The sequence below is a fragment of the Aquarana catesbeiana genome, linkage group LG05, assembly GCF_042186555.1.
Source record: "Aquarana catesbeiana isolate 2022-GZ linkage group LG05, ASM4218655v1, whole genome shotgun sequence".
Classification (NCBI taxonomy): Eukaryota; Metazoa; Chordata; class Amphibia; order Anura; family Ranidae; genus Aquarana; species Aquarana catesbeiana.
This window is the reverse complement of record NC_133328.1, coordinates 163,376,961-163,521,139: the sequence shown is the minus strand read 5'-3', so window position 1 is coordinate 163,521,139 and position 144,179 is coordinate 163,376,961. Positions and strand designations below refer to the sequence as shown.

Sequence of the window (144,179 nt, the reverse complement as noted above, 5' to 3'; positions counted from 1 at the left end):
CCCACAAAAGAGGGTTAATAAAGGTTTCAATAACTTATTTTTTGGCATCATATCCTTGTTTTCAACCCTTTCCTGGGTCACGGGCACAATTTTTGTTGGTTCCTCTTTCTCACGTGGCCTTTTTGTCTTGTATGAAAAAAATCCTGGTGCAAGCACACCCCCTTTTACGAGCTAGCTAGCCGCCACTCCATTACACCATTATATACAGAGACCTCTTGGGTGACAGGTAATAAACTTTTTGCCAAACAATCCCAAACTAATACTGTGTTCCAAACGTACCCTGCAGTGCTGACCCATCTATCCCAGGAGAGATATAAGAGCAGAGCGGCTGAACAGCAAACATATTGTACATTTCCTGTTTAAACATACCAGATTATATTGACACATTTTTAAACACAGTAGTTTGCATCACAAGTGAGCCAGCCATTCTTATTACTGTTTGCAGGAACACTCTCATCCACCAGGGTGGCACTATAGCTGTCCTTAGAAAACTCCTGGCTCCTGCACACAAAGCTCCATGAAGGCTTCCAGAGACACCTTTACCGCCTTAGACACTGTGGGAGTCATCTACTATAGTGCTAATAGCACTAATATGCTTTTGCGCAAATAAATACTCTCAAAATAGCGAAATCGTGCTAATTAGCATCCAAAATTTGACTCTTTAAAGTATCTCTTTACTGGACTTTTTTACGTTTTATCTTATTCATGTATTCAGTTTTAGACAGCACCAATATTTATGAGCAACTATTATCAAGGGTGAAGCACATGAAGGGCAAATTAGAACCAAAATATCTGAGGGGAGGGACTGATGGTTGCATTGTTGATTTTGATGGAAAAGTCATGGAGGTGGGCACGGGCGGGGGGGGAATATTAATAGCTCAGTTTTAGAGAGATTTATTTTAAGGAAGTGGTGCGACATCCATGCTGATATGTCAGTCAGTTAGTAAGTTAGTAATGCGAGAGGAGACTGAAGGAGTGAAGTGAGGAGTAGACAGATAGATTTGGGTGTCATCAGGGTATAAGTGGTATTGGAAGCCATGGGCAGTACATTATCTATATCAGTGATCATTAACTTGTGATCTGCCCGACTTTTTCTGCTCATCAGCTATCCTTTTATTTTTTTGTGTGGCCCAATACAATTCCTCTTCTTCCAATGTGGCCCAGGAAAGTCAAAAGGTTGGACACCCCTGATCTACATACTGTAATTTAGGTGCATTCCCAACAGCCCACGGATGGAGCTTCAGCCATTGATAGTCATTATACCATGGACGTGTATCAAAGCTGAGGCATTTTTATGTTTGGAAAATAAATGTTAAAATATTTCTATATTTGCAGCATTTATTGAGAAAATAAAATGTAACATAATGTAACTGTGAAACATTGCCATCTAGTGACTGTTCTGAAAAACATAAAACATTTTTTTTAGTTTTGTAGAATTTTATGCTAAAGAAACATTGGGCAGGTTCTTCAAGCTGCACTGTGTAAACTTGAGCTTATGTAAAAGTCATGTTGGTTTCATGCAGACAGCAAGAAGGAGCAGTTCTGCTGAATGAGGGCAGAGGATTGTGTTCACTTTTTGGCAGATCAAAGTGGATCATTTTTGATGCTTACTTTTGTGTAATGCCGCGTACACACGACCAGACTTTCCAGCAGAAAAGGACCGACGGAATCATTCCGTTGGACATTCCGATCGTGTGTGGGCTTCATCAGACTTTTTCTTTCTAAAATTCTGACGGACCTAGAGATAGAACATGTTTCAAATCTTTCTGACGTAATCAATTCCTATCGGGAAAACCGCTTGTCTGTATGCTATTCCGACTGTCCAAAAACGACACAAGGACAGCTATTGGCTACTGGCTATTGAACTTCTTTTTTCTAGTCCCGTCGTATGTCATCGTGTTCTAAACGATCGGACTTTGGTGTGATCGTGTGTAGGCAAGTCCGTTTCAGCGGAACTCCATCAGAACTCCGTCTGAAAGACCGTCGGAGTCTATTCTGATGGAAAGTCCGGTCAAGTGTACGCGGCATAAGGGTACATGTTTGATGTTTGCAGGCGCAAGGGAGCTCTAGTGTAATGCCGCGTACACACGGTCGGACTTTTCGTCTACAAAAGTCCAACGGACGCTGACGGACTAAAGCTGGCTGGTAATCCGATCGTGTGTGGGCTTCTCCGGACTTTCAACGGACTTTTTCAGCCTCAAATCCGACGGACTTTAGATTTAAAACATGCTTCAAATCTTTCCGACGGACTCGAGTCCGGTCGAAAAATCCGCTCGTCTGTATGCTAGTCCGACGGACAAAAACCCATGCTAGGGCAGCTATTGGCTACTGGCTATCAACTTCCTTATTTTAGTCCGGTGTACGTCATCACGTAAGAATTCGACGGACTTTTGTGTGATCGTGTGTAGGCAAGTCTGTTCGTTAGAAAGTCCGCCGCAAGTCCGTCGAAAGTCCGTCGAAAGTCTGTCGGACAGGCTGTCGGACTTTTGTAGCTGAAAAGTCCGACCGTGTGTACGCCCCATAAGACTCCCAGGATTTTCCTGCACCTGGGGAGCTAGCTGCAATATCCCTGGGTGACAATATCTCCTATCCCAGGCCACTGTTTTTGATCCAAAACATTATCACCCTTAGGTTCGGTTCACACTGCCGTGACTTGGGATCGGACTTGTGAGACCTCAAGTTGTGCGACATGTGAAATCCCATGTTAGTCAATGAAAGCGGTCTTAATTAGCCCTACTGAAATCGCACCAACTTTACGTTCCTGTACTACTTCACGGTGACTTCTATCTGACTTGTGCCCATAAACTTTAATGGAAGTCGCCTTCAAGTTGGATCCTCATCTATACTGATGTGATTTGGATCCGACATTACAGAAAGATTACCCAGGCATTTCAAAGTCCCTTCAAAGTCGCATCAAGTCATACTGAAGTCATTAGCAAATCGCCAGGAAGTTGCCTGGCAAAGTAGCACTGTAAGTCGCGCGACTTTCAGGTCGCGGCAGTGTGAACTGAGCCTAAGGGAAATGGGCAGCTGAAGGACTTTTGATGGGGAGACATTGCTAATATGCGGAGACAATCCAAGACACGCGTTGAACATTTCTGTGCAAAAGGTTGTTTAGGTAGTGCTGTGAGTGTACTGCATTTTGTTGTTAAGGCCTTTTTATAAAATGAAGCTGCAGTATGTGCCCCTTCTTTTTTGTACACGAGGAAAAACCTTATCTCAGTCGGGTACCTGCATTACTGCAAGTGAGCGAGACCTTTCCATTATATTGGGTGGGGGGGGTCATACATTTTGGGTGATTTCCTTTCTAAGGAAGCAGAGCACAAGTATCTCTCATAGTATATCTCTTTCAGATACTGATATATGCAAAGAGCACAAAACAACAAATAGGGGAGCGCTCCCAGCACTGTGGAAGTTAATAGAGCCACAAACCCAGGAATAGATAAAATCAAAATTCACTTTAATGTAAAGTTACAAAGCATGACATGCAGGAGTGCCCAGACTGATACATCCCTAAGCTAGTGGAGAGGAGAAACACAGAATCCCAAAAGCTGAAGTATAGCACATGATGACCACCCGCTTAGGCTCTGAGGAAAGGGGCTCGCCCCCGAAACGCATTAGCCATTGCCGCATCCACCTGATGTCCGGTCCCATTTTTATCCTGATGTCTGTTACTGCACACCTGCAGTTTATGTCCATGCCTGTATTTCAAGCTCGTTTGTGAGTATATACTTGCTATTTTACTGTTTTAATAAACGCTATCAGTGGTAATGCGCTAGGTCGGTGCGCCCTCTCTTCTTTTTGTTTCTTTTTGTAGTTTTTGAATGCCCAACATTCTGAAGAGGGCTGCAAGACGGCAGATACCACTGAAGCCTTTTGGCCTTATCACACACTGAGCATCTAGACACTTGAGCGCAGGAGAGAGTTTTTCTCTTTTGGTTATATGTATAGCACATGATCCCAGACCCAACAGCAGGTTACACCGCCCAGGAGCCTCAGGACAGTAGGAGAAGTGTATGGATTATGGCCGCAGGGATCACTGAGATGACGTATCCACCATAAGTCACGTGTTCTGAAACCAGATGTGATGTCATACACCTGGCGGAAGAGCACCTGGACGTCGGCTGGTGAGGGAAAACTGGAAGTCTTGGAGAGCAGTCAAACCATGTCAAACCAAAAGGAGAGAAGTCGGTCACCATGATAACATGTTTCTGGGGCTTGCCCCTTCCTCAGATCAGTTGCCCCCTCAGGCTCCTGGGTGGTGTGTCCTACAGTTGTGTCTGGAATCATATGTCATCCTTCAGCTTTTGGGATTATGTATGTAGCAATAACTCTCGGTGGAGCTGCTGGTTTATTATTGGGCCTGTCCTCTATTCTCTTCACCACTCTTAAATTGATCAATCCCCTTGACACAGCTGTAATGCAGTGTTGTAATGATATTAATACCAACTTTAACTCCCCCTGCAGGAGAAATAACAGCACTGCACATAAACTTCTGTACTAACCAGAATAACTTCTTTGTTTGGATAAATGATATATTTATATAAAGAATGATTACAGTAACCATACTATCACACCAACGTAGTGCAACAGTATAGTAAACAGTTATGACAATCTTGGTAACAAACACAAATATATCTAAATATATATATCTGTACCAGGGAGCTCCCCCTGCTCTAAACCGTAAAGTCACTACTCTTTGTAACTAGATGCAGGGCCCTGCAATAAAAGAGATAGTCTTGATGTCTTCAATCTTCGCTAGCTACAAATTTGTAATTGTAATCCATAGAGGGTTCTTCTTGGACGTTGTGCAGTGTAAGGTAGTACGCTAAGACAATTATAATCCAGAAGATTGATTAGGTGTTCTTATACGAAGAAGACAAACATCTAATGTCAGTTCTTGAATACTGAAATCTATGCAAATATAATGTTCTCCAACTTAACTTGTTCCGTGGGACTATCAGTCCCAGCAATACTCTGTAACCGTCCTAAGTGTGTGTAGTATTAAACAAAGTTCCGGGTGTTAACCCTCTCACCACACGGGATCCGGGCAGATGGATGTCTCCGTTTCAGCAGTTCTCAGTCTGTATGGAGCCACCACCACGCCGTCACACTGTTCCGTTTACTAACGACCAGGAGTCCTCGGTTACCTCCCTCACGTGTCTCCGGAACAATCACTTCTGCTGCTTCAGCACACTGTGATACGATGGCAGGATCCTTGCCGCTGCTCTGCTCCTTCACAAGGTAGGCCGCAACCCTGTGGGACACACACACCCACAGACTCCTCCTGGCAGGCCACGCGTCCCAGGAACAAGAGACTTAAGATGGCCGCTCCCAGCCCTTTTATATCCTCCCACAATGCAGTTCAGTTCTTCTCTTGTCTAGGAGCATTGTGGGTAGGTCATAGTTAATGTTCAGAAGTAAACAATCAATCACTTCCATGTTACTTCTCTTAATCATGAAACATAAAAGTGTTGTACCTTTTCAATTGTCCACTAGATGGCACTAGATCAACTTATATTCTTTTACAACACACATATAACTAACAACAAAAGTTGTCAGCGCTACATGTGTTTCTCCTCTCCACTGTCTTGGTGATGTATCAGTCTGTACACTCCTGCATGTCATGCTTTTTAACTTTATATTACAGTGAATTCTGATTTTATTAATTCCTGGGTTTGTGGCTATATTGACTTCCACAGGGCTGGGAGCGCTCCTTTTATTTCTTGTTTTGTGCTCATGTCTCATTGCTGGTCGGATAAGTAGATGGAACTGCCCTTACTGTGGTTATCTACATATCCCTTGGAACCTCATCGCACTTGGTATTTGCTTGGTATTTTCATTTTTTTCCGATATATGCAAAGACATACCACCATAGACCCAGTCTGTGCAGACATTATGGCCACTTGCTGACTCGGCAAAACCCACAGGCATCTTAACTCTTCAATAAGATATGTGCAGTACATAGGACATGTTTTCAGTCTTTTGAAGTGTAAGAAGACATTGACTTTCCTAAGCCATGTATTTTCTTGGGAAATTAAACCAACAACTGAGCAGCAGCGAGAGAGAGAGAATGCCTAGCTAAACACTACACCAACTAGCACAAAAACAGAGAATAGAGAGACATACCAAATACAACTAAAGAAGACAGAAGACTGACTGCTGTAGCAGCACAACATGGTTTGTTGTCATATTGCATAAGAATGTCTTTGGAGTGGAAAGGTGATTAGATATTATAGGTGTGTCTGGAGCTGTTAAAATATTTTTTTTATACTTGGACTTTATTTCACATACATGTTTTTTTTTTTTTTTTTTTGCATATAGCACCATTTCTCTTTTCTGCATTGTATAATTTATTGAGGCAGCATTAGATTTATCATTTCTTTTATATATTTTTGTAGGTATAGCAAGTGTAGCCAAGAGCCAGCTATTGTTGCCTGCAATTCAAGGACAATGTGCAGTGCTGTTGATTTGCAGTTGTCTCCCTCTAGTGTTGGCCTGGACTCCATGTTGTCGTTTCCTAAAAGTAGAGCATTCAGCAGAGCAAAGCATCGTGGGATATGTAGTTAAGAATCCTGGGATTTTAATTCTAGCAGGACTGGCTTGATCTACAACTACCAGACTGCTGGGAGAGAAGAACAGACTGCTGGGAGAGGATATAAAGAGGCAAGTCTAGGCCTAGAGTGCTCTCTTGGGACCCTGGATCTGCCAGCAGCAATTCTGTGTCTGTGTGTGTGTTGTGGCCGAGTCATGGCCTATAAAAGAAACAGTCATCAAGCGGATATGCAGAGGGACATCTGCAGACAGCATTGCTGCCCTATTTGGCAGCAGTCTGGAGGCTGTTCCTACTTAATCAATGCTACCTGCACATCAGATCCAGGTGGGCCGTGGCGTAGTGTGACAGAGGTGGGACGCCATCCCCTGAGCCAGGACCCAGAGGGAGATCCTGAAAGCCATCACCATCTTCATCACTACCTGCAACCTCAGTTACAGTATCGGTGAGTGGGCACCTGCTCATTTAATCCCATAGACACTGTATACAGACACCATTGTCTTTGTTCACATTTTTGGTACTTGTAGTACCACCGGATACATGCTCATTTAATCCCATAGACACTATACAGACATCTGTGCTTTTGCTCACTTCTCTGTTACCTGTAGTCATACAGGATATAATACCATTAAGCAAACATACACTGTGATTACTTGTGCCTAAGTTATACATGAAGAGTCTGCATCCTCATTTGGCCAGCAACATACCAGCTAAATTGCTCTGCTCTACCATCCAGGAATATTTCACCCATAATTCCATAAGTGCTAGCTGAAGACCTGCAGAATTCATTTTTACTACAGAGTTACCTTTAACCCCTTTTGTCTTTCCTCAATCTTCACAAGTGGCAAGTGTTGTTTAACTCAAGGGGTCTGCTTTCAGCTATCTGAGACTTTGCTTAAAGAAGTCAGTCAAGTTGGAAATACAACAGTTTGCTGGATGTTTTGCTAGTTGCCTAGTGTTAAGTGCATGTGGGCTGAGAAAACAGAAAAGAGTGGTCTGACATAGCTGTCCGCTTTTAAAACAGAGATCAGCCGTGATCCTCAGGATCACGGCTGATCTCTGGGGTGTACCAGTTTATATAGCTGAGATAAGGAGCAGAGAACATGTTCTCCGCTTCTCATCACAGTACAGGACCGTTCTGTCACAAACGGCCAGTTTATAAAAGTGAGATGTGAAGATCTCACAGCCTTTACACTAAAATATCTCCCTTCCAGATTCACCAGCTCAGAGGTGGAAAATCTGGGAGAGAAGCTGGTGTGATAAGAGGAAGAAGGCTTCTTTCTTCATAATATCAGCACCAGTGGGTTAAAGATGAATCTATATACCATATACAAGTTTGTGTATGTATATATATATATATATATATATATATATATATATATATATATATATATATATATATATATGTAGCGCTGGTCTGGTAGATTTTTAATCTACCGCTGATAGGTAAATCTTGTGGGTTACATGTTAGGTGAAGTTGCGTGTAGTTCCACACTGTGCCGGTGGGTGTCGTTGTCACCATGGGCTGGTGTTGGAAAGGCAACGTGTTGAAGCATATGAGTGCTCCTCTGTCCTGGAGACAACTTGGTGGAGGCGGTCCTCCAAGTTGCATTCTGGGAGAGGGTATTTATGGGACAGACGCCATGTTTAGGGGTTCATTTTTAGCCACCTGCTGGCCCTCCTGGCTGACAGGTATGTGTTAAGAGTACCACCTCGTGGTCCTCCGTTCCGGAGGCCCACGTCGCTGTGGCGTGTGGGTGGGCCCAGAAGCCTGTATGGGGCCTACCATAGCAGCAGAGGAATGGTCCTGAGCTGTCTATCCTGAGTGAAGAAGCTGGACAACCGAGGAGATCCCAGGGGAGGACCCGTCATGGAAGGATCATGCAGAGTGCTGGTCTGGAGAGGGGCCTGGTGACTCGGTTGGAGGACGTATCCTGAAGTAGTCTTACTGCATAGTACTGCCGGGTTGGCTTAAAGATTCAAGTACTGTGTCTGACATTCATCGCAAACCAATACATCCTGTGGCAGAGGATCGTACGGGTTTTATTCCAAACAAGTCTGTGGCAAAGACTTTTGTTCATGCTACATACTGGCTGCTAGGCAAGTGAGAGAGGCCTATCCAGGCGGGCAAAGATTGAATTCCACAAGGGGAGTGCATTCAACTACAAGTGTTCAATTACTAAGAATGTTCTAAAGAATTCTAAGGAAAGGTATTTGAGCTTCCCTGCAACTTTCCTTCTGCCTCTTTCCTGCTATTTCCTTTATTACTTGTTAAAGCATTGGAAAATATACTCAAGTGTTTGGTGCTTACATCGTCCAGAGGTAAACTCAACGGGACCCTAGACCCGGTACCGGTGAAACAGAGGTATCGAGAGTGAAGGTAACAAGCCCGTTTTAAACCAGCAGCTCCACTGAGAGTTAGTGCTACATATATATATATATATATATATATATATATATATATATATATATATATATATATACACACACACAATGTGTGTATATACACAAACACATGAATATATATATATATATATATATATATATATATATATATATATTTCCTTAGTTATCACGTCTGAAAACATGTAATTACATGCTCTTTTAAACTTTAGTTTCACTTTTTGAACTTGGCTGCACCGTAATCTCACAATATCTCATGAGATTACAGGCAGCCCACCCACTTTTACACTGATCTCGGCCATTTTCAGAGGAAACACTTCTCCTCTGTTCTCCCTCTGAGAACTGAAGTTCTCAGTTTCATAAACTGGCTGCAGAGGAGATAATTTTCCTCTGAGAACTGCCGAGAACTGAACTGAGAAAAAACTTCTCAGTTTTATAAACGTAATAAACCATAAACAATACCGCGCTAACATAAAGGTAGTTCTACTAATGATTAGCAGAGTGAAATAAATATTAAGCTGCAATCTTATCGTGAGGCGTGCACACAAACATAAGAAGAAAAAATCAAAAAAAGACTGCGCTAAGACAAAAGGCAACAATCATGTGATATGACTAATCAGAACATATGAATATGTTTAAAATTGAGTTTTTTAAAATTAATATTTATGAATAAAAAACACCAGAGCTTTCTTAAAAAAGTGACTGAAAATATATAATAACCAAATAAAGATATAAAAAGTCCCAAATGAAGGTAAGAAAAAGTGACTGGCGTCACAAAAACACACAGTCCCTGGAGCCAAGGTAAATGCAAACAATGATCTTGGACATGTAACGCAATCCTTGGAGCCAAGGTAGATGTATTCAGTGTACATAGACGTAAAAGGTAGATGTATTCAGTGTACATAGACGTAAAACACCCAGTGAAAAATCCTCCACCTAATAAGATGTCCGCTTACCAGAGGTAAGCTGTGAATCAGCTTAGTATTAACCTCTCCACAGGGAAGATCAGCTCCTCAGGTCTCCAACCAAGGAAGGGGGTGGGCAGGATCTTACGATGTGTTTAGCTCAATCCACACAGTAGGAGGACCCACTTTGTTTCTGTGAAGCTCTGAGGTCCCGGTGACCAAGCAATACTCTCTTGTGGCAGAGAACCGCGAGTAATCTCGTCTAGTCACAGACAAGAGCAAGTGTCTTGTCTCGCGAGAGTTCGGCTGTCCCTTTTGTGGTTGTCTGCACTACTGTGTGCGGGGTGAAGGCGGCTCTCTGCCACAAGAGAGTATTGCTTGGTCACCGGGACCTCAGAGCTTCACAGAAACAAAGTGGGTCCTCCTACTGTGTGGATTGAGCTAAACACATCGTAAGATCCTGCCCACCCCCTTCCTTGGTTGGAGACCTGAGGAGCTGATCTTCCCTGTGGAGAGGTTAATACTAAGCTGATTCACAGCTTACCTCTGGTAAGCGGACATCTTATTAGGTGGAGGATTTTTCACTGGGTGTTTTACGTCTATGTACACTGAATACATCTACCTTTTACGTCTATGTACACTGAATACATCTACCTTGGCTCCAAGGATTGCGTTACATGTCCAAGATCATTGTTTGCATTTACCTTGGCTCCAGGGACTGTGTGTTTTTGTGACGCCAGTCACTTTTTCTTACCTTCATTTGGGACTTTTTATATCTTTATTTGGTTATTATATATTTTCAGTCACTTTTTTAAGAAAGCTCTGGTGTTTTTTATTCATAAATATTAATTTTAAAAAACTCAATTTTAAACATATTCATATGTTCTGATTAGTCATATCACATGATTGTTGCCTTTTGTCTTAGCGCAGTCTTTTTTTGATTTTTTCTTTTTATAAACGTACACCATAGTCAACAAAGGGCCAGTCCCCTACCTTTCTGCTGCCTGTTCACATAGGCATCAATGACTAAACCAAGGGTTGACTGTATTTAACCACATTGTGTTTTTTGCATTCTGCATTACCAACAGAAATCCTTAGCTTGCATAATTGCATTTATTACTAGTGATTTATTGCCTTAGATAAGATTTTCACTTGATGTACAAGTTTATGTTACTCACTTCTATATGCCGTTCTTGCTATAGTAAAAAAGGCTGAATTCTTTCATCAGTACTGTGTAAGTCTCTTATTACTGGTGTCAACAGGTAATAATGACTGAACCCAGGGTGTCAAAAGTGTTGGAGGACTTGCAGAGTCGGGGCAACCAGTGGAGTACTGATTCTACCACTGGCCCTCACGAGGGTAGTGTTGGAAGAACAGCAACATGCAATGTAAAGTTGCTTATATAAATTGACAATACATATGCATCATACCTTTCTACCCAGCAGGTGGCACTGCAGTGTTATAATGTGTATTCTTTGTGCTAATGTAATAACAGCATGTATTGTCTGTATCTAAGTGTGTACTTGTTTGTTTTTCACTTCCTGTTTCTGTTCCCCATGATATAAGGACATGTAATGTATTTCTCCATGAAAGTAAAGCCGTATTACTGCATCCAAGAAGCTTCCAGCACTTATATCAATACTCTGCACAATAGGTAGCGCTACACAAGTATAGATTTTTGTATGTACAGTATATACACCGTATATGTTTTCTTGCGAGGAGAAATGCCTACACTTTGATTCTGTATACACATAAGAAAAGTGCTGGAGTGTAAAGATGTGTAAGCGCATAGGAGGGTAAAAGTTCTTCTTCATTGTCAGTATTGCAAAATCCATGTATATATCCTGTAAAAATGTATTCACATGTAAATGACTGTATTCAAACTGAAAATTTTCAATTTTTTTTACGGCTCTGTACTCACTCTGTAATTCATCTTTAGGTAGCTGTGTGTATAGTTCTATAAACTACCATGTATTTATGTCCTAATCATTAAAAGACATGACTTTTTTTTACTCCCTTGTACCAGTGGCCTAATGGTACTTACCACAGACTTCAGTACATACCCTTACTTGCTGCCAAGAAAAAAAAAATCTACGTGTAAAACAGCCCAGTTTAACCACTTCAGCTCTGAAAAGTTGTGCCCCCTTAATAACCAGGCCATTTTTTGCGACATGGCACTGCGTTATTTAACTGACAATATCGCGGTCCTGCGACACTGTACCCAAATAAAATGTATGTCCTTTTTTTCCAACAAATAGAGCTGTCTTTTGGTGGTATTTGATCACCTCTGCGGTTTTTATTTTTTGCTTTCTAAACAAAAAAAGAGTGACCATTTTGAAAAAAAAAAAAACAATATTTTTTACTTTCAGTTATAAAACACATTCAATAAAAATGTAAAAAATCAAATGTATTCATCAATTTAGGCCAATATGTATTCTATAACATATTTTTGGTAAAAAAAAAGTCCCAATAAACGTATATCACTTAGTTTCACGTCTACAAACTGGGATATTTTTATGCCATTTTTCTATCTTTTTTTTTTTTTTTTTTACTAGTAATTTTTAGTGGGACTGCGACATTGCGACACACAAATCGGATACCTAACTGACACTTTTGAGACTTTTTTGTGAACCAGTGACATTATTACAGTGATCAGTGCTAAAAATATGCTGTACTAATGACATTAGCAGGGAAGGGGTTAACATCAGGGGTGATCAAAGGGTTAACTGTGTGCCTAGCTGGTGCTTGCTAACTGTGTTGGGGGTTACTTTGACTGGATGAAGACTGAGATCGGTGTTTCTGCTTAGCAGGAACACAAGATCTCTAGCTTCTCTCCTGTCAGAACGACAATCTGCCTTGTTTACATAGGCAGATCGCCATTCTGCCTTTCTGGGGAACGATCATGGGTCCAGAGGACATTGGGTCCGCCGGACCCACTGATTGGCATCCCCTGTGTCCAATCAGCGTGCAATTGCTCTTTCGGTTTCTTTTGCACAAAAATTAATTCCAATCTAAAAAAAGGATTAGAATCAGGTGAATGTCGTGTGGAAGCTCCTGGTACATCCGGCTCACCTATACTCTCTGCTCCATTGATGGATTTCTAAATTGGTTCCTGGTTCACTGTGAGCGCTCTGTTTTACACTACCTGCGGCCATCAGAGTTAATGTCCAGGTTTCCTCTGAGTGGATTGTAGATCTGCTCAAGCGCTGACTGACCCCCCCCCCCCCCCCCAGTGTAAGGGTGGTCACTGGCTTTCTGGTAAGCCCCTAATTTTGCCTTTGGTGAAGGGTGTTGCACCGGTAGGTGTTTGATTTTTCACTGTTATCATGGACTTCTCTATGGGATCTTGCATATGGATTCAATCTGACATGTAACCATTTTTTGCACAGGACTGCACTCTATTCAAAGAAATAAACAAAAAACTGAATGGATCAACCTAGACTAGATAATAAAAATATATAGAGTAAGTTTAGCGAGTTTGTAAATAACAATCACCCATACGATACTCGGATGCAGTTCTGATAACCCTAAAGGCATACAAAAAAAGAGAATAAAGTTCTCTTAAGAGGGCCAAAACAGAACACTTATGGTTAGTACAAAACTAGCTTTATTAGTACAAAAAATACCACAGCAAACTAAATTAGCAAAAATGAAGCACAGATAAATGACTGACATAGACTATTTAAAAAATTGGGCAACGTTGTCAAATTGTTAAAAACATAGGAAGTAGCGGCTGCATATCCCACACATGCACACCAGACACCAACATAACCACTAGAATTCACTGGTTAGAAAAAAGTAGGCTATTAAAAATTGAAAATTAGACATGGAGATTCCTTGTCAAGAGATCCAAATAATTGAGTCAATTAAATATAAGCCATATAGGTTAGGTACTGGTTAGCAGGTGGGTGACTTGAGTGTACTGGTCCTGTTTGCATGAACATAACCATATAGCAGGGTCTAGTTAGAATCAGAACACAGACCATCAGCATAAATGGATAATCTGGCAATGTAGCAGATGTAACAAACAGCTTGACTGTAGATGTTCATAAACAGCGGATGAGAGAAGCAGAGGCAAACATAGCAATGAAATATTCAAAATAGATGTCAGTAGGGGGAGTGCTGTAATGAATTAAGCAGGCATCCATATAATAGCTTCTAATTAGGATGTGGATACTCTCACCAACTGTGTGGGGTCCACCGTCGTCCTGCAGCGTGACTCTACCCCTGAATGGATGGATGGATAGTGGCTAAGAGCCCCGCTCTGCATTAGCCAACAAAAGTGTTCGACCGGGATATTCGACCAGGGAGGGAAAACCCCTCATAGAGTGTTCATTGCCTCCGTATGTTTCGGCGTAGATCCGGAAAGGAAGGAACAAGCCGTCAGCTGTTTGTTCCGTGCTGACACTCAAGTTAAGGAGCGCGCGGCTTCCAGTGACATGCTGACGTCACACCCTGACGTATTTCACCAGCCAATAGACGCTGGTTTCTTCAGAGCTCTGAAGAAACCAGTGTCTATTGGCTGGTGAAACGCGTCAGTGGTGTGATGTCAGCACGTCACTGGAAGCCGCTGACTGCTGGCGCGTTTCACCAGCCAATAGACGCTGGTTTCTTCAGAGGCAGAGCTAGTCTATGTCAGTCATTTATCTGTGCTTCATTTTTGCTAATTTAGTTTGCTGTGGTATTTTTTGTACTAAAAAAGCTAGTTTTGAACTAACCATAAGTGTTCTGTTTTGGCCCTCTTAAGAGAACTTTATTCTCTTAGTCTTTTTTTTCTTTTTTTTTTGCACTCTATTCAATGCATCACAATACTTTTTGTTATGATTTGTAATGCCTTTTATGATTTTTTATGGACTTTAACATTGATGTTAGTATAATGTTTTGATAGCACGGTATTGCATTTTATCTCACATGTATTTTATTTTATATGTGATCACTTAGCACAGTATTGCACTTTATTTCATATGCACTTTATTTTTATATGTGATCATATTTGGTTTAGCGATGCACGTATATATGCTTGTGCTTATAAAAAGCACTCAATACTCTAGAAGCGAAGCATTAGAACAGGCATGTCCAAAGTCTGGCCTGCGGGCCAATTGCGGCCCGCGTTACGGTTTAATACGGCGCACCTGGTGATTTGGATATATATATATCTTTTGTGGCCCCCCAGGGCCACAAAAATTAATACTGTATTTATCGGCGTTGCCTCGGAGGGGGCGGGATGAGTGCCGTCAGATTACATACAAGAGAATCTCCTGTTTACTCTGCGGCGTCTGTAATAGGAAGTCCTGTCTCCTGGGCTGCCATTTGACTACTGTTCTGTTTATCATAGGAGGTGGGGCTTTGTAATAAAGAGGCCGCCGAGTAAACAGGAGATTCTCCTGTATTTAATCTGTTGGCGCTCGTCCCACCCCCCTCCCTGTCCCCTCCAAGGCTTCAGATGGGCATCGATCAGAATGCACTGATGGCAATGGTGAGGCTGAATTCAAGGGAATGGTAAGGCTGCAATTATGACTATGGTAAGGCTGCATTGATTTCAATGGTGAGGCTGCATTGATTGCAATGGTGAGGCTGCATTCCTGGAAATGGTGAGGCTGCATTCATGGCAATGGTAAGGCTGCATTCATGGCAATGGTAAGGCTGCAATTATGGCAATGGTAAGGCTGCAGTTATGGCAATGGTAAGGCTGCAGTTATGGCAATGGTAAGGCTGCATTGATTGCAATGGTGAGGCTGCATTCATGGAAATGGTGAGGCTGCATTCATGACAATGGTGAGACTGCAGATGGGCACTGATAAGGCTGCATTGATGCGCATTGACCCTTATTTGCTTCACAGTTCTTTATTTAAAATCTAAGTTTTTTCCTGAAACTTCATTCTTAAAGTGAAGGTGTGTGTTATATGCCTGTGTGTGTTATACGATGATAAATACGATATATCCAAATAACACGCCCAAGCTCATCCTTAGTCCTGATCGGCGCTCGGGGATTCGTTGGGGGCCACAAAAGATATATATCCAAATAACACGCCCAAGCTCATCTCTTCACCACACACACAGTCACAAAGGCAAGAGAATTCTTGTTGGGCAGTGTATTAGTGCTCTGACGAACACACTTAGACCAAATTTTAATGGTTCAAAGAATTAGAAACTATGTCCTCCATTTGAAACCTCCAGAAGGAAAGAAATAAAAACAGAAGTATTGTAAGATGCAAACTAAAAGAATGCTGGCACATGCATGGAGAAATACATCAGCCCTTAGCAATTTGTGACATCCAATGACTGTATGAGCACATTGTAGCTTCTTGCAGTGAAGTATCAAATCAAACAGTTACAGGAAGCAGATGCTCTCCTTGTAATCATTTTTCTGTAGGCATAGAGTAAGCTGCAGAAAAGCTTAACAGTTTTAATACTGGCCTGTGACCGCAACATTTAGGAACAGAGATTGGTGACTTAGGCTGCTGAACTCCATTAACCTCACTTGCTCCTGCTATAATAGACAGCCTTTATGAGGAAAAAAAATCTACCACACAGGATTGCCTTATATTTGCATTCCAGCAGACCAGTTCATTGAATTGACATGTAGTGACAGCTTCAAAGCTCTACTAAAGTCTTAATAAATTGCTTTTTATACATTATGCAATCTGTAGAATCCTTTATGCGTTTCTCATTGTATTGCAGTAGATTTCATCTTCCATTTTATCTCCTACTTAACACATTCTGTACATCAAAATTGTAAATAGTACTCATTCTCCATATTACTCCATTATATTGAAACACACTCCTAAAAAGGAAATTATAAGGGTTGTGGGTCAGTTTCATTTTACATTTGTTTCATTTAAAAGTTTTATGAGTTTGGCTTATATGATTTTTTTTTTTTTACTATTTATATAAAATCTCTGTTATTCATACTTTGGTACATCAAGATAAACATGCCCAAAAACTGGATGATGCTTATCTACTTTCGTGTGTCACATGAAAATTGTTTGGTCATGCCTACCATCATCTCGCTCTTCCTGTTATGCAGGAACAGGTAGCAAAAGTGTAAGAGGAACAAGATCTTATACAACTATGGTAAGTAGTTATGACAGGCCTACAGAATTTATAGTTCAAGTTTTGGGGAGTTCAGTGCTGATGTCACAGTAACTTAAAAAAAAAAAAATTAGCATTTTTTTCAGTTTTATATATATATATATATATATATATATATATATATATATATACACACACACATACAATATAAGTATCTCACAAAAGTGAGTACACCCCCCACATTTTTGTAAATTTTTTATTATCTTTTCATGTGACAACACTGAAGAAATTACACTTTGCTAAAATGTAAAGTAGTGAGTGTACAGCTTGTATAATAGTGTATATTTGCTGTCCCTTCAAAATAACTCAACACACAGTCATTCATGTCTAAACCGCTGACAACAAAAGTGAGTACACACTTAAGTGAAAATGTCCAAATTGGACCCCATTAGCCATTTTCCCTCCCTGGTGTCATGTGACTCATTAGTGTTACAAGGTCTCAGGTGTGAATGGAAGCAGGTGTGTTAAATTTGATGTTATCGCTCTTACTCTCTCATACTGGTCACTGGAAGTTCAACATGGCACCTCATGGCAAAGAACTCTGAAAAAGGATCTGGAGGATCTGAAGAAAAAAAGAATTAGACTAAGACTAAGCAGACTAAGAACATGGAATACTCGAACCATGTCCTGTGGTCTGACAAAACCCAAGATAAACTTATTTGGTTCAGATGGTATCAAGCGTGTGTGGCAGCAACCAGGTGAGGAGTACAAAGACAAGTGTGTCTTGCCTACAGTCAAGCATGGTGATGGGAGTGTCATGGTCTGGGGTTGCATATAAAATAATTACAAAAATGTGAGGGGTGTACTTTTGTGAGATACTTATATAGTATCTCATATTGCCCAAACCAGCATAAATAAAGGATAACAGTCTGCCATGAGATTCTGGATTCCCCTGCAGGTGTGCAACGCCCCGCCATCTTATGCGCCCTGCAGACCATCACTGCTTGATAGCAGGGCATGTGCACACACCCAGACAACCATCTAAAGTATACAGTAGAAAAAAACATAGACCAACCAAGTATAACATTGAACATGAAAACAATAAACAAACACCCTTTCGGATGGCAACGACCATCCAACATCCCCCCCACCCCATGCGTCCTCAAACAGTGAGGGGCACATGATCCCAAAAAATGTCCAAGGACAAAGTCAGAAAGATCGGGAGGCGTGTACCCGATTAGGACCGTTCATCCTCTATGGTGTAAAATTACATATTCATTGGAGAGAAAACCTCCTGGGGGGAATATAAACAACAATTCCCCAGTAATTAAGAACCACCACAAAAAAAAGAAAGAAAAAAAAAAGAAAGAAAAAAAAAGGGGGGGGAAGTAAAAGCCAAATCTGCTGACTAGAGATGCTGGAAAACCAAAAGCTTGGGCGACCCACAAGGGTGGAACACTCAGTTCCTGTCCAAGTCTATTACCTGGGTTATACCAGAACAGTCTCTTATGGCCATTAGTGCCAGGTCTGCCAATCTGGATAACTTGCAGTGAGGGCAGAACATGTCTTAGCCTGGGAGCAATATAACTGGACATAACAGTGCCTCAAAACTTTCAACGCCGTATACTACCAGGCTAGTCTCACAAATATAACAACCTCACCTTCTAATGGTTGACCAAGTACACCGTTGTTCAGGGCTGCAGTAAACAAGAGATAAGCAAGAGGAAGGTAAGCACACTACGGCGGTAGTGTCTCCAGCCACGCGCTGGCATCCTTAGGGCTGGTGAAGATCCTTACTGTTTCTCCATCGACCACCCGTAGCTTAGCAGGAAACAGAATACTGTAGCAGATCCCCTTGACTCGGAGAGCTGCTTTTACCGTATCAAAGCAGCGGCGTTGCTGCTGTGTCTCCAGCATGTAGTTCGGGAACATCAAAAGTTTAGCATTGCGGTATGGGATGTCGCCCACGACCCAAGCCGCCCTGAGTAATTCATCTCTATCACGGAAATTTAGCAGCCGAAGGATAAAGGTGCGGGGGGGCTCCCTCTGGCCCCGGCCTCGGTGGTACACGATGAGCCCTCTCTACCGTGAATTATGGTGAAAGCTGTGCCGCTGGTAGTAGTGATCTCAGCAGGTCTTCTGTGAATACCGTGGGATTACGTCCCTCTACTCCTTCCAGGGGGGCGACAATACAGAGGCTGTTTCTGCGACTCCGATTTTCAGCATCTTCTGCCCGATATTCCAGCGCCCGGACTTTGGTTTGAAGTGCCCTGATAGAGGCCTCGTCGTCAGTTACAGTATCCTCCACTTTACCTACACGCTGCTTAGCCACTGTGATTCTGGAGCGGATCTTGTCTCAGTAGCCCCATGTCTAATTGTACAGCTTCAATCTTTGAAATGAGCGCCGTTTGACACCTCCAGTATGCCAGGCAGAGCAGCTTCAAGACTCTCCTCGTGGTCTGTCTGCGACGACATGTTGTTAAGGCACGCCGGCGGGTGCCGCCAGTCACGTGCAGGACTCGTCACAGCCTCTACGCCATGCCTCAGTAGCCCCATGTCTAATTGTACAGCTTTAATCTTTGAAATGAGCGCCGTTTGACACCTCCGGTATGCCAGGCAGAGCAGCTTCAAGACTCTCTTCGTGGTCCGTCTGCGAAGACATGTTGTTAAGGCACGCTGGCGGGTGCCGCCAGTCAGGTGCAGGACTCGCCACAGCCTCTACGCCAGGAGGAAACTTTAGCCTTTTGCCCCGTCTCGGGCCCCCTGAGGTTCCAGAAGGCATTCAGGGGCCAAAAATCCGATAATGTGATGATTTTACCCAGGTGTGGATGAAGTTACGGATTCTTCTCCAGCAGAGCTCAGATAGCACGTCTGCTCAGTCCGCCATCCCGGCCACGCCCCCCCCCAGGATACCTTTAGCAGCAAAAAATGAACAGCCATCTTAGATGATGATCATGATAAGTTCCACTCGGTATGAAAACCTTGCCTGCACTACTAGTCTGTTTCCTGGTTCACCACATGACTGGCCCAACTTTGACCTGAGTGGTGACCATTTACTATCCTGTTCCCCTGTTTTGAGAATGGAGTTGGAATACCCCCTGTGGTAGACTCCCCTACCCCATTCCCTCTGCTCTTTTTCCTCCTTTCTTTTTCTTCTTCCACTCAGGATCCTTTGCCACCTGTTTAATTTTTCTTGTTTTCTGGCTTCTTCAATCAGCCCATTACCACACAATACCCTCTCATATCTTACACGATCTAGAACCTGAAACTTAAGACTACTTAACAGCCTCCTCACTGATTTGAATAGTTCATTATTGAAATACACAGGACGTTTTGTGGCCTCACATAGCAAAATAAGATATATTAAAAAGAGTGAAATGTAAATCCGAGTATTAGTTGGAATAGAGATTTGTGAGTAAGGGCCCCAACTCCAAACTCACAAGAAAGAGTGCAAGCAGAATATATCGGTACATGTAGAGGGAGATATTTAGCAAGAGGCAAGAAATATATCTAAAACAAGATTTAGTTATACAACGATCAAAGATTATACAAAATGTATTAAAATATGCAGAGATGACATGAAGTTTCGACTAGTTTTGCGGAAAAACCGCTTCATCAGAAAACTATATCTGTGAATAGAATACAATACAATGAAATCTGCAAAGATCGGCAGAGTCTTCCGAGGCGATTTGGGAGGACAAGTGTAGGATCGCCAGGAACCTAGCGTCTGAATAAAGTGATAAAGTATGAAATATAAAAAGATGCCCATGGTCAAGACAGTGAAGACAAGCATGTGAAACACCAGTGGAGATTGAGTGAAGAGAACCAGAATCAAACAAACGGGGGGGGGGGGGGAGAGGGGGAAGGTAAGGTAAGTGAACAAGGTGAAGCCAATTACCAAAAAAGAGGCGAAAAGAGGAGGCAGTGAAATAGAAGGGAGAGAGGGGTGTGTGAGAGTGGTTGTGTATAGACACAAATTATAGAGACAGACGATGTGATCCGTGTCCGTGATTGCTGAGGCCTTGCCGGGTGGTGCTGGGATGCCCGCGCTGCTTGCGCGGGCCCTACACGTCCACAGGCTTCTTGAGGCGTTGTGCGCAGGCACGCGTGCGATCTTACCATGCAGATGGTCTGCGGGACCCTTGACCCCGTGACGCCGCTGCACGCCGATACTGACGTTGCCTTGATGTCACGCGGTTGCAGGACACATATACTGCGGCTTTGTCCCACAGATCTCACAGGCTAGCGTGGAACCCGGACGGTCCACTGATTAGCTCCATTTAGAGTAAGTTTATCCACCTATCTTTTCCTACGTGGTCTGCCTACCGCACTCGTTTTAATCTTGAGCGCGGACGGGCCAGCAATGTTGTTAATATATTCAATACATATTTTACCCCATAGATACCGGATCTGGTCTTTAAACAGCTCGGCACTCAAACAGGTATTAGGCTGTACCGCAAGTACCCTACTGACTGGATTCCCTTTGATCTACACCTACCCGCTGTTCATTATAGCAGGACTATACATCCGGGCCCCCTCCCATACCTATATTCATCTGGTACAGGTATATATTTGCCCCAGTCTTTTTTGTTATCACCCATTGCACCTTGGTTTGTCTTGATTGGGTTCTCTTTTGTCTGGGCCTAATATCCATCACTTTCACCATCACATATTAGTCTCCATATTTTGTGTCTATACACAATCACCCTTACACACCCCTCTCTTCCCTTTATCTTACGGTCTTCTATATTCATTTGGTACAGGTATTTATCTGCCCCAGATCTTTTTGCTATCACCCAGTTTCACTCTGGTTCTCCTTGGTTGGTTTCTACTTTGTCTGGTCCTCTGATTCACCACTTTTACCATCACTCATCTGTCTCTATAATTTGTGTCTATACACAACCACCCTCACACACCCCTCTCTCCCTTCTATCTCACGGCCTTCTCTTTTGGCCTCTTTTTTGGTAATTGGCTTCACCTTGTTCACTTACCTTACCTTCCCCCTCCCCCCCCCGTTTGCTTGATTCTGGTTCTCTTCACTCAATCTCCACTGGTGTTTCACACGCTTGTCTTCACCGTCTTGACCATGGGCATTTTTATATTTTATATTTCATACTTTATCACTTTATTCAGACGCTAGGTTCCTGGGGACCCTATACTTGTCCTCCCCAATCGCCGCGCGAGACTCTGCCAGTCTGGCCTGAGCATTGCATGCACCTTAACATAGGTAAGTTGCACTATATAATTGTTCACAACTTTTTTTTTTTTTTTCTACCCCCCCCCCCATGATATCTTGGCAATACCATTTTTCTCTTTTTAAAAAAAAATTGCATATTTCATTGTATTCTATTCTATTCACAGATATAGTTCCTGATCAAGCGTTTTTTCCGCGAAACTAGTCGAAACTTCATGTCATCTGTGCATATTTTAATACAATTTGTATTATCTTTGATCGTTGTATAAATAAATCTTGTTTTAGATATATCTCTTGCCTCTTGCTATATATCTCCCTCTACATGTACAGAGATAGTCCGCTTGCACTCTTTTTGGTGAGTTTGGAGTTGGGGCCCTTACTCACAAATCGAAATACACAGAACAACATTTTGTGACACTCCAAGTTTAAACGATCCATCTTTAAACTGTCTTAATCTCCAACTGTGCATGGATCTAGACATTGTATTTTAACCTCTGCTAAGATTAGCTATACAGTCCCTGGTGGGTATACCATGATCTTTAGCCTATATTGGTTTCTTTATTTATTTTGTACACATTAGTGCCTGATTCTGTATGTTACTTTCTGTTTCAATAAAGTATATGTGGTACCAGAAAAATAATCCTTCAGGTTTCTAATGACGCTGTCATTGAACAGATTTGGTGGCCAAGGTAAGTCATGCTGGGAAGTCTTTTTGCTGTCTCTCTATTAATTACTGCCTACTGTAATGTTGGGGGTTATTTTAGCTCAGTGTAGAGCCTACCAGTGAGTGGAGTCCAGGCCAGATATGCCATTTAAGGGCTTGTAGGCCCACTTTTATTAAAGAAAGAAAATGTCCATCCAGAATTCCACGCAGGGGTTTCAACTTCACAGCAGTAATTTAGTAATAAACGAAAAATGCCAAGTCACCTGGCTCTCTGGTCAGCACTGCTGCTTAGGCTTTGGCCACAGTCCTCTTAACCCTTTAACAGTGTCCCTGGTGGGCACTCTCTTTTCGCGATTCCTTACTGCTAGTTCCCACAGGCTTGGGCCCTCTGTCTGCTCTGACAGACTGTACCATGTCAACAGGCACACTTCTCCCTTGCATGCCTGGACTCCTCGGGAGGGTGGAGCCAAGAACCCTGGTCCTGACTTTACTATCAGATCCACACACACCTGAACAATCAGTGTGCCAGCTAGCCCTTATTCCTGGTCCCAGGATTGGAGATTTCATCCCACCCAGATCGCTAGGGATTTCTCGAGGCTCCAGGTCCCTAACTGGATTTTACCAACCATAGAGCAAACTCATAAAACTGTTTCCTCCAAATTTAATAATCCTCCTGGAGCCTCTCAAACTGCCTATTTGAGAATCCTGGGCAACAATCACTAGGACAGGAAACCGTACTGTCACACTGCATTAAATAGTCTTGAACTTCCTTTTTATACGATTATATTTAAGTTCACCTTAACCACTTCAGCCCGGGAAGATTTGGCTGCTCTGTGACCACAGCATTTTTTGTGATATGGCACTGCGCCGCTTTAACTGACCATTGCGCGGTCGTGGCTGTACCCAAACAAAATTGACATCCTTTTTTTCCACAAATAGAGCTTTCTTTTGGTGGTATTTGATCATCTCTATGGTTTTTATTTTTTGCACTATAAACAAAAAAAGAGCGACAATTTTGAAAAAAACACAATAATTTTGTACTATTTGCTGTAATAAATAGCCCCAATTTTTTTTTTAAAAAAAAAGCCAATTTTTTCCTCATTTTAGGCCGATGTGTATTCTTCTACATATTTTTGGTAATAAAAAACACAAAAACTGTATATAGATTGGTTTTCGCAAACGTTATAGCGTCTACCAAATAGGGGACAGATTTATGGCATTTTTATTATTATTTTTTTTTTACTAGTAATGGTGGTGATCTGCGATTTTTATTGTTACATTATGGCGGACACATCGGACACTTTTGACACATTTTTAGGACGATTGACAATTATCCAGCGATCAGTGCTATAAAAATGCACTGATTACTGTATAAATGTCACTGACAGGGAAGGGTTTAACACTAGGGGGCAATCAAGGGGTTAACTGTGTTCCCTGACTGTGTGTTCTAACTGTAGGGGGAGGGGACTGACAATAGGAGATGACAGATCATGGTTCCTAGCTATTAAATCTGATCTGCATCTCCTCTCAGAACAGAACAGGGATTGGTGTGTTTACACACACACACGTCCCTGTTCTGCCTCTCGTGGCCGCGATCGCTCCGCCAGTCACGAGCATCAGCACCCCCGCAGTGCAGCGGCCACACGCGGCTGCTATCCCGCTTAAAGGAGCCGATGTATAGCTACGACGGCTCGTGAGAACGTGCAGACCTGCTGCAGTATAATGATGGCGGCTGGTCGGCAAGTGGTTAAAGCTAATCCTCACAACAACTTATACTTACCTTCTTACTCCCATTGCTCCATTTTCCCAGGCAAGGAAAGTAGCATACCTTGTATGGTAGACTCACTTCCCTTCCAAGTGATATTGCTGATTCTTGGCAACTGGCCACTCAGGTACCTAGTAGAGATGTGCCCAACAGAAAAATTAATTTTATTTAGTTTCAGATTCATTCATTAAGTTAATAATTTTGTTACGTCATAATTGTTCTGTTAGAATGGTTCCTTTTTGGCATTCCTTTTGTATATTCAGTTTTGCAAATATATTGTTCTGAATCGATTGGTATTTTCAGAAGTCGATTCGGAAGATTGGCTATATTCATTGTAACGTGTTAACTCATTATTTAGTGAGTTTACTTATGCACTCCATGTAATCCCTGCTAGTCCAACCTACAAAGAGAAATGGAATTAGCTGATTGGACGATAATGATTAATGTCTCATGCTTTGAAAGTAAAGGAATGGAACAGAATTAATTTCGGATTCATTCATTATATTTTAAATCTGAGATTCTGATGGATCCACCTCCATCCAACCCAATCACAATAAGTAGGCATCATCTTATTTCACTTTTATACCTTACTGTATTTATTGCTATGTGTTTCCATTTTATATGTTCTTTTTTATAATAATGAAAAATGTTTATGCAAAAAGAATCGGCTGATTATCCAAGGGTCAAAGTGCCATGCCACTCTCATCCGAATAAAACAATCAATCCAAATTAATATGTATTCATTTGTTATGTTATCAAGCTGAATTAATTTCCTTATTTGTTTGTTGAGCTGCACACATTCCAATTGAACGAAAGGTCCCTCAAGTTAATCCCCAATACAAAAAAGAATCCTATTAGAATATTCACGTTACGTTCACTTGAATAAAAATGAATACATCCAAATCAATTTGGATCATTGGTTATGTCTGTAGCTCTACCACAGTGAGGGCCTCTTGATCCCAATGATTGCCCTGACCTTCCAAGTCTCCCAACACCTCTGACAACCTGGGTTTGGATATTTCAAAAATAGCAAATGCAATATACAGACATCAAATTAGGACACAGTAATCAAGTAATTCGCACATATAAACAGGAAAATTATGAATATAGAGCTTTAATAGAAAAGAGAGCAGCAACTGGTAACCTGATTAAAGCCTATGGCCGCAGGTCAGAAAAGGAGAAGAGAAGGAGAATGACCAGTTTTATGTCAGACTACTCCTTTTTGCCACCTGATGCCACAACCCCAGTTAAACACAAATACTCAATAATGTTCAACAGGATGTACACAAGATATAAGACCGTGGTCTCTAAGAAGAGAGTTCCTTAGTAATATGGGCAGGTATGATACCCAATGTTCGTTTAGTGCGGGGGGGGGGGGGGGGGGAGCAGAGGAGTCCTTGTGTTGCAGATGTCCTGTGTCTTCAGCTAGCTTAAGCAATGGGCCCCAGTGTAATTTCTGGATAATGACATGCAATGTTGCAATAATAAATGTAAGTGTCCCTAATAAGGCTTTAGAAAGAAAGGCAAAGTAAAGGTGTCTGCATGCAGTGTCTCTTGGGGTTTAACCACTTCAGCCCCGAAGAATTTACCCCCTTCCTGACCAGAGCACTTTTTGCGATTCGGCACTGCGTTGCTTTAACTGACAATTGCACGATCGTGTGACGTGGCTCTCAAACAAAATGACATCCTTTTTTCCCCACAAATAGAGCTTTCTTTTGGTGGTATTTAATCACCTCTGCATTTTTATTTTTTGCGCTATAAACAAAATAAGAGCGAATTTTGAAAAAAAAAACAATATTTTTTACTTTCTGCTATAAAACACATTCAATAAAAAATGTAAAAAATCAAATGTATTCATCAATTTAGGCCAATATGTATTATATGGAAGGGGTTAAAGAGGGTGGGCTTCCGCCCGCTCACCAATCCGGGTGATACAAGGCTCAAAGGAATGATGGGAAAGCCCTGAAGCAGGCTCCTGTGGATGCTGTGCTCAGGAAACGGTGCTTGGCCGCACACCCTGTAGCACTGTAACTCAGTCTGGATCTGTGATGCAGGCGATGAGGGTGGCCTCCCGATTCCCAGCAGACCAACCAGAAACTGCCAATGATGGATGCATCCACACTCGGCCACCGGAGGCTCTCCCTTGCTGCCTAGGCCGCAGCATCAGCTCGCACTCCTCCGACCGTCCAGGTCACTGCTTCCAGATGAAGGCTATGGTCTCAAGAGGCAGAATCCTCCCCAACACAGGCTATTTATCACCTCTCCCAGCATGTAGGCAGGTTGAAATGTGTGTTAGTTATCTATCAGTTGGCCAAGGTTAGGGAAAGTGTTAAACATTTTTGGCTCAGTTCCGGCTTTTGGTTTTGGCGGGCCCACCTGTTTAATAAAGGGGCAGCTAAGATCGAGTGCTCTGGAGAATGGGGCATGTGTATAGGTGGAACGAAGATTTACCTGCGAGTGCAAGTGTCATGCTGCAGAAACCGGGAATCATGGGCAGCATCCAAGATGTAATGTAGGCCACTACGTTACATTATTTAGGATTAGGGACAGGACAGTATTCATTTTGTATTTTGCCATGCTGTATTCTATGGGCTGAACACCCCCCGGTTTGGTTCGCACCGGAACTCTTGAACAGGGAAAAATTTCAGACCTGAGCTACGAACTCTATTAAAGTCTATGGGACCCATTTTGAACACCCCCCGGTTTGGTTCGCACCGGAACTCTTGAACAGGGAAAAATTTCAGACCTGAGCTACGAACTCTATTAAAGTCTATGGGACCCATTTGAAGCTTATATGCAAGTTTTGGCCATAAAAAGGGTATGAGGGCCCGGTATTGCCCCGGGGGACATGTATCAATGCAAAAAAAATTCAAAAGAGTTTGTTTTTAAAGCAGCAGTGATTTTAATGATGCTTAAAGTGAAACAACAAAAATGAAAAAATCCTTTAAATATAGTGCCGGGGGGGGGGGGGGGGGGGTTCCTTAATCTGCCTGTAAAGTGGCACATCTCTACCGTGTATAGAACCTGCTGCAGCAAAACTGACATTTGTAAAGACAAAAATGACATTTAAATTGACTAGTGGTTGCAAGTTATTGCCGGCAATACAAAGAAATTAAAAAAAAAACAGCGGCAAAAAAAAAGTCAATTTTTTTTTAAAATGGCATTCTGCTCTGCCCCCCTCTCCCCCAAAGCACCTTTTCCTCATGTTGATGGGGACAAGGGCCTCTTCCAGAAAACCCTGGGTGGTGGTTGTGGGGGTCTGCTGGCAGGGGGCTTATTGGAATCTAAAAGCCCCCTTTTACAAGAAGAAGCAGCAAACTGAACCTCCCAGTGAAAGGCTGTACAGGGGGGTGTCAGAACAAGTCTGATTTGTTCCCAGCATAGTTAGAGAACTGATCATGGTGTGTTCTCCTGCTTAGCGTAGTCAGTTATTAATAGGAGAGCAGATGAACTGGCAGGAACACCAGGGATTTCACATAAAGGAAACAATACAAAGAGAACAGGATACTTTTTTATATAAGTATATGGTGCAGCAGGCACATAGCAAGAATATGAAATGTTGGGTCCATGTGATGGAACTCTTTGGCAAGCCATAGATGATGCTATTTTCTTTCATGCATCCACGGGTGGAGAGGTTTAGGCACCCTAAAAAAATTACTTGATTCCCCCATCCACACACTATGTGAATGAGGGAATCCTGCCCACTGAGTTACTGTATTCTAAAAGTGGGTAAACTTTCCCGCTGTCAGAACATACTGATCATTACTGCTGGCTATTGTTGGCAGCATTGATCAAGCAGATAAAATCAGACAGGGCAGTTGTGCAGAATTTAATCGGTAGATCGACTTCTGTACAACCTCCCTGCCCATACATGGATCGAATTTCAATCCATGTATGGCCAGCTTAAAAATCGGTAGATCGACTTCTGTAAACCTCCCTGCCCATACATGATTCCTATTTTCGATCCATGTGTGGCCAGCTTAAAAGTTTTGTTGTGTATTGGATTGTGCTGAAATAGAGCCCCTGTAACGGAAACTCTTTTGCTTTGTGTTTGATGCAATGGTGATAAAAATATCCGCACAGGAAACCCTTAAATGTACCTAGGTGCTGGTGTTCTGTCGAGAAGTGCCCGGGACGAACAGCGCATGCGAACGGTACAAACGGGCATTTCTCGATAGCGGGCACTTCTCGACAGAACTCCGGGACTACCTCATTACTTTGAAGCTGGCTCATAAAATTCTCGATAGTGGGCACTTCTCAACAGAACACCAGGATTACCTCATTACTTTGAAGCTGACTCCTAAAATTCTTGGAAAGATGCAAAGGACAGAAGTGTAACTTGCTCTGATGATCCTTGTTGAGAAATATTTTGGTTGTGCACTGTGTGTGCATTGTGTTAAAAAAAGCCATTGAACTAAGAACTTTGAAAAGTGTGTGTCAACAGTAATTCAAAGGTACATTACACGGCCGTGTCCATTCCAAATCTGCAGTATGGAGGTCCTGACAATGGCATCAATGCAAGCTAATGCTGCCCAACTACAGGCTCATCAGAAAAACCTTGCAAAGCAAAAACAGGTTCCTCAGCAGAACCTAGCATAGCAGCAAGAAGCCAATAGACTTTTGGGTGTCCAACTGGCAACCAATGAGGTTTAGGTAACTGCTTTGCCAGGGCCCACAGAGTGACCGACAGGTGGCAGAGAGAGACTGGCAGACCTTAACAAAAATGGTGCAGAAGCTGGCAGCCTAGACTTCAGGTGTTTTTGCTGCTTTGTCCCAGCACAGAAAGCCACCTCCTACATTGAATAACTGTCCAAGATCATTTGGAGGTCCTCTTATGTACTTTTAAGAGGACTGCAAAAGGGCAGATCTGGTCTAAAGAAAAGAGGGCAGCACTTCTCATGCCATTGACATCAGGAGACTCCCAAAGGCCATACTTTGATCTGACCTCATATAATGCCCTGGATTATAAAAACTTGTGTAGCCAAGGGTTTGCTACTATAGTCATTATAGTTGAACAGTTAGTTGTTGTTTGCAAATGAGTTTGGCTCCCCCTAGTGGCTGCTAGACTCTGTTAGGATTATTCCTCACTCTTCAGAAGAGTTGCAGCAAAGTATTGTGGGAGACATAGTTTGGAGGAGGAAGTGACTCTATTAGCTGGATCAGCCCTGAACTACAGGACAGACAATGCAAAGCACGCAGAACTGCCTGCTGGGAGGAGTGATAAAAGGACAGGAGCGGCCTGTTTTCAGCCTCTCTGGATGCCATTCAACACCTGCCAGCAGGAGGTCTGTGTGTGACCAGGAGTGAGAGACTGCGGCCTATACAGCGGAGAGCCGGTCCTATTCTAGCAAGCGGACCGGTCTGCGTTTCAGATCAACTGGAAGCCACCTGCACTTCAGTCCATCGGGAGTTGCAGCACGGCGTGGCGGCGCCATCTTCACCAGACGGAGATACCAGGAGCGGATTCCGGACAGAGCCTCACAGCCTTTGGAGTGTATTGTGGTGAGAGGGCACCTGCCCATTTCAGTAGAGATTACAGTGTTGCTGAGTGAGTTCTTTCTACAGACTGCTGGTGAGACTTGTAGTTCCACGGAGGTAAATCTACTTCTTCACAGGCATCATACAGCTGAAAGTGGAGTTCCACCCACTTTTACAACTCTTCAGCATCCCTCACTAAACTGTGCACTGTAAACGAATTGGATATTTTTTTTATTTTTTTTCTCAGCACTTACTGTATATCTGCTGCTGTATTCATTTTTCACTTCCTCCTCCCTGGCCGCAGCCCATCGCATTATTTCCTGTTTGCAATGCCTTCTGGGAAGGGGCGGCAACTTCCTCTGACACTGCCGTTGCTATGGAAACCTGATCTGAAACCTATTACACTGCTTGTGCTGCACTGAGCACGTGCGAGATCTGCAAGGATGAGATCCAGGAAGAAATACAGTCTGGCTTCAGATGCCTAGACTTAAGATAGCCACGGCCTGCTGTAAGTTTATAAAATAACAAACTACTGCTATAAACTAACAAAACAGACCTTAGTTTACAGACTAACTTTACTAGAATACATTAAGCTTGTGTATTATAGGGGTATTTTTATTTAAAAAGTATAATTTCGGCCGGAACACCACTTTAACTTTGGGGCCTTGTTTTTTTCCCTACACTGTAAGGTCAGTACTGTATTGCACTCACATGTAAAGAGGAATCTACAAGTGGTGATATTTCTTCAGTTAAGCAATCATCAGCACACCTTTTGTTCTACAGTCATTTCTTTCCCTTTGTTTCTGTGGATTACAAATTACAACATCATACTGCAGTTTAACCAAGATATCTGGAGTTAAAGAACTTTCACCATCTTCTTCTTTTACTAAGCATTGCTGCTCTACTCACTAGTTGATCTCTGAATTATTGCCTAGGGGGAGCCATTTGCGTACTGTAGATGCTTAAATTTTACACTGTGTTATTGAATGTAAAGTTTATAGACTGCATTTTGGTATATGTGTTGAGGCCTCAGTGGGAAGGTATTTAATATATGTTTTGAAGATATTGGGTACATATCTCTCTGTGCATCTGTTCACTAGGGATGAGCTTCGAGTTCGAGTCAATTTGGGGTGTTCGCGGCAAATTCGAAATCCGCGGAACACCCTATAAAAGTCTATGGGAGAAATCAAAAGTGCTAATTTTAAAGGCTTATATGCAAGTTATTGTCATAAAAAGTGTTTGGGGACCTGGGTCCTGCTCCAGGGGACATGGATCAATGCAAAAAAAGTTTTAAAAATGTCTGTTTTTTCAGGAGCAGTGATTTTAATAATGCTTAAAGTGAAACAATAAAAGTGTAATATCCCTTTAACTTTCGTACCTGGGGGGTGTCTATAGTATGCCTGTAAAGGGGCGCATGATTCCCGTGTTTAGAACAGTCTGACAGCAAAATGACATTTCAAAGGAAAGAAAGTAATTTAAAACTACTCGCGGCTATTAATGAATTGCCGGTCCGACAATACACATAAAAGTTCATTGATTAAAAACGGCATGGGAATTCCCCACAAGGGAACCCCGAACCAAAATTTAAAAAAAAAATGGCGTGGGATCCTCCTCAAAATCTATCCCAGACCCTTCAAGTCTGGTATGGATATTAAGGGGAACCCTGGCCAAAATAAAAAAAAAAAAAATGGCGTGGGGCCCTCCTCAAAATCTATCCCAGACCCTTCAGTTCTGGTATGGATTGTAAGGGGAACCCCGCGCCAAAATTTTTAAAAAAATGGCGTGGGGTCTCCCCAAAAATCCATACCAGACCCTTATCCGAGCACGCAACCTGGCAGGCTGCAGGAAAAGAGGGGGGGACGAAAGAACGCCCCCCCCTTTTGAACCGTACCAGGCCACATGCCCTCAACATTGGGAGGGTGCTTTGGGGTAGCCCCCCAAAACACCTTGTCCCCATGTTGATGGGGACAAGGGCCTCATCTCCACAACCTTTGCCCGGTGGTTGTGGGGGTCTGCTGGTGGGTGGCTTATCGGAATCTGGAAGCCCCCTTTAACAAGTGGACCCCCAGATCCCGACCCTCCCCCCTGTGTGAAATGGTAAGGGGGTACAAAAGTACCCCTACCATTTCACAAAAAAACTGTCAAAAATGTTAAAAATTACAAGAGACAGTTTTTGACAATTCCTTTATTTAAATGCTTCTTCTTTCTTCTATCTTCCTTCGGTTTCTTCCTCCATCTTCTGGTTCTTCTGGTTCTTCCTCAGGTGTTCTTGTCCGGCATCTTCATCCGCGGCGCCGGCGTCTTCTTCCCTTCGTCTTCTGGGCCGCTCCGCATCCAGCATGATGGGATGGGAGGCTCCTGCTGTGTGACGCTTCTGACGGTTCATAAATAAGTGACCACCGCCCCCCTCTGACGCATGGGGACTTCCCTGTGGCATTCCCCGTGACGTCAGAGGGGGGCGGACAGGGAAGTCACCGTGCGTCAGAGGGGGCGGGGTCACCGGGTGGCCTCACCCACCTTTATTTAAGAACCGTCAGAAGAGGAGAAGCTTCACACAGCGGGAGCATCCCATCCCATCATGCTGGATGCGGAGCGGCCCAGAAGACGAAGGGAAGAAGACGCCGGCACCATGGAGGAAGATGCCAGACAAGAACACCGGAGGAAGAACCAGAAGATGAAGGAAGAAACCGAAGGAAGATAGAAGAAAGAAGAAAGAAGATAGAAGAAAGAATTTAAATAAAGGAATTGTCAAAAACTGTCTCTTGTCATTTTTAACAATTTTGACAGTTTTTTTGTGAAACGGTAGGGGTACTACCCCCTTACCACTTTACACAGGGGGGAGGACCGGGATCTGGGGGTCCCCTTGTTAAAGGGGGCTCTTAGATTCCGATAAGCCCCCTGCACGCAGACCCCCACAACCACTGGGCAAGGGTGTGAGGATGAGGCCCTTGTCCCCATCAACATGGGGACAAGGTGTTTTGGGGGGCTACCCCAAAGCACCCGCCCAATGTTGAGGGCATGTGGCCTGGTACGGTTCAGGAGTGGGGGGGGCACTCTCTCGTCCCCCCTCTTTTCCTGTGGCCTGCCAGGTTGCATGCTCGGATAAGGGTCTGGTATGGATTATTGGGGAGATCCCACACCTTTTTTTTTTTTAATTTTGGCACGGGGTTCCCCTTAAAATCCATACCAGACCTGAAGGGTCTGGTATAGATTTTGAGGGGGACCCCATGCCATTTTTTTTTTTACATTTTGGCTGGGGTTCCCCTTAATATCCATACCAGACCTGAAGGGCCTGGTATGAAATTTAGGGAGACCCCCACGTCATTTTTTTTTTTAATTTTGGTTCGGGATTCCCCTGTAGGGAATTCCCATGCCGTTTTTATCAATTAACTTTTATGTGTATTGTCGGACCGGCAATTCATTAATAGCCGCGAGTAGTTTTAAATTACTTTTTTTCCTTTGAAATGTCATTTTGCTGTCAGACGGTTCTAAACACGGGAAACATGCGCCCCTTTACAGGCATACTATAGACACCCCCCAGGTACGAAATTTAAAGGGATATTACACTTTTATTGTTTCACTTTAAGCATTATTAAAATCACTGTTCCCGAAAAAACGGCCGTTTTTAAAACTTTTTTTTGCATTGATCCATGTCCCCTGGGGCAGGACCCAGGTCCCCAAACACTTTTTATGACAATAACTTGCATATAAGCCTTTAAAATTGGCACTTTTGATTATTCATGTTTGTGTTCCATAACCTTTAACGGTGTTCGCGTTTTCAAACAAATTTTTTGCCTGTTCGCATGTTCTGGTGCGAACCGAAGAGGGGGGTGTTCGGCTCATCCCTACTGTTCACATATACCCCTTAAAGTGATTAAAAGGTTATATGTTCTGCATATGTGCATAAAGTGTTAACTATTGTCAAGCATAACTGTTTATTCATTTATTGGGTTCCATTACTTATTTCAGTAAACCTTTCTGAGTGGTTCAGTAATATTGTGTGAGTTTCTTATTGCTAACGCCACATTGCAGGATGGAACCCAAGGTGTCAGAGGTAAGAGAGGATCTGCAGAGTCGGGGTAGCCAGTGGGGTATATCAGCAGCCCTCACGACGGGGGTACCGCTACTGTTAAAACCTGAGATCCTACAGTATATGGGGGTGACAACCTCAGTGAGGGAAAAGCTGGTACACAGGTAGGCTACCAGCCAGAGGGGTCTCCCTGCATCTCACTGACCTGGTTAAACAGTGGCTGCAGCCTGAGGTTTTTACAGGGCCACAAATTTCAGAGAGGGTCATTCGATTTTTCATGAGATCTCTACCTTAAGAGCTGCGAAGGTGACTTGGTCAAGTTGATCCAAAATTGGCCAATCAACTTTAGAATAATTCTGTCCCAAGGAACTCTTGGCTGAAATTACAGCTTTGAGATTCCAAACAATCAAGAGGCCATCTCCTATAGCAACCAGTTCAAAGATAGCTGCACAGTCTGTAAGACTACAAAGGGGAAACACCAAAAGGACATTAAGATTGATCAGAGGGGCCCCTTGTTGGAGGCCTCGTTTGGGAACCCCAAGCAGAACCCATGTGGCGAACCAGAGGTGTCCTCAGAGAGCACTGAAGTGCCTGGTATAATGGAGCTAGAGGTTTCTTGAGAGAACTTTGGGACCACCCAGTTATATGACCCCACTCTCACAAAAGCCTGGGGAAATGTGATGTAAACAAGGGAAACCCAGTAACCCATGGGGTTGAGAAAGTGTTTCCTTATAGATGGACAGTTTTGGACTTGGCCCATACACATCCCCAGAGGATCACTTGGTATATAAAAGACCAAAGAACATATTTTACGGATTTTGTATCCCCATAATACATGCAGACATGAGAGACTGTTGTAAGTCTCATGTGTCAGATGTTAGCCCCTATGCCTCATTAATGCAGCCCATTGGTTCAATTGCCTGTGAAAGAGGCTCCTTTTAAGCAAATCACAATGGACCTGTTAGAGCCAGTGTTGAAGTCTGCTAGAGGTCATCAGTGCACCCTGGCTCCGAGGCTGTTTTTTGAAGGAACTTTTTTTCCAAAACCATCACCAGAGTTTTGCTCCACATGCTTACTCACACAGGGATCCCAAAGGAAGTCCTGACAACCTAAAGGGACTCACTTTAATTTGAATGCAATTAAAGAATTTTGCAAATTGTTGAACATAATGCAGTTGCATACTTCACTCTACCACTCTTAAATGGATGGGTTGGTAGAAAAGTTTAATAAAACCTCAAAAGCAGTGAACAAAGATAAAAGAGACTGAGTATATTTCATGCCTATCTGTTGTTTGCAATTATAGAAGTCCCACAATTTTCCACAGGGTTTTCTTCCTTTGAACCTTTGTATGGACATCATCCACGAGGGTTGCTAAACATTGGGACGGAAACTGGGGTGAGTGAGAGTACTGTCTAAGGTGGAGCATATCTTGATAATGTGAGACAGACTTGTTTCAGTTATGTCTCTGGTCCAGTAATACCTGCAGTAGGCCCAGGAAGCCTGAGAGCCGAGTATACAATAGGTCTGCAAAGGCTCAAACTTTCAACTCAGGAGATCATTATCGTTGTAGCCTCCATGGCAGAAACTAAGGGCGGTAAATTGCAAGGTGTACCAACCAGACAGTTGAAAGAAAGTTTTATGTAAATTTAATTAAAACCTGGAAAGACAGAGAAGCCCTCTTAGCCATGTGAGATAGGTCCCGGAGAAAGAGAAAAGCTTACAAGAGGTTCATATAGTCCCTATCCTTAGCCCAGCAGCAAGAAGTGAGAGAGTTTCTGCAGTGAAATAAGGATATCTTCTCAAAGTTGCCAAGCTGCAAATATGTAATTAAATATAACATTATCATAGTCTGAGTTTGGCTTAAGCCCTGTCGAGTCAGCAGACATGCAGTAGCTGAGAAAATATGGAGAATGCTAGACCTTGGGGCAATTGAATATGCCAAAACTAAATGTTGTAGCCCAATAGTCCTGGTTCCAAACCTAGTGATTTGTTAAGTTTCTGCAACATTTAAAGGAGGTATCAAAGTTTAATGCCAACCCAATGCCAAGTGTTGATGATCTTATTGAGAGGCTGTCCAGTGAGATTTATAACCTCCCTTAACCTTACCAGGGGCTGTTTTGTCACAGGTGGTGAGCACAGAAGAGCATCCGACAAGTGTACTTAAACTGAACGTTTACATCAGACAAAAGGAACTACCGCATTTTAGAGCGAGAGTACCTGGTTTTAAGTGGGCACTGAAGGCTTTGTGATGCTATATACTGGGACATTGCTGTAGACTAACCACAGACCAAGCTCCTACACAATGGATGGCCCCGGCCAACGAATGAAACCTGAGGATTAGACATGTGCAATTTGTTTTCTTCCAAATTAGTTTTTTAACTAATTTTGGCAAATTCGTTAATGTGGAAATATCCAAATTAACGAAAAACCGTTTAAGGAATTTTTCAGAGTATTCGTAAATTCGCAAAATCAAAGATTCCTAAATTCGAAAATTCGGAAATCAGAAAACCCGAAAATCTGAAATAATAACTAACTAATAATAGCTTAACTATTAGTAACTACTAAATTATAGGTATTGGAATTTCCTTTCAAATTTCGCTGTTAGTGAACGTAACGAATACGAATTTATCCAAAGTTATGAATTATCAGAAATAGCGAATGCCGTATCTAAACGAATGGAATGTAACAAATTAATAATAAATATCAAAAATAATAATGAAAGGGGCGTGGCCTGACGCAACATGGTGTAAGATGTGTGGACCTTGAGCTCCTTCCAGTACCCCTGTTTTATCAACAATCCTGAACCGCTCGCACTGGGCAGCCGGCTGGACTGTCTCCCTGGACCACCTGGGACAGAAGAATCTGATTCCTGACGAGGAGGAACGTGCGGCGCCCCGAACGGAGCGGCGATCTCCCGCTCGGCTGCAAAATAAAACGAGACCGCGGCTTCAGCCTACTACCGGAGGCCGCGGCCATCTTGGTCCTCCTTACCTACGGCCCTGCCTGAAGCCTACTGCACCACACAGGTACCCCGCTACTAGATAGCTTTCTGGGAAGACTGGACTGCACCCACCCCCCTGTTTGCTATCCTATTTACCCATCAGGGACCCAGGGAGACTGACACCCATAACCGGCCTAAATTGCAGCCTGGGCCTACATATGGTGATCGGCGGCCATCTTGGCATACCTACCCCCTATGTCTGAGCTGTGAACACGGATTGTGGCTCTGCTGTCCCCCTCTAGACAGTGCCTACTCATCCCCTGTATCTACCAGTGCATCTGAGAAGGAAGGGGTGACACCTCACACATTAACTTTGCAAGATCAGCTCCTGACCCCAGACCCAGCGAACGAGGTCGTTATGCCATTTCACCAGCTTTTATCTACCCGGCCATGAGCTATCGAAAAAGAGGCAAGTACAAGGCATCTCTCAAGCCAAACCCGGCGGCACAAATCGACCGATATCTAAAAGAAAAGTCCAGATCAAGCCAGGAGGATCGCGCTGGGATAACACGTGGCGAGGCCTGCTCGCCATCTGCATCCCCTGACAGCATGGCGGCTTCACAGAGTACGAGTTCACAGGCCCTCACGGGGATCCCAAATCTACTAAACCCATCGCTGAACAGCCAACCGGCAACAGGTCCCTCTGTGCAACTACCTAGCGAAGATTCCGACGTTAGAGCATTGCTGAGGGCTCTGCCCACTAAAGCAGACATGGAAGCTCTCCCCACCAAGGCGGACATGGAGGCGCTTGTCCTGAGAGTAGAGGAGCAGCCCCGCCGCGACCTGCAGGAGGTTCGGGCAGAGGTCCAAGAGATTGATGAGCGGCTGACTAAAGAGGAGGCCTCAGTGGGGGCTCTGGAGACTCGAGTAACACTACTGGAGAGATCGCAGCAGAGATATCAGGAACAGCTAGCGGAGGTACAGCTGCATGCCGAGGACTTAGAGAACCGTAGCCGGCGCCAAAACATACGGTTCAGAGGCATACCAGAAGCTACCGGCCCGGAGAATCTAATAGAAACAGTGCGGGCACTAATACACACAATACTAGATGGTGACCTTCCCGCCTCCCTGGAGTTTGACAGGGTACACAGAGCACTTGGCCCGAAACATGCGGACATGGAACGTCCCCGCGATGTGTTATGCCGTCTCCACCGGTACAATCATAAGGAACAGATCATGCGCGCAGCGCGGCTCAAGGGCCCGGTAGACTTTGACGGTGCACAGATCTCAGTGTATCCAGATGTGTCCCGTGCAACCCTCCTGAGGAGAGCAATGCTGAAGCCATTGCTGGAGAGAATAAGCCGAGCGGGACTGTCGTACCGATGGGGATTCCCTATACAACTGACCGTCCGGAAAGGAAATGACTCATTTATTCTACGCCGACATGCCGAACTCCCGGACCTATTTGCCTTCCTGGGGATGGAGCCGGTTTTGCTGCGGGACTGGCTTGGTCCCATACCGAGCAGGGATTTCCGTCTGGCCCCCCAGAGCACTTCGTTGGGTCTCCCTCGTCGATCGACAAGGCGCAGACAAAGAGAGCACACTCCGATAAGAAGAGGGGATCCGGAGCCGTGAGACCAGAGATACCATACATGTAAGTGACTGACAGCGAGAGGTGACTGTGTTACGGGACTCGTAATGTTTTCATGTCAAACAACAGGCTCAGGGATATTGAATTTTTTCCCCTCCCCTCTGGAAGCCGACCTTTTTGGGGATCCGCTCCGACCCCAATGGTGCCCCCCCCCTCTGCCCCTTACATTTCTCCTTTGTGAACAGGAGATTAGTACTGCCGATCCCATCTCCTCTCCAGGACTGTGATGTGTGGCCACATTAGAAAGATTACATTCCCCCTTTCCCAGGGTACGCCATGGAGTTTTCCACCCGGTATGCAACCATGTCATCAAGTAGATAGGAAACTCCGGCTGAGAGGAGGCAGCGGTCACATGGGGTGGCCTGGCTATCCTGGGACAACATGGGCCATGAACTACTGCAAAAGGCTGAAAATGCACGTTACAGGTTAAGAGGACAACCACTAACAAATTTTTCACACAGCAAATTGAGAGGACTCTAACCCCCTCTTGACGTCTAGGAATAAACATGTGGAAGGTATTTTGTGTTTTGGAGGTGGAGGCACTGAAGGGGAGGGATGAGGGGGGCCTAGAACATAGCAGGAAGTAGGGAACAGGACGCTCATTTGCTGTTGACGTGCAGCATGGCACTGCCTCTTAGTGAATAACGGGTTGGCGCAGCGAGCTTTCTGTTAATTGGGGGTCCCCTGTGTCGCCATGGTCAGAGATGATGTGCCCTCCCGGTGAGAATTACGCTGGGGAAAGGAACACGTTCAGAAAGATGGCTGATGCGGGGCTGTACGTCAGATTCCAGTTGAACCAAGGAAACCAGCAAATGACGCCTGGGGGGGGGGCAAGACTGTTACTGTTATAAATGTATGGTCCCTATAGCACAGACATGCTCTAAGTTATGATTGTTATTACACTGTTATGCCTCATCGGCGCTCTGAAAGGTGCTGAATTTCGCCTGCTGCACACTCATATAGTTAGACGGGTACAAGGGTTTCCCAGTGAGACATCACTGGAATGTAATTAACTGATTGCAAGCAGTGGGGTGTAGCAGGCGACAGAAGTACTCCTCCTAAGTCATAATTTTCAATCTGTATCTTGCCTTATAGATAGCCGGATTAAGGTTCAAGTTACTGATGCTTATATGCTGGTTCATGATAACTTTTCGTTTTTCAGTTTCAATTTTTCTCGTACTATATGCTGGTTCAGGATGGTTCACTTTCCTTATATTTGTTTTTTTTTTTACATATGGGTCTGGTTGGGGAGCTCCTGACCACGGTTGTGTTCAGCCACTACCCCAATTAGGATAACACCCCTCTGGGGCTTGGTTTAGTAGTTCTAAGGGTGTTCTGAGACTAAGTCTCCCAAACGCTATAGGCGTTTTAGTTTCTTCTTCCCCCCACCTCTCTTTCTGGGTACACTGATACTTTAGGGACCCACTCTCTACTTTTCTGCCTTCTCTTTCTGCTTTTTCGTACTTACCTTTTCCAACCCCCCCCCCCCCCTTCCCCCCCCCTTTTTTTTTTTTTTTTATTTGTACCCCTTCCCTAAGCCTAGCCTACATCATGGACTCCAGGGATACTCTCCAATTAATGTCTATCAACGTCAAGGGACTTAATACCCCTGAGAAAAGATCTATGGTCTTAGCTAATTTGAAACAAGCGAGGGCCCATATATGCTTTTTACAGGAAACCCATTTTCGAGCCGATGCAATGCCAAGACTTCAAGATCGCTTTTTCCCAACTGCATACCATGGGTGCTCGTCCGAATCTAAGTCAAAGGGGGTTAGCATTTTAATACGTGCCGCAACGCCGTGGACACTGAAAGACCAATGGAATGACAATGAGGGACGGGCATTACTGGTGAAGGGAACCTTGGGCAGCTCCTTGGTAACTTTAGTGAATTTGTACCTCCCCAACACTGGTCAGATTAGATTCCTTGAGTCTATCCTGACGAAATTACAAGATTTTGCTGAGGGGGCGGTGGTGTTGGGGGGAGACCTCAACTTCACTATGGACCCATACCTAGACGCGTCGAGGCAAACTTCCCAAATTTCTTATGCAGCACTCAAGCGCTTAAAAAGGAATTTTTATGCCTTTCACTTGGTCGATGTGTGGAGGGTGCTGAACCCGACACAGAGGGACTACACCTTCTATTCTCACCCTCATGATTCCTATACGAGAATCGATCTTTTATGCTACCCCAATCCATGCTGTCTAGGGTACGATCGGCATCTATAGGGTCCATCACTTTCTCAGACCACGCCCCAGTCTTTGTTGACATAGACTTCATACCACATGTGCCTAGACAATGGCAATGAAAGCTCAATGACTCATTACTTCAAGAGCCTGAGGTGGTGGAGGAGGTGGCGAGGGAACTTAGAAACTTTTTTTCGGATAATGTAGGCCCGGATAGTACACCTCAGATGATCTGGGAGGCACACAAGTGCACTATCAGAGGAATTCTAATAAAAATTGGTACTCGCCTCAAGAAGGCGAGGTCTCAGCAAATCCTTGACCTCTTAGATAAAATTAGGGTACTGGAATCCATACATAAACAATCCCTTGCACCTCAAACGCTTTTGGAGCTTACAACTCTGAGAAATCAATTGAGATCCCTGGCGATGTTCAAAGCTAAGGCAGTGATCGCGAAATGCAAACGCACTTTCTACGAGCACAGCAACAAATGTGGTAAATTGCTAGCAAAGGCCTTGAGAGCCCAGAGGGCACAAACGTTCATCCCTGAGCTCATGGGAGAACAGGGCCACAAAGTACATACTATGGAGGACATTGCGGAACAGTTACGCAAATATTACACCTCTTTATATAACCTCCCACAACAATTGTCGGCTAGTGATAAAGTAAGAGAAAGGGAGGCTATACGACAATATATCCAGAAGTCGGGTCTCCCTCGGCTGCCTGATGAGGCATTAGCAACTATGGAGGAACCAATATCAGAGGAGGAGGTAGCACTGGCCATCACCCGTATGCAAAAAGGTAAAGCCCCGGGCCCAGACGGATACTCGCTGACATACTATAAGACATTCGGGGGTATCCTGACACCACACTTTCTTGCGGCCTATAATGACACTGGGGAGGGGACGAGCCTACCTCAGGATTCACTACGGGCGTTCATTTCGGTGATTCCAAAGGAGGAGAAGGATCCGTTGCATTGCCAGAATTATAGGCCTATATCCCTCCTTAATGTGGATCTAAAGATCTTTACCAAAATTCTATCCATGAGATTAGCGGATTGGATCCCGTCAATTATCCATTTAGATCAGGTCGGATTTGTGCCCTCCAGAGAGGCGAGGGATAACACCACGAAAGCAATCAACCTTATTCACACAGCACGAACGAAGGGAATCCCGATGCTACTTCTCTCTACCGATGCCGAAAAGGCATTCGATAGGGTAAACTGGCCCTTCTTGACCGAGACCCTGTATCACATAGGATTGGGACAGAGGATGATGAACTGGATGTTAGCCATATATTCTAGACCATCGGCTCAGGTGAAAGTAAACGGACTGCTATCCTCCCCTTTTGATATTGCCAACGGGACAAGGCAGGGGTGTCCCTTATCCCCTTTAATATTTATCTTAGCAGTGGAGCCCTTTCTCCGTACGGTGAGAGACAATCCTAACATATCAGGGATACACCTGAAGGACTCCTTGTCTCCCAAAATAGCGGCCTTCGCGGACGACCTGCTCTTCTTTATATCTAATCCCCTAGTCTCCACACCTAACTTTATGTCAGATCTCAGGGCATACGGTAAATTATCTAATTTTAAAGTTAACTTCCAAAAATCGGAAGCCCTAAACATATCCATGCCGAGTTCATTGGCTAAACTGCTGCAAGCAGACTTTCCCTTTAAGTGGGCGGATTCCTGTATCAAATACTTGGGCATCCGTCTACCAAAGAAGGTGGAAGACGTATTCATTTTGAATTTTCCCCCCATGCTGAGAGACATTAAAAAAGATCTGCAGAAGTGGCAATCGGGTTTGTTCTCCTGGTTTGGAAGATGTAGCATAGTAAAAATGAATGTTATGCCCCGCATTTTATACTATCTCCAGACTCTACCCGTTAGGATTCCAAAGGCATTTCTAAGAGCAGCAAATAGGGAGTTGACCCTGTTTATTTGGGCTAGAAAGCCCCCAAGGCTCGCCCAATCAATCCTACGGTTACCAAAAAGGCTCGGTGGAATTGCTCTTCCAGATGTGGCTCTCTATCATTCAGCTTGCCATTTGACAAGAATAACTGACTGGTGTCACCATGGGACACTAAAATAATGGATTCAAATAGAAAAGTGTTTGACGGGTGTGGAGCTAGAGGGACTGCCGTGGTGTCAGCAGAATCTACCAGTCCGCATAACGGACCATCCTACAGTGGGTGAGACGTGGCGAATGGCCCAAAAAATATTTAGAGAACACTCGATTGTGCCCACTCCCTCACCACTAACCCCAGTAACGGATAATCCTGCCTTTAGCCCAGGAGTGAACGAACCCAGATTCCAAGCTCTTAAGGGGTGTAACAGGTCTCAGCTCCGTCACTTCATTGGGAATGGGAAATGGAGGACCAGGGAGGAACTAATGGATGATCCCCTCCTGGCGAGCCTATCTTTTTGGCAAAAGGTCCAATTAGCGCACTTTCTTAGAACACAGCCCTCACCGGCACCTTTCTTGCGAGCACTGACAGCATTCGAACTTCTTTGTTCGGAGCAGGAGCCGTTGCGCCATGCCATTTCATTAACTTACCAGCTCCTCATCTCACCCCCCGAGGGATTTAGACCTCCTTATCTAGCTAAGTGGGAACGAGTCTTGGGAATAAAGCTAAACGAGAGACAGGCAGAGAGAATATTTCTCTTTACCTACAAGACTTCGATCTGTGCGGCCCAACAGGAAGCAGGGTTCAAGGTCCTATCACATTGGTATTACACACCAGACAGAGTGCATCGGATGTTTCCTCAGAGCGCGGATATTTGCTGGAGGTGTGGAGAGGAAGAGGGCTCTCTTCTTCACATATTCTGGTCTTGTAGGCTTCTTGCACCTTTCTGGTCAGAAGTACACCGGATCACACAGAAGTTTACAGATAGGGAGCTGCCCAAGACCCCCGAATTCTTTTTACTACACCATTATGAAATACCAAGCAAGGCATACAGGAAATCAATCCTGCCCTCATTGATTACGGCGGCGAAAAGTTGTATTCCCCTATTCTGGAAAAGGACGGAGCCCCCGGGTATTGCGGTTTGGTTGAAAAAGATAGTTGATATTCACAAAATGGAGGACCTCGTGGCCATTGACCAGGGACGTGGAGAACAGTTCTCTAAGAAGTGGTATTATTGGCTCCAATTTTTCTACTCAGAAGAGTATGCAGGGCTGGCGGCCTAGATATTTAGTAAGTTGGAGAAATTGAATGTGGAGACACTGTAGGTGTGGCTGGAGAGGGGTGGCTCTCCCACCTCAGTACCCCCCCCCCCTTTTTTTTTTTTTTGTTTTTTGTTTTTTTTTTGTTTTGTTTTGTTTCTCTTTCCCTCTCTCACTCTCTCCTTCTCATCCCTCTTCCCCTTGCTCTCTATACTTTCCTTGTCCCCTTCTCTTTCCGTTCTTAGTTTATCTTTGTTCGCATACTACGGTATACAGATAAGGGAAAAGTAGGGAGAACACAGAAAATTAAGAAAAGAAAATACAACAAGAGGTAATACGTAATAGTAAACCTGGCACAGCAGGCCTCCTTGAATTGTAAACCAGTTAACTAGGGTAAAACTGTATAGGATTATACACGTTATCAGGTTGTATTGCTAGTCAGTAAGGATTAATCAGTAGAACTGTACGTAAAAAGTGGAAAATTGATGTGCCCGTTCTATTGATGTTTGTATATTGCTGTTTTCATGCCTCTTTGCAAATAAAGAATTTGAAAAAATAAATAAATAAATAATAATGAAAACTTTCTATTATTATTTATTATTAATTCCTTTTGTTTCATTTGTTTAGATGCAGCATTCGTTATTTCGGATAATTCATAACTTCGGAAACATTCATATTCGTTAGGTTCACTAACAGCCAAATTTGAAAAGGAAATTCCAATACCTATAATTTAATAGTTCGTTATTATTAGTTAGTTATAAAATCCAAAAGAATAACTTTCTTATTTTCAAATTTTCAAATTTACGAATTTTTGAATTTTCAAATTGTGATCATAACGATTGACCTGAAAAACGAAAAAAAAAAACTTGAATGAAACTAAAACAAACTAATTTTTCAGCAGTGCACATGTCTACTGAGGATCACACATGTTTCTAGCTCTCCAAGATTTCTCTTTCGGGGCTTGTTCACATTAGCCCACACAGCAAAACATTCCATGTGGGCTAGTGCAAGACAATGCTGGACGACTCCTTGGACTAGCAAATATGTTATTTATTGGAAGTTGAGGATTTTACATTTCATTTAGGATAGGTAATAGGGATGAGCCGAACACCCCCCGGTTCGGTCCGCATCCAGAACATGCGAACGGACCGAAAGTTTGCGCGAACATTCGAACACCGTTAAAGTCTATGGGACTCGAACATGAGAAATCAAAAGCTAATGGGCAAGTTATTGTCCTAAAAAGGGTTTGGGTACCCGGGTCCTGCCCCAGGGGACATGTATCAATGCAAAAGAAAGTTTTAAAAATGGCCGTTTTTTCCGGGACCAGTGATTTTAATGATGCTTAAAGTGAAAAAATAAAAGTGAAATATTTATTTAAATATCGTACCTGGGGGGTGTCTATAGTATGCCTGTAAGGTGGCGCATATTTCCAGTGTTTAGAACAGTCCCTGCACAAAATGACATTTCTAAAGGAATAAAAGTCATTTAAAACTGCTTGCGGCCAGAACTAGTGCAAGGATTTTTGACACCCTAGGCGAAACCTCATTTTTCCGCCCCCTCCTTGGCTCCACCCCTGACTCCACCCCTTTGCCTGCCCATGTATACCCAACCTTTTTATTGAAGAGCCCATAAAATGCAGCCCACCAGCGCTCATCAATGCAGCCTCACCAGTGCCAATCAAATGCAGCCTACCAGTGCCCATCAATGAATATTTGCTTGCTTTCATTCATTCGGGAGTCGGGACACAGACACAGTCCTCCACCGCCACTGTGCCTCTGACACTATGTGCGAACAGAGTGGCAGCTACCTGCTGATGCTGAGACTTAGTTGTTTGCTGTAGAGAGAAGAGAGTAGGAACACTAGTGGCCGGGCGCCCTAGGCAGCAGTGCGCCCTAGGAGGCTGCCTAGTTTGCCTAGTGGTAGCACCAGCCCTGCTTGCGGCTGTAATGTAACGTCGGGTCCTGGCAATATGGATGAAAATTATTGAGAAAAACGGCATGGGTAACCCCTCAGCCCATTACCAGGCCCTTTGGGTCTTGTATGGATATTAAGGGGAACCCCTTTAAAAAAAGAAAAGGCGTGGGGCCCCCAGGCCCAATATACTCTGAACAGCAGTATACAGGCGGTCCCCGGGTTACAAACAAGATAGGGACTGTAAGTTTGTTCTTAAGGTGAATCTGTTTGTAATTTGGAACAGGTGCATTTTTTAGGTGTAGCCCCAGCCAAAAATTTTTTTCAAACTTTTTGGTTAACATAGGGAGGGGTTATCGTCACCCCTGTAACATTTGTTTTGCTGTCTGTGCCCCTGTTCAGAAGATTTCACCTCACTTTCTGTCCCAATGACAATTGGATTTTGAACATTTGGGGTTTTTAGGGAAACAAAGATTGGTGATAAAGCATCAGTGGAGACACCTTTTTCCCATATTAACTGTTACAGGAGAGAATTTTCCCTTCCTAGGGGTAGATTCTTCTCACTTCCTGTTGTCTCCCTCCATTTGTAAGTAGGAGTTGTTTGTAAGTCGGATGTTTGAAAGTAGGGGACCGCCTGTATATACTATACGGCCTGCCCTATATACTCTGCAGAAATTTGGGCCTTACTCTTGGTGGGCGCAGGAATTGGCCCTGCTGTGAAATATTAGATCAAAAATTGTAATTGCACGCCCCTGTTAAACAGGGGCAGAAAAATTGGGTCTTAGGCAGTGGTGGTGCTACAACACTGTAACCCCTCACAGATTCTGTAGTTGAGTGCAGCAATGAGCCCTGCTGTGAAAAACAGTGGGGATGGAACGTATTCAGACCCCCTTAAACTTTTCACTCTTTGTTATATTGCAGGCATTTGCTAAAATCATTTAAGTTAATTTTTTCCTCATTGATGTACACACAGCACCCCATATTGACAGAGAAACACAGAATTGTTGACATTTTTGCAGATTTATAAAAAAAGAAAAACTGAAATATCACATGGTCCTAAGTATTCAGACCCTTTGCTGTGACACTCATATATTTAACTCAGGTGCTATCTATTTCTTCTGATCATCCTTGAGATGGTTCTACACCTTCATTTGAGTCAAGCTGTGTTTGATTATACTGATTGGACTTGATTAGGAAAGCCACACACCTGTCTATATAAGACATTACAGCTCACAGTGCATGACAGAGCAAATGAGAATCATGAGGTCAAAGGAACTGCCCGAAGAGCAAAGAGACAGAATTGTCGCAAGGCACAGATCTGGCCAAAATTACAAAAAAATTCTGCTGCACTTAAGGTTCCTAAGAGCACAGTGGCCTCCATAATCCTTAAATGGAAGACGTTTGGGACGACCAGAACCCTTCCTAGAGCTGGCCGTCCGGCCAAACTGAGCCATCGGGGGAGATGAGCCTTGGTGAGAGAGGTAAAGAAGAACCCAAAGATCACTGTGGCTGAGCTTCAGAGATGCAGTCGGGAGATGGGAGAAAGTCAACCATCACTACAGCCCTCCACCAGTCGGGGCTTTATGGCAGAGTGGCCCAACAGAAGCCTCTCCTCAGTGCAAGACACATGAAAGCCCGCAATGAGTTTGTTAAAAAACACCTGAAGGACTCCAAGATGGTGAGAAATAAGATTCTTTGCTCTGATGAGACCAAGATAGAACTTTTTGGCCTTAATTCTAAGCGGTATGTGTGGAGAAAACCAGGCACTGCTCATCACCTGTCCAATACAGTCCCAACAGTGAAGCATGGTGGTGGCAGCATCATGCTGTGGGGGCGTTTTTCAGCTGCAGGGACAGGACGACTGGTTGCAATTGAGGGAAAGATGAATGCGGCCAAGTGCAGGGATATCCTGGACGAAAACCTTCTCCAGAGTGCTCAGGACCTCAGACTCGGCAGAAGGTTTACCTTTCAACTAGATAATGACCCTAAGCGCACAGCTAAAATAACGAAGAAGTGGCTTCACAACAACTCTGTGACTGTTCTTGAATGGCCCAGCCAGAGTCCTGACTTAAACCAAATTGAGCATCTCTGGAGAGTAGGGATGAGCTTCATGTTCGAGTCGAACCCATGTTCGACTCGAACATCGGCTGTTCGATCGTTCGCCGAATTGTGAACGATATGGGCCGTTCGCGCCAAATTCGTGTGGCACGTCACAGCCCATAATTCACTGCGGCATCGCAGTGCATTGCTGGCTGATGATTGGCCAAGCATGCACTATGCCGTCGGTAGAGAGCTGTAATTGGCCAAAGCCAGGGTGGCTTTGGCCAATTATGGCTCAGGGGGTTTAGAACACGCCCCACATTATATAAGGCCGCCTGCACGGCGTACCTGTGTAGTGTGTTCCGGCGTGCTTAGAGAGAGAGAGAGACAGTGTCATTTCATTTGAGTTAGCTAGATTAGGCAGGACAGTCAGTGAGTTAGCTGCACTTACAGTGTATTGTGTATATATATGCATCCCAGGTGTTGTATGTATGTATATATATATATATATATATATATATATATATATATATATATATATACACACACACACACACACACTGTATTCAGTTTAGCTAGATCCGTTCCTGTTATCTTCCTACTGACAGGCAGGCTTGTCTTGTTACAGTATTTACAGCTACCTGAAGAAAATTGCTGGTGTTCTTTTGATCCTATTAGTACCACAGTCAGCCAGCTAGACTATTTACAGTTAGTGTAGTGCGTCCTCCTCACAGTGTTCAGTTAAAGCTACAAGTTAGTTTAGTGTGACCTCTGCACAGTGTTCAGCTAAAACTACAAGTTAGGGTAGTGCGTCCTCCTCACAGTGTTCAGCTAAAGCTACAAGTTAGTTTAGTGTGACCTCTGCACAGTGTTCAGCTAAAGCTACAAGTTAGGGTAGTGCGTCCTCCTCACAGTGTTCAGCTAAAGCTACAAGTTAGTGTAGTGTGTCCTCTGAACAGTGTTCACCTAAAGCTACAAGTTAGTGTAGTGCGTCCTCCTCACAGTGTTCAGCTAAAACTACAAGTTAGTTTTTTGCGAGCTCTGCACAGTGTTCAGCTAAAGCTACCTGTAGAAGGTTGGTGGTGTTTTCCTGATCCTATCACTACTGCAGGGCAGCTAAATAAGCTACAAGTTATTTTTTGTGAGCTCTGCACAGTGTTCACCTAAAGCTACCTGTAGAAGGTTGGTGGTGTTTTCCTGATCCTATCACTACCGCAGGCAGCTAAATAAGCTACAAGTTAGTTTTTTGCGAGCTCTGCACAGTGTTCACCTAAAGCTACCTGTAGAAGGTTGGTGGTGTTCTCATACTACAGGCAGGCAGTTGATTTTGCTAGCTGCAGTATCAGTATATATATATATATACAGTATATATCCCAGCTTAGTGCAGCTATAGGCCATTAGTATGTCTGGAAGGCCAACAAAGAGAGGCAGACAGTCACAAGCCAATAAAAGAGGGCAAGCAGGCTCTGTGTCTAGAGGCAACAGTGCTGGTCATGGAGACGGTGCATCCTCATCAGCACGTGGCCGTGGGACATGCTTGGCCTTTTTTTCGGCAGCTGGCCGTGTTGAGCCGCAACATGCGGAAGACTTGGTCGAGTGGATTACCAAGCCGTACTCATCCTCCTCATCCTCTCTCACCCATACTCAGGGTACTTTGTCTGGCAAAGCAGCTGCCAACACGGCCTCTTCCCTCGGCTCAATGGCATCAGTGACTCCTTCCCTAGCCCCACCATGTCCTCCTGAGGAGTCCCTCGAACTGTTTGACCACAGTGTTGGGTACATGCTCTAGGAGGATGCCCAGCGTTTAGAAGGCTCTGATGATGATCCTGAGCTAGATGAAGGCAGTAACGTGAGCACAGACAGAGGGGGTGCCCAAGAAGGACAGCAATCTGGCAGTCATGCTCCCCCTGCTGCAGCATACTGCCAGGTTTGCTCCAGTGATAAGGGAGGGGATGATGAGGTCACTGACTCAACGTGGGTGCCTGATAGGAGAGAGGAGAAGGAGGAAGCACATCACCAACGAGGCAGGATGCCCTCCAGGGTCCAGCCTAAGGGCAGCACACTGACTGCATCACACCCCAAAGCTCCGCATGTGCAGGGCTCTGCTGTCTCTGCGCGTTGTTCCAAAAGTTCTTTGGTGTGGGCCTTTTTTTGAGACAAGTGCATCAGATCGCACGCTGCTATTTGCAACATATGTCTCAAGCGTATCTCGCGTGGCCAAAACATCTCCCGCTTGGGCATCACATGCTTGACCAGACATATGTTGACCCGCCATGCAGTTTCTTGGCAAGCGTATCTAAAAGACCCACACCGAAGAACAAAGAGGACCTCTCCTTGCTCCTCATCAGCTGAGATCTCCAACCCCACTATACCTTCAGTCCTCTCTGAGACCTGCACTGAGAGGAATGAAGGTGTAGAATTAGGTGTGTCACAGCCAAGTACTTGTGGGCAATTTGCTTTCGGTACACCGACGTCAGATTGTACCAGGCAAATTTCCCTGCCCCAGCTGCATCACCGCCGAAAGAAGTTCGCTCCCAGCCATCCACATGCCCAGCGGTTGAATGCTAGCTTGGCAAAATTGCTAGCACTTCAACAGCTGCCTTTTCAGTTGGTAGACTCTGCCCCCTTACGTGAGTTTGTGGAATGTGCGGTTCCTCAGTGGCAGGTACCCAAACGCCACTTTTTCTCACGGAAGGCGATTCCGGCTCTCTACCGGCAATGTCTTGGCCTCGCTGGACAGGGTGGTCAGCGGTAAGGTGCATATTACCGCTGACTCATGGTCCAGCAGGCATGGACAGGGACGTTACCTAAGTTTCACCACGCATTGGGTGACTCTGCTGGCAGCTGGGAAGGATGCAGGACAAGGTGCAGTAGTGTTGGAGGTTGTTCCGCCACCACGCCTCCAAAATGCCACTACTAATGATTGTGACACACCTCTCTCCTCCACCCCCTCCTCTTCTTCTTCCTCCATGGCCTCTTCCTGTGCTTTGTCCTCGGAACCAGCGGTGCTCTGTAGCCGTTCAAGGGGCTACGCAAGTATGCAGGCCAAAAGATGCCATGTGGTGCTTGAGCTGGTGTGCTTGGGGGACAGGAGCCACACTGGGGCAGAGGTTCTGTCAGCTCTGCAGGGGCAGGTTCAGAGGTGGTTGACGCCACGCCAACTTAAGGCAGGAATGGTGGTTTGCGACAATGGCACCAACCTCCTCTCTGCCCTCCGACAGGGACAAATGACCCATGTGCCCTGTTTGGCTCACGTCCTTAACTTGGTGGTGCAGCGGTTCTTGGGCAGGTACCCGGGCTTACAGGATGTCCTGAGGCAGGCCAGGAAAGTCTGTGTGCATTTCCGCCGGTCATATAATGCCAGTGCTCGGCTGGCAGACCTCCAAAAAGGAGTTTAACCTGCCCAAGAACCGCCTAGTCTGTGACATGCCCACCAGGTGGAACTCAACGTTGGCCATGCTGCAGCGGCTGCACACGCAGCCGAGGGCCATCAATGAGTACCTGTGCGACTATGGCACCAGGACAGGGTCAGGGGAGCTTGTTTTTTTTCGACACGCCAGTGGGCCATGATCAGGGATGCATGCACTGTCCTGTCACCATTTGAGGAGGCCACGAGGATGGTGAGCAGTGACAGTGCATGCATCAGTGACACTGTCCCCCTTGTCCACCTGTTGGAGCACACGCTGCGTGGAATAATGGACAGGGCACTTGAGGCAGAACAGAGGCAGGAAGAGGAGGACTTCCTTAGCTCTCAAGACCCCCTTTATCCAGACAGTGTTCCTGCGTGCCCGCCGATCACACAGGAAGAGGAGGAGGAGGATTGTGTCAGTATGGAGGTGGAGCCTGGCACTCAGCATCAGCAGCAGTCTTAAAGGGATCAGTCCCAAGAAACACATGGACTTGTACGTGGCTGGGAGGAGGTGGCTGCGGACCATGTTGTCCTTAGTGACCCAGAGGACTCCGGACCGAATGCCTCAGCAAACCTACGCTGCATGGCCTCCCTGATCCTGCAAAGCCTGCGTAAGGATCCTCGTATTCGTGGTATCAAGGAGAAGGACCAATACTGGCTGGCAACCCTCCTTGATCCACGTTACAAGGGTAAGGACCTTATCTTGCCATCGCAGAGGGAGCAGAGGATGAAACATCTTCGGGAGGCCTTGCAGAAAGGTCTGTGCAACGCGTTCCCAGAGACTGGGAGGTTACAAACTCCTGTTTCTGGACAACGTGCTGCTGAGGCTTCGGTCAGTCAAAGAAGGAGCGGTGGAGAAGGTGGCCGTCTGACCTATGTGTTCAAACAATTTTTTAGTCCGCAGCCCCAAGGTATGATAGGTTCCAGCAACCATCGCCAGCGTCTGTTTTACATGGTGCAGGAATACCTAGGGGCAAGATCTGACTTGGACACCTTTACCACCGAAAATCCTCTGGGTTACTGGGTCTTGAGGATGGATCACTGGCCAGAGCTTGCACAGTATGCAATTGAGCTACTGGCCTGTCCTGCATCCAGCGTTCTTTCGGAACGCACATTCAGTACTGCTGGAGGCTTTGTAACCGATCACAGGGTGCGTCTGTCCACCGACTCGGTCGATCGACTGACCTTCATAAAAATGAATCAGTCTTGGATCACCACCAGCTACCAAGCACCTGATGCTGATGTAACCGAATAATTTTTTTTGAGTAATTATCCTCTTCCTCCTCAATGATCACGCTGATAGCTTGTAAGAACATTTTTGGTTCTGGGCGCCGCCACCAGTGCCTAAGGCCCAATTTTTCAGCCCCTGTTCAACAGGGGCGTGTAATTACAATTTTTGATGCAATACTTTGCAGCAAGGCTCGTTCCTGCGTTCCAACTAGAGTATCTGTGAAGGGTTGCAGTGTTGTGGCACCAGCACCAGTGCCTAAGGCCCAATTTTTCAGCCCCTGTTTAACAGGGGCGTGTAATTACAATTCTTGATCTAATATTTCACAGCAGGGCCCTGTGAGGGCTTACAGTGTTGAGGCCACAACAACACCTAAGGCCCAAATTTCTGCTGAGTATATAGGGCAGGCCCCTACTTTCAAACATCCAACTTACAAACGACTCCTACTTGCAAACGGAAGGAGACAACAGGAAGTGAGATGAAATCTACCCCTAGGAAGGGAAATTCTCTCCTGTAAGAGTTAATATGGGAAAAACATTTCTCCTTTCCACTGATGCTTTATCACCAATCCTTGTTTCACAAAAAAACCCAAATTTTCAAAAAACATTTGTCATTGGGACAAAAAGTGAGGTGAAATCTTCTGAAGAGGAGCACAGACAGCAAAACAAATGTCACAGGGGTGATAACCCTATGTTTTCCAAAAAGCTTAAAATAGATTTTTTGCCTGGAGCTAAACACGTTAAAAATGTACCAGTTCAAAATTACAAACAGATTCTACTTAACAACAAACCTACAGTCCCTGTCTTGTTTGCACCGCCTGTATACTGCTGTTCAGAGTACAGAGCCTGTATACTGCTGTTTCCTTTTTTAATTTGGGTGCGGGGTTCCACTTAATATCCATACAAGACCCAAAGGGCCTGGTAATGGACTGGGGGGTACCCATGCTGTTTGTCTCACTGATTTTCATCCATATTGCCAGGACCCGACATTACATTAAAGCCGCAAGCAGTTTTAAATGACTTTTTTTTCCTTTAAAAATGACATTTTGTGCAGGGACTGTTCTAAGCACGGGAAACGTGCCACTTTACAGGCATACTATAGACACCCCCAGGTACGATATTTAAAGGAATATTTCACTTTTTTTTTTTTTTTTACTTTAACCACCTCAATACAGGGCACTTTCACCCCCTTCCTGCCCAAGCCATTTTTCAGTTTTCAGCGCTGTCACACTTTGAATGACAATTGCGCGGTCATGTTACACTACACCCTAATGAAATTGTTATTTTTTCCCCACAAATAGAGCTTTCTTTTGGTGGTATTTGATCACCTCTGCGGTTTTTATTTATTGCGCTATAAACAAAAGAAGAGGGACAATTTTGAAAAAAACACAATATTTTTTACTTTTTGCTATAATAAATATCCAAATTTTTTTTTTTTAAGACATTTTTTCCTCAGTTTAGGCCGATATGTATTCTTCTACATATTTTTGGTAAAAAAAATCGCGATAAGCGTATATTGATTGGTTTGCGCAAAGGTTATAGCGTCTACAAAATAGGGGATATATTTATAGCATTTTTATTTATTTATTTATTTATTACTAGTAATGGCGGTGATCTGCGATTTTTATTGTGACTGCGATATTGCAGCGGACATATCGGACACTTTTGACACATTTTTGGGACCATTTACATTTATACAGCGATCCGTGCTATAAAAATGCATTGATTACTGTGTAAATGTGACTGGCAGGGAAGGGGTTAACACTAGGGGGCGATCGAGGGGTTAATGTATGACCTAGGTAGGTGATTCTAACTGTGGTAGGAGGGGACTCACTAGGGGAGGAGACCGATCGGTGTCCCTATGTACAAGGGACACACCATCGGTCTCCTCTCCTCTCTGACAGGACGTGGATCTGTGTTTACACACACAGATCCACGGTCCTGCTCTGTTACCCGGGCACCCGCACCGGGTCCCGAGCGACGCAGCGGGCGCGCGCGCGCCCCCTAGTGGCTTGGGAGGGCGATCACGTCATATGACGTCCGCCCAGAACAACAGAAGCCTCGTCCCGCTGTCATAGGAAGGTGGGCGGTGGCTTAGTGGTTAAGCATCATTAAAATCACTGCTCCCATAAAAACATTGACACATAAAAGCATTGATACATGTCCCCTGGGGCAGGACCCGGGACCCCAAACCCTTTTCAGGACAATACCAAGCAAATTAGCCTTTAAAATGAGCACTTTTGATTTTGAACGTTCGAGTCCCATAGAAGTCAATGGGGTTCTAACGTTCGTGCGAATTTTCAGACCGTCCGCAGGTTCTGGTGCGAACCGAACCGGGGGGGAGGGGGGGGTGTTCAGCTCATCCCTACTGGAGAGACCTAAAAATGGCTGTCCACCAACGTTTACCATCCAACCTGACAGAACTGGAGAGGATCTGCAAGGAGGAATGGCAGAGGATCCTCAATTTCAGGTGTGAAAAACTTGTTGCATCTTTCCCAAAAAGACTCATGGCTGTATTAGATCAAAAGGGTGCTTCTACTAAATACTGAGCAAAGGGTCTGAATACTTAGAACCATGTAATATTTCAGTTTTTCTTTTTTAATAAATCTGCAAAAATGTCAACAATTCTGTGTTTTTCTATCAATAGGGGGTGCTGTGTGTACATTAATGAGGAAAAAATTGAACTTAAATGATTTTAGCAAATGGCTGCAATATAACAGAGTGAAACATTTAAGGGGTTCTGAATACTTTCCGTCCCCACTGTATTAAATCAAAAATTGTAATTACACGCCACTGTTAAACAGGGGCAGAAAAATTGGGCCTTTGGTGCTGGTGGTGCCACAACACTGTAAGCCCTCAAAGATTCAGTTGTTGAGCGCAGGAACGAGCCCTGCTGTGAAGTATTATATCAAAAATTGTAATTACACAACCCTGTTAAAAAGGGGCAGAAAAATTGGGTCTTAGGCAGTGGTGGTGGTGCCACAACACTGTAACCCCTCACAGATTCTGTTGTTGAACGCAGGAACAAGCCCTACTGCAAAATATTACAGGAAATATTGTAATTACGCACCCCTGTTATACAGGGGCAGAAAAATTGGGCCTTAGGCGGCGGTGGTGGTGCCACAACACTGCAACCCCTCACAGATACACTAGTTGAGCGCAGGAACGAGCCCTGCTGTAAAATATTAGAGCAAAATTTGTAATTACACACCCCTGTTAAACAGGGGGATAAAAATTGGGCTTTAGGCACTGGTGCTGGTGTCCAGAAACAAAAATGTTCTTAGAAGCTATCAACATGAACATTGAGGAAAAATAGGATAGTCACTCAGCATAACAGGATAGTCACTCAGCATCAGCATAGGAAGTCTTCAGGGGATCTCACATTCATAAAAAAATTAATCAGTTACATCAGCATCAGGTGCTTGGTAGCTGGTGATCCAAGACTGATACATTTTTATGAAGGTGAGCCGATCAACCGAGTCTGTGGACAGGCGCACTCTGTGATCGGTTACAAAGCCTCCAGCAGCATTGAATGTGCGTTCAGATAGAACGCTGGATGCAGGACAGGCCAGTAGCTCAATTGCATACTGTGCAAGCTCTGGTCAGTGATCCATCCTCAAGACCCAGTAACCCAGTGGATTTTTGGTTGGAAAGGTCTCCAAGTCTGATCTTGCCCCAAGGTATTCCTGCACCATGTAAATCAGACTCTGGCGATGGTTGCTGGAACCGATCAGACCTCGGGTCTTCGGACTAAAAAATTGTCTGAATGCATCGTTTAGATGGCCACCTTCTCCACCGCTCCTTCTGTGACTGACCGAAGCCTCAGCAACGCGTTATCCAGGAGGACCAAGAAATTGCAACCTCCCAGGCTCTGGAAATGCATTGCACAACCCTTTCTGCAAGGCCTCTCGAAGATGTTTCATCCTCTGCGAAGGCTGGATAAGTTCCGCAACCTTACCCTTGTAACGTGGATCAAGAAGGGTTGCCAGCCAGTACTAATCCCTCTCCTTGATACCACGAATCCGAGGATCCTTTCGTAGGCTTTGCAGGAACAGGGAGGCCATGCAGCGTAGGTTTGCTGAGGCATTCGGTTCAGAGTCCTCTGGGTCACTAAGAATGACATGATCCGCAGCCACCTCCTCCCAGCCACGTACAAGTCCATGGGTTTCTGGGGACTGAAAACGATCCCTTGAAGACTGCTGATGATGCTGAGTGCCAGGCTTCATCTCCATGCGGACACAATCCTCCTCCTCTTCCTGTGTCATAGGCGGGCCTGCAGGAATACTGTCTAAATAAAGGGGGCCTTGAGAAGTAAGGAAGTCCTCCTCTTCCTCCCTCTGTTCTGCCTCAAGTGCCCTGTCCATTATTCCACACAGCGTGTGCTCCAACAGGAAGACAAGAGGGACAGTACCACTGATGCATGCACTGTCATTGCTCACCATCCTTGTGGCCTCCTCAAATGGTGACAGGACAGTGCATGCATACTTGATCATTAGCCACTGGCGTGGCGAAAAAAAGCCAAGCTCCCCTGACCCTGTCCTGGTGCCATACTCGCACAGGTACTCATTGATGGCCCTCTGCTGCTTGTGCAGCTGCTGCAGCATTGCCAACGTTGAGTTCCACCTGGTGGGCATGTCACAGATGAGGCGGTTCTTGGGCAGGTTGCATTCCTTTTGAAGGTCAGCCTGCCGAGCACTGGCATTATATGACCGGCAGAAATGCCCACAGACTTTCCTGGCCTGCCTCGGGAGATCCTGTAAGCCCGGTTACCTGCACAAGAACCGCTGCAGCACCAATTTAAGGATGTGAGCCAAACAGGGAACATGGGTCATATGGTAATATGCACCTTACCGCTGAACGTCCCTGTCTAACGAGGCCAAGACATTGTCTTCCACATGGTGGTAGAGAGCTGGAATGGCCTTTCGAGAAAAAAAATGGCGTTTGGGAACCTGCCACTGAGGTACCGCACATGCCAAAAATTTTTGAAAGGGGGCAGAGTCTACCAGCTGAAAAGGCAGCAGTTGGAGTGCTAGCAGTTTAGCCATTCAGCCGCTGAGCATGTGGATGGCTGGGACCGAATTTCTTTCGACGGTTTAGCAACTGGGGTAGGGAAATTTGCCTGCTACAATTGGATTTAGGTGTACCGTTAACAGATTGCCCGCAAGTGCTTGGGACACCTAATTCTACACCTTCATTCCTCTCTGTGCAGGTCTCAGAGGACTGAAGGTGTAGTGGGGTTGGAGATCCCAGCTGATGAGGAGCAAGAAGAGGTCCGCCTTGCTCTTTGGTGTGGGTCTTTTAAGTACAGTTGACAACGGACTGCATGGGAGTTCGCAATATGTCTGGTCAAGCATGTGGTGCCCAAGCGGCTGCTGTTTTGGCCACCTTGGTACGCTTCAGACATATGTTGCAAACAGCAACAGTGCGATCTGCTGCACACGTCTCAAAAAAGCCCACACCAAAGAACTTTTGAAAAAACGCACAGTCAGCAACGCTCTGCACATGAGGAGCTCTGCAGTGCGATGCAGTCGGTTGGCTGTCCTTAAGCCAGTCAGTGACCTCATCATCCCCTCCCTCCTCGCCACTGGAGCAAACCTGGCAGTATGCTGCAGCTGAGGGAACATGGCTGCCACTTTCTTGTCCTTCTTGGGCACCCCCTCTCTCTGGGCTCACGTTACTGCCTTCATAATCGACCTGGGCGCCATCATCGGAGCCTTCAAAATGCTGCGCATCCTCCTGCAGCATGTACCCGACACTGTGGTCAAACAGTTTGGGGGACTCCTCAGGACATGATGGTGGGGCTAGGGAAGGAGTGACTGAGGTCATTGAGATGATGGAATAGGCAGCTGCATTGGCAGCCAAACTTGTCTTAGCCTGGGTGAGAGAGGATGAGGACTGCTTTGTGATCCACTCTACCAACTCTTCAGCATGTTGTGGCTCAACACGGCCAGAATCACCTGCCTGCCTGCCTGAAAGTGTTGTTGAAAACGTACACCAGAAATGGCCTGTAGTTTGGTATAGGCTTGGCTAGACTAGAATGCAGTGGATATATATGTAGGAGACAGTATATATATTTTATGCACTGCAGATCACTGAATCACTTGCCTGCATGCCTGAAAGTGTATTTGAAAACGTACACCAGCAATGGCCTGCAGTCAGATATAGGCTTGGCTAGACTGGAATGCAGTGATATATATATATGTTGCAGTGAGATCTAGCTAAACTGTATACAGTGGATATATAGCAGTCTGACTGTGTGTGTGTGTATGTATATATATATATATATATATATATATATATATATATATATATATATATATATATAAAAAAATACACTGCAGCTAACTGAATCAACTGCCTGCCTGAAGTATATTAAAAACAGTACAGCAGGAACGGTCTGCAGTGAGATCTAGCTAACTAAATAAACTGCCTGCTCAAAGTAAATGAAATGACACTCTCTCTCTCCGCCAGCAACACACTACACAAGGCCGATGTGCAGGCGGCCTTATATAGTGTGGGGCGTGGACTTAACCCCCTGAGTCGTTGTCACAGCAGGTTGCAGGTGGCAGAGTGGGGCACTCCCTACACAATCCTTACTTGAGTTCCAATCCCTCTCCATTCTACCCAACACTAAGCAATACATTTTGCATTCAGTGTCACTTTAATGTGTGAAGTAGTAAAGAGGAATTGTGCACAGCAGAGAAGGATTTCTGCAGCTTCAAATGGTTGCTCAATAACTCCTTCTCTGCTGTGCACATTGCAATTCCTCTTTACTACACACATTAATTGCTTGCCGACCAGCGCACGACGATGGCTAATGGGCGTACCTGTACGCTCCCTTTAAGACGCAGCTTTGTGGGTGCGTGCGTGCAGCTGGCGGGACGCGCGCACACCTGCCACATACTCAGTGAGCATGCCTGCGGACTCGATGTCCGTCGGGGGCCTGCGATCATGACATGGAGTGGCAGAATGGGGAGATGCCTATGTAAACAAGGCATTTCCCTGTTCTGCCTAGCAACATGACAGATCTACTGCCCCCTGTTATCGGGAGCAGTGATCGCTGTCATGTTGTAGTGAGCCCATCCCCCCTACAGTTAAAATCACTCCCTAGGACACACTTAACCCCTTAACCACTTGCCGACCGCCTCACGCATATATACGTGAGCAGAGCGGCACGGGCAGGCAAAATCACGTACCTGGTACGTGATTGCCTTCCCGCGGGCGGGGGGTCCGATCGGACCCCCCCCCGGTGCCATCGGCGGTCGGCATTTGGTTGGAAGCGATGAGAGACGAGGGGGAGACCATCCGATCGTGGCCCCCCCCTCGCGATCGCTCCCAGCCAATGAGAAACATCCCCTGTCTCTGTATAGTACACAGAGGCAGAGGATGTGATGTCATCTCTCCTCGGCTGGCCAGTTTCCGTTCCAGCACCGAGGAGAGAAGACAAGTAAGTGCACAACACACACACACAACACAGTAGAACATGCCAGGCACACTAAACACCCCCGATCCCCCCCCGATCGCCCCCCAATCACCCCCCCCCCCTGTCACAAACTGACACCAAGCAGGTTTTTTTGTTTTGTTTTGTTTTTTTCCTGATTACTGCATAGTGTCAGTTTGTGACAGTTAGCAGTGGTAAGACAGTTAGTATTAGCCCCTTGTAGGTCTAGGGTACCCCCCTAACCCCCCCTAATAAAGTTTTAACCCCTTGATCACCCCCTGTCACCAGTGTCGCTAAGCGATCATTTTTCTGATCGCTGTATTAGTGTCGCTGGTGACGCTAGTTAGTGAGGTAAATATTTAGGTTCGCCGTCAGTGTTTTATAGCGACAGGGACCCCCATATACTATCTAATAAATGTTTTAACCCCTTGATTGCCCCCTAGTTAACCCTTTCACCACTGATCACCGTATAACTGTTACGGGTGACGCTGGTTAGTTCGTTTATTTTTTTTAGTGTCAGGGCACCCGCCGTTTATTACCGAATAAAGGTTTAGCCACCTGATCGCCCGGCGGTGATATGCGTCGCCCCAGGCAGCGTCAGATTAGTGCCAGTACCGCGAACACCCACGCACGCACCGTACACGCACCGTACACCTCCCTTAGTGGTATAGTATCTGAACACATCAATATCTGATCCGATCAGATCTATACTAGCGTCCCCAGCAGTTTAGGGTTCCCAAAAACGCAGTGTTAGCGGGATCAGCCCAGATACCTGCTAGCACCTGCGTTTTGCCCCTCCGCCCAGCCCACCCAAGTGCAGTATCGATCGATCACTGTCACTTACAAAACACTAAACGCATAACTGCAGCGTTCGCAGAGTCAGGCCTGATCCCTGCGATCGCTAACAGTTTTTTTGGTAGCATTTTGGTGAACTGGCAAGCACCAGCCCCAGGCAGCGTCAGATTAGCGCCAGTAGCACTAACACCCACGCATGCAGCATACGCCTCCCTTAGTGGTATAGTATCTGATCGGATCAATATCTGATCCGATCAGATCTATACTAGCGTCCCCAGCAGTTTAGGGTTCCCAAAAACGCAGTGTTAGTGGGATCAGCCCAGATACCTGCTAGCACCTGTGTTTTGCCCCTCCGCCCGGCCCAGCCCAGCCCACCCAAGTGCAGTATCGATCGATCACTGTCACTTTTTTTTGTAGCGTTTTGGTGAACTGGCAAGCACCAGCGGCCTAGTACACCCCGGTCGTAGTCATACCAGCACTGCAGTAACACTTGGTGACGTGGCGAGTCCCATAAGTGCAGTTCAAGCTGGTGAGGTGGCAAGCACAAGTAGTGTCCCGCTGCCACCAAAAAGACAAACACAGGCCCGTCGTGCCCATAATGCCCTTCCTGCTGCATTCGCCAATCCTAATTGGGAACCCACCACTTCTGCAGCGCCCGTATTTCCCCCATTCACATCCCCAACCAAATGCAGTCGGCTGCATGAGAGGCATTTATATGTCCTCCCGAGTACCCCTACCCAACGAACCCCCCCAAAAAAGATGTGTCTGCAGCAAGCGCGTATATAGACGTGACACCCGCTATTATTGTCCCTCCTGTCCTGACAATCCTGGTCTTTGCATTGGTGAATGTTTTGAACGCTACCATTCACTAGTTGAGTATTAGCGTAGGGTACAGCATTGCACAGACTAGGCACACTTTCACAGGGTCTCCCAAGATGCCATCGCATTTTGAGAGACCCGAACCTGGAACCGGTTACAGTTATAAAAGTTACAGTTACAAAAAAAAAGTGTAAAAAAAAAAAAACACAAACAAAAATAAAAAAAAATAGTTGTCGTTTTATTGTTCTCTCTCTCTCTATTCTCTCTCTGGTGTTCTGCTCTTTTTTACTGTATTCTATTCTGCAATGTTTTATTGTTATTATGTTTTATCATGTTTGCTTTTCAGGTATGCAATTTTTTATACTTTACCGTTTACTGTGCTTTATTGTTAACCATTTTTTTGTCTTCAGGTACGCCATTCACGACTTTGAGTGGTTATACCAGAATGATGCCTGCAGGTTTAGGTATCATCTTGGTATCATTCTTTTCAGCCAGCGGTCGGCTTTCATGTAAAAGCAATCCTAGTGGCTAATTAGCCTCTAGACTGCTTTTACAAGCAGTGGGAGGGAATGCCCCCCCCCCCCACCGTCTTCCGTGTTTTTCTCTGGCTCTCCTGTCTCAACAGGGAACCTGAGAATGCAGCCGGTGATTCAGCCAGCTGACCATAGAGCTGATCAGAGACCAGAGTGGCTCCAAACATCTCTATGGCCTAAGAAACCGGAAGCTACGAGCATTTTAGGACTTAGATTTCGCCGGATGTAAACAGCGCCATTGGGAAATTGGGAAAGCATTTTATCACACCGATCTTGGTGTGGTCAGATGCTTTGAGGGCAGAGGAGAAATCTAGGGTCTAATAGACCCCAATTTTTTCAAAAAAGAGTACCTGTCACTACCTATTGCTATCATAGGGGATATTTACATTCCCTGAGATAACAATAAAAATGATTTAAAAAAAAATATGAAAGGAACAGTTTAAAAATAAGATAAAAAAGCAAAAAAATAATAAAGAAAAAAAAAAAAAAAAAAAAAAAAAAAGCACCCCTGTCCCCCCTGCTCTCGCGCTAAGGCGAACGCAAGCGTCGGTCTGGAGTCAAATGTAAACAGCAATTGCACCATGCATGTGAGGTATCACCGCGAAGGTCAGATCGAGGGCAGTAATTTTAGCAGTAGACCTCCTCTGTAAATCTAAAGTGGTAACCTGTAAAGGCTTTTAAAGGCTTTTAAAAATGTATTAATTTTGTTGCCACTGCACGTTTGTGCGCAATTGTAAAGCATGTCATGTTTGGTATCCATGTACTCGGCCTAAGATCATCTTTTTTATTTCATCAAACATTTGGGCAATATAGTGTGTTTTAGTGCATTAAAATTTAAAAAAGTGTGTTTTTTCCACAAAAAATGCGTTTGAAAAATCGCTGCGCAATTACTGTGTGAAAAAAAAAAATGAAACACCCACCATTTTAATCTGTAGGGCATTTGCTTTAAAATAATATATAATGTTTGGGGGTTCAAAGTAATTTTCTTGCAAAAAAAAATAATTTTTTCATGTAATCAAAAAGTGTCAGAAAGGGCTTTGTCTTCAAGTGGTTAGAAGAGTGGGTGATGTGTGACATAAGCTTCTAAATGTTGTGCATAAAATGCCAGGACAGTTCAAACCCCCCCAAATGACCCCATTTTGGAAAGTAGACACCCCAAGCTATTTGCTGAGAGGCATGTCGAGTCCATGGAATATTTTATATTGTGACACAAGTTGCGGGAAAGAGACAAATTTTTTTTTTTTTTTTTTTTTTCTGCACAAAGTTGTCACTAAATGTTATATTGCTCAAACATGCCATGGGGATTTGTGAAATTACACCCCAAAATAAATTCTGTTGCTTCTCCTGAGTACGGGGATACCACATGTGTGGGACTTTTTGGGAGCCTAGCCGCGTACGGGACCCCGAAAACCAAGAACCGCCTTCAGGCTTTCTAAGGCCGTAAATTTTTGATTTCACTCTTCACTGCCTATCACAGTTTCGGAGGCCATGGAAAGCCCAGGTGGCACAAAACCCCCCCAAATGACCCCATTTTGGAAAGTAGACACCCCAAGCTATTTGCTGAGAGGTATAGTGAGTATTTTGCAGACCTCACTTTTTGTCACAAGGTTTTGAAAATTGAAAAAAGAAAAAAAAAAAATTTTTTTTCTGGTCTTTCTTCATTTTCAAAAACAAATGAGAGCTGCAAAATACTCACCATGCCTCTCAGCAAATAGCTTGGGGTGTCTACTTTCCAAAATGGGGTCATTTGGGGGGGGGTTGTGCCATCTTGGCATTTTATGGCCTTCAAAACTGTGATAGGTAGTGAGGAGTGAAATCAAAAATGTATGCCCTTAGAAATCCTGAAGGTGGTGCTGGGTTTTCGGGGCCCCGTACGCGGCTAGGCTCCCAAAAAGTCTCACACATGTGGTATCCCCGTACTCAGGAGAAGCAGCTGAATGTATTTTGGGGTGCAATTCCACATATGCCCATGGCCTATGTGAGCAATATATCATTTAGTGACAACTTTTTGTAAATTTTTTTTTTTTTTTTTTTTTTTGTCATTATTCAATCACTTGGGACAAAAAAAATAAATATTCAATGGGCTCAACATGCCTCTCAGCAATTTCCTTGGGGTGTCTACTTTCCAAAATGGGGTCATTTGGGGGGGGTTTGTACTGCCCTGCCATTTTAGCACCTCAAGAAATGACATAGGCAGTCATAAACTAAAAGCTGTGTAAATTACAGAAAATGTACCCTAGTTTGTAGACGCTATAACTTTTGCGCAAACCAATAAATATACGCTTATTGACATTTTTTTTACCAAAGACATGTGGCCGAATACATTTTGGCCTAAATGTATGACTAAAATTTAGTTTATTGGATTTTTTTTATAACAAAAAGTAGAAAATATCATTTTTTTTCAAAATTTTCAGTCTTTTTCCGTTTATAGCGCAAAAAATAAAAACGGCAGAGGTGATCAAATACCATCAAAAGAAAGCTCTATTTGTGGGAAGAAAAGGACGCAAATTTCGTTTGGGTAGAGCATTGCATGACCGCGCAATTAGCAGTTAAAGCGACGCAGTGCCGAATTGTAAAAAGTGCTCTGGTCAGGAAGGGGGTAAATCCTTCCGGGGCTGAAGTGGTTAATTGCCCCCTAGTGTTTAACCCCTTCCCTGCCATTGTCATTTACACAGTAATCGGTGCATTTTTATAGCACTGATCGCTGTATAAATGTCACTGGTCCCAAAATAGTGTCAAAAGTGTCCGATGTGTCCGCCGCAATGTTACAGTCACGCTAAAAATTTCAGATCGCTGTCATTACTAATAAAAAACATGAATAATAAAAATGCCATAAATTTATCCCCCGTTTTGTAGACGCGATAACTCTTGCGCAAACCAATCAATATACGCTTATTGCAAATTTTTTTTCCAAAAATGTGTAGAAGAATACATATCGGCCCAAACTGAGAAAGAAATTTGTTTTTTTATATATGTTTTGGGGAGCAAAAAATATTGCTTTTTTTTTTCAAAATTGTCGCTCCTTTTTCGTTTATAGCACAAAAAATAAAAACCGCAGAGGTGATCAAATACCACCAAAAGAAAGCTCGATTTGTGGGGAAAAAAGGACGTCAATTTTGTTTGGCTGCAACGTTGCACGACCGCGCAATTGTCAGTTAACTGCTTGCCGACCGGCTCACGCCGATATATGTCGGCAGAAGGGCACGTACAGGCAGATTTTCGTACCTGTACGTTGCCCTTTAAGAAGTGGTTTACGGGTGCGCACCGCCACCTCCGTGAGCGTGATCGTGGGTCCCGCGGACATTATGCCTGCGATCGTCTCACGGAGAGGAAGAACGGGGAAATGCTGATGTAAGCAAGCATTTCCCTGTTCTGCCTAGTGACAGGACACTGATCACCGTTCCCTGTAATCGAGAGCGGTGATCAGTGTCCTGTCACACATAGCCCATCCCCCCCACAGTTAGAATCACTCCCTAGGACACACTTAACCCCTTCAACTCCCCCTAGTGGTTAACCCCTTCACTGTCAGTCACATTTACACAGTAATCAATGCATTTTTAATTGCACTGATCGCTGTATAAATGGTCCCAAAATCGCGCCAAAAGTGTATCCGCCATGTTGCAGTCACGATAAAAATCGCTGATCACCGCCATTACTAGTAAAAAAAAAAAAATTGTTAATAAAAATGCCATAAAACTATTCCCTATTTTGTAGATGCTATAACTTTTGCGCAAACCAATCAATAAACGCTTATTGCGATTTTTTTTTACCAAAAATATGTAGAATACATATCGGCCTAAACTGAGGAAAAAAAATGTTTTTTTATATATATTTTTGGGGAATATTTATTATAGCAAAAAGTAAAAAATAATGCATTTTTTTTCAAAATTGTCGCAATTTTTTTGTTTATATTGCAAAAAATAAAAACCGTAGAGATGATCAAATACCACCAAAAAAAAACTCTATTTGTGGGAAAAAAAGGACGTCAATTTTGTTTGGGTGCCACGTCGCACGACTGCGCAATTGTCAGTTAAAGCGACTCGCAAAAAGTGCTCTGGTCTTTGGCCAGCCAAATGGTCCGGGGCTTAAGGGGTTAAAGTGACACTGAATGCAAAATGTATTGCTTAGTGTTAAAATGGGCTTTAGTTCTACTTTAAAATTGATACAGTTTTCTCCTTATTTATTTAAATATTTCCAATCTCCTCGGTATGTACAATGTTTATATCTGGAGTAAAGGAGACCCCAGACTCCTCCTTCTCATATCCCTTTCTATCCTGGAACCCGTCATCCTGGATTAGCCCATAACCAATATGGCGGCCCGCCGTCCAGCCATGCTGGGTCACATGACTCGCAGAGCCCTCCCCGTTTGGTATGACTGGCCGTGACGCAGGGAGGGGGTGAGTCCTTCGTCCTCCTCACAACAAACCTCAGATGAGAGAGAACGGTGGGGAGTATTGGAACGATATTAGTGTGCGGGGAAGGACAGAGAGCGGTGTGAGCGGACGAAGCCTGCTGGAGAAGGATGGCGGATGGTCAGCTGGCGATACCGTCCTCGGACAAAGGAGCGGGACTGATTGGCAGCCTGAGAGCGGCCGCCTGGTCTCTTGTGTACGTACCAGCGAAGCAGCTAGAAAGAGAGTGAGTGCGCGCCTTATCTCAGGGGTTCCCCCCTGGAAGGAATGCTGAGGTTCGCCGGCCGGCTCCTCACCTGTCCTTATAGGGTCAGGCCGGACACAGGGCGGGGCTAACCTTACCCCGGGAATGTCCTGTACATAGGAGGGGCGGAGCTAACCCAACACCAGCTGTGGCATATACATAGGTAGACCTTAGGAGGGGGCGGAGCTAAGCCAACACCAGGTATGTCCTGTTCATACCTGGACAATGGAAAAGGGCGGGGCTAACCCCCACACCAGGAGAGGCGTGTATAGGTGGGCACAGGTAGAGGGTGGAACTATCCTCACACCTGCAATGTGCTGAACAGAGTGGCCTGTACATGGCTGGACATAGGGAGAGGGTGGAGCTAACTCTACACCAGGCGTGGCCTGTACATGGCTAGACATAGGCAGAGGGCGGAGCTAACTCTACACCAGGAGTGGCCTGTACATGGCAGGACGTAGAGAGAGGGCGAAGCTAACCCTACACCAGGAGAGGCCTGTATATGGCTGGACATAGGGAGAGGGTGGAGCTAACCCTACACCAGGCGTGGCCTGGACATAGGGAGAGGGCGGAGCTAACCCTACACCAGGACTGGCCTGTACATGGCTGGACATTGGGAGAGGGTGGAGCTAACCCTACACCAGGAGTGGCCTGTACATGGCTGGACATTGGGAGAGGGTGGAGCTAACCCTACACCAGGATTGGCCTGGACATAGGGAGAGGGCGGAGCTAACCCTACACCAGGAGTGGCCTGTACATGGCTGGACATAGAGAGAGGGCGAAGCTAACCCTACACCAGGAGTGGCCTGGACATAGGGAGAGGGCGGAGCTAACCCTACACCAGGAGTGGCCTGTACATGGCTGGACATAGAGAGAGGGCGAAGCTAACTCTACACCAGGAGTGGCCTGGACATAGGGAGAGGGCGGAGCTAACCCTACACCAGGAGTGGGCTGGACATAGCAATTTTTTGACTTGCTTGTTGACAGCAATGCCAATGTTTACTGATCTGGTCTGTTGTAATCTGTGTCCCCATGCATGCTCTTTGTCACTAGATTCATTTGTGGCACGTCACCCCGTGACTATATTATGTGATGACAAGTACTGTACAGCCTGGCAAGTTTTTCCTTGGGATCCCAAGTTGCTTGTTGTGCCATTGTTCTAGGGCAGAGGGTGATGGCCAGCGTTACATGCACCCCAGAGGAGGGTTCAATCTGACAGGTCCTGGCGGTAAAGTAGATTAATAACAATTTAATCTGATTGCACAAGGGCACTAATAAAGTGTGTGGGTGTTTTGTTTTCGCCCCCCCCAAGAGGCTCTTCTTAAAAACTGAATTGTTTGGGAAAAACACAACAAAGGGGATACATTGCTGTATCAACTGTTATACAAGCTATACTGTACAGTGTGTGTGTGTGTGTGTGTACAGGCACGCCTCACTTAAAGACCGAGTTCCATTCCTATGACTCGGTCATTAAGTGAATTGGTCACTAGGTGAGGAGCAGGTCCTTATCGGCATTTCAAGCATACTGCACTAGTAGAGGGTTTGTGTCAACCATGTTTAGATATTGTTTATTGTACCATTTTATATTTGGTATATTTATAAATGTTTATACAGTAGTGTACTGCTGTTTCCCAGACCAAAGTTCTCATGATACTGATTGGTCATAATGCTGAACAGTCGTTAAACAGGTAGATTAAGTGAGGAGTGCCTATATTTTATTTGAGAGGGATATATTGCTTTTTCAATGTTAATAAAGAAGAAATTCAGGTATAGATTTTATTGCATAGTTCCATTGGTTCATCTGTGACAGATGCTTTACCTGTAGGATCGCTGTGGAAGTGGACTGTAGTGGTCCTCGCTACTACAATGATCGCCACTGTCCTCTAGGTCCTGTGCTGGGCAGCTGCACTGCCACATAGTGACCACAGGGGGTTGGCACAGGCGCCATCCACAGAACACCTTGCATTTTTCTCAATGGGATGCAAACCGTTCTCTGATTGGACGAGGTAGAGGTACCATACCTGGAATTCAACTTTTAACTACTTTTAAATTGATTTCCTTAAATTTAACAAGATGCTTGCATATGTTTTATAAAAGTTTGGCATGATGTGATCTAGCTGTCAAATAATTAAGGCTCTTTGGACGGTTACATGCATGGTGTCTATTCATTAACCACTTGCCCTCTGGAAGATTTACACCCCCCCCCCCCCCCCGATTCAGGACAAGGCCACTTTTTGCAGTACTGCACTGCATTATTTTAACTGACAATTGCACAGTCATGCAATGCTGTACCCCAAATAAAAGTTATGTCATTTTTTTTTACCCCCACAAATAGTGGTATTTGATCACCACTGCGGTTTTAATTTTTACCGCTATAAACAAAAAAAGACTGAATTTTGGAAAAAAACAAAAAAACACTATTTTTACTTTCTGTTATAAAACACATTCAATAAAAAAAAAAAATGAATTTCTTCATAAATTTAGGCCAATATGTATTCTGCTACAAATTTTTGCTTAAAAAGTGTAAATTGATTGGTTTACTCAAATGCTATAGCGCCTACAAACTATGGTATATATTTATGGAATTTGTATTTATTTTTATACTAATAATGGCAGCGATCAGCAACTTATAGCAGGACTGCGATATTGCGGCGGACGAATTGACACTTTGTGGGAACCAGCGACACTAATACAGTGATCAGTGCTAAAAATATGCAGTCACTGTACTAATGACACTGGCTGGGAAGGGGTTAAACGTTTAGGACGATCAAAGGGTTAACTGCGTGCCTAGCCAGTGTTTGTGTTTGCTGTTTTTACTAGGGAAGAGGTGGATTTTAATCCCTGCTTTGCAGCAACACAAACTCCATCTTGTTTACATAGGCAGAGCTCCATTCTCCGAGTCTTTGCCTGATAATGGGCGGGTGCTAGTGTTCCGGCAGATTAGGCGACTCGTCAAAACTTGTATCGGGCAGTCAGCAAGTGATTAATTAACATAAGAATGGATTGTTCTAAATAATGACAAGCTCTTGTGTATAGTAATCACAACATACTGTATGACTACAACGTGAATCTGACTTGTGCTCACATGACATATGTAAGCAGGTAGTCAGTGATCAAGACTAACATACAGCAATGACTGTTTACTCGGACTAGAAGCTTGCACAGTCCTTAGTCATTAGAAGTCTTCTGTGTGTATATTGGAAATCACTGTCATTAGAAGTCTTGTGTATATACCCGAGATTGCAGGCATGCTGTGTAGAGATGCTTATTATTGAGCTAAAGTTGCTGCATAAAGGCTGGACATATACAATACAATCTTCTCTAGATTTTCCAAAACAATGTAATATGACTGCAAACCTAAACAATCCGAATATAATCCCATCAGACAGACCCTTGCACTTCATAGTAGACCTAAAGGAAATTGTACAATCAGATTGTGTGATGTATAGTCTGCCATAAAAGATGTCCTATTGTAACAGTTCAATGGATACAATATAGAATGAGTTTGGCTGAGAAATTTGAGTGCTGTAATAATTTATATAATATTCAACGTTTTGTCTTACTTTGGGGGTAGATTTTAAAAAATAAATAAATAAAGTCTGTAAAGATCTTATTTATTCATGTTTCTGCCTTTCATTATGTCAAAAAGCACTGCTTTAAAGTAAACTGCATAGGAGTGAACCATGCCTAAAAGAAGAATGTAAATACTTGGCTTTCCTGCTCCTTGTGCTGCCAAATACTGCTCCATAGTGGTCATTGGTTCCTCTGCCTGACCTACAGTACGGTACAGGAGACAGTAGTGATGTGGAGATCAGCAGAAGGAACCAGAGAGCGTTGTGGGGAAAGATTGACACTCCAGGAAGTGTCGGTTTCAAAAGACTTCAGGGCTGAATTGCTCTTGAAAGAGCTGCATTTAGCTGAACTGGCAACTGGAAAGGTGAGCATTCACTATCCTTTTTTTAAAAGACAACAGTTTTTTATTATTTTTGTATTAAAATGCAGTTTTTCAGCCCGTTTTTGTTGTTTTTCACAGGACATGTGACTCAATAACCACATAAACACAACCGCGGGTGCATTTTTAGATCCGTTTTCTAAGCATTTTAGTGGGTTGGTGCGTTTTTTTTTTTTTTTTTTTTTTTTTTTTGTTTTGTTTTTTTTTTTTTTCTCGCACCAAACCTGCACTAAAAATGCAGAAAGCAGGATTTTACTGCAACTGATCAGTGTGAAGAGTTCCATAGGAGTATATAGTCAAAGTTTTTCTTTTGCATTTTTTTAACGCAAAGGAGGAAGAAAAAACGATCAGTGTGAAAGCAGCCTGCTTGCACCTTCACACTGCACATGCGCGAACCATGCTGTGCTTTGTGAATGGTCCCGCAGTCCACTGTGACGTGTCCCAGAAGGCTGTGGGCAAAGAGAGGGGGGGGCCGAACTTCTGCTTGGATCGCCGAGGTGGGAATGGGTACCTATCGAAACTAGGTCCTTATGAAATACTTACCTTAGAACGAAGCTGTTGCAGTGGCGCCCGCACACCGCTGAGACGGCTGACATTTTCCTTGGAGTTTCTTCCGGGTTCAAGGGTTACGGTACTGTGATTGGCCGAAGCTGCAATGACGTCACTCCCGCGCATTCGTGCGGGAGCCCATTCACGGCACAGGGCTTGGAAGCAACCGCACCCGTTCCTTCAGAGTGCATGTGGCAGTGATGTCACTGGCTTCATATAATGTAAATGGCTCCTAAACGGTACACATTTAGGAGATATTTAGACTATCTATAGGTAAGCCTTATTATAAGCTTACCTACAGTGAGGGGAAAAAAGTATTTGATCCCCTGCTGACTTTGTACATTTTGAATGACAAAGAAATGATCAGTCTATAATTTTAATGGTAGGTTTGTTTTTAACAGTGAGAGACAGAATAACAACAAAAATATCCAGAACAATGCATTTCAAAAAGGTTATACATTTATTTGCATTTTAATGAGTGAAATTAAGTATTTGATCCCCCATCAATCAGCAAGATTTCTGGCTCCTAGGTGTCTTCTATACAGGTAACAAGCTGAGATTAATTAATCTCTGTTTGTTACCTGTATAAAAAACACCTGTCCACAGAAACAGTCTATCAATCAGATTCCAATCTCTCCACCATTTTTTTTTTTTTTTTTTTATTGAAAGCCTATGACGTGCATAACACACCCAAAAACTTCACCCGGTGCCAAAAAAACGTGCACACACATAAGGAGTGGTCACAAAAAAGTGCAACGGGTACACAGACGTGCCAATGACCCCCGGGGCGTTAGGCTCCAGACGGGGAAAAAGGTACTTTACAATGGTCTATCTGGCCGAAACCAGATAGACCCCGTTCTCTGGAGGGTCTTCCGAAACAGAACCCACCCAAGTACTAGGTGGGGCTCCCCTGAAGGAAGACCCCATGAGTTAGGGTGGACGAAGCCAGAAGGCCATGTCCACCCCTTCCCAAGACTTTCAGGGCTGGCCCGAGGACCCGTCCTTACTCGCCACACAGTGAGACAAAACGTGTACAAAGACGTGACAAAACAAAGCTCCACCATGGCCAAGACCAAAGAACTGTCCGATGTCAGGGACAAGATTATAGACCTACACAGGGCTGGAATGGGCTACAAGACCATCGCCAAGCAGCTTGGTGAGAGAGCAACAACAGTTGGTGCAATTATTCGCAAATGGAAGAAACCCAAAAAAACTGTCCATCTCTCTCGTTCTGGGGCTCCATGCAAGACCTTACCTCATGCAGTTTCAGTGATTGTGAGAACAGTGAGGAATCCGCCCATAACTACACAGGAGAATCTTGTCAAAGGCAGCTAGGACCGTAGTCACAGAGAAAACAATTGGTAACACACTATGCCATGAAGGACTGAAATCCTGCAGCGCCCGTAATGTCCCCTTCTCAATAAAGCACATGTACAGGCCCATCTGAAGTTTTTATAATGAGCATCTGAATGATTCAGAGGAGAACTGGGTGAAAATGTTGTGGTCAGATGAGACCAAAATCCAGCTCTTTGGCATCAACTCAACTTGCTGTGTTTGGAGGAGGAGGAATGCTGCCTATGACTCCAAGAACACCATCCCCAGCGTCAAACATGGAGGTGGAAACATTATGCTTTGGGGGTGTTTTTCTGCTGAGGGGACTGGACAACTTCACCGCATTAAAGGGACGATAGATGGGGCCATGTACCGTCAAATCTTGGGCGAGAACCTCCTTCCCTCAGCCAGGGCATTGAAAATGGGTCGTGGATAGGTATTCCAGCATGACAATGACCCAAAACACACGGCCAGGGCAACAAAGGCGTGGCTCAGGAAGAAGAAGCACATTAAGGTCCTGGAGTAGCCTAGCCAGTCTCCAGACCTTCATTGCTTAGAAAATATGTGGAGAGAGCTGAAGGTTCGATTTACCAAACGTCCGCTTTGAAACCTTAATAACTTAAGGAGGAGTGGGACAAAATCCATCCCGAGTTGTGTGCAAACCTGGTGGCCAACTACAAGAAATGTGTGACCTCTGTGATTGCCAACAAGGGTTTGGCCACCAAGTAGGAAGTTGTGTTTTGCCAAGGGGTCAAATACTTATTTCACATGCAAATAAATTTATAGCTTTTTATTTATGTTTTTGTTGTTCTTCTGTCTCTCACTGTTAAACTAAACCTACAAATAAAATTATAGACTGATCATTTCTTTGTCAGTGGACAAACATACAAAATTAACAGGGGATCAAATACTTTTTTCCCGTCACTGTATAAGAAGATGCCAGCAGAGAAAGATTATTTCCTCTTTAAAGCGGAGTTCTGCTTAAAAAAAAAAAAATTAAAAGTTGGCAGCTACAAATACTACAGCTGCTGAATTTTAATAATCGGACACTGACCTGTCCCAGGGTCCAGCGATGCTGGGGAGCGAAGCCCCGCTCGTCTCCTCCTCCTCCTTGCGGGGCTGGAATTGTAAGTGAGGGTGCGCGAGCTGCGCCGTGACTGACCGGGCAATCATCTGGGACCTGTGACGTGTCCCAGATGATTGCCGAGAGGGAGGGGGGGTGAGGTGATCTCCCTTCGGAAGGAAGTGGGAGCTGGGCCCCCCCCCCCAAAAAAAAATGACACGCCAGTTGTAGCATGTCAAGGGGGTCACCTTCCCTTAAAGCGGAAGTTCCATTTTTTTGGTGGAACTCCGCTTTAAGTATGCAACCAAAGTTTATTACTCAAAGCTAAATGATAGATAATGACATTTGCGTTTTACAAACGAGCAGATCTCCCACATGGTTTTTTTAAACCAAAAGTCATACTTTTATAACAGATTATTCCTTTTAGTAACATAGATTTGTAGTCTGCCATTAAAATACATTAAAGGCACTAGACTAACCTCAGAAGGGTTAACCACCTTGTCTTTGCAAAGACTGCTAATCTCCTGAAGGCTTGCTCTGAACATGCTAATGCCCTAAACTTGAAAATGCTAATTGCCCAGGGCCACTGACCTAGAAAGATCAAGAGAAAGTCAGATGTCCTTATGGGAATACTTGTTCTAGGTCAGCACACAATATACTGCAGATAGGTCATCACCAGAAGCCGTCATATTTGTGTCTGGGCACTATTGGTGAAATTCCCTACCATCGGTGACTGAAAAGAAATCAGGCAGTCTATAACCAGAATGAGACTTCTAAACAGAAACTGATTTGACAAGAATGAATGGAAAAGTTCATTCCAAAGTAAATAATCTAAACAAATATTGCAGCGTAACTCCAATATCCTTCACATTTATGCATCACTGAAAATTACATAAACAAGCGAGTGTTCACAAAAGGCGCTTTGTTTGCTAACGCCGAGATTCCAGCAATTCATTCAGTCACCAAGCAGAGCAGAAATATTACATGGCAATGTCAGCAATCGGCAGATGAGGCATCGTGACAGGCCGACACATAAGAACATGGTATTCACATGCACTACAATCCCGCTTTAGGCTACATTCACACTTGAACTGAAAGTTTTCAGGGTTTATTATTTTTTTTTTTTGCAGAGAACTTTTATTGCTGCATATTTCAAATGGTTAGTTGACCTTTACTTTTCCCAAAAACCTCCCTGTGCATTAGTGTCCTCAATATATTAAAGCTGTACTCCAGCTTTTGATATACTTTACAGCTTGGCCCAAACAAACTATGTCACTCCCTAACATGTAAGGCCTCTGGATGTGCGATATAATCTCTATGTAGCTAAGGCTACATACAACTAGAGCTGGGCTTGGGAGTGTTCGGGATCCAACCTGCCCGATCCCACCAGGAAGCCGACACTGCACACGGCTAATCACAGGCAGTGAGACATTTCCTGGTCTGTGCAGCTGTGGATCGAGAAATGTCTCGCTGCCTGCGATTAGTGGTGTGCTGTGTCGGCTTCCTGGCGGGATCGGGTATGTGTGATCCCGAACACGCCTGAGCCCATTCCTACATACAGAATACCACACTGTGCTCTGGGTTCGAGCTGAGACTTCCTGTCTCATACCTGGAACACAATAGAGTCTGGTGCTCAGAAATTCAGAGAAAGCGATGTATTCTAGCAATGAATACAAAGCTTCCTCTGGGTTGCTGAGTTGGCGGTTGTGACATCATCAGCCTGCCTCTTTACCAATCAGAGGAAGCTCTGTATTCATTTTTAGAATACATCCCTTTCTCTGAATGGTTGAGCGGCAATTAGATTGACTTCATTGTGTTCCGTGTATGAGACAGGAAGTCTTGACTAGAACCCATAACACAATGTGGTATGCTGTATGTAGCATCAGCTACGTACTAGGGATGCACCATTACCATTTTTCTAACGAGTACCGATACTATTTTTTTTTTTTTTTTTTTTTTTTAGTACTCGCCGATACCTACCGCAACTGTTTTGTTTTCACTTTAGCTGTCAGCAAGGGTACAAAGCATTGAAAAGTTATTTACAAATGAAATAAATAGATTTTTTTTTAATTTTGCGCTTTTTCAATGTGAAATGTGTAAATATATGTTAATATGTATGTGTAAAAATATTCACTAACAAAGCAAACAAAAAAAGTTTTAATTGTTTGTTTATGGTTTATAAAATAGACGTGAACAAAAAAAAAAAAAGCAGGAAAATGATTTAATGCAGGAGAATAGGGAGTTAAGGCTGATTAGAGTAAATTAAGGGTTAATAAGGGGTTAAACAGAGGAACATTTGTTCATCCCTTTGATCTGCAGACGAAGAAACAAAGATTCAAAAAGTAACAATGTTTCTTTTTATGTTAGTGTTTCAGGGCTGAGCAATGTTGTTAATAAACATTGCCGGTGTTTCGTCACATATGGCTACCCATCACATTTTGCTACCCGCTGGAGTGCACATGCGCGATGTCGCCATATGCATTCCAACACTGTTGTAAGACCACTTTGCCACAGGACCCCTCGCGGGCTCACTTCGCCCGCCATGCTTCGGGCACGGCCTCGCTTTGCTCGGCATAATTATGATCTAACTCTATGTTCACTTGGATGGTGGGGCTTGAACTTGGACTCAGGGGTGTGGCCACAAAATTCTGCACAAGCGCAGATCGCCACAGTGTTGGAGCGCATATGGCGGTGGCGCGCGTGCACAGTCCAGCAGGTAGCCAAATGTGATGGGTTGCCATACGTGACGAAACACCGGCTGCTTTTTTTTTTGACAGCTCCAATTACCAGATTTCTTTAACACTTCAGCTGTCAACAGGGGAGACCCACTGACAGCTCAAAGAACTGAGCCTGAAAGTATCGGTTTCAATTATCGGTGTATTTGCACGAGTACTGATACTTGTGCAAATACTCGGTATCGGCACCGATACTAGTATCGGTGCAACCCTACTACGTACAATTTACACCGCACATCCAGCAACCTCACATGTTCGTGAAGGACATAGTTTGTTTGGCCCAAAAGAACTAATATAAACTGTATAAAAAGCTGGAGTTCAGCTTTAAGGGCCCTTTCACACTGGAGCGGTTTGCAGGCGCTATTGTGCTAATAATAGCGCCTGCAAACCGACCCGAAAGTGCCGCTGCTGTCTCCCCAGTGTGAAAGCCCTCGGGGCTTTCGCACTGGAGCGGTGCGCTAGCAGGATGGGGAAAGAAAGTCCTGCTAGCAGCATCTTCGGAGTGGTGAAGGAGCGGAGTGTATACTGCTCCTTCACCGCTCCTGCCCATTGAAATCAATGGGACAGCGCGGCTATACCGCCTGCAAAGCGCCTCTACAGAGGTGCTTTGTGGTGGTTTTTAACCCTTTCTCGGCCGCTAGCGAGGGTAAAACTGCCCCGCTAGCGGCCGAATACCGACGATAAATTGCCGCTTACAATAGCGGCGTTTTGCCTCCGCCCCAGTGTGAAAGGGCCCTAACATGCTGTGCTTGATTTTGTAAATAAATGCTTACTTTTTCAGATGCTCAGTTAGGCTACATTCACATTTGCAATTAGGACCAGTGCGAATCGTATCGGCAGGAATAAGATTCCTCTGGACGATGTAAGTTATTACGAAACGCGTAGGGAGGAGCGTCACGCTGGCGTCACCTCGCACTCCATCCGTGTATCCAGTTGGAACGGGCTGTCTGTGCTCCGGCCGATGCAGCAGATGTTCGCTTTATAAATCCAATTTCTTGTAAGTGCAATATTTTCTTTTTTATAATAAAATATTGTTGGTTTTACACTATTGGAGCATCTATTCTTTCCTATGTACCATGACCTTGCTTTGCTGGTTCGAGCTGCCTTAGGTGACTTCCTGCCATTTGGTGTTTGTTTGCCGTCCCATGGAGCCGGGGTCTAGTACTACACATGCCATCCCTGATCCTCTGTGATGGGGGATCACGGTATTCCGGTAAGGGCGCATTCTTGCTGACCTGTGGTGGTGGATCTCACTTATTATTGGGAAACAGGAACCGATTCACAGATTTATGTTATTGAGTTGGACTTTTATTTATTTTCACTGGTGCTCACCACACTATATTGTTTATGGATCACTGATTGGTTGTCATTACCGTGTACCGATCACTGGGAATTTGTTATTGTTGTCACTGATTTATGCCAATTTATTATTAATTTTTAATCTACTGGTGTTCACCACATTATAATGTTCATTGATTACTTGCTAATTGTTTGCTAATTTGATGTTTTTTGATCACTGGGCATTGCTTATGGTTCACGTCTTACATCAACTCATCTAATTTAATTCACCACTTGTATGTCATTACTGTCATGTGGGTTTTATATATATATTTTCACAGCATTATATTTTTTAAGGGTAGCGTGATTTTTTTTAAATATTTTTTTCTCATTCACATGTGTATTGATGTGTACATAATAATTGCTGCTCCCTCTATGTTTGTTAGGTGGCAATCATCCTGGTATCACTTTTTTTAATTTTATTTTATATTTTTTTTAATATAGTTTGGTTCCTATAGCGCGATTTTTATACTATTTTCCATATTTTTATAAATGACATGCACTGCGGAGCTTACTGTGATATATCAGAGGGAACTATAGAAAAAAAAAATGTCTTAACAAACCCTTTACTTACCAATGTGAATATAGCCTTAATTGTACCAGAGAATGGCAGGACGTACCGAGTGTTGGATGCATGGCCCCAGAAACTCACAAACTGGACTCTGCTTCATTCCCTACTTACACATGAACAGTCTGTCCTCTCTCACAACTTGACTTTCTGCAAGAGTGACAGCTGGCCCACACAAACTTTTTCCTTTACTAATCGATGCAGTCACTGTCACAGTTGTATTAACTGTATGTAGTATCACCTACCTACATACAGGACACAGCGCTGTGGGATGGGGACTTCCTGTCTGCTGCTACAACAAATTTGAGTCCAGAGGAGAGCTGCTCAGCAATTCACAGGAATTCTTGTATTTTTATGAATGAATACAAGACAGCTTCTGATTGGTTGAGGTGAAGAGCTGGGCACACCACATCATAATCTCCACCTCGGCTAATGAGAGGAAGCTTTGTATTCATTGACCTAATGCAAAGCTTCCTGTGAATGGCTGAACAGTTTGCAGCACAAATCGATTTTGTTTTTGGAGCAGATAAAAGGTCTCTGTACAGCTTCCGGAGCACTGGGCTGTGTTCTACGTACAGTTTTTATACAGCGCTGTTAGTGGACCCATCTATTAGTAAAGTGAATGGTTCATTTGGGCCAGCTTGGCCCAAACAAGCCATTTAAAGTGGAAGTAAACCTGGAGTTAGGCTTTAGTCTGGGTTCGCACTGGTGTAGAGCTGCAACATTCTGGCCAAAATGAGAATCGCAATTTTTTTTTTTTTTTGCTTAGAATAATAAGATCACGATTCTCGCAACATAATTTTTCTTTAGGTGAGAGATTTTTTGAGAGGAATTGATTGAGAGAGAGAGAGAGAGACATTGATTCAGAGAGATTGATTAATTGAGACTCTTAATCAATCAATCTCTCACTTGATCAATCTCTCTGAATTAATATCTGTCTCTCTCTTTATCAATTTCTCTCTCAGTCAATCACTCTCAATTTGATTGATTAAGAGAGAGATTGATTCAGAGAAATTGATTAATTGAGACTTGATTGAAAGAGAGAAAGATTAAGATTACAAAGCATTTGCTGATTCTAAAAAAAAAAAAAAAAAAAAGTATAGCAGCTCACATTTTGTCAGTGCTGCAGCCTGCAGCTGCAGTCATGCTTGTGCTGGTGCGCTGTCCCCGAGACCTCTGGGAAGAAGAAACAATACCCGACCAATTACATTCTTCTTTGCTGAGTGACGTCAGACGTTTCACGCTGGCTCTAACGGCTTCCCCTCTCTTCCGCTCCGAAACAGGGAAACGGGCAACATCCTGGGGACACCATCGATAGGGGCGCGCGCTTTTCAGCTCGCATTACAACAAATTGCTTGATGGTCAGAATCTCCCAAATCCGGAGTTGCGATGGCGGCGGGCGGAGAATCGCGTTAACGAGTCTCCGCGATTAATCGTGCAGCTCTACACTGGTGTGATGTTAGACATCGCATGTGATTCGCACTGCTGTGCAGATCACATGCGATGTCTGTGCAATGCGAATTCAGCCATACAGATTGTAGTCAAGTTTTGACCACTAACCAAGCTCCTGCATAGCCATGAAGAAAGTTTAGTTGAATTCTCCCCCATACCTGGATGTAGGGGGTATGTCACTTTGCACTTGTCAGGTAAACAGAGATGCAGGGGAGCAAAGAGGAGACCAGTATGAGCATCTGCGCAGGCTGACATTAAAGTGAACATGTTGCTTTGCCCTACATAGGAAAAGCACAGGTTTACTTTATGCTGCTGTAGCGATTTTATTTCACCAATGAGAAAAGTTTACAGCCATATACTAAAAGCGTTCACCTTCCATTGTTCGTCATAACTGCATGTAAACTAGACTTTAACTTTTATCACTTTAGGTCACAGTAACAGCAGGGGAGTGATACCTAAGATGATAAAAGTTTTTAAAAAAAAGTTAAAAAAAAAGTCTAGTTTATATGCAATTATGATGACCAACAAAAGATGAATTCTTGTAGTATATGGCTTTATGTTAAAAATCCTATGACCTATATACATGTATTTGTACATTCTAGCCTTGAAATTTCATAGCTAGTGCTAAATACTTTGGAGGGAAAGTTGAGTAATCACACAACATAAGATACAGTTTGTTATTTTTGTGGTTGGCCAGTTTTCATGCCTGTGTTGCATGTTCTCAAGCAATAAATGTAGAACATAAACCTTTATTAGGAAGCCAGAATGGTTTTAGGTCTGTTTTTTTTTTTTAGCTTTGTTTTTTTATGTTTCATTTTTATTTTTTCTTTAATTTTTTTTTAATATCTAATTTTTAATATGATTAAAGTGGAGTTCCACCCAAAAATGGAACTTCCGCTTTAAGGGAGGTGACCCCCTTACGTGCCACATTTGGCATGTCATTATTTTGGGGGGGGGCGATACCCCTTTTTTTTTTTAAGCAGAACTCCGCTGAAGGCCTCATTCACACAAGGCGGACTCCGTTTGCATGGAGCCCGCCTCGGTCCACCGGCTCATCGGGAGATCTCTCCGTTGATCTCCGCTGAGCCGGCGGATTACAGGTCCCTCTCTGCTCACTGAGCGGGGAGGGGCTTGTCAGGCGCCGCTGCTGCCTATGGAGGGATCGGATGAAAATGGACAGCATGTCCATTTTCGTCAGATCTCACCAGATCCGATCCGCCAGCAACGGATCCGGACGTAGGGCCATCCATCTCCGCTGACATCCGTCGCTCCATAGGCTAACATGGAGCGCATGTTCAGGTCCGCCGCCAAAACTAACAGGCGGACGTGAACGGTCCGATCATGTGAAAGGGGCCTTAAGCATTTAATGAGTGTTAAAAATTCTTAGAGCACTGTGGGATAGCCAAAACAAGCACATCAGATGCCAGCTTGGAAGGCTCATTTTGTCTGAGTGAACATTTGAACTTTTGAGCTCCTCAATAAGCAATGGGTTACTGCAATAATTCCCTTGTTTGTATAAATTGGCAATTAAGACACTTCGGTTCATGTACTAAAACTGAAGAGTGCAAAATTTGGTGCAGCTCTGCATAGAAAGCAATCGGCTTCCTTTTTTTATGTCAAAGATTAATTGAACAAGCTGAAGTTGAAAGCTGATTGGCTACCATGCACAGCTGCACCAGATTTTGCACTCTCCAGTTTTAGTAAATCATCCCCTTTGTCTGTTAGACTGGGTTCACACTAGTGTGATCTCAGACATTGCATGTGATTTGCACATCACATGCGATGTCTATGAAGTGCAAATTCAGCCATACAGTTTGTATGGCTAAAATTGCATCAAATTTGGACCAAAATGGCGCAGGACCCTTTTTTTTTTGTCCACACTGGAATTGGATCGCATAGTTGTGTGATCCAATTCCATCTAATTTCACAGTTCGCTCTGCGATCCGATTTGGGGTGTCATTAATTTTTATATTCACACCCACAGCGGTTCACAGAAGTGTAAACTGCCTGCGAGTCAGATGCGATGCTGGATCCCGCATAGGAATCGCTGTTGTTCCTGCATCACACCAGTGTGAACCCAGCCTAAACAGGCTTTTTACAGTTGAACGTGAAAACAAGTGAAAAGGATCCTAGAGCTTAACCAGCTGGCTTGACTGGAGGTTCTCCAAAGTACACTGTTAAACAAATTCAAGTCTGTAACCACTTGGCATTGGGATTTAAGCAAGAGAGTTAAGGTGGCCATAGATGGATCGAAATTAGGCTGGTTCAGCAGGGGCCAGTCGAATTTCAATCCACGTGTGGCACTGCAGTTTAACAGAAGTTGATCTACCGATTGACTTCTGTTCAACTGCACTGTTGGATAAAAGCAACTCGATTGGTAAGAGTATCCTCATTTATGCTAAAGGTTAAATGATGATATTCTTGTGTAATAGTAAGGGATGGTGGCAACCTACCACCCAAAACTGAGTTGACTCCAATTGCTGACAGCATTGAATTCTCCCCAATGTGACACAGAGGGCAAAAAAAATGGCAGGTGGTCTAACCATTCCCTAATCTATTCAAAACGTAAAACATAAAGGCTTTGGCTAAAGATACATGTCCAATTGATTCTTAAGAATATTATGGTACTATGAGCTCTAACAAGCAGGGCCCTCTGATTCTTCCTATAGTGTAATGTAACTGTACTGTCTGCCCTCATGTTGTAAAGCGCTGTGCAAACTGTTGGCGCTATATAAATCCTGTATAATAATAAAAAGAATTTGGAGAATTCTCCAAAAAGCCAGGATTGGCCTTTCATGATTTTGCTATAAATGGGTTAATATCCCTTTGTTGCAAAGTAGTAAACACCCATTAGGGGACCATATTTGGTCCCATTCCTATCAATAATGGAGAAATGTTGTGAGTGGAGTTGCAATTTCAAGCCATGCTAATATATTCAAATATTTTGTAATTCTTTTCGCTCACAGTCCTAATGTAACCTCAAAGTTGGATAAGAAAAAACTGCATAGTTGGGTACTGGCATTTGCAGAATTCTTGGAAATGTTCTGCTGCCAAAAGTTCTTCGAAAGTCTCTCTGGGAATTTAACCTTGTACAAACTGTCCTTGTTCCTAATGACGATTTCTATGTTGAAACCTGCTGAACTTCCCAGTACTGTGTGGGTTGCTGAACGAATTGGAAAACCTTCTGAATAGAGCAGCGTGATGTGGTTTGTTTGTGTTTTTTTGCTCTGTCCCAATGACGATGTTGTAGTGTTATAATGGACATAGCACAGTGGTTTTCTATGGTGCTTGTTTGTTATCTTGCATTCAAATGATTTGAACTGCCTATGTGTTCCTTTGATTATCTGCCTGATTCAGGTCAATGGATACACACAAAAAAAAGACTGACTGAGGTCCAACACATTCTGACAGATGATGCAAAGCGCTTTGTTCATCTAGCCAGTGCTGCAGAATAAAAATACAAAAAAGCTTGCCACAACAAAACTGTGTCTTCAAAAGGAGAGGTCAGCAAAGACTGCTTCCTTATTGCACAAATACAAAACCTTGAACCAATATACCATTGTGTTTTTTTTTTTTAAAGAAAAAGTAGAGCCAAAGCTCTTTTGGACCTACTTCTTCTGGGGTTCACAAGAGTGCACTTCGTTCTGCACTCCTGTGATCTGTATTCAGCCGACAAACAGGCTAAAGTCCACTGTTGGCTGACGTCACTCAGCCAGTCCAGACTTTAATGTCGGTATCCACCCAGATCCCTGGATTGGCAGCTGGCTCAGCCTCTCATTGAGCCGCTGAGAGCCAGAGTCAGACGCTCCCTCCACAGTCCAGAGCTCTAGTGAGCACAGGAGGGGCAAAAGCAGACAGCTTGTCGGGACGGGGCAGGGTATGCTGATCGTTGGGCTGGAAGATCTCTGCCTTCTGTTAACATGACATGATGATAATAAAATATCGTGTTTGTCCACCCATCACTTTATACTGTTTGATGACAACATTCCTGTCCACTTTTCTCTGGTCCATTATGCTACAGGAAGGCAGCAGCTTGGGGAAGCCTGGTTCATACCTATGCAGGTTGCAGTATTCCAGGTGCATTTTGCGTTCTTCAATACGTTTTTGATCCATTGAAGTATATGGAACCAAAAACACAACCTGTTGCTCCCTGGCCCTTTCCATAAAATGCACAGATGTGAATGTGTCCCATAGAAAAACCATATTAAATGGACTGTAGTGGGCTTCTGCAAAACTTAAACCCCACAAAAAATGCATAGGTGTGAACCAGGCCTGAATTTCTGAACAGGGAAGGTGCAGATGCAAGGTGGCCATGGAGTGGGATAAGTGAGAGATGAGTAATTAGAGATGCTTTGGATAGAAAGTCCAATATGAGAGGCTTTTATTCGTTTATAGCATACCCACAAGAAAACAACTGTTTTACCTACCAAATGATTTGTAACTCTATTTAGGCAGTATTGTATTTCACACAGTGATGTCACACTACGTATCCAGAAGGATGACAGATTTACAGCCTGCTGTGCCTCTTGTCTGCTCATTGAACTATGAATGAGAGCACCATCATGCTGTGGAGGTTCTTCTTGTGCTGCTCTCCCTGCTGGCCCCATTGTTTGAGAACACGTTTGACAGCAATCCTAGAGCCTAAAAACCTGGTTCTGATTTCTGCTGTTTAGATTATGGTTATAAGACCATGTGTAGCATTTAGCCATTTATACTTGCATAACATTCAAATATTTAAATGGACCTATTTGTAAAGTTTACATCTACCTTGTGCTCAGTTCCCCCCCCCCATTAACACAGTCAGTGTTGCTGGGGGGAATCCCTCCCGCTAAGCTATTGTGTTCTGCTGGGGAGACAGGTTGGTTGTGCCCAGTTGATCAACTTGGATACATTCATAGGGGTTGAGGGCTGGGGTTGTTGGGGTGCAGCTTCTCATGTGGGTAAACTCTCTGGAGGTGGGAGCCGGGGACCAGCTGAACACTGATGATACATCTGGTCCTGCTCCTTCCTCCTGAGAAACTGGGGCAAGGGGTAACTCAGTGGGGGGCTCGGAGGTGTAGCGAGCAGGGATGCTAAAATTCTGGGTATCAATGAGCTAATTCCCCGCTCTGCAGCTATTAAAAAAAAAAAAAAAAAAAAAAAGTTCTCTGGGTCCTCTATGTTCAGTGGGTGCGGGGGGACCGAAAGCGGACCGGGTTGGGATTCAATGTAATTGTGTGGAGCACTGCTGCAAATTAATCTGCCTAAACCTGAAAGTGGTTAAATAGTCTGCTTTCTTTCCCCCGGCACCCACTGAACATAGGGGACCCGGAGAAGTTTTTTTAGGAATGGCTGCACAGCGGGGAATTAGATCGTTGGTTCACAGAATTTGATTCTTTGCCCGCTCTACCTCCAGCCTCTCCACTGAGTTTGCAGAGTCCGGCCAAGACAGGAGGGTGACAGCTAGCGGGAGGGAAATGTAATTGGTTGTTAAGGGCGTGGCGGCCCCGCTTTTTAACAACCAATAATTGCCGACATTCTTTTCTTTACTATTCAGCGGTTAGCGGGGGAAATCTCACTGACAATTGAAAGAACCATGCCAGACTGTATCGGGTACAGGTATTGGAGCATTTGCACGAGTACCGATACCTGTGCAAATGCTTAGTATCGGCATCGGTGCAACCCTAGTTTTTATGTGCTTTTGTTTCCCTGTTTTATCTGCGCGATTGTTGGAACCCTGGATTTCCATGACCTAGCTAGGGTTTGCTTGGCTGTACAAAAAAAATACCAATTTATATTGGATTGATGTGCAAGAGTGGGATTTTAGATTTAGCCCCCCAATCACACCGGAGCGACTTGTAATGACATGACAAGTCACACCCTATTGTTGGCAATAGAGCTGTTTAAATCGGAGCGACTTTGTGGTGCCGCACTCGTTTGAAAAAGTTTCTGCACTATTTTTTGCAATTTCAGGTGTGATTTGCATAGGTATCTGTGCAAGAAATTGCACAGACGTCAGCCAAGTGGCACTGACTGGTGAACCCTCATGGTTTTTCACCTTAATGCATTTGTTTTTTACTTGGCTGACCCCGATCTGTCTCCGGCCGGGAACAAGCACACCAGTTCTACCTGGTGTCTCATGTCCTGATTGGATAGATTGATAGTAGCGCAGCCATTGGCTTCCGCTGCTGTCAATCAAATTCAATAATGCGGTGCTGGGACACTTGATGCGGGGTGGAGCCACCAGCGCCGCTGAGGGACCCTAGAAGAGGAGGACCGAGCCACTCTGTGCAAAACGCACTGCACAGTGGAGGTAAGTATGACAAGTTTTTTTGTTTTTTTTTCTTCAAACTGTTTTACAACCCCTTTAAATCATCTTTTTTTTTAACAAATACAAAGCTGCAATAAAATGTTTCCCTTTTTATTTATTTTTTTTTTTCTTGGTGTTCTGCTTTTGTTTAAGCCATGTTCGGGGTGCATAAAAAAAAAACAAAAAAACAATAATTTTCTGTGTGCCCCATCCACACCACAGCTTAGTGGAGAGGTGCAGAGCAGTGCATCAGACCTCATCTGAAATCTCCCAATGAACACAGAACCACAGCTCGGATGCAGTGCATAGAAATAAGTGAAATGTTATTTTGACTTTTTAATAAAGTAAAAAAAAAAAAAAAAGAGAAAAAAAAAAAAAACGCCTCTCGCCACCCATACACATCAGACACCAGCTAAATTTCAATGATTGTTTTTAGCATGCAAGCTGCTGTAAATGGGTCCTAAAGGCGCGGCTGGTGATGTAGCTTTCGGACTTATCTTTGAGGCCCGTGTTACATCACCAGTATCTCGCCCAACCAGGAAGTGGAAAAACTGTAATCTGCTTTTTAATTAAAGGGGGAAAGATCCTCTTTAACTAAAAGAGGGAAAAAATGATGTTTAATTGTTTGTGTAGGACCATTTCCCTTCTTACTTTTTGTATGCGTGCCTAGAATTACAGGCCATGAGAGGAAACCTCCCTGATGGCTACAAAGACGGCAATAAAAGCTGGTAATGATTTAACCTATCCATACTCTACCGTCTACCCAAAACAAAACGTTGTGGCTGGTGATCTGTTATAATATATACACTCATTGGCCACTTTATTAGGTACACCTTGCTAGTACCGGGTTGGACAATCTTTTGCCCTCAGAACTGCCTTAATTCTTCGTGGCATAGAATTCAAGGTGTTGGAAACCTTCCTGAGATTTTGGTCCATATTGACATGATAGTATCACGCAGTTGCTGCAGGTTTGTGGGCTGCACATCCATGATGTGAATCTCCCATTCCACCACATCCCAAAGGTGCTCTTTTGGATTGAGATCTGGTGACTGTGGAGGACATTGGAGTACAGTGATCTCATTGTTATGTTCAAGAAACCAGTGGTGAGATGATTTGAGCTTTGTGATATGGTGCATTATCCTGCTGGAAGTAGCCATCAGAAGATGGGTACACTGTAGTCATAAAGGGATGGACATGGTCAGCAACAATACTCGGGTAGGCCGTGGCATTTAAACAATGCTCAATTAGTACTAGGGGGCCCAAAGTGTGGCAAAAATTATCCCCCACACCATTACACCACCACCAACCTGAACCATTGATACAAGGCGGGATGGATCCATACTTTCATGTTGTTTATGCCAAATTCTGATCCTACCATCTGAATGTTGCAGCTGAAATTTAGACTCCTCAGACCAGGCAACATTTTATTCCAATCTTCTATTGTTCAATTTTGGTGAGACTTTGCAAATTATAGTCTCAGTTTCCTGTTCTTAGTAATGGCACCTGGTGTGATCTTCTGCTTCTGTGGCCCATCTACTTCAAGGTTTGATGTGTTGTGCATTCATAGATGGTATTCTGCATACCTTGGTTGTAATGAGTGGTGATTTGGGTTACTGTTGTCTTTCTATCATCTCAAACCAGTCTGCCCATTCTCCTCTGACCTCTGATATCAACAAGGCATTTTTTTGTCTACACAAGAGCCGCTCACTGGATATTTTATTTTTATTTTTTGGACCTCTGTAAACCTAGAGCTGGTTGTGCGTGAAAATCCCAGTAGATCTGCCGTTTTTGGAATACTCAGATCAGCCCATCTGGCACAACAACCATCTCACATTCAAAATCGCTTAAATCCCCTTTTCTCCCCATTCTGATGCTCAGTCTGAACTTCAGCAAGTCGGCTTCACCACGTGTAAATGCATTGAGTTGCTGCCATGTGATTGGCTGATTAGCAATTTGTGTTACCAAGCAGTTGAACAGGTGTACCTAATAAAGTAGCCTGTGAGTGTAATGTTATTACATTTTGTATTTATTATAGAAAGCGCCTGTCAGAAAGTCCCATTGGTTTCAGTTGAGCATAGTTTTCTCTACTCTGTACATAGTGTAAGGAGTCAGTGGTGTGAGTGTATGGAAGGTTCAGGTGATGTTGCATGATGTGTTCTAGGCGTGCACAGCATACACTAAACACAAGGACAGTCCTTGACCTGTTGTGAAACCATATTCACCACAAGTTATAAAATATGAAGAAATGTTTATGAAGTTGCATATCTTGAGCCACAACGCACATCACTGTTCATGTAAACACCGGATAGGAAGAGAGAGAATGCAAAATATAGGACAAAGGGCTATTTCCAATTGGATTATTTAGCTTCTTTTCAATCACAGTCCATTTGTCATTTTCTTGCTTTTTCTGATCTTGTCTCATGTTACTGTGCATCCTCCCGACCGAGCCTCTTTCTGACATTTTGTTGTTTACAAGTTAAAAAGTTTTTTTTTTTGCTAGAAAATTACTTAGAACCCCCAAACATTATACATTTTTTTTCTAACACCCTAGAGAATAAAATGGCGGTCGTTGCAATACTTTGTCACACCGTATTTGTGTAGTGGTCCTATAAGCGCACTTTTTTTAGAAAAAAATTCACTTTTTTAAATAAAAAAATAAGGCAACAGTAAAGTTAGCCCGATTATTTATTTATTCTTTTATATTGTGAAAGATTATGTTACGCCGAGTAAATTGATACCTAACATGTCACGCTTCAAAATTGCGCCCGCTCGTGGAATGGCGACAAACTTTTACCCTTAAAAATCTCCATAGGCGACGTTTAAAAAATTCTACAGGTTGCATGGTTTGAGTTACAGAGGAGATCTAGGGTGAGAATTATTGCTCTCGCTCTACCGATTGAGGCGATACCTCATGTGTGTGGTTTGAACATCGTTTTGATATGCGAGTGCTAATCGCGTATGCGCTTGCTTCTGCACGTGAGCTCGGCGGGACGGGGCATGTTAAGAAAAAAAAAATTTTTTTTTATATTTATTTTTACCTTTTTTATTTTTACACTGTTCTTTAAAAAAAAAAAAAAAAATGTGTCACTTTTATTCCTATTACAAGGAATGTAAACATCCCTTGTAATAGAAAAAAAGCATGACAGGATCTCTTAAATAGGTCAAAAAGACCTCAGATCTCATATTTACATTAAAATGCAATACAATAATACAAAAAAAAAAAAAAAAAAAAGGCCCTTTAAGAGCTATGGGCAGAAGTGACGTTTTGACGTCGCTTCGGCCCTGCAATGATATGGAGGCGGGTGGGGGCCATCTTCCCCTCATTCGTCTCCATGTCAGGCTAAGGAAAGTATACGAACGCCTCCGCCGCTACCGACGGCTCCTGTAAGCGACGGAGGGCACTGGAGCACGGCGAATGGGAGGGGGGCTCCTCCCCCGCCGCCGATAAAAGTGATCTCGCTGCGAATCCGCCGCAGAGACCACTTTTATCTTGAAGCGGCTTGCCCGCTGAAGATAAGGATATCGGGGTTAGGGCAACTAGTTGCTGCCATAACAATGATATTCCTCTTCAAAGTACCGACATATAACAACGGTGGGTGGTCCGGAAGTGGTTAAAGCAGGGCTTGGCAAAATTTATTTGAATCTAGGAGCCAGCAGAAAAAGTTATGAGTTCTTTTCTTTTCTTTTCTTTTCTTTCTTTTCTTTCTTTTCTTTCTTTCTTTTCTTTCTTTTCTTTCTTTTCTTTCTTTTCTTTCTTTTCTTTTCTTTCTTTTCTTTCGTTTTGTTTTTTTTTTGTTTTTTCCCCAACAGGTAAAGCTGAGCGATATTTTAATTATAGGTTGCGTTTGATGGCAAGAATCAGCCCCTGGAAACTTCCAGAGACTTCCTTGACCTTTGTCTACATGAGGTTTAGGTGTTCCCGTATCTCCTGTTGCGTTCTTTACAATATAAAGTAAATAAAAAATATACTAAGGAGAGGAAGAAGGCCTCATAAGGGCCACAGCCGATGTGCTGACCCAGGAACCCAGGCGGTGGGTCTTGCCAGAAGAGGCCTAAAGAAATACTGTCCATGAGCATCTACCAAAAACTGAAATGTCTGTTTTGGATAGCCTGGTGCTTTAATAATCAGTAAATAGTAATGTCTGCTTCGAAAATATATTCTTTTCTACTTACTTTTTCAACATTCAGTTTGAGTTGAAAAAGTAAGTACACCCCATGGAAATTGTTGGCTTTTTCCAGATTTTTGAGCGGGCAAACATCAGATCTTCATTCAGAATGAATGAACCCATTGCACCTGATCACTTAATATCTGATATTCCCTCATTTCTTCATTTCATTGCATGTTTGTGAATCATTATCTGGGTATTTTTGGAAGCATGTATGTGTACGCACATGTGTGTGTATGTTATCCATGATGTGTTCCGACTGTTAGGCTCATGATTTTATTATTCATAATTAATTTTGACATTGTTTTATTGTAGCCCTGATGAATGGGGAGTTCCTTTTGAACACGTTGGCTGTCTTTTAACACAACATCAATAAATTAATTTAGACTCTTATTTTTTGCTCTGGCGCTCCTTTCGTATATGCACATCTTTTCCTGGTAACCTGCTGGAGTACCTACAGTAGGGTAGCCTTGCCTGTTGTAAGCAGCCTAACCTGAGCCAATATGGGGTCTTCAAATGTTACTTGCCCTCACACCACCTTGTTAGCGGACCTTCAGTATATTTTTTTTCAACTTTCTATCTATCTATCTTCTGCCCTTTGTAGTTTTTAACTTTTGGATAGTAAAACTTTTTTTTCTGCCAGTAAATGCCTTATACAGCCCACTTCCTATTTCTTGTCTGGTAAAAAGCCTAGGCTTATGATATCATGCACAACTCTCTGTATGCTGGTTTAATAAATTTCAAATGGAACTGTATTCAGATTGTGGCCATGCCTGCCGCCCATCCCTCCTTTCTTGATCCCCATCAAGCAGGCCTATTAAAGGGGGAAGTGATGCTTGCCGCTTGCCTTTCATTTCCATGGAAGCTCTCATGCTGGGGGCAAGTGTCACTTCAGGAAATTACATAAGTGCCCATGAGTTGGTCATGACCACCCACATCCAGCACCCTCCCAATACTCACCTGAGCCCCCTCTCGATCCAGCTATGTGCAAGAGAGCTGGGCTTCTCTCGGGTCTCTCATTCCTCATTGGCTGAGACAGCAGCGGGAGCCATTAGCTTCTGCTACTGTCAATCACAGCCAGTGAGTCAATAAGGTGAGAGCAGGGGTTCTGTGTGTCTTATGGACACATAGAGCGGGGCTCGGGAGTGAGCACATACCAGTGCCCCCAGAGCAAACCGCTTGCTTTTGGGGCACTGACTGAAGAGGAGGAGCCCGGAGCGACAGTAGGGGACCTGAAAAGACGGGGTATAGGGCTGCTCTGTGCAAAACCATTTCACAGAGCAGGCATGTTTGTTATTTTTTAAATGGACCTTTAGCCCGAGTTCACACTTGTGCAATGTCAGACATCGCGTGTGATTCGCACCCGCCCTGCGAGTTCAACCCATATAGTTGTATGGCTGTACTCGCATTGGATTTGCATAAAAAAAAGCGCAGGGACTTTTTTTTCCCCCACACTAGAATCAGATCGCATGGTGTTACCCATGCGATCCGATTCTTGTCAAAATCCACAGTTCGCACTGTGGTCTGTGAACCGATCTGGGGGTGTCATTAACATTGTATTGACACCCGCAGCGGTTTGCAGAGGGCAGTGTGAACTGCCTGTGGGAGACATGTGATGTGGGAATCGGCGCTGGTTCCCGCTTTGCTACAGTGTGAACCTAGCCTTAATATCACTTTAAGCTTAGAATCGCACTGTAGTGATGCGCGATTCCAGCGCCGGACAGGAATCGGATCGCATGGGTGAGAACACCCATGCGATCCGATTCCAGTGTGGGGGGAAAAAGTCCCTGCACTATTTTTTCCTGCGAATCCAATGCGAGTTCAGCCATACAATTGTAAACATTTTTTGACATGTAAGTGTTTTTAAGTGTGCTTATGCCATTATTTTGAGAATTTTCCCCTAGGGATATTGTGTAACATTAAGAAATCTGAACTATGCATAACATACTCCATTTTTTCTTTCTGTGTTCTAGGTCAGGATGGCTTAGTAACTGGCTCCCAGCCTGGTGTCCCACATCTGGGGCTCATCTGAAGGAGGCTGAAGAGAAAATGCTGAAGTGTAAGTTATATTGAACATGTGGAATTAACTCTTCGGTGTTGATGTGAATTTTAGAAATTGTAGATGGAGTGCAAGAACATGGCTTTCTGTTTATCTGTGGCATGGTGTGGTAAGCCAGAAGGTCTAATAGTCCTCATGCAAGTGGGACGAGGTACTTCTGGTATTGCTTGTTTCTCCTTGTTTGGCTGTTTCTTCCTTTTCTCTGGCATAGCCGATGAGGTGACATTGCAAATCTTTGAGGTGAGCCTTTGGGTATTCAGAATTTGTGGGTTGGGTGGCATCCTTCCTGGGCTCAAAGACCTAGTACTTCTATAAACCCGATTTGCAAGGAATCATGATCTCAACCATAACTTTTCTGTAGTCTTCATTTTTGATCCCTAGGCTGTCAATCTGGTAATGCATACATACGAAGTGGGGCTTTGGAATCACCTCTATCCTGCAGATGTTTTACTTCTGCTGCTGCCTCTGTGTCTGTGTGAAGAGAGAGAGCAGCGCTGGCTGCACACTGACACAGCGCTGGATCGATATAGGGCTCAGGTAAGTATATAGGGAGGTGAGGGGGGTTATATAACCACTTTAAAGTGGCTGTAAAGTCAGAAGGTTCTTTTTTAACTTAAAGCGGAGTTCCACACAGAAATGGAACTTCCGCTTATCGGATTCCTCCCCCCCTCTGGTGTCACGTTTTGCACCTTTCAGGGGGGGGGGGGGGGCAGATACCTGTCAAATCCAGGTATTTTCTCCCACTTCCAGGCATAGATCGCCGCACTTTCTGCGGCAAACTATGCCATATCCGGCTCCTCCTCCTCCCCCACAGGTCCCAGAAGACAGCAGGGACCATTCAGAATGCGCTTGCGCAGTAGGGAACCAGGAGTGAAGCCGAAAGTCTTCACTCCCTGGTTCCCTTACAAGGATGGCGGCAGCAGTACCCGTAAGTCACTCTGAAGATCAGCTTCGGGTGCCGACATCATGGGCTCCCTGGACAGGTATTTGTAGCTGCTGGCTTTTTTATTTTTTTTTTTCCCAGGCGAACTCTGTTTTAAAGTGATTGTAAAGCTTTGTTTTTTTTTCTTTTCTTCTTCCTTTTTTTTTTTTTTTTTTTTTAAATCCTCCTTTTCTGGGGTCCTCCGGCCACGCTCCATGCTCCTCTTCTCCATCGGGTGCCCCCTTTGAGAAGCGCTTTCCCTGGGGGCACCCGTCCATTGACACAGACAGCAGGACTCTGCCCTGCCCCTGGCTAGCGTGTCACTGGATTTGATTGACAGCAGCGGGAGTCAATGGCTGTTATCAATCTATCCAATGAGACCCCGAGACAGTGGCTGGAGCGATCGCTGGAACAATCGGGTTCAGGTAAGAAAAGGGAGGCTCTGGGGGGCAGTTGCAGAGCAGAAGGTTTTTCAACTCCTTTTAAAGTGAAAATCCATGCTAAAACTAAAATTCCTGCATCTATAGCCACCAGCATTCCAACACTAACCTATCTAGCCCTATAAAGAAAAAATTACTATACATACTTTTTCTGCAGGCTATCTGACCCGATCCCCTGCTGACCTGTCGGCTTTGCTGTGTAGGCGGGTGCAGAGGACATGTCCCACAATGGAAGCACCCATAGTATGGGTGGTGTCACTTCCCATTCATTTTACAGCTCTTGTCGTCTGTGTCCTCTGCAGAGCTTCCGCCGCTTAAGATCGGGTCGGATAGCCTACAGAAAAGGTATGTATAGCAATTATACTCATTTTTTTTCTTTACAGGGTTAGATAGGTTAGTGTTAGAATGTTGGTGGCTATAGATGCAGGGAATTTATTTTTAGCATGGACTTCCACTTTAATGCATTCAATGTAGGATTGTTTCCGCTGCCTGGGACTCTCATTGACTGAAACAGCAGCGCCATTGGCTCCCGCTGCTGTCAATCAAATGACACCAATCCCCCGATGACCTTTTGATGTCTTCCATGTTGTTCAGGTAGATCTCTACCTCCTTAAAGATTGTCTACCTCTGGTCTAGCTGATGGTAGCAGTAAAGCAGCATGGGCAGCTTGATCAGCATAAGGCTACACTTAAAGTGATTGTAAAGTCTCCCTTCCCTTTTTTTTTTTTTTAAATAACAAACCTGTTATACTTCCCTCCTATGTGCAGTAGGTTTTGCACAGGATAGCTTGGATTCTCCTCTCCCTAGGTCCTTCTTCCCTGCTTCTGGCCCCTCCCTCCTCTTGAGTGCCTCCTACAGCAAGCGGCGTGCTATGGGGGCACCTGAGCCGAGCTGCAGCTCCGTGTGTCCATTCGGACACGGAGCTGCCATTCGGGCCCGCCCCCTCTCTCACCTAATTGGCTAACTGACTTTGACAGCCGCGGGAGCCAATGGCACCGCTGCTGTGTCTCAGCCAATCAGGAGGACGGACGGCCGGGGGACTTGTGGACATCGCTCGACAGAGATGAGGCTCAGGTAAGTATTGGGGGGTGCTGGGGAGGCCTGCTACACACAGAAGTCTTTTAATCTTAATGCATAGAATGCATTAACATATAAACAAACTTCTGCCTTTACGACTCCTTTAAGACCACCAATAGTAACAGGCTGATGTGTTCTCTACTATCAGCATCTATTGTGCAAGTATCTGTGCATGTGTATATAAAAAGTAGTATATACTGTACATGCAAACACTGTGCAAACTACCCCATTGATTACTAGAGTAGAAGCAATAATGGTTACTGCAGCATGCATCATTGACTTGCTTCTTCCTTATTGTTTATTCAAATAAAAAAAGTTGTTAGAAAATGTGAGGCCATGTGATGTGCTGAACCTATTTATACATCTTGAATGTGAATATATAAAGGTTTGTGTCAAAGGGCGTTCATGTCAAACGCTGTTCTATTCCATTCAAATGCATCTAGCGGCATTCAAATAGAGACCGCAGCTTTAAAGTAAAAGGCTGTGTGACCGGCTTTGCCTGCCATTGCAGAAATTCCTCGATAGGACGAGAGAACGCAGCACAACGCAAAGCGGGTCATAGGCAGTCCCTGGACTGCTGTGTTCTGCTCCGGTAAAGTCAATAGCAATTTGCTGACCTGTGTTTGACGTGATAAATTTAGCGTCCATTCACGCCAAGCCAGTCCATCGGGTAGTGTTTAACTTGCATTATGCATGCTAACTTGCGTAAAGGCAGCCCTTTTAAATGTATGAAATTTGGACATGACTTATTAAGTAATGCAGAGGACCATATGGTAGTGTCGTCATGCAGTGCACCCCTTTGTGTGTTGGGGTGCCATTGAAAATGAATAGCACTGCAGAACACTAACTTATCTACTGTGTGTTGTGGTAACACGCATGTTACCTCAGTGTATAGGGGGGAATGTCCCCTTAGTGGAAGGCGTGTGGCCACCTGAGACAACTATTAGAACAGGCAGAGGAGGCTACCCAAATTTCTTATTTTAAATCATTCCACTTATGTTTGACTTGAGACACCTTTTTTTCACCGGGTTCTGTTCCTGACATGGCTTAGATGCTCGGATTGGAGTTTAGTAGAGTTCTTCTTTAACCACTTGCCCACCGTGGGCCGTTGTATGACGTCCTGGGCTTTAAGTGGTGATATCCTCTGAATGCTTCTCTGGTCTCTCCCGTGCAATGGGGGAGACGTAGAATGAAACCGGTCCCCATTCATCTTTGACCCTCGAAGGCCGGAAGCAACGTCACTTCCAGCAGATGTAAACACTGCCGTTTTTTTTTTGTTTTCTTTTGCCGGAATACCTGAGATCTAATTTTTTTTCTTTTTTTCTTTTTTTTTATCTCAGGCTTTCCAGCATAGAGGAGAGATGTGGGGACCTTTAGACCCCAGATCTATCTGTAAAGAGAACCTGTCATGCCCTGTCCCTATCACATGGGATGTTTACATTCATTGTACTGTAATAGGAATGAAAATGATCAAAAAAAAAAAAATGATTTAAAGCGGAGTTCCACCCAAAAGTGGAACTTCCGCTTCTCTGATTCCTCTCTCTCCCCCCCCCCCCCGATGCCACATTTGACACCTTTCAGGGGGGGGGCATACTTTGTTTTTTACAGCTACCCTGTCCCCACTTTTGGGAAACCGGGCCGCAGTGAATTACGCCAGCAGCTCGGTCCCCCTCCTCCCTCCCCCTTCTGCCGGGCCAGCGAGAGAGCGCAGCTTGCTTCGCGCATGCGCAGTAGAGACCCGGCCGTGAAGCCAAAAGGCAGAACCCGACCAGCTGATGGAAACATCAGCTGCGGTGCCGACATCGCTGAACTCAAGGACAGGTAAGTGTAAAGTCAGCAGCTACTTCATGTGTTTTTTAAAGGGGTGGGCGGAACTCCGCTTTAAGAGAAAGTGTAAAAAATATATATATATATATATGTGTATTTTTTTTTTTAAGTGCCCCCATCACCTCATGCTCGCACGCAGAAGCGAACGCTTGCGTAGGTTGTGCCCGCGTATTTAAACTGTGTTCAAACCACACATGTGAGGTATCACCACGAACGTTGGAGTGAGAGCAATAATTCTAGCCCAAGATGCGTCTGATAACCTGTAAAAATGTTTAAAGCGTCGCCTATGAAGATTTTTAAGCATCTTAGTTTGGCGCCATCTCACAAGCGTGCAAAATTTTAAGGCGTGACATATTGGTCTATTTACTCGGCGTAACCTCATCTTTCACATTCTACAAAAAAAAAATTGTTGTAAATATTGTGCTTTGGTTTTTTTTAATTCATAAACATTTTTTATTTTTTTTTCCAAAAAAAACACGTTTGAAAAATTTCTATGCAAATACCGCATGACATAAAAAAATTGCAACGACTGTCATTTTGTTCCCTAGATTCTCTACTAAAATATATATATATATATATAATGTTTGGGGTTCTAAGTCATTTTCTAGCAAAAAAATGATTTTTTACGTATGTGAGAATGTCAGAATTGGCCCAGTTGGCAAGTGGTTAATAATCCAGTTTTTGGTGATTGGTTTTGTTTCAGTGTCTGAATTCATGAAGACTAGTACTCTGTTGAACAAGAATGGATTGAAAGTAAAAGTATTTTAAAGGAAATCTGTGCTGATTTTTTTTCTTTTTTTTTCTTTTAGAAAAATGTTAATTCTCTGGCTTTAGTTTTTATTGAAGCTGATTTAGAGAAAGTACTCAAATAAAGAGTTTTGACTTCACTTGCCACATGTTTGTTTAATGCCCAAATATTGAAGCTGTAGGCAGACAGGTAAATAGTATTTTCAAAGCAGGTCTGCAATGGAACCATAGACGGTACTTCTTTCAATACAGTTTTGTTTTTTTTGTTTTTTTTTTTTACTCTGATCACTTGAGACAAATTGACTGCACTGTGTGGGCAGATTTCTTTGCATGTGGTCAGTGTATTGTGACCGCTAACATTGTGACATGGAATTAATGGAGACATTTAGGTCAGTGGTTTTTTTAGGTCACGGTTTGCTGGGATTAAGTTCTGCTGTAAGAACAAAAGAGATACCAAACAAGCATGTCTGAAAATGTTAGCTCTTCATATTTCACTTGCTGAAATGCTGATTTTTGTGATTTTACAGGATGGACAGTAGGAATGGGGCTTATTGCTATCTAATTTGTTCATTCATTACATGTATTGTATTATAATGTCCGACTTCTGTGCAAGCTCCTGACAGAGAACAGATCTGGTCATTGCCATACAGTTTTTTTTTTTTTTTTTAAATGCCAAAATGGGAAAGTGTAATGTCAGGGTTCATTTGATTTTAATCAAGTCTATTTAAATCGCTAGTAAAAAGGCTTGATTTCAATCAACTCTATTTAAATCCCAATTTGTAAGGAGCAACTGTCCTCTCTGTCTCGCAGCGGCTCCTCCTTTGACCCGCTGTTGACTCACCAACAGTCCCATTCATTTTAATGGGAGGACTGGTGATGCGGCAGTGACATAACAAAGTGAGGGACGTGGCGGCAGCAGGTTAGTGGATGCCCGCTAACAGTCGCTGCCATGATGGATCTATATTGACAGGTGCTCTTTAAATGTAAGGACTTATTGTTGCTGGTAGTTAAAATCTTTAATATTTGCAAACAAAATGAAGGTTTTCAATTTAGAATAACAAGCTGTCAGGTTAGTAAAACAGCGATATCAGAACCAATTCAATCATACAGTTTGTAGTGTACATAGATTTGCAAAACAATAGGATAAAGGAGTATTCATGAACTTTGTTTTATCTCATGGTTACTGTGACATTGTGCAAATGCATCAATGCAGTGCATGCTATCTCAGCTTGCAGAGCTTGGATTAATTGAATGAGTTTACCAAAAATGTAAATATAGCAGAATATACAGCCTCAACCATGCTACATAACTAAGCTTAATTTCATGCTGAATAAACTAAATTATAGTATTCTAAATAGAAAACTATCTTTTGATAGATTTTTACTCCAAAAGCATTTTATTAAAATAAATTTGATTAAAAAAAAAAAAAATTTTTAAAAATACCATTTTTATTTTTTTTTTTTATTTTTTTTTTTTTTTAAGTCATTGATTTTTATTCACCCTGTGCAATGTCCATAAAAGAGAATTTCTTGAAAACTAGAAACTAACTGTAAAAGTGTATAGGGGACAGCCATTGCGGAGTGAAAATAATTGCCTGGCTGTTGCTTTCATTACTTTGCAACACTCATGAGGAAAGAGTCAAAACTCCAGGTATGCCTACCTGCTGCAGGCTAGTGACTCAAACCACTGAATCAGCCGGACTAACTGGTTACCAGCAACTCTATAGTGAGAGGACAGCAATGAAAGCAAACAGTAATGTGCCCTTAAAGAACAAAAAAGAAGACCAAGACAGCAGCTGGCATAACAATCGATAAATGGCCACGATAGTGAAAAACAATATACATATAATGAGATCAAATTTATATGCGAGTCATTTGTGCAAATACACATATAACAAAAATACTACTATCAAAACTGTGATAAAAAAAAAATCCCAAATTGTAAGTGAAACTGTATGCAGTCTTGTTCTGCATAGGTCAGTTGACTCCCCAGACACCATAACCCCTTAAAGCGATTGTAAACCTTTGATTTTTAAAAAACAAAACAAGAAAAACATGTCTATACTCACCTGCTCTGTGCAATGTTTTTGCACAGAGCAGCCCTGATCCTCCTCTGGGGTCCCCCCGCTGGCACTCCTGGCTCCTCTTCATCGGGTGCCCCCATGGAAAGCTGCTTTCCATGGGGGCATCTGTCTGAGTCCAGCTGCTCTGTCCATCGACACACAGTGGGACTCTGCCCCGCTCCCGTGTCACAGCTTTTGATTGACAGCAGCGGGAGCCAAAGGCTAGTTCCTGGTTAGTTTGCCGAGTGGCTGGCCTGCTGCATTTTGAACACAGGAGGTTGGCTGTTCAGTACAGGCGCCATTCAGAGAATGCTCTGCATTTTCTAAATGAATGCAAAGCATTCTATGATTGGACAAGGTAGAGAGGCGGGGCATTGACCTTGCATTCTCCAACTCATCTAATCAAAGAATGCTTTGCATGCATTCAGAATGTGCAAAGTATTCTCTGAATGGCGCCTGTACTGAACAGCCAACCTCCTGTTTTCAAAATGCAGCAGGCCAGCCACTCGGCAAAGGAACCAGGAACTAGAGGAGTGGTGTCTACTTCATTGATTTCCAGCTTCACATTGAATTGTCTGGGCCATAGTAACAATGTCACGCCTCCTATGATCACGTCACACTGATTCAATGTCCTGTCATTGGATCAGTGTGCTGTCTATCACAGGAGGCGGGACATTGTTACTACGGCCCGGACAATTCAGCTCCGTGACATGCAGAGATCACAGCGAGGAGGCAGAGGAAGAGGAGGGAGTGAAGGACTGGGGCGCGTCAGGGTGATGCTCCCACAATGGACCCCACCCCCTTTCGGTATCGGCTGTTTTTTGCTATCAGCCAAATGAAAAAACAGTTTTCATGCAATAATTTTCGGAGTCCGAAATTTCGGTGCACCTCTAATTACATATATTCAAATACAGCTTAAACTGGCAGGTTAAATCAACTGTAAGCTTTTTATGTTTCTCATGGACCCCAGTGATGTGATGTGATGTGATGTGATATTTTGCATCTTCCCATTATTACTTTTGTTTGGAAGTTCATTTATTTCTGTGGGTGATGAGTGGTCCGTGTCCATGCAGGTGGTGTAGCCCCACCCCCCTTTCTCTCTGCAGCACCCAGAGCTCTGTGCCAGTACTGACCAATTAGAACCACTCTAATCTGTCCCAGTAGAGTGGGGATATCAAATCCCCAGACTACTACACTGGCTGCGTGGTCATTGACCGCTTATCACCCATGGAGGTAAGTACAGCATGGACCAGAGGGGTAGGGAGGGTGTTCAGTGTTTTTGTTTTTTGTTTTTCTAATATAAGGTGAACTTACACTTTTTTAAATGAATTGTGTAATAAAAAAGGGTGTTAATTATTTATTTTTCACTTTTCAGTTATAACAACTTCCTACAGCAACGAATATGTATTACTGTCTGGAGGAAACCAAATCTGGACCTTGTCATTCACACAGCCGCTATCACAGAAGACTCCACTAGTGTTACTCCATGGGTTTGGAGGCGGAGTTGGACTTTGGGCACTCAATTATGAATCTCTTTGTCAAAACAGAACTGTCTATGCTTTTGACATCTTGGGATTTGGACGCAGTAGCAGACCTCACTTTGAAAATGATCCTGAAAAGGCAGAGATGCAGTTTGTGCAGTCAATAGAAGACTGGAGAGTTGCAATGGGTCTGGATCATATGATTTTTTTAGGGCATAACCTGGGAGCTTTTTTAGCTTCAGCTTACGCTATGAAATACCCTTCAAGGTAAGTTGTCTAATAAAGAATTGTGTTTTTAACCACTTCAGGCCCGGAAGGTTTTACCCCTTAATGACCAGACCAATTTTTGGGATACGGCACTGCGTTACTTTAACTGACAATTGCGGGTTCGTGCAACGCTGTACCAAATAAAATTGATGTCCTTATTTCGCACAAATAGAGCTTGGTGGCATTTGATCACCTTTTGCGGTTTTTATTTTGTGCGGTATAAACAAAAAAAGAGCGACAATTTTGGGGAAGAAAAAAAAAACAATATTTTTTACTTTCTGCTTTAAAACTTAAAAAAAATCTAATTTATTCATCAAATTAGGCCAATATGTATTCTGCTACATGTTTTTGGTAAAAACAAATCCCAGTATGCGTATATTGATTGGTTTGCAAAAAAATGATCGCTTCTACAAACTATGGGATAGATTTGTGGACTTTTTATTTTTTTATATTTTGTACTAGTAATGGCGGCGATCAGCAATTTTTAGCGGGATTGCGGCAGACAAATCGGACACCTAACTGACACTTTTTTGGGGACCAGTGACACTAATACAGTGATCAGTGTGTAAATATGGACTGTTACTGTACTAACTGTGTGGGGGATGGTCTGACTGGGTAAAGATAAAGATCAGTGTTCCTGCTTAGCAGGAACATAAGATCTCCATCTTCCCCCACCCCCCTGTCAGAATGGTGATCTGCCTTGTTTACATGGGCAGATCGCCATGCTGCCTCTACCGGCAACAATCGCAGGAGGCTGGCGGGCATTGGGTCCGTCGGACCTGCTGATTGGCAACCCCTAGTGGCTATTGCACGAAATCACGCACAGGTATGTGATTTCGCGCAATAGAGCCGCCCTGCCGCAGTAAATATGTGGTAGGTGGTCGGCAAGTGCTTAAACCAAATTTCATGCTCAAGACAAAGGTGCATTTATTTCTTCCAGACGTGTGTGGTATACCAGCTTGAAACAACTTCGGCATGTTTTCTCTCTGCAGGAGTGTCCTGCAAAATGTCACTGCTGCTCTTTCTCTCTTTGTGCAGGGTGAGTGACCTTGTATCTGCCCCCTGCTATTGTTTTCTACAGGCAGCCTGTAGTGGATGGGCTAACAGGGTCCCTTTCACAGCTCTGCTCTCCACGCAGGCTACATACACCACAATGATGAGGTCACTACTACTCTTACAAGGTAATCTCTTGGTTTGGAAAGGCAATTGGTGCAGACAGTGTGGATTTATAATCTCTATGGCTGTTTTTAGATGAGATTCGACTCCGCCAGTTTTTTACTTTTAAGTTGACAGTTCTGGGCTAAGGTAACAGATTCTTGTACGGATTTAGTGGGGATCTCCATCAGAGATCCCTGCTTTGTCTGCTGCTATAAGATCTCAGTCCTTTTTTCTATTTCTGCACCCCATTAAAGAGCACATACAAAGTTAATCCCCGTACACACGGGCAGAATGTCAGGAGACCTTTGCCGTTACAAAAAATACCGGTCGACATTCTGCCCGTGTGTATGTTGGTTTGTCTGACAGCCGGTGTCCTGTCGAGAAATGTCCCCCATCAGATAGTCTCCGCCCTATACTGCGCTAGCGCAGTACGGAGGATAAAGGAAACGCCAAAAGTCTCTGAACATGAACAGCTGTTCATGAGCGCTACACGGCGCCTGTGCAATTAATACTACATTCTGTCACACGCTCCCGATGCTCGTACAACTCTGCAAGGGGCGGTGTGCCTACAGAATGAGGAGAGCTGATTACACAACTGAAGGAGTTTTACAATAATGGCCAGAGCTGAGTAGGTCAATGTTACATACATAACACAAGCAATTTCAATACTTTACTGATTTCATTTTTATTAATAGGTCCACCAAACCCGCACATCAACATTGCTAAACCCACCCTTCATTTGTGTAAACACTCCCCGAAAAGATTCGCCCGCTGTTCGGAGTGATCTGGCGGGGGCGATCCCCATGTCAGAACACAGCAGCTCAGCGGGGGAGGTCGTTGGACTAATCTTGCATGGTTAGTACAACGGCTCTGACCGGAGCTGTCAGTTTTTTTTCATGCAACCTAGCTTTGGTGTATTGAGACACTTGTGTGCAGCACCTTTCCTGCATGAGTCTCCAAGAGGATTCTTTACTTTGAAAAAAATCACCTCTCTTTCACAATTTGTGAAGCCTTATTTGCTACCAATGCTACCCCATACCACTATACTGCTCAAACAAGCCACGGAATATCTTGCATGTAGATCGTATCCCAGATAGGTAGCAAAATCCAGAGATTTCAGCTTTGCACAACAAAGAATGACAATACAAATGCACAAAATATATTTTAATTTTAGCACTGGTTCAGTTAGTTTATTTTTATGGTGCCATAAGACAAATGCACACTGAGAAATAGCCACCAAATCTGCAGATTATCATTAGGACTGGGATGATTTTAAACCCATACAACCCCATGGGTGACATCGCATAATTACACAGCAACAGACATGGCCTAGATATGCCACCATTTAAGGGTGGAGGCAAATCTGTGGAATTTTTTAGCCATTATGAAAATGTAAGATGTAAATCAGGGGTGTCCAACCTTTTGACCTTTCTGGGCCACATTGGAAGAAGAGGAATTGTCTAGGGCCGCACATAAAATACACTAACAATAAGGATAGCTGATAAACAGAAAAAGTTAGGTAGATTGCAAGTTAACGATTGCTGATCTAGATAATGTACCTATTTGAGTAATAAAACTTCAATTTTTTTTGTTCTAAAAGTAAGAGTGCAACATAAAACTGTTGCGATAAAAAAAGCAAACACATCAATATCTGTTTAGATAACTGTAGTAGTAATTCTCAATGAATTCTCACGGTGCTCATCAAATATTTTGGTTCTGATTTTGCCCTTTATGTGCTTCATCCTTGAAAATAGTTGCTCACAAATATAGGTGTTGTTGAAAACCGATGACCTGAATAAAGCGTGATTGTGAAGAGCAACATATTTTTCTTTGAGAAGATAATGTTTATAAAAGTCCAGTAATAGACACTGTCTAGTTTTTCTTCAGCTGCATGTGTGTAAATGCATTTTTACAAAAAATTCCCATCAAAAAATCAACATTTTTAGGTACGTTTTACGATTTTTGTGTTGGACTGCATTCATAGCCATCTTGGGCCACAGGATGGCCCCCCTCATTGTAAACTTTTTCTTAAATTAGAACTAAAGACAAACCTTGAGTTTTTTAAAATTTTTAGGATAGAGTAAAGGAGGAGTTTTTTGTTTGTTTCTTTGCGAAAAGCTCCACCTTCCGGCCTACATCTTGTCTAATAAGAGTGGAGAGCTTATGTTGCACAAAAGCATGACAGTAAGGCAGGGCTTAGACCCAAATTCAGGGAAGCTGGGCACTTAGCAACAAAGGTAATGTAGGTAACGGGCACCTTGTGGTACCAGCTCTTTCAGAGGCCTATTTAATTGTAAAAGTTAAAAATATTAGACCTGTTTCCTTTCCCTTTTTTAGACCATAAAAAAAGTGGTTTACAAATGCTATCCAGTTAATCCATTGTAAATTTTAAGTGTACATTTCTGCAGCAGTGAAAAATGAAGTCCACTGTTTTCTTTATTTCTTCTTCTTTTTTTTTTTTTTTCAATAGGGTAAAAAGCCTTATTTTGGTAGAGCCATGGGGATTTCCAGATAGACCTGACAATGCAACAGTCGAAAGTTCCATTCCAATCTGGATTAAAGCTGTCGGTGCTGTTTTAAGTCCATTTAATCCCTTAGCAGGACTTCGTTTAGCAGGACCACTGGGTCAGTAAGTTCACTCCAGATTTAAAAGAATTCTTTCTGACATTTGTTGGGATTACGTAGTGTCATTATGTACTGTCACTACTATTATTTGCAGTGTGGTAAACCTTGAGTTTGCAAGAGGTGCATACTTTGCTTGTGAAAAAGAAATGGCTTGTGCAGGATAAAGGCTAACTTTTATTTTGGATCTGCAATTCCCTCTTTTTTGCACACTTTGTACAAAACTTGTAGGCATCTTTAACTTTTCTCCTGTTCACTGTTTCAGCTTTATATATGCAATCTGCTTCTTTAATTGATCGTATCTTTTGTACCTTTTTGGTCATGCTTTCCTTTAATTGGGGCTTAATCAGCCGCCTAATGGCACTACCAAGATTTTTTTTTTTCCTGCTCCTCGAAGAATAACATATTAGTAGTTTTATTTGGGGTTTTCTGTTTGCCTTCCGGATTACCAGTATTCATTATATATAGGGTTTCCCTGCACTGCAAGGGTTAAATGCTCATATTTGCTTAGGCTAACGATGAAAAGCATTTTACTTCATCCTTACTCTTCTAGGCTCCTCCGTCCATGTGACCGGTCCCTTAAAGCCTTCTTTCTTCTGCACTCTCTCAATCACTGATGTGACATTTTTGCATACAATGCAGGACCAAGAGTACTGCATCGTATGTGAGGATACCCAATGCCTACCCACACCTCAGAGCATCAGACAGAAGAGTTGTTGGTGGCGATGGAAGTTTGTCATCAGCTCATTCTCATATCTTCAGACTGCTGCTTTAGTTTGTCAAGAGCCATGAAACCTGAGGCAGCCCATTTTGCAAAATATAACTTTGTAGCATACCTTCCTGTTCAACTGAGTGTAGAGTGATATGTGATTGCAGTAGTAGGGCATGTGAAGGGTTTGACTGGAGTGCAACTTTCAGTACACAAATAGAAGCATTAATGTTGCTGGGGGCCCTCTAGCAGTGACCTGGGGACATGTGCAGACACCAGTTGGCGCCTGCTGGAAACTTCAGAGCTTTGAGTCAATACTCCTATACCTCTGGTCTCTAACCTGACCGCCATGTGGTCCTTGAACTCCAGGAGCATGATCTGTAAAAGAGCTCCAATGGCAGTAATATCTAGCAGTCTCTAACGGTCTAGCATGTTCTCTGTCTCTGTGTCCTGTAAACCGTACACTTCCTGCGCATGAGTGTAGTGGTCTATCACAAAATGTTCCCTTTAGTATCCTGGCTCCAGATACACACCACACCTTGCTGCCCTCTTAGGAATTGAGGAATTCCAACAACTTACTAAAGAAAATGCAAGAAAGAGAGGGCTCACCAGCCCTGCGCATTATTTCAATAACCCTATAAAAAATATCTATTCCATCCTATCGATCTATCTATCTACTTACAAACGATACAACAGACAAAGCTCATTGGGCAAATGCAGTACTATAGTCCATTCCATGTGCTTCTGGAGCTAAGGATGATGTACCCTAGATCCAATTGGCTTATGGCTGCCATCTGATCCGATCCTGCCTGCAGAAATCAGACGGATGGTGGTCCTATTTTCCATCCGTCAATCGGATGGAAACAAACAGGTAGTCTGTTTCCATCCAATTTCCCCATGGAGGAGAGCGGAACTGTGTCCGCTCTGCACTGCGGAGCGGACAGGACCTGTCATCCGCCTGCTCAGCGGGGACCAGCAGAGCGATCCCCCGCTGAGCAAGCGGAATCCGTTAGCTGGAGACGTCCGTGTGAAAGGGGCCTACGATCAGCCACAGATCTAGTAGCTTCACTTTAATGTTTTGATTATTCTGTTTTTTTATTTTGAATAGAGTGTGTAAGCATTTAGAACCTCTGGAAGGTTTTTATTGAAGTGTCGGTTTCAGTAATATCTTACGGTTATCTCATTCAATTTATAACACCAACCAAGCAGGTTTTTTTTTAGTGAGGACAGCAATGCTTGAATTGTGCGTGGATTCCCAAAGCAATCCTAGGTGTTGGGTACATGCCAGTCCTTACTTCCTAGTAATCATTTACCCAGAAGTCAGGTTACATTATTCCCTTATGATGAACCTTGTAATAGCGTTGGTGTTTCGCTAGGAAGTAAGGATGAGCTCAGTCGTGTTCGCACACTCCACGTGCCGAGCCCGCCAGGAAGTTGGCGCTGCGCTAATCACAGGTGAGACATTTTCCTGATGTGCAGCTGCAGAGATCGGGAAATGTCGCACTGCCTGTGATTAGCGCAGCGCCGTGCCGACTTCCTGGCGGGCTCCGCACGTGGAGTGTGCGAACACGACTGAGCTCATCCTTACTTCCTAGTGAATCACCACTGAGATTACAAGGTTCATCACAAGGGAATAATGTAACCTGATTTCTGAGAAACTGATGTATTTGCCTGCAAGGTGATCAGTGCAAAGTTTTATCAAAAGACTTTGACCTAATTAAATTGCCATGCTGTTCTCCTCTTCCAGTAAATGATTCTGTTGCTATCTCCCCTTTGGTACACTTAGTCATTTAACTCTTTTTTTTTTTTTTTTTTTTTTTTTTTTTTTTCTGCAGTCAAATTTATTAAAAAAATGTTTCCATGTATTCTCTTGGTTTTCCGTCATTCACACACATCATACCATATTGAGAGCACTTATGGGGTGAACTACCAAAAGCTCTTGAATTTGGATGAACTTTGGGGAGTTGTTTATCCTTTCTCCTGCCACTGCATATGTAAAGCCTCTTGGCTTCTCCACTGAGTTTTATTGAGTTAACATGAAGTTCATCCTGAATTAAGTCATTTGTTTTAGAAGGTTGTCCGTTTTTTCACTGCGGTCTATGGCCCTGCAGGAAATATTCACTCTCCCAAAGTGATGACAAATCCAAAATCCTAAAGTTGTCATCAAAACAGAAATATTCTGATGAGGACACCTGTTCTGGTGACAATTGTCTAAGTTTCTTTTCACATTCTGTTGCATCTTCAGGACAAAGTCAGAGACAAAACTTACATGGTTTTCAATCAAAGCGAGCCCCACTTCAATGACGTCTTGCTCCAGCTCTGTTTATTCCACTACAACTACGCCCTGTGACGGGTGAAACGTGCTAGGAGCTTAGCTTCAGTAGGGAGTTATCAGTGTGTGCTGTCAGTGTAATAAATAGATCAGGAGCGAGATGTCATTGGTGTGCAGCCTACTTTATTCGATTGAGGGTTGTGGCGGAGAGTGAGTGGTCTCCTGGGCATATGTACCCCCGCTGTTATTAATGGGACAGAGGAGAATACAGATTTGCTTGTAAGCAGTGACATGGGGTATGATCGGCGTAACTTACAGGACTTTTTAAGGCTAAGTTTACCTCTTTTAGTAATATACACTATGCAGTCAGTGGGCCCCAGTGTGTTTAAAAAAAAAAAACTCCCACTATGCAGCGTGGAAATTTTGCATTTGGCTTATGGCCATGTGTGGCCATCCCTATAACCTGCCTTAAAAACTTCCCAATGTAAAGATCAGTTCCATCCTGCACCACAGCAATGAGCACTCTTCTTTATTCAAAACCCGCACATGCGCAGTGCACTCTCACTTACCCGGTAGCAACAGCACTATACTTAACACATGTGTAAAGGGAATTCGAAAAAAAGAGCCATCTCTATTTATTTCTTTAGTAAATAAAAGTATAACTAAGGGCAAAAAATTTTTTTTTTTTTTTTTGGCTAGACTTATAGGTAAATTCCAGGGGGAGTGCTTTCAGACATCTGCATTATCAACTGGGCTAATTTGGTCCTGAGGAAGTGGGGAATCCTACAAAACACGTCGACCCTGACATCGACTGGCTTCTGTGCATTACATACAAAAATTGTCTGCTGCAGTGACCCCTGCAATTATACGTTTTTGAAAATTGTTTTTAAGTGATCACCATATAGGTGGTGTTTTAATATGATGGAATTAATTCTCCTCAATGGGACACAAATGACAAAAAAAAGTCAGACGGGCTATGACCCTCCCTTACTCTAAAATGGGGGGTGGGGGGTGGGGGGGTTGCCTATAGTTCTATATTAACCCTATTTTGTTGATAGTGAATTCCTGCAGCAACAAATTCCAACAGCAGATGGCACTGTGACCAGTGTATGGTCTGCAACTCCTGGTAAAGGAGAAAGTGGACCTGTCCTGAAGGGGGATTCCTTCAATGTTTCTATACAGAGGGGTAGGGGCAGTGGCTTTTTAAAAAACAATTGGATCTTGTGCCATTGATGTTTGATCTAGTTTATACACCTTCACTATTCTCATAGTTTAGAAGGAATTACTCCATGTGCACTGAAATGTAGATATCAGGTAATTACTATTATTATTTTTCTTGTCTGGTAGTCACTTTTTTATGTCTTTTATTAAACCAGGATTAATCCTTGTTCAGAGACTAAGGCCAGATTTTAAGAGGAAATATGCTTCAATGTTTGATGATGACACTGTGACAGAATACATTTACCACTGTAACGCACAGTCTCCAAGGTAAGGTTTATTTTTTTCCTTCTGGTAAAGTTTTTATCTGTTTAAAGGCTGTCTTTGATAAGAAATGAAAGCTCCGTTGGTTGTAACTGTCATTGCTGAGCCTCCAGCGACTTTATTTTTTATTTTACGTTTGGTGCATGTGCAGTAAAAGAAGCTTTCCTCCCTTTATGATGGAAAGGCACCATCCTTAATTGGCTGTAGAGATCTCTCCACATATTTAGGCCTAATAATCTCCTATTGGTATTACCAAACGGGTTTATGTTTGTGAAAATTGGGTCATTATGAGTGTGATGTAACAGTTCACCTAATCTGCTGCGTGCTTTTGAGAATTAAAGGAGAAGTAAGCCAATACTTCATTTAGGCCTGCTTCACACTGATGTTAATTCTGATGCAATTTTGATCTGTTCCAAATGCAAAGTTTGCATCTTACATGAAATAACAATGGTTTTTAATGAAGGCCGTTCACATCAATGTGGTGCGATTCTTATCTGTGGCTAAAAAAAAAGGTCATATGCAAGTTTGATTTGGTATGGTGCAAATTCAGCTCCATAGACTTCAAATTCACTTTAACTACTTCCATACAGAGCATTTTCATCCCCTTCCTGCCCAAGCCAATTTTCAGCTTTCAGCGCTGTCGCACTTTGAATAACAATTGCGCGGTCATACAACACTGTACCGAAATGAAATTTTTATCATTTTCTTCCCACTAATAGAGCTTTCTTTTGGTGGTTTTTGATAACCCCTGCGGTTTTTATTTCTTGTGCTATAAACAAAACAAGAGTGACAAGTTTGAAAAAACACAATATTTTTTACTTTTTGCTATAATAAGTATCCAAATTTTTTTTTTTTTTTTAAACAAATTTTTACCTCATTTTAGGCCGATACGTATTCTTCTACATATTTTTGGTAAAAAATATCGCAATAAGCGTATATTTATTGGTTTGCGCAAAAGTTATAGCGTCTACAAAATAAGGGGATAGATTTATAGCATTTTTATTATTTTTTTTTTTTACTAGTAATGGCGGCGATCTGCGATTTTTATTGTGCCTGCGATATTGCGGCGGACACATCGGACAATTTTGACACATTTTTGGGACCATTCACATTTATACAGCGATCCGTGCTATAAAAATGCATTGATTACTGTATAAATGTGACTGGCAATGAAGGGGTTAACCAGCAGGGGGCGCTGTAGGGTTAATGTGTTGCTAGGGAGTGATTCTAACTGTGTGGGGAGGGGATTCACAACGGGAGGAGACCGATCGGTGTTCCTCTGTACAAGGAACACACCATCGGTCTCCTCCCATCTGACAGGACGTAGATCTGTGTGTTTACACACACAGATCCACGGTCCTGCTCGGTTACCGGGCAATCGCGGGTGCCCGGCGGACATCGCGGCCGCCGGGCACGCGCACCGGGACCCGAGCGATGTGGCGGACGCGCACGCGCGCCCCCTGGGCTGCCTGGAAGGCTGCGCCGTCATATGACGGCGGCCCAGGATAACAGCTGCACCGTCCCGCCGTCATATGACGGCGGGCGGGCAGCAAGTAGTTAAAATTGCACTTTCACACACAAAAATCACACTGTGAATTTGCACTGCAATCTTACCCAAACACGGATTTAATTCACACCGTAACCGTGTGAACCAAGCTTTGGTAAGAATCAACAAATAGGAAAATTTGTAGATGCTGTTTAAAAGTTGGAATTCATTGTCTACTTTAACCTCTTCATGTCCACGCTATAGCTGAAAGATGGCTACAGGGCAGGCTCAAATTGCTGGGAGGGCGTCCATGTACGTCCTTCCGTGCTCACACTGCCTACGCACCCTGGGCGGCACGTTCTGTGACCACTGAGTCTATGGGATCCCGGCCCTTTACCCCACATGATCAGCTGTTAGCCAGTAACAGATGATCACATGATGTAAACAGAAGCCCGTAATCAGCTTTTTTTTCCCGGCTTGTGTAAACGGGACATCAGTCCCACACCGTGGCAGTCACTGCTGCTAATCAATGCCCACCAGTGCCCATCAGTACTGCTAAGCAGTGCCACCTATCAGTGCAGCCTCATCGGTGCCCCCTGATCACTGTCACCTATTAGTGCCCATCAGTGCAGCCTCATCAGCGCACATCAATGAAGGAGAAAAATTACCTGTTTGCAAAATTTTAGAACAAACTATGAAAACTTTTTTTTTTTTTTTTCTTTCAAAATTTTCAGTCTTTTTTTGTTTAATACCACCAAAAGAAAGCTCTATTTGTGTGAAAAAAAGATAAAAAATTCATATGAGTATGTAAAGTAAAGAGTGACAGCTCTGAAAATTGGCCTGGGCAGGAAGGAGGGTATATGTGCCCAATAAGCAAGTGGTTAAAATGTTTGTGTTTTATATTGGGGAAAAAAAAGGACCATATGGCACAGGTAATGTATTTTTCTGCCTCACAAAGCTTGCTAAAGAATTCCAAGTAATTTAAAGCCAAGCTCTAGGCAAACAGCTAAATTATAGATAATTTGAAAATTACAAACTGCACGAGTACTCCACTTTCATTAGTCACTTTGTGATCATTGCACTTTCTTAGTGTCACTAAACCCACATCATAAAAAACAATTAAATGCTGTATTGCACACTGTTCATACTCAGTCACTATGAGATTAATTTTCTGTAGTCTACAAAAAACCTGGTTGATCCTGCTGCTCTCTATCTATGTCTATGTCCTCAATTTAAAGAAAAAAGTTCAGTGTGCTACTCAAATAATGTGAATATAAAGAAATGAAAAAATTATAGTTCATATGGAAAATGATAGTATCATAACCCGGAGGTGTGATTCCTCTTTAAATCTTCAGTAAATCTTCTATGGATCTTCTAAGACAGTGCAGAAATAGGAAAAGGGGGCTGCTTACCAGATTTGATGGATCCCCACCACAGAGATCATGCAAGCCTGAACAAACCCCTCTTGGGGTCAGGAACAGCTGGTCTTTGAGTAGAGACAGACTTCCCTCCACGCCTGGTAGTTGAAATTTCAGAGGCGGCAACCTGGAACACTCTCCTCCATTAGCTGCTCCAGCAAGACCACTCGTAGCAGGAAATAGTATATTTTAAAAGAAAAAGAGGCGCTTCATTGTGCAGTAGTTTAAAATGCTTTAATCCATGAATGGACAACTGACATCAAAGCATTGGCAGGGTAAAACACTGTAGCAATTAAAAAACACAGCTGACGGTGTTTTACCCTGCCAATGCTTTGATGTCAGTTGTCCATTCATGGATTAAAGCATTTTAAACTATGTGGGTGTATACACAGTTTTAGATGGCAGCCCACTTACTCCCTCCTCCTCCTCCATGCCCACTAATCAGCTATACACAATGGGGTTGGGATATTACATGTAGATTGTAAAAAATATTCTGAACCAAATGGCTGTGGGCCCTGCTGGGAGCTGGCTGCTGACCTGTGGGCCCTTCCAGCTGGTGACCTGTGGGCCTTGCCAGAAGCTGCCATGGTCAGCTCCCAGCAGGACCTACAAGCCAGTAGGACACACTGGCCAGCAGGACCCACAGTGTTGAGGGCTATTTTGAGGTTACTGGGTGGACACTGGGGCAGAGTAAATGGGTGGGGGTGGGGGGATAGATGGGATGTGGGGGTCAGCTGGCCCTGGGGGTATTAGGATCCCTTAGATCTCTCACCTCAGTGATAGCAGCTGCTAGTGCCAGCTCCACAGGTCCTTGCATGGCCAGTCCTGGGGGGGTGATGCTCCTGTCTTGGGGTCAAGCAAAGTTTGAGCCCAAGCCAGTCACGTTGGTCCTAAGTCCCGACTCCCTGGCGCGCCCTGCTTTCAAGATCTTTGTAGTTCCCTGGCTGTGCTGCGCTGCTTCTCCACACACTGGGAGCTTGAGCGAGCGCGGAGTGAACTACAATCTCCATAATGCAACAGCATCAGCTAGTTGCCAGCCGCCGCAGCCGTGCCCCCGGCCCGACTATTCTAACACGGCGATGGGGGGTCGAAGCCTGCTCAATATTCACTCCATAAGGCACACAGACACCCCCACCCTTTCGGGGGGAGAAAAAGTGCGTCTTATGGAGAGAAAAATAAAATACAGTAATAAAGATTTTATTTCAAATATATATTTGCATTTCCGTTTAAAACAGTTTATTGATATTATTTTTACTCTGTATTCTAAAGGCTGTTTTTTTTTTAATTTTATTTTGAACATGTGACCAACAGCAGAGGACTAGAAGATCCTCTTGGCTATGTTTCCCTGCAGACAGGCTTGGAAAGATCTGGCTCATGTGACAGCTGTACATTGTTCAGGAAAAAGTTATTTTAATTAAAAAAAAAAAAAAAATCAGTACCATTATCCACGTATAGAAATAGAAGGGACAGTATAAATAAAACAGTGTGTGTTTAGTTTTACTTTACTTTAAGCTTCCTTTTCTTCCTGGTTGCAGTGGTGAGACAGCATTCAGAACCATGACAATCCCGTATGGTTGGGCTCAACGGCCAATGCTGCAGCGTATTGACAAGCTACAGACAAACATTCCAATCACTGTCATTTACGGAGCACGATCCTGTATTGATGGGAATTCGGGAAGCACTATTCAGTCAATGCGGCCAAACTCCTATGTGAAAACAGTTGTGAGTATTAGCAAAGAATGCAATCTGCTTTTTTATGCTTTGCCTATTGGCCCCCCATTTTATCTGCCATGCATTCTGCCATGCCGCACCTGAAAGCTCCTCCTAGGAGCTATGCAGTAGGTTGTACCCACCAGCAATATTTCTGTAAACGTCTAGGTTACCTGCACCGAATGAACCGGATACTATGCCCTAAATTAAACGCATTGAACATTTTCGTGTCCTTCTACAAGGGAGTTTTAGAAGTAAACAGTGGATGTAGATTCTTAAAACACCTCCTCCTTTACCTCTTAGAGTGAGGGAAAAGGCCAGGCAGAATATGTATTCTTAGAACGTGGAAGGACGTGGGCTCCCCAAAAACTGTATTTAGGAGCACGCCTCACCTTCCCAGTTGTTTTAAACTTTTATTTTCTGTAGTAATGTTTAAACCTTCGTGTTTATACTTTCTTCCTATCGTTTCTGGCCATACTTCTCTTTTGGGTCACAGGAGTGCACTTACTTTTGCTCTGCTCTGCCCCAGAGTCAGCTGATAGCGGGCTATTGCCTATCAGCTTATGTCACAGAGCTGCTTCTAATCTCTGACCATATTGTTGGGATCCAGCCAGCTGCCTGATTGACAGGTGGCTCCGGCTCTCAGCGTACGACTGAGAGCCAAGCCTAGCTGCTCCTGCCCCCTCCCCAGCCCTGCACTCCAGTAAACGCTGCAGAGGAAGAGCAGAGAGGGACTGATGACTGACAGTTACTGCTCTCCAAGCAAACTGGGAACTGACCGACCAGCAATCATGTGATCATGCCGGTCTTTGGCTTCGAGCCGACATGAGACAGCTGCAGCATAGAGGGGAGTACGTATGTGTTTTTATCTACCCCAAACTTCTCCTTTTTGGAGGGTTAGTTCAGCTTTACAAAAAAAACTCCTATCTACAGGTGTCTGTAGGCAAAAATAAACTGTGCAGCTCTGACCGACTAAAGTTGAATAATGCCCTTGCTATATGTGTAGGCCATTTTCATACTGTACCTCCTGAAGCTTGCTGGAATATTTCCTGGTCATTGCTAGGATGATTATAAACAAAATTTTGCCGCACTATTAGTGATAATGTACAAAACACAACAATGAAATACAATAGTGCAAAAAATGTAGTATAGAAATTGTGGAAATTCACTCAAAGTGCATATAATAAAAAATGACAGTCCTAATCAAATGATGCAACACTAATATGTGATGCAAGGTGTCCACTTGAGAGAAATCCCTTAATCACCACATAGACCATCACCAATGTAAGGAATGGACTTTTACCAGAGAAAGCGGACTCTGTTATGGAGTCAGATCGTCCTGTGAACCATATCCATCCAGTATATACTATAATAAAATGCTGGGGCTCATGTTGTTTGGTCAGGTTTCCATAGTGTCTCCTATTCCTAAATTGTATGTTAGGTTTGCGTGATAATGATTGTGATGCAAGATTCCACCAAAAATTAAAATAAAAATGTCCACAGTGTAAATCCATATCCAAATCCAAAGTGTAAAACTACTTGCATGTGAGTCATAACAGTGCTGTGCATATAAAACATTCCCAAACAATGTAGCAAGTACCTCCAGGTAGTACAGATAGTTCAAACAGGCGTGGTGACGTCAAACGCGTTTCGCCATAATTGGCATCATCAGGGGCATGATCACTATTAGTGCAGCAAAATTCTGTTTATGTATTTGATTGCACAGTGGGTGTGACTGTTTTTTGCCAGCAGCTTTTTTTGCACCCGCCAGCTCCTTTACTGTTATTTATATGTTATTGCTATGTTGTTAACTGAGGCCAGGTTGGGTACTGTTCACCCCCTCCATCACAGGAGTGGGCCTTTTCTCTGATTCAAGCCTCCTCACTTGCTCTCTCTCCCCTGAAGCAGTATCTCTGAGCTCAGCATTTTGAGAGCTCCCTCCAGTGATGGAGGAGGTGAGCAGTATTGACTAGGCCTCACTTAGCAACATCCTAGCGGTGTCCTGGGAGTATTCCAGTCAGGCTTCAGGAGGTACGTAAATGACCCACACCTATAGCAAGGGCATTATTCAGCTAGTCAGAGATTCACAGTTTGTTTTTTCTACAGACGCCCCTTATCTGCATAGGCAGGTTTTTTTTTTTTTTGTTTTTTTTTATATAGGTGAACTAACCTTTTAAGTTGTAGGTGGATGCAGGTGAGTGCATGCATCCAGCTTTTTGTAAAATTCTTGGACTATACTAGATGAATATCCCAGCAATGCACCCTTCATTTAGTTATGTGACAAGCCATGTAATCTCAAATTGGCTTGGATTGAAACTAAAACCTACTACACCAGTAGTGTAATCTTTGCCCATTCAGCTTTTTAGGGCTGGAGACTAAACAATATATGTGTTCTATCCTGATGTAAAGAACCTGAATCTGCCCAATCAGCGTGCTTAATTTTAACAGATGAGATAGCCCAGACTTCTGTGTTCAATTAAAGTGTTACTAAACCCAGGACTCTGCATTCACTATATCTGTTCTCCCACAGTACACAGAACATGGAAATCCAATTAGTATAGTAAATATAAACTGCCTGCCAAATGCCTTTTCTCATTAGCCGTATACAGTAATACCTTGGTTTGTGAGCATAATTAGTTCCAGAAGCATGCTTGTAATCCAAAGCACTCTTATATCAAAGCAAATTTTCCCATAAGAAATAATGGAAACTCAGATAATTTGTTCCACAACCATTATTTATATAAAAAATATCAAAATATGAGCAAAAGCTCATATTAATACAGTATAGTGTTGGAGAAAAAAAGAAGAATCAGTTTTAATGTAAAAAAAAAAATTACACTCACTTTGTTAAGGAGTCTGGCGCTTATCAATGTAAAGCCACTGTGTATATGTATAGTAAAGCTGCTGGTGTACAGTATACAGCGCTGTATATGGTCAGAGGTTTGGGGGCGATGGTGGCTCCCATCGCTTCCTGGAGAACTCGGAAACACTCGGGAACTGTTGACTTCACTTCCAGGTGCTCCGAACGCACGTTACACCCGCCCCACCCAGCTGGCAATCTGAGTGTCTCCAACAGCTTTACTGTTTATATACACAGCGGCTTTACATGGATGAACACCTTAACATTGTGAGTGGAGTTCTTTTGTTTTTACAGTAAAACTATTGCTCGTATATCAAGACAAACATTTTTTTAAAATGTTGCTCTTCTTTCATAACGCTTGTATACCGCATTACTCGTAAGCCAAGGTATTACTATATAGCAGTCTTGTGATTTCCATCAGTGTCCAGCCGAGCTCTGATTAAAGCTCGTAGGAGGAGTTTTTTAATTCTCCTCTGACTGGCCTGTTAGGCTGCATGACCCCTGACCCTCTGTCTGAACAGTGCTGATTGGCCCTGTGCCAAACACATACACCCTCCCCTCCAAAAAAAAAAAAAATCTCTCTAGCAATACACACCAAACCGAGCATGTGCAGAGTCAGGAGATGGTTTGGGGGCTGTGGAAGAAGGGGAGGATCACAGAAGACAGGATCAAACTGCCTTTTTAAATAATGCGCAACATTGACCCCTTAGGTTCCACAGTGAGTGTAACAAGCATGCTTTGCTGTATATACAGACTGATTTTACTGTTGTGGGTTTAGTAACACTTTAAGTGATGCCAACAACATTCTTTCTCCCCAGCATAACATTGAATTCTCTGTCTGGACCCTGAGACTTCAGAGGCAGTGAGCACAACATGAAAGTAGAACATAAGCCCTTTTTTTACCAAAAATTGGAGTTCTAGGGAACAGTTTGCACCGGCAGCATAGACCACAACTCTGCTGTGTCATTTTAATAAAGGGAAACGCCCCCCAATGTTTTGTTTAGTAGAGTGGGGAAGGATTATAACCTCTGTGTCCCCACTGAGGACATTCCTCCCTATTTCCTGTGAGGTAACCACAACTGAGTCAGGAAGGTCTCGCCAGTGGTGAAACAAACCGCAGCAAAACTGTGACATATCTTTTAGCCAGATTCTGGATTCAGTTCTACTTTGCATTGCAACACTCATACACAAAGCTGCAAAATATTCTCATAGATCTGCAAAAGAAAGAGAGAAAAAAAAAGTTTATTTAAAGGAGGTGAATTGGAAAAGCTATGTTCTTGGTACACTGTATGACTTTTACTTTTCAATAAGTTGTCACCCTTTCACTGAGGCTCTGGTTATTATTAGACTGCTAAAAATAGCTTGCAGTTTATTACTGTTTGACTAAGAAGTACACATAGAGTATTGCTGCTGTTGGCTGACCTTTACTCTGGCAATAAAAGTTCAAAGTCTTGCTTTTAGATTTGATTTGGTTATTGGTAACGTATCTTCATTGCTAATTCATAATGCAATCTTTAAGAGAACCAGTCACAACATCAGGAATCTGAACACCCAAAGTGACACTAAACCATATCCTTATTCTTAAAAAAAGAAAAAAAAATGACACATACCGCCGTTTGCGTTTATTAAACCCACACACTCACCTGTCCCACGATCCAGCGATGCGGCCACCCGAAGCCTCGGTTCTCTCCCCAGCATCACTAGTGTGGGCACCCGGCTGTGACAGCTCGCGGCTTCGTAGCCGGGTGTGCAGTGCGCATGCGCGAGTCCCGCTGTGCATCCTAAATGGCCGAACAATCTTCTGGGACCTGTGACGTGTCCCAGGAGGGGGAAAGGAGAAGTGGGAGCTGGGTACCTGTCAAAACTAGGTACCCACTCCCCCCCCCCCCCCCCCCCAAAAAAAATGACAGGATGTTTGAAGTCCTTAAAGCGTAAGTTCCACTTTTGGGTGGAACTCTGCTTTAACCGCTTCAGCCCCGGAAGATTTTACCCCCTTCCTGTCCAGAGCACTTTTTGCGATTTGGCACTGCGTCGCTTTAACTGCGCGGTCGTGCGACGCACCCAAACAAAATCCTTTTTTTCTCACAAATAGAGCTTTCTTTTAGTGGTATTTAATCACCTCTGTGGTTTTTATTTTTTGCGCTATAAAAAAAAAAAAAAGCGACAATTTTGAAAAAAAAACACATTATTTTTTACTTTTTGCTATAATAAATATCCCCCAAAAATATATAAAAAAAATGTTTTTCCTCAGTTTAGGCCGATATGTATTCTTCTACATATTTTTGGTAAAAAAAAAATCGCAATAAGCGTATATTGATTGGTTTGCGCAAAAGTTATAGTGTCTACAAAACAAGGGATAGTTTTATGGCATTTTTATTAATTTTTTTTTTACTAGTAATGGCGGCGATCTGCGATTTTTATTGGGACTGTGACATTATGGCGGATACATCGTACAATTTTTACACATTTTTGGGACCATTGGCGTTTATACAGTGATCAGTGCTCTAAAAATGCATTAATTACTGTAAAAATGTTACTGGCAGGGAAGGGATTAACACTAGGGGGCGATCAAGGGGTCAATGTGTTCCCTAGTGTGTGTTCTAACTAAAGGGGGAGGGGACTGTGTAGTGGAGATGACAGATCCCTGTTCATACTCTGTATGAACAGACAATCTGTCACTTCTCCCCTCAGAGAAGCGGCAGAAACAATGTGTTTACTCACACAGATCCCGGTTCTCCGTGTGCCCCGAAGCGATTGCCGGAGCCCAGCGGTGATCGTGACCACTGGGCACTCGCATCGGCTCCGTGGGTGAGCCGGGGGCGCGTGCCCCCCTAGTGGACAAAAGCGGAACCGACGTAACATGATGGCAATTCGCACAGCCGAGCCATGTTGTCGCAGTACAACTGTATTTCTGTCTTCTGCTTTGGCTTTTTCTTCTGACAAGTTTTCCTGACAACAAGAGAAAAATGGTGACCGTAAGGATCTCCAGCTGACTGACAGCCTCAGCTCTGTTCTTGTGTGTTGTGTCAAGGGGCTGTGTCCCTTTCCTCCAATCAGCTCTCAGAGCTCTCCTCACTGAGCTCTTCAGAGCACAATTTCAGTTCTATGCCCCTTTTTTTTCTGACAGCTCGGACAAGCTTTCTAAATTCTGGACTTTGAACAGCTGAAGTGAAGAGTTCAGATAAACAGGTACAATTTATGTAGGAGGATTTGCTTCATCTCTGTGTATCACCTGAGGGCAGTCATGTCACTGGGTATATGTAAAGGTTTACAACCACTTTCATGTCCCTGTAATCTATTTTTCATGAAATGATTTCATACTGTGTTTTTTTTTTTTTTTTTTTTTTTTTTGCATCATTTTCAAAAAGTAGTATGGCTAAAGCTTTTTTTTTTTTTTTTTTTTTTTTTTTAAACCATACTTCTCTTCTGGGTCACAGGAGTGCACTTACTTTTGCTCTCCTGACATAAGAATCCGCGGACAACGGGCTAAAGCAGTCGCTGCTCTCTGCTCAGAGCTAACTGAGAACTGAGTGATCAGTAGTGATGTGACCCCTTAGTTCTTGGTGTTAGAGCCAGTGTTCTATCAAAGTGCATCTCGATGATCTCGTCACTCCAGCTGATAAGTTGATCAATTGGCATGATGTCAATACTGCGCAGAGCATCGGAGGCATTATCTGACGATCTGCAAAGGGAGAATGTAATCGTGCAATGCACTGAAATCCGCCTGTCTTTGTGATCGGTCAATTCTCCCGCATGAGCAGAGAGGCAGGCAGAATCTGACAATTACATTGTCCCTTTGCAGATCGTTGGATAATGCTTCCGACGATCTGCGCATGTGCAGTGTTGACATCACACCAGCTGATCAACATATCAGTTGGTATGACGTTGTGTCCTGCGCATGTGCAGATCGTTGGAGGCATTATCCGACGGGGATGCACTAGTCGATAGAAAACCGTCAGGGGACAGCTGCAGCCATCAAGATGAGTATATACAGTATTTACATTTTTTTTTTTTCACGAGAGGGGTGGGACTATGTTCCTATATACCAGGGGTAGGCAACCTGGGGCCCTTCAGCTGTTGTGGAACTACATTTCCCATGAGGCATTGCAAGACTGGCAGTTACAGTTACTCCCAGAGGAATGATGGGACTTGTAGTTCTGCAACAGCTGGAGGGCCCCAGGTTGCCTACCCCTACTATATACTGTAAAGACCATGGAGAATGAATGTAGCCACCCTGTAACAAAAATGCAGCTTTGAAGGGCATTCAACTTTTTTTTTCCTTTTTCTAAATGCCGCTTCATGTTGGCCTTTGTGTCCATTCACACATCGGCGTTTAGAGGCAGTAAAAAAAAAACATCACTTGCACAATTCAGGAGATGAGCGTTTCGGCATAAAAAGCGCCTGACATGTGAAAACATACCTATACCCTAAGGTATGTTTAACGCTTGAGCATTCATTCTTTCATTCCAATAGCAAGAATAAATTATTATATTTGCCTATGGAATGCATGAAGGCTCAAATGGGTAAAGCACCTAAACGTGTTTGCAGAACATGTCTTTGGGTGCATATTTTTACACTGCTTTTCTTCTGCCAGTTGAAAAGGCATTTAGAAGAGTGGGGCAATCACCCAGTGCGCATGAGGCCTAACATTATCAGACACGGAACTACAGGATTGTAATACTGTTCTGCACACTTAGGATATAGCATATGTCGGCATGAGAAAGGGTATTTGGCAGAGCAGTTACGGCCAGATTTCATGGATCTTTCACTTGCAGTATCCAAGGTTATCCTAAATAGGAGGACACATCCAAATCTTTTATAGGTGGTAAGCCTACATTTATAACTAAATAGTTAGATTCTTGTAGTAGCCCAATTGTGAATGGTTCTCTTTAAACCTGACCTCAGATAGCTTAATTAATACAGAGTTAAAAAATATACATGGAAACTTTATCTACCAAAGGATTTGTAATTCTGTGCAGCCTCTCTTGTGTAGCACCTCTACCAGATAACCATATTCTTCAAAGCTTCAAAATGTGTGAAAAAAGTGGGTAAAGAGTCCCAGCATGCTAATTGGACAGAGAAGCCAAATTAGACACGGACCCTCTTGTAGCCTGAGCTCATTGTACTGACCCTTGCAGTCTGATTGCCATGGTACAGGGGATTACAGAAGGATTATAGCCAGACAAATTCAGGTGCTAATGCTAGTTGCATTTAAAAATGCATTTAAAGAAGAGCTCTGGTAATTTCTTTTTTTTTTTTTTTTTTTTGGCCACGCAATATGGCTGTGCCCGCAGTGCATGGGTTGAATTCTCGTTTTGTCCAGGGGTGTACAGAAATGTTATACTTACCCAATCCTTCGATTCACCAGAAAACAGCATTCCCCCATGTCCAGTGGTGGACTGTTCCTGCCGTCTCCATGTCCAGAGCCGGTCTATGGGTGTGATGGCGTCAGGAACAGTCAATGTACAAGTACGCTAGCGCATGCGCAGGGGGTCAGGAGTTTCAGGGACCGGTCTTGCTCTTGGAGGATTGGGGGATTAGGTAAGTATATCTCCGCTCTCCTCACCTCTAGACAAAAATGAGCACTGCATGACAAAAAAATGTTTTTCTATTTGGAATATATATAATTATTTTTTCTTACTTTAAAGAATGTAGAACTGCTTCAGATGGTGAGATGTTATCTGCCTGGGCTTCAGCTATAGCCTTTTAGTAATTGTCCATCATATACCATGCATTCAAATTAAGACAGGCCATACATTATGCAATTTTCCATCCTTCAGCCCGTGACCAGTGTTGATGGGCGAATCCCTCCTGCAGCGCTATTGTGTTCTACCGGTGGGGAGCACTTGGGAGGCTTCCTCACTGGTAATATTCAGTGATCAGTGTTGCTGGCTATAGCTGCTGGTAAGGTTCGCGAGAGAAGGAAAACCAGACATGCTGGTTGTACTGAAGTTGATGGGTCAACTTCAGTATAACCAGCCTGCCCATAGACGGATCAATGAAACCACTGAATTTTGATTAGTCTATGGCCGGCTTAAAGTACCATGTGTTTTTCTCTAGCTACCCTCTGAAACAGTATCTTATCTTCCGTCATTATGGGTTATGACAAGCATCATTTGAGAACTGCTGTGTCTTCTAAATCGCTTTCCTCTAGTTTTATTTATACAAGTTTCATTATAGTTCACAGGCCACCTTCAGTATATAAGGTCTTTCTCTTTAATAGGTCAGTGTATACTACACTTACCAAGTGCTAAGTTAATCACTCATCTTGGCACATTTGAAAAGGTTTGGCATATGCCCTGAATAATCTTTCCTCCGAGGTCATCTTGGGCATGCTCTTAACTGTGACAGAACTTCCTTCCAAGTTAATTTCTCATATAACCAGTAATTATGTTGGCTATAAACCTAGCAAAAAAACAAAAAAAAAATCTTTTGATCACAAAAATGGCCATACAGAGCAAAGTGACATACCAAAAACAGTCTTTATTGAAGCCATGAACATATTAAAGTGATGAAGGACTGTTTGTTTTTTTTTTGTTTTTTTAAATGTTATACTTGGGGCCCCTTTCACACTTGTGTGACTTTTTCTGCGACTTTGGACATCAGAGTTGCATGACAAGTCGTACTTATGATTTCCAATGATAACCATTAATATCTGTTGCGACTTCAAGTCGTTCCTGTACTGCTTTGGTCCGACTTTGATGCAAGGTGAGGTCCATAGACCTCAAGTTTACACAGCCATTCCCTGAAATCGCATCCGCAAAATCGTGCGACTTTCAAGTTGCGGTAATGTGAAAGGGGCCTTTACCTGTTCTGTGTAGTGGCTTTACACAGAGCAGTCCTGAGCCTCCTCTTTTCAGGTTCCCTGCTGCCTCTCCTGGCTTCCGAGCCACTGCTGTGTGTCCATTCTCACACTGAGTGTGGCTCAGCCCCACCCCCGCTCTGTCCTCATTGGCTCACTGGCTGTGATTGACAGTAGAGGGAGCCAGTGGCTCCTACTGCTTTCTCGGCCAATGAGGAGAGAGAGAGTCCCCAGAGAGCTGAGGCTCTCATGCACATTGCTGGATTTGGATGGGCTCAGGTAAGTTTTAGTGGGGGCTGGGGGCCCTGCTGAACACAGAAGGTGTTTTTGTTTTGTTTTTTACCTTTTATGTATACAATGCATGAAGGTAAAAACCTTGAGCCTTTTATAACTACTTTAAAACTTGTTGGTAGGTTGCTGTAATCCTTGTGATTATTTTTGTGCTCAAAAGCTGGTTGAAATTTCCTAAACCTTAGCTTGGCCAGTATCAGAGTTCAGCTGTCTATATTCTTGCACTTCCCTGCAAGGTGGAATATAAGAAACAAAATGTGTCCAATGTAAAAAATGTGTATTTTTGTATGATTTTTTTTTTCTTTTTTTTTCTTTTGATACAGCATATTTATTTCTTTATTTTTTGTTTTTTTTAGGCAATCCGTGGTGCTGGCCATTATGTGTTTGCTGACCAGCCAGAAGATTTCAATCAAAAAGTAACCGAAATTTGTGATTCTGTGGACTAACCTAGGAATCTTGTTCTGAAGAGTCTTTTCTGCATACGTTTTTCAAAGTAACGCAAAGAGCTCGCGGATTGCTCCCTTGCCCTGTGTATCGGTGCTTTTCCTTGCAAGACAGTTGCACACTTGAACCAGAATTGTGCCTTTTTTGTAGGAACGGATTTTAGACATAGCACTGTACAGCTTTTACAAGTTTCCAAAGTGTTTATATTTATATTGTTGAATTTCAAAAGAACTATATTTACTTTTTTCATATACATAGGTATATATATATATTTACAGAGCCATATAGTATCATTTATAAGTTTTAAACTGGAATATAATAGGCCTTGCGCCAAACGACTCCAAGGATTTATTTATCCGAATATATTTTGTTTGTGTGACTGTGACTCCACGCATGTTGTGACAAAGCTGAATTGTACGTACATTGCTGTATTTATTTTTGTAATGTTGAATAATCATTCTGTGTGTGCCAAGTACTGAATGTGAGTTGTATGCCTGGGAATCTGGGATATGTGGTGAGGCGTCCGAAATTCAGCAAGGTTTGCATGAAAGCACTACCAGCATTTCATATAATAGATAACCATTATCAATACCACAATGACTGCAATAAAAATCTAAAATTGCGACGTATTTAAACCTTTTTTAATGTACTATTAAATTAATCTATTTTCTTTCTACAAACAAGTAAACTAAAGTATGGTATACATGTACAGAAATTTTCCCGGGACAGCAGGAACTGGACGAATTTCAGTCTGTGTACTGCTGTCTGTACAACAGAAGCCCGAACGGTCATGCTGGAAGGCTAGCATTTGATTGGCTGCAGGACTGATTAGTGTATTTAGGGGGGGGGGGGGGTCTCTGGTCCCTGTCCCTGTTGTCAGCAAACAAAAACAAAGTGGGAGAGATCCCTGCATCAACAAGGATATGTGATTTTTTTTTTTTTTTTTTTCCCTCAAACTAAAAGAAAAAAACTCCATGAGTATGCCCAGCTTAATGTGGGGTACACACTATTAGCCATTTGCAGACCGCCTGCCGTCGTTTGACTGCAGCAGAATGGCTCCCCTGCGCAAATCGCCGTAGCTGTACAGCAGCCGCTTTAAGGGGTATAGGGGACGTGTGTGCGTCACGGATGCGTGTGCCCAGCGACCGTGATGTCCGCCGGGCACCGGCGATCACTCCTGACAGAGCAGGAACGTGGATCTGTGTGTGTAAACACACAAATCCACGTTCTGTCAGGGGAAAGGGCACATATCGTGTGTTCTTAGTATCCCAGTCAGTTCCATCCACCCACAGTTAGAACACACAGTGAGGGAACACATTTAACTCCTTGATCGCCCCTAGTGTAAACCCCTTCCTTGCCGGTGACATTAATACAGTAATCAGTGGCTATTTACAGCTCTGATCTCTGTATAAATGTCAATGGCTTCAAAAAAAGTCCCGATAAAAATCGCAGATCGCCGCCATTACTAGTAAAAAAAAAAAATAATAAAAATGCCATAAATCAATAACTTATTTTGTAGGCGCTATAACTTTTGCGCAAATCAATCAATATACGCTTATTGCGATTTTTTTTTTTTTTTTTTTTTATACCAAAAATATGTAGAAGAATACATATCTGCCTATTTGTTTTTTCATTTTTTTCATTTTTTTTTTTTTTCAAAATTGTCGTTTGTCTTTTAATGTTTATAGCGCAAAAAATAGAAACAGCAGAGGTGATCAAATACCACCAAAAGAAAACTCTACGTGTGGGAAAAAAAGGACATCAATTTTGTTTATGTACAGCGTCGCACGGCCGCGCAATTGTCAGTTAAAGCAACGCAGTGCCGTATCACAAAAAATAGCCTGGTCAGGAAGGCGGTAAATTCTTCCGGGGCTGAAGTGGTTAGAAAATCCTCGCTGTTTTACAGCAAATCGGAACCGATGAACAAAAGTTTGTACGAAAATTCTCGTACGACAAAGGCTTTTTTTTTTTTTTTTATTTATTTTGATTATTGTTTTTGATCATGCGCAGTCTTTCTGATTTTTTTTTTTTCTTGTATGGAAATCGTACGAAAGCTGTACACATTAAACGAAATTCATTTGTTCTGTTCCTGTTCAAGAAATATTTTGGAGTTTCGAGAATTTTCATCGGAATCGGCTGTCTAAAGTTGTGTACACACTATACGCAAATCGTACGAAAGTTCATCAGACGGAAATGTTCACCTGATTTTCTTATAGTGTGTACGAGCCTTAAGAGAGTATCCCTACTATAAAGATATCGTTTTAGCAGCTTGGAGGCGTTCTTGTTTAATTTGTATCTATGGCTTACCTAGGATAAGCAAATACAGTCTCCGATTGTGGCTTTGCTAATCCAGGGAAAAACTGCCTTGTTACAAATTAAGCTTTTCATGAACAGGCTGGACTAATGTGGCACAAGGATTTTAGTAGATTGGAAATGATCCCTGAATAATACTCAGTTTAACTTTACCTTAGTTTGTGTTGAGTTATCTCCTAATTACTACCAGTGAGGTAGTTTAGCGTAGCTTCAAAAAGATGAAGCAAAATCCATTCTGATTGCCACCTCACTAGACATTATTTATTTTTTTGCATGCAGTGAATAAAGTATGCCATAGTATGCAATATTTTCTTCTTTTGCCAGGAAATAATTGGCAGTGGTACTAGGGTCCTTCTGAGAGTTGTGGGGTAATGAAAGTTGGAATTCTTCCTGTGCATTTGACAGGACCATGTATACTCCTCTCTCTCTCTCTCTCTCTCTCTCTCTCTCTCTCTCTCTCTCTCTCTCTCTCTCTCTCTCTCTCTCTCTCTCTCTCTCTCTCTCTCTCTCTCTCTCTCTCTCTCTCTCTCTCTCTCTCTCTCTATATATATATATATATATATATATATATATATATATATATATATATATATATATATGAATAGTTATGTGGGGTGGGGTATACACTATACGTTTTTTTATTTGGTTTTTTTTCTTCTGTTCAACCTGGTGGGCTGAACAGAAAAAACATCCTCCGCTGAACTATTGTGTTCTGACCAGGGGACTTGGGCCTAATGTCGACCGGTTCCTGCTGAACCGACAGTTCTCGGCCCATGTGTACGCAGCCTTAGGAGATCCTCAGATGTCACACTGCTTTTTGATTGTTTGCCTTGTTTAAAAAAAAATAAAATTAGATCGCTTTGAGTTCTGTACTGGGTTTTGTGTCAGCTTTGCATACAGTAGACCGGCAATGATCTAATCATTCAAACATGTATCTGTTAAAGGTATTTTAATGTTTTGGGCAGAATTACATTTTAATCTGAAGCTTATTCCATTGCGTTAAGTAAAGAAAGCACTGCATTGGTGTAGATGCTGTTACCTAACCAGTACAGTTGAGTAATAAAAAAAAAACCTTTTCTTTTCTTTATTTTTTTATTTATTTTTTTTTTGGGTGTTCCTTATTGCTTTTTATCCCTGCCTTGGTAGCTTATGATCACTGGTAGCATCAGTGGTATTCAAATATATGTTCTTATAGGGTGATGTTTAATTTGCATCCCTTAAAGTGTTACTAAAGTCAAATTTTTTTTGTTTTTATTAAAAGTCCGAAGGTTATTTTATCTTAATGCATTAGGCTAAAAAAACCTTCTGTGTGCAGGAGCTCCCCTCAGCCCCCCTAGATTTCTTGAAGATGTTTAGATTACAGAGTAACTTCCCATGGGATTTATCATTTATCTTCCTGATTCTCCCACTTTTAAACTGGCAACTTCAGTTCCCACTTAAGAATCCAGTGGATCTGCAAGAAAATAAGTTTGCATTTTTAGATTGGAACTCCCGGGTATATGGCAAGTGCGAAGTTAAAATACATACGCTGTGCAACTTGGAACCCTCTGTTTATTAGACAGAGAAACAAATCCAAATACATGCTTACGAGCTACAGAATTTTTTTTTTGTCAGTACTGATTGTAATTCTCATGCCTTTTGCCACGCGGTGCAACTAGTAACCCTCTGCTAATTAAAAAGAGAAACTGATTTATTGTCCATTGAGCATGCTTAAACATTAACTCCAATTTTGTTGAGAATTAAAAAACCTCATCTGGGTGATTAACATGCATTGCAGGAATATAAAAAAAAAAACACTTTGTAGCAGATTTCTTCATTTTTGTTGCTCTGATAAAAAATCTATTAAATGTGGTGCTACCTCCAAAGTGCAAAAGATATGTGCAAACAGCATTAGATAAATGGCATAGCATTAAAAGCAATTGAAAATGTTAACCCTGCTGGGTAGTGCCCCGAAATCACTGGTGCTGAAAAAAAATAATACAATAACTTGCTATATGTGGAATCCGCACAGCACTTTAGTGAAAATTGATATAATGAAACGTGAAAACTGTGTCCAATAAATGTAATCAGATAAAACACATAGTAAATTAGCAAATATCATGCTGAAAATCCTCTCCAATCAAAGTACATGTAAAAAAAAAAAAATTATATATATATAGAAGAAAATTTTGCTCAGGGTCCAATCAGTATTAAAGAGGGCCCTGATGTGTGTGTGTGTGTGTGTATGTGTATATGTATATATATATATATATATATATATATATATATATATATATATAAATCGTTATCCATACTTACCGTAATTTTACTTTCCTGGATCCTCCTAATGTCAACCTACAATGGGTCAGCTCCTCCCCTCCGTCCCCCCTAGGACAACCTTTAACTTGGCCTATAAGGGCTACCTTCTCCCCTCAGCCCATGTTCTAAATGAGACCTTGCAATGACTTTGGGTTGGGAAGTCCACGGCTGACAAGAGGAGGATCCAGGAAAGTAAAATTACTCATGTCAGCCTACAACGGGATATAATTTAGCAATGCTTTTAACATAGGGAGGAAAGAGAGCCATAAAGAGACCACTCCAATATCTGCTTGCAAAAGATCAATTTTTAATGAGCAACTGCTGCCGCAATTACCGAAGACCCAAACGCCTGTGAAGATGAAAGAGTCACATCCACTCTATAATGGCAGATAAACGTCTTGGCCGCACTCCAACTTGCTGCCTTGCAAACCACCTCCGCTGACACTTTTGCACGTGCCGCCCAAGAAGCAAGCCACCATGCCTTGTTGAATGAGCTTTCAATTCCCTGGCGTAGAGAGCCCCTGTAATCTGTAAGCGATCTGAATCATTTTGATAATCCAGGCCGACAAAATCCTGGGTGGTATGGCACATCCTTTTCATTGGCTATTTAGGAAGATGAACAAGTTCTCCTGTTTTCTAATCCCAACTCTTCGTTCTATGTATGTCGAGAGGGACCTGACCAAATCCAGTTTCCTCCATTCGTCGTTCATACCTTGTTTGGGAAATGCCGAAAGAACAGATTCCCAATTCATATGGAAGGTCATGGACACCTTTGGCAAAAAGCTTGGAACTAGTCTCAGAATTATCTTGTCTGGTAGGATTAGACAGGCTCCTTCACTGACAAGGCACACAACTCTCAAACCCTCCTGGCACAGGCAATAGCCGTTAAAAAGATGGTCCTTAAAGTCAGGTGGAATAAGGAACAAGAGGAAATGGGATCAAACGGTGAATCCATTAAGGCCTTTAAAACGAGTCAAATCCCACTTGGGAAAATAATGAAGGCCTAACCTTCATTGCTGCCTTCAAGAACCGGATGATCAGGTAATTAAATGCCCACCTATGATTGGACATTTTGAGTCCAGACTGAAGAAAGTCTAAAACATTAGATACCAATAGGGATAAAAGATTACATCTCTTTTCTTTTGCCATCTGCAGGAAAACCTTCGATCTTCTGAATGGACGAAAAGGCTGACTTTGCCTCCTTCTCTCTTGGGAGATAAGGCCCAATTTACCCCGGAAACTCTCTGAATGCAAACGAAAGCTTTCCATCATAGGGAACTGAGCATAAACTGTGTTTCGATGCATTATCTGCTGCCCGATGTTTTAACCATAAGGCCCTTCGCGCTGTAACAGAATTGGACTGTAATCTTTGCCGTCATTCGAACTTTGTCAATTTCAGCGTCTGCTAGAAAATCTACTGCTAGCTTGATGAACTGTAGGAGTGAAGAACCAACTCCCCTCTACTCACCTCTCCCAATACCCAGGACCCACACTCCGAGACCCAAACTTTCAGGGTTGCAGCCAGGGGTCTTAAGGCTATGGTTGGCCTGTATGCCGCCCCCACCACTGTGTATATCGTTTTCAAGTCTGTGTCCTACAAGGCCGCATCTCTGGCATTAAGAGGGTATAGCTTTGATGCTCTATTATGCTCTATTATGGATGTTAATCTTTTTATCCGGCTTTGCCCATTCTTTCTCCAAAATTTCCTGTATCTCGAAAATAAGTGGACTTCTTCAGGTCAGGGTAATATTTTCTCTGTTTCTTATGCAGAGATTTTTCTTCATGCCAACTCATAGCCTCCTTTACTGCATCCACCAAAGTGGGAATTGGAACAAAGTCAAAAACATGATTTCTCAGACTATCCTCTGAATCTGACGAATAACTATTATTGCTATTGCCAAAAAAACTTTCCTCAGGAGCAGCTGCTTCTGCATCATCCTGGGGGAAGAGGCTGCCTGGTCTCTATGTATTGAACCTCTTGACTCATGACTCAGACCGTCTCATCGTTTCACCTTTTGAGCATCCACTACTGAATCCCTTGCAGCATCTTTCAGGCAGGAGTCACACAACTGCTTCCCTGGTAATGCTTGTTTTGAGCAAGCCCAACAGGTAGCCTCGTCCGCGGACTTCTCTGAGGAGGAAATTATCCTCCTGCTATATGGTCTTCTGACGTTTTTAACTTTGGGCCGTTACGAGATGTTCTGGATTGGGTCTGCATGACTGCCACAAGCCACTACTGGCGATAACGAAGCAGATTGTGCTCTGGCCGCGTGCTTGCTTTTTCTAGGAAGCCTTGCGGTGACGAGATCTCCCACGGATCAACTCTTGCTTAGAGGTGGAAGGTTCAGCATTATCCCACACCAGAGTTTCCACTCTGTGGCAAAAAACAGAGGAGAGCACTCTTTTAAATAAAAAAAGTAAACAAAATCATCTCTTCATCCTACCTTTCCATTCCAAGCTTCAGTTTTCAGGGGCTGGTGGCTAAGCAACAACAGTAGGGGGCACTATAAGTAGAAAATACCAATGAGCCAAGAAATGTATAGTCTGAAAGTTACATGTTTGTAAATGCAGTCCCCTTCTCCCCACCACTAACTCACCAAGCACAGGCCTGACGGAGATATGCTGCTCTCACTGAGCCGGTCAGGACGTCTCCTAGAAGCGGAGACACCTGACCAATGAGCAGACGGCGTCGTGCCGACTCCATAGCAACGCAAGAAGCTGTCCGCCCCGCCTTTCCCATTCACTGCCCGCCAAGTCACCAGCCATGCCGAGGGAGACGACTGCCCCCCCCCCACGCCATGACAGCAAGCCCACTGACTCCTCTGCACCCGATTCACCACAGTTTCCCGCCGCCAGCTTCATTAGCAGTTTTTTTTTTAAACTGCCATCCAATACAGTAGTAACCAGCTATTAGCTGGTATAAGCAAATCTCCAGCCCGCTGTAGGCTGACATGAGAAATCCCTGCACCAAGGGAACCCGCAGCCCAGGGAGATTTACAGTCCTGTAAGGGGGGATCTTCTGATCACAGGAGAGGCTGAAAACCTGGGCAGGATATGGATTTTAAAAGGAGGAAAGAAAAAAAAATTGTCGGGAGCGAGGATGAAAAAAGAACATGGACTAAGGGGAGAAGGTAGCCCTTATAGGCTAAGTTGAAGGTTGTCTTAGGGGGATCAGAGGGGCAGAGCTGACCCATTGTAGGCTTACATGAGGAGGTTCCAGGAAATTATATATAATGATTAGTAGGAGAATGTGAAGTATAAAATCCAAGTGCAAATGGACATCAACTCTTAAAGTCTTGTGGTCACACTCCCTTTCACCATCCAGAATCCACTGAAAGCATGTCCTAGCAACTCACCTCAATTAGAGACCACAAGGGTGTAACAGGGCTTTCGGTATGTAAAATCCTTGCGGCAAATCACAATCTAGTCTCCTTTCCTCAGATCACAGACCAGGGGTGGGATGATTGGGGCAATATTTTGATGGTTAATCAGTGGGGGCCATATGAGATAAAGGAAATCTCCATAGTGAAATATTTAGTAAAAACAGGAGTTTAATCAACAGTAGTAACTTGCATAAAGGTACACAATCTGCAACCGGAAGTGACGTCCCCCAGCTCCTCTGTTGATCTGTTGTCACAGATCACTAACTTTCTCCTGAAAGTTTGCTCTGTTTGTTTCACCATGTCCTGTGGATATGTAATCTGAATGGGAGGGTCTTGTTCATTATCACTTGGTGCACTCTCAGCATTCTAATAAAAAAAGCTGCGGGGTCTGCATCCTTATTAGAAGTATTTAACCCTTGGAGTATCTCAACAAAACCTTTTTTTACACTAAAAAAAAAAAAAATGGTTTATTTTCTTTTTAATATAAATATACAATTTAGAAGTAATTGTACAAAAACACTAATGTAGTGCTCTACGATTGGGCCTTCTTGCCTACGTTTTGGGGCCTTCTTGCCTGCACACAGTTTCTAAGTTTCTTTCTGAAATCTGGTTCTTTATAATCCACCTTAATGTTACACCTCATGCTCTTCCATTGAAAGAGATTGTTTTATTGGGCACAAGTCATGAATCAAAGAATTTGGGAGCCTGCATGATTACTTCAGGTTCATCTCTAGATTTTTTTTTTTCTTTCTTTGAATGGGTTTCTGACAGTGAAAGAAAAGATTTCATTGCTTCATTACTTGAGCCCAACAAACAAATAGCATCAGAAATGCCGATCTGCGGAGCCTGCATGCTTACCACTGCAGATTGAAAGGGAAAGGAATTTTTAATAACATTAAATTACAACATAACTTGTGTAGCAATTGTATCTGCTATATATTTTTTTTATTTGTTGTATTTTTTTTCCTGCAAAAGTGGAGTTGCCAATTTTAAAGCATAAGGACATATGAAGTTGCATAGCTGAACCAGAAAAGAGATACTTTGCCTGTATAACAGTGTATGCAATGTACCAAAAGTGTGTAACTCACAGGAATAGCCATTGAGAATTTCAAACCCTTTTGCAGATAAAACTACACATACAATATTTATTTTATTTGCGTAATTAGCCATTTGTCTAGAATTCCACTTAAAATGGACAAACTGAAGGAAAAGGTTTGACTGTCATTTGCACAATATAATCCCTGGGTTGGGGGGTGCATTCAAATTGTTGCAAAAAAAAAAAAAAGCAATAACATATTTTAAAATTGCACATTTTTATCGGGTACCCTAGTTAGACATTCGTGAACGTCTTAATTGTTAAACATTTGTTCAAAGTTTTGTTGTCCTAACCATTTTTACCACTTATTGTGTATATATAGTTTTATACGTTTTTGGTTGTAGTGAGTATAACGGATACACATTTTTCAGGTATTTCAGAATAGCTGCTATGGTGAGATGGAAGTCACTGGAGTAATAATAAAACAACTTCATTTTATAATGTAGTGTTCATTTCACCCAAAAGAGATCTATTGTACTCTTTAGGAAATCATTACTTTGCAGCGAGGTGTTTCCATAGCGACCTGCCTCCAGGTTTTGGAGTAGAACTTTTATTTCAGAGTGGAAATGAAATTCACTGCCTGGAAGTTGAAGTGTAAAAAATGCACCTTGCTGTTCATAAATAAGAAATGTGACGACTAAATGCAGAAGCCATTTTGTCAGCCAAATATGCAATAGTGTGTATATATTTTTTAAATTTAAATATAGAACATATATTAAGGCTTTTTGTTCTCTTTAGAAGAAAGGTTGCACAATACGTTTTTGGTTTTCTGTTATATTATAACTATGAAAATGTATATTTAGCTGTCTTCTCTGTGAATGCTTAAATTTCATGCTGAATGACAACCATAGTATTGAGTTCACAGAATATGGTCCAGTATATTAAATAACTAGCTTAATGTAGCATTGTTGTTATCAAATACAATAAAATGTTTAAATTTGAGCCTTTCATTCTTTTATTCTGATTTTTTTTTTTTTTTTGTGCATTGAGCAGTTACAGTGGGGGACAAAAAAGTATTTGATCCCCTGCATAGGTGTATTTTAAATGATAGAGACAGAATTTCAACCAAAAATCCAGGAAAAAAAACACATGATACAAATGCTATAAATTGAGCTGCAGTTTGCAAAATAAGTATTATCCCCAAGCAAAACATGACTTAGTACTTGGTGGAGAAACCCTTGTTGGCAAGAACAGGGGTAAGACGTTTCTTGTAGTTGGTTACCAGATTTGAACACATCTCAGGAGGGATTTTGGTCTACTTCTTTACAGATAGTCTATAAATCCTTAAGGTTCTTTGGCTGTCACCTGGCAACTCGACGTTTCAGCTTTCTCCATAAATTTTCTTTAGGATTAAGATCTGGAGACTGGCTAAGCCACTCCATGACCTTAATGTGATTCTTCTTGAGCCACTCCTTTGTTACCTTGGCAGTATGTTTTGGGTCATTGTCATGCTGGAAGACCCATCCAAAAACCATCTTCAGTGTTCTGGCTGAGAGAACAAGGTTCTCATCCAAGATTTTACAACACATGGCCCTGCCCATTGGCCCCTCAATGCAGCAAAGTTAGCCTGTACCTTTAGCAGAGAAACAGCCCCAAAGCATAATGTTTCCACCTCCATGCTTGACTGTAAGGATGGTGTTCTTAGGGCCATAGTCAGCATTTATTTTCCTCCAAACATGGCGAGTTGAGCACAATTTTGCCAAAGAGCTACATTTTGGCCATATCTGACCACAGCACTTTCTCCCAATCCTTCTTTTAATCATTTAGATGTTCATTGGCAAACTTCAGACGGGCGTGTACATGTGCCTTCTTGAGGAGGAGGACTTTGCGGGTGCTGCAGGATTTCAATCCAAGGCGTCGTATTGTGTTACCAATGGTATGTTTGGTGACTGTGTTCCAAACTGCCTTGAGATCATTCGCAAGCTGCTCCCATGTAGTTCTTGGCTGATCCCTCACTTTTCTTATGATCATCCTTACCCCATGAGAGGAAATCTTGCATGGAGCTTCAGACTGAGGATGATTGGTTATTTTGAATTTCTTCCATTTGCGAATAATTGCTCCAGCAGTTGTCTCCTCACCAAGCTTCTTGCTGTTGGCCTTGTAACCCATCCCAGCCTTGTGCAGGTCTACAATCTTGTCCCTGATGTCCTTTGACAGCTCTTTGGTCTTGCCCGTGATGGTGAGGTTTGAATGAAAGATTGTGAACAGGTATCTTTTATACACATAATGAGTTGTCATTAGGAGCACCTCCTTGAATTGACAGGACTAATCTGTCTACCACATGAGTACATACTGTAGCCATTCTGTGGGAGATGGAATTATTGTTGGTTGGTAGGGGATCAAATACTTATTTTACTCACTGAACTGCAACTCGGTTTATAACATTTGTATCGTGTTTTTTCTGGATTTGTGGTTGATATCCTGTCTTTTAAAATGCACCTATAATTAAAATTATAGACCCTTCATTTCTTTGTAGGTGGGCAAACTCAAAAAATCTGCAGGGGAGCAAATAATTATTTCCCCACTGTATACAGATCAATTAGGCTATCACAGCTGAATTCCCTGTAGTAAATTTGTATTGATCTCTAACAGATCTGACTGGGGGACCACCTACAGTACCTTGAAAAAGTATTCACACCCCTTGAAATTTTCCACATTTTGTCATGTTACAACCAAAAATGTAAATGTATTTTATTGGGATTTTATGTGATCGACCAACACAAAGTGGCACATAATTGTGAAGTGGATGGAACATGATAATTGGCTTTCTATTTTTTGTACATATAAATATGTGAAAAGTGTGGTGTGCATTTGTATTAAGCCCCCTTTACTCGGATACCCCTAACTTAAAATCTAGTGGAACCAAATGCCTTCAGAAGTGATCAACCATTCAATTTCACCTCTGTTATTTCCTGAGGTTCCAGGTTTCTTACCTATGACAGTATTTGATATGAGCTCCATTGGGAGTCCTTGACAAATAGACACTTCAGTCAAGACCAGTTGCGTGCTGACTTTTGAGGCTTCAGTGTTAAATATGAACTGAACTCTGGAAGCTGTGCCTAAGGCTCCTTTCACGCTTGTGCGACTTAAGATCCGACTTGTGAGACCCAAATTGCCTGTGGTCTTCCTACCGCTGATCTTTCCCCATTATTGATATGCAATGGGGGAGATTTACTAAATCTGGTGCAGCTGTGCATAGTAACCAATCAGCATCTAACTTCAGCTAGTTCAATTTAACAAAAGAGAGAATATATATAGTTGCGCTACTAAAAACCAAAAATTATGTAAAAATAATAGCGGCCAGCATCACCAGTGTAGTAACCGTGCAATTAAATAAAAATAAATAAATGCAGCGCTAAAGTGAAATGAGAGCAGGGGGGGCGAATTAACACCCTATATACATATATATTGTGTATAGCAACAAATATTTACACGTGGCAGTGATTATAAACCACAACAGATGAAGTGAGAAAACAGACTCCAATAACTGGAAGCAGTGTCCATAGTGGGGTAAAAGTTCATCAACACATAAAGGGTGGTATTTCTTGTGAGAGAAAAAGAGAACATGTGTGAAAGATGCTCTTAAATCGTCATGTGTGGACCCTGAGTACATGAAGACCACCTAAGTAGAAGGAGTGAATACGCTTACCAGAAAGGGTGGACACACTCACCATACGGCGGAGTGTCATTCAGGCTTATGGATCAATCGATCCTAGGGGTGCTTGCTGGGAGGCGCTGGTGGTAGATTCCAATGGTCCCATCTGGGGCAACCGTGGGTGGAAGATGGTACTCGGATCCACAGCAGATGGATGGATTCACATTCACAGCGAGCAGACAACTCGAGGGTGCAACTTTCACTGCACAGGATGTGAGTTCATATGGAGAAAGAAAAAGGTCTCCACATAGTGCATGAATCTGGTATATAAGGTTTATTAAAACCGCCAGGGAGAAAAGATTCTTTACAAACACCGAATAAGGTAAATAAAAATAGTAATCACAAATAAATATAAAAATCGCGTGGTAACAGGGCACAAATGGCTTCAGCAACCCGACATGTTTCGGACGATAGTCCTTCCACTGGGGCATACAGCCTTGTGCATGGCACCACGCTTACATAGAGAGACATTAAAATTGTAAAATGACAATCAGCTGTGTGTGCCGTCGCTCGTAGGGGGAGTAGCTTTTTAACTGGTAAATCCAGAAAGTTTCGAGTTTAGATACTCCCCTGGTACGTGGACACTAATCATAGTGTTCACCGCCATTTTCTACAGTTTCATGACAGGAACCCGAGGGGTACTAAGTTCCAAGTCATCGACAAATTTGTCCCGCATTGGAGGGGAGGTCCACGTACCAGGGGAGTATCTAAACTTTCTGGATTTACCAGTTAAAAAGCTACTCCCCCTACGGGTTAAATGTTGAATGGGACATAAATGCGTTTATAAACAAATCCTAAACACCTTGGAGTGGTCCCTTAGTTCTCTTCATGGTCGATGCCTCACTTACTTGCATTCTGATCACTTTGCCAAATGATCCTGAGGTTTGTGACCATGTCGGAACATCTGGAAACATATAGCAGGCACTATATATACTATATTTGGTTGTATTGTTATGGCTTTGGCGTCCTAGATGATTCAGGGGTCAGCCATCATATGTGTCCAGATATGAGTTTTTTTTCTCCTCCCCCCCCCCCTCTTTATACAATTTTGTATGTGTATGCACTTTTATATTTTTATATATATTTTTTATACCCCTATGGGATGCTTATATAGACCTCATGGTTTATCCAGGGCTCTATATACGTACTTGCAGTTTTATGCCTCAAATGTATTCATATGTGTTTACACTTGTATTATAATATCTATATGGCGTCCATACCTTATGGACGTCAGTGCAGGATATTTTTTTTATATATTTACGATGTCCTATGTACCTTTGTCCTGTTTGTTGCAGGGTCATTAAGGATGCGTTCTGCTTGTTGTCCAAATAGAATTTTTCGTTTTAGTTTTTGTTTTTTCCTTTTATTACCACTTTAATAGCGTCTTATTTGGACTTCCGTTGACACAGGAAGTTGCTGGGATATGATCGCTTTGTTCAGGCGCGCAATGACGTCCATCAATGGTGAGCGAGTGGAGTTATTTCACCCCTGGCCGTATAATTTTACTGGCCTCTTCCTGGGATGGGAATGAGGCTTGGAGCGCATTTGCCGGTGCGCAATGACCTTTTCTAATTAGATCATAGACCATAGGCGATCTGTAAATAGCCTGCGACAGGACACTCAAGGAGGGAACTGCTAACATGAGGATAAACCAGGAAAAGAAAAATATGGTATCATGTAACCATTTTCCATATTTCTGGCTCACCTCATGTTCCTATACGACGAGGCCTAACTAACAACACAAGGGAAGCAAATAAAAAAACCCTGAGTCCTGAGTGCTGCTAGGTACTTTAATCATATGCAATTTGTAGTGTCTGATGAAATTGTTCACTGAACTGCAACTGGCAGGCCTGTACACTGCGTCAGCCGAAACTTTAGCATGGACCATTTATAATTCCTCCACATCCCTGATTGAGTGAGCTCTTAATACCTCTAGTGGAGGAACTCCTGCAATCATATAGGTATGGTTGATCTTCTTCACTACCCATGAAGAAACTATTTATGCTGCTCTAACTTTTTTGGTGCTACAAGGGAGTATTAAAAGGTTTTGAGCCAGCCCTATTGGCTTTATTCTATTGGCTTTACTCTATCTAGGTAACATGAGATCAGTGACGCTAGGTCTAACTTTTGCTATATGTCTGCAGTTGATGGCCTCCTTAATGAAAGGAAGAGGCATTTTCAAACTACCACCAGAGGATGCTAGGTAGGGACCAGTGGCATGTGAGATTTCATGCGGCCCTGCCCACTCCTGTAGGTGTGCATGGCCATGTGTCCCCACCTACCTGCCATTTCAACAGGTGAAACCAGTAGTGATGTAATTTTTTGTATCACTTTTTTGTATCGATATCGGACACCACCCGGTTTCTGTGAGACAGAGAGGCATCCATGATAGGTAGTGGCAGTGAGTCTGTTTTCACCCAGTAAAGTTGCCAGCATGTTATGCTAAAGCTGGCAATTCATGGGTCAGTTTTCTTCTTCGTTCAACTAAACAAAAACAAAAAACACCCAATTCCCTTATTCACACACACTATGTGGATGTGGGAATCCTCCATGCTGTGTAATTGCTGTCATTCTGACAGCCAGGATATTTTTCTGCCATGAGAATACACAGATCAGCCCTGGAATCTATAGCCAGCAGCGCTGATCGAGCAAGAATATACCAACAGGGCAGTTAAACTGAAGTCAATCGATAAATAGGTTTATGTTCAGCCACAGTGACCGTACATGGATTAAAACTTGGGTGGTCCCTGCTGAACCGGCTGAATTTTGTGCATGTACGGCCAGCTTAGGGCTACAATCTTTTGCCCAGCCACCATCAATCAAGGAGATTTACTCCCACCAAGGGGGCTTTCACCACAGCAAGTGAGAGCCTAGATGTGGGTATGGTTGGGGAAAGCTTTTCTTAGCTTGCACAAAAATATGGAGAAATAACTGAGAAAACATACCAATAAACAACCCTCACTCCAAGAGAGGTCCTAAAGTGAGGGGGGGGGATGCTTATGGGAGGTTTTGGACATCCTTTTATGATCTAGTTAGAAGGGTCCTGTGGGGTCAAGGGGGACAGAGTTTTTTGGTTATATGCTATCATGAGGTGAGCCGGGAATCTCAATCTAAACACTGACCCTAACATTGCAAGTTATGTTGTCTCTGGGCTACCTTCAGCGGGCAATCAGTTTCCTCCCTTAAAAAAGCTGTTGCAAAGTTTTTGGCTGTGGTGAAGATTTATTTTTTATTTCCCTGAGATAAGCGCAGTCATGCTGGAGTCAGATGTTCATGGAAACTTTCATGACTGTAGGATATTATGCTCTTAAAGCTGTACTCCAGGATAAGCAAATATTGCCTAGATACAAGAGGAAACATGTATTCTTACTTAAAACATGGTGTGCTTTGTATATTTCTCCCAAATCTATGCAGTAATCCAGTGTGAAACTTTGCCTCTGTGCAGGAGCTTCCTGTAATAAAGACCGATCAGTGCTACACTCTCTTTGGGCAGGGTCAGTGCTCTTTCATCCGCCCCCCTCTACTTTTCTGCATGCAGCCTGTAGTGGGCAGACCTGTTGGGCCCCTTCCACAGCTTCACTCTCTGCTTAGGCAATGTACAGCACAGTGATGATGTCACTGCTACTTTTAGGCTTCATGTGCACGGGACGTTTCTCAACCTCTCCTGAACGCTGGAACATTACAGCTAGTGATCCACGTTTAAAAAGTTGTGTTTAGCTGCGTTTACAAGCCACATTTAGCCGCGTTTGCGTTCAGGAGCGTTTACTAAAGATAACTTCAGGAGACCCTCCCAAATGATTAGAAAGCACTAAAAACAAGTATTTATTTATTTAAGCCATTCTGTTAGAGAACAGTGTTAGTAGCAGCTGAGAAAGCAGTGTGCTAGCTGTTATTTTTTGGTTGGTTTGTTAATATGGATCCCATGATGAGCTTGTGTGAGGAAATGCTCCTGATGTTGCTTTTGCTGAGGTTCCAAAAACGTAGAAAATTGTGTGAGAGGACCAGAGTTGGTCGCTACTGGACACATCCATTGATGGCTCAACGCACGTCCACAGGATACTTTTCTAATATGTACGTTCAGCTGCATAGTTACCCAGAGAATGTGTAATATACAGCATAATTGGCTGATGAGGGGAATATCACATGGTATAAGCTTGCATACAGTGATAATTGAGTTTTTGGTGTGTGTTTAGCATTTTTCAGGCTCAAAAGTAATAAATAAAATGTTTCCCTTTAAAAACGCTACTAGACCTAAAAGCGGGTAGCCGTGTTTAGCCACATTTGGTGTTTGAAATGCCTCTAAACACAGCTTCTGAACGCATTTTTTGGGATTCCAAAAAAAGCCTCTAAACGCAACTGCCTAGAAACAACTATAAATGACCCTGTGTACATGTACTGATAAGATAACATAGAGGAGAGCTCAGGAGCAGTTGAAAAAAATGCCCAACTGCTCCTAAATGTCCGTTTACCAGCAGCAGTGTACATGAGGCCTTACAATGTAATATTTGCGTTTGCAAAGGCATTTAGAACACACACTGTGGATTTATATTTTGTAGCCATTAACAAGTATACAGTTATGTTCATATACAGTATCTCACAAAAGTGAGTACGCCCCTCACATTTTTGTAAATATTTTATTTTATCTTTTCATGTGGCAACATTGAAGACACTTTGCTACAATGTAAAGTAATGAGTGTACAGCTTGTATAACAGTGTAAATTTGCTGTCCCCTCAAAATAACTCAAAGCACAGCCATTAATGTCTAAACCGCTGGCAACAAAAGTGAGTACACACCTAAGTGAAAATGTCCAAATTGGGCCCAATTAGCTACTCCCCCCCCCCCCTGGTGTCATGTGACTCGTTAGTGTTACAAGGTCTCAGGCGTGAATGGGGAGCAGGTGTGTTGAATTTTGTGTTATCGCTCTCACTCTCTCATACTCGTCACTGAAAGTTCAACAAGGCACCTCATGGCAAAGAACTCTCTGAGGACCTGAAAAAAAAATGTTGCTCTACATAAAGATGGTCTAGGCTATAAGAAAATTGCCAAGACCCTGAAACTTAGCTGCAGCAGGGTGGCCAAGTCCATACAGTGGTTTAACAGGGCAGGTTCCACTCAGAACAGGCCTCACCATAGTCAACCAAAGAAGTTGAGTGCACGTGCTCAGCATCATATCCAGAGGTTGTCTTTGGGAAATAGACGTATGAGTGCTGCCAGCAGTGCTGCAGAGGTTGAAGGGGTTATGGGGCCAGCCTGTCAGTTCTCAGACCATACACTGCACACTGCATCAAATTGGTCTGCGTGGCTGTTGTCCCAGAAGGAAGCCTCTTTTAAAGATGATGCACAAGAAAGCCCACAGTTTGCTGAAGACAAGCAGACTAAGAACATGGATTACTGGAACCATGTCCTGTGGTCTGATGAGACCACGATAAACTTATTTGGTTCAGATGGTGTCAAGCATGTGTGGCAGCAACCAGGTGAGGAGTACAAAGACAAGTGTGTCTTGCATACAGTCAAGCATGGTGGTGGGAGTGTCATGGTCTGGGGCTGCATGAGTGCTGCCAGCACTGGGAAGCTACAGTTTATTGAGGAAACTATGAATGCCAACATGTACTGTGACATACTGAAGCCGACCTTGATCCCCTTCCTTCGTATTCCAACATGATATCGACCCCAAACACGTGACTTACATGTTTCATGTGCCTGCGCTTTGTCATAGCCTATCCCCTTGTCATCTGGGCAGTATCGTATCTACCAATTTTTGGAGTATTTCAATGATGAAAATGATTTTTCCCTATTAGGTTCTATTTTTATATCTTATCTTTTCATCTGACTGTTGTGATTTTTATTTGTTAGTGTGCATCCAATTAAATGAACTTGATTAAGCATATCATTTATAATAGTTCTCTTACTTTCTGGTCCCATTGAGCGCTGTTTTTTTGTGTAATTTTGCAAACCATTCATAAGCCTGAAGGATAGAAAAGCCAGATGAGACTTTGCCAAAAAACATCTAAAAAAGCCAGACCAGTTCCGGAAAAGCATTATTTGGACAGATGAAACTAAGATAAATCTGTAACAGAATGACGAGAAGAAAAAAGTGTGGAGAAGGCTTGGAACAGCTCATGATCCAAAGCACACGTCATCTGTAAAACATGGTGGAGGCAGTGTGAAGGCATGGGCATGCATGGCTTCCAGTGGCACTGGGTCATTGGTGCTTATTGATGATGTGACAGAAAACAGAAGCAGCTGGATGAATTCTGTAGTGTTTAGAGATATACTGTCAGCCCAGATTCAACCAAATGCAGCAAAGTTGATTGGACGCTTCACAGTACAGATGGACAATGATCCAAAACACACTGAAAAAGCAACCCAGGAGATTTTGAAGGAAAAGAAGTGGAATATTCTGCAATGGCTGAGTCAATCACCTGATCTCAAACCAATTAAACATGCATTTTAATTGCCGAAGGCAAAACTAAAGGCAGAAAGAGCCACAAAAAAAGAACAACTGAAGACAGCTGCAGTTAGAGCCTGGCAAAGCATCAGAAAGGGGGAAACCCAATTTTTGGTAATGTCAATGGGTTCCAGACTTCAGGCAGTCTTTGCCAGTAAAGGATTCTCAACAAAATATTAAAAATTATCACTTTATGATTATATTCATTTGTCCAATTACATTTGAGCCCCTGAAAATGGGGGAGCTGTGTATAAAAATGGTTGCAGGTCCTAAAATTTGTACTTGATATTTATGTTCAACTCCTTGAATTAAAGCTGAAAGCCCGCACATCAAATTTATTTGGATTGTTTCATTTTAATTTTATTCTGGTGGCATACAGAGCCAATAGTATGAAAATTGTGCCTGTGTCCCAAATATATATGGACCTAACTGTATTTAAATAAAATTTGTTGTGCCCGGATTTGAGGTTTAAGTAACGTCTGTGGAGAGCTATAGTGAGATTTTCAGGTCAAAATCTGTGCAGCTAAAGTGAACTAAAATATTTGTAGAAAAATGCAGTGTAGTCAGATGAAAAGTCCTTGGCCTTTATTCTAACTTTCTTTCTTAACCC

General features: G+C 43.2%; 1 protein-coding gene across 2 annotated transcripts; it reads left to right on the top strand.

The window, feature by feature from the left end:
- Positions 1-66,509: 66,509 nt before the first annotated feature.
- On the top strand, positions 66,510-134,407 carry ABHD5 (abhydrolase domain containing 5, lysophosphatidic acid acyltransferase). Of its 2 annotated transcripts, none has more exons than XM_073630306.1 (7): positions 66,510-66,747; positions 92,213-92,298; positions 100,749-101,121; positions 104,750-104,904; positions 109,259-109,370; positions 113,804-113,990; positions 124,288-134,407. In XM_073630306.1, the coding sequence occupies exons 1-7, from the start codon at positions 66,662-66,664 to the stop codon at positions 124,375-124,377; spliced, it is 1,089 nt and encodes a 362-aa protein (XP_073486407.1). In that variant the 5' UTR covers positions 66,510-66,661; the 3' UTR covers positions 124,378-134,407. The 2 variants fall into 2 exon arrangements, with proteins under 2 accessions (XP_073486407.1, XP_073486406.1); XM_073630305.1 differs by having other exon boundaries at positions 66,510-66,777.
- Positions 134,408-144,179: the final 9,772 nt, after the last annotated feature.

Excerpts from the sequence above, each read along its gene's own strand:
- ABHD5 (XM_073630305.1), top strand. The coding sequence starts at position 66,662 with ATGGCGGATGGTCAGCTGGCGATACCGTCCTCGGACAAAGGAGCGGGA. Across the intron at positions 92,299-100,748 it reads TGAAGAGAAAATGCTGAAGT|TTATAACAACTTCCTACAGC; the intron begins GTAAGTTATATT and ends TTCACTTTTCAG. Across the intron at positions 101,122-104,749 it reads GCTATGAAATACCCTTCAAG|GGTAAAAAGCCTTATTTTGG; the intron begins GTAAGTTGTCTA and ends TTTTTTCAATAG.